Here is a 115,791-nt window from a genome sequence, read left to right on the forward strand (position 1 = left end):
ATTTTCTCTTATTATTTCATTACTTTCCACCTTCGCTTTATAGAGTTCAGGTTATAAATATGTAAGCCAAATAGCTTCTTGTTTACTTTATATTTTCTCTCCCAGTTTCTCTCTGAGCGATGAGATGCAACTTGGCGTAATTTATTTTCACACATGGGGCCACATGGAAATCAGTGCATAACCAGTGAATTACAGACTACCACCTGCAAACATAAGCCTGAATGCACCTTAAACTCAGACTGGCCCCTCTCCGCCTGTTGCCCGGGTCAACAGCAAATCTCACATTCCCACAATGACACTGCCACAATACTGGGCCAGACTTTGGTTTTACATTTGAAAGCATATTTAACTTTTCACTCATCCATTCACTGCCTGCGAGCGGTAAGACGCTGAGCCCGGCCAAGATTAGCTTCTGGCAGACAATGGCGTGAATTAAAGGCCACACATGGCCCTTCTCTTGTTCTCCTGGTGACCAAACACACTTCCAGGGCCAGGAACTCTTGACCAGGCTTTTTACCCCAAAAGGAGAAGCTAGGTCTCAGAGATAAGTGTATGGCAATAGACTCAGGATCAGAACCAGGCCAGACAAAAGTCCCTTGCATGGAACAAGGCAGATGGTGATTTCTTTCTAACCTATTAAACTCTGGTGTCAGAGGTTTGGCAAAGGTTGAGCTCAATGTTACCATAAAATAGGAACAGAAGTGTTCATTTGAGTACAAAGCCTTTGAAGCGATAGTAACTTATTTATTTGGAACTATACAGCACAGTGTTATAACACTTAGAGCAACCAGTGCTGAAGGAAAACTCCAAGTATAATTTACATTTCATACATGGAATTTAGGTTAAGGCTATTTTTGGGTTTATAGAACAAAAGATAAAAGGCAGTGAATAACTCAGCAACAGGTCATTCACAATTGTTGCTCCAAACAGGTGTGTTTTTAGTCTTTAACCTTATATAAAGCGTTTTATGGTCTTGTCCCAATGCAGTACAGCCCTTTAATGTAGCACTATCCTATTATTTTCTGTAATAGCCCATTTCTGTCAGTGTGAATATAAGCACGAAGGGAGGGGCCTAAACCAAACATGTGCCACTGGTGAGTTTGCTTCATCACTCTTTAAATGCAGTAGATTTATAGGTATTTTATTGTTTATGACATGGTTAGACTTAGGCTAAATCTTTATAATAACTTTAATCCAGCCGTGAATTGACTGGCTGAAATGTACGGCCACGCGGTGCGTAATTGGAGCATTAACGCGCTAATGAGCGTAAATGCAGACTTTTCACAAGCCTCGTAGTACAGTGCCATCATAGGCCGTCTAAACCAAAGGGGGCGACCACGCACAGGCAGCCGCGCCGTGTCTGCTCCGAGCGCGTAATAGTAAACGGTGAGGGAGTCCGCAGCTCGCGTGTCATTCCCCAGCAGCAGCAGCAGAAGATACGGAGGCTGGCGTGTGTCACCTTATCTGTCTCCCACTATCGCTGTGTCCGGGGACTATTTCACTAATTTCTCCCTTCGGATCCTTCCCGCGACGTTCAATTAGGTGTTTGCGCGTTAATGGGCATCTTGGACGACTGCCTCCTAATCCATGTGTGTGTGTGCTTCAGAGATTGTGAGCGGCAGAGGCAGCACCTAGGAGCACAAGCAGGAGGCGGAGGATTTTGCCGTACCGTGTCGTGCACAGTGGAAATACGCTCGTACTACTCTCCCACAGTGAAGAGCCAAAGACGAGGCGCAGGAACAAGGGCTTTTTTGGAGCACCCCTCTCTATATTGATGAATTGTCAACGGGACAGGCCTGCAACATCGCGCGTATCTTCAGCATGGTAAGGCTCGTGTTAAGTGTGGTTTTTGCCCGGGTTGCAGGAAAAAACAAGACAAGCGTGATGATGCAGCGGGGAGAAACGCAGAAGGAGCGTCTGTGCACGGGATTTCAAACATTAGCGACGCTTGTTTGGTGTTTTCAGCGCCACTGTTCTACTCCCAGCGCATTATTGTCACATAGGTGGAGAGATTAACGCCGCTTTGAGAGTCGTGCACGGAGGAAATCCAAACCTCCCCACCTCAGAATGACTATCAACCGCGTAAAGCTCTGATCACGGCGCTGGGTAAACTCGATTTCTGTTAAGGCTTATAACCATAAGTCCGTAGCCGCCTTTAGTGCGCGACTGGATGAGAAATGGGAAGGGCTGCGACGCGTCCCAGTATCACATCTCATAAATAACGCACATTCAGCACGACGCCGCATGTGTAGGTAGGTTAAAGTGCTCAGCTGAAGGAGGATGTGGACCTGGGCACAAGCGGTGGTGGATGCGGATGCACTGGAACAGAATCTATAAGAGCTGATGGTTTATGGTTCAGGTGAAATTTGATGTAACCTGCTCTTGAGAAAGATAGAAATGATAGACTGCCATAGAGAGGACTTCAAGAAGTTTGGAGAATGCACTACCTCATGTGAGACAGGGATAGACCCTAAAAATACACATAAAAGTTTCACCACATAGCACTTGAAGTAGAAGTGAAAAGTAGCTTAAATCTAACGTAGTAACATGACAAATGATTTCTGAAACAAATAGGCCTAGTAGAAGTCATACTAGTTATGTCACGTTTGAATTCTCCTCTGTGAATGGGGCAGATCACACCTGTCGAATGAAGCTATTTCAATTGAAACACCTCATTTGAATTTGCTGCAGTTGAAAAAAAGCGGTTAAGACCCCAGGACTATGAGTAGGACCCCTGGGAGTCATTGTTGGGGCCCAACACACAGCTCCTTCTGACTCTGTCCTCTGATTGGGTGATGTGAAGAACAGATCTGAATACTGTGCTCAAGCAAAACACTAGTTAGTTGTGGATTTTGGTTTGGTTGGATTTTGGTTTGGCTAAAATGAGTAATATTAGAAATCAATTAGAGACCATAAATCATGCTTATAAACTCATTATAAGCTGTTTCACTATAGCACTAGTATAATCTTCACTGTAGTACTTGTAGGATTTGTTTCATTTTGAGTTTAGGTATAAAAGTTATGTACGAGAAGTAGAATTAAATATAACCTGTAGTTGAATTTCTAATTGTTCAAATCAGAAGTCATGTATGTTGCTTTTTGTGGTTTATAATTATCAAAACTGAAACTATATTCTGTTAACAACAAGCTTTCAATTTACTGAGCGTAAACCAATTTGCCTTTTTGTGCATAGATCAGAGCCACAAGTGGCATTATTGTCTCCGGTGGGGCGGGTGACCTCTTTTATTAGGGGTTAAATCCTAGAGAATCCAGGGGCCCTCCAGCCTACACACCCAGGGTTTGGGTAAGGCATCAAAATGAGAAGTCTGGACTTGTTAGGTTCCTCGGAGGTTAACCTTTGTTGAGCCTGGCTGCGTTCTCACTGTTGTCTTTGTCGTGATGATGAGAGTCCGCCTCAGCGCTGGTCTAACACACGATGAGACGCAAAACAGCGCAGCCTTTGTGGTCACACAGGAAAAATCTGTCCGGCTTTTTTATGTCTTCGTTGTAGCTTAATTGTGAACTGATCTGACGGTGAGGATTGAAAGACGTGGACGTTGTCGTTGGGCCTTGTTTTGGTTTGTAAATGATTGTTGTATTTGGACTAGTGTTGGAGTGTGACGGTGCAATCACAAACTATCAAAAGAATGTGATCCCCAAAGACAATCCTCAGAGATGTGTGTTTTTAAGTAATTGTTCAGAGATCTATCTGCGCTATGTCATGCACTATACCTTATTTATAGATGGTTGAATGAATAAATATGTAGTAGGGAATGTTGTGTAGTGTTACTGCAATATTCAACATGCATGTGCCTGTCGCTGTGGGGCCATTGACAAAGATTCATTTCAACATTTCCCTCTTACAAGTTAGAACCAAGCTGAAGTTTATATGTTTAGTAAAGTGCACTATTTGTAAAACCCAATTATTTTATGTAAAGGAGTTAGATGATGCTCATGGACTACTCTACATTTGAAATTGTGCTTGAAATGGGTGCTCAAACTACAGAAATGGTAACCACATACTTCAGCAGTGATGATGGCACGGCAAAGACACTAATGATGTTCCTGCAAGTATAATGAGTTCCAGAGTGTTGTTATTATTAAACATTTAGAGCTAATTTCAAACCTGACAGTGCAGGTTTTTACTTCTTGACGTCTGCTGTGGTCTATTGCAATTTAACAGCTTTAAACAATTAGAAGAAAAAAAAAATCATGAATAAGAAAACACAAAAATTAAGGTCAGTTCTTGTGGGCTTTTTCAAAAAGAACAAAAATGTCTAAAATGACTGCTTTTGTAAGTAATATTAGTTATAAGAAAGAAGAGAAAGTATCAGCTATCACTCATTTGGGTAATGGAAATTCATAAGCTTTGTAATTTTCAGAAAATGTTCACTCCTCTTATTAAGCTAATTGAACATTCAGATCACTTAGATCAAATTTGGAGAAATATGTCCAAAAAGACTGAAAATCTTCACATATTGTATTTTGTCAGACAAGAAGTATTAGATAATGCAATTTACCCATTTAAGCCTTTTTCATCATTTTCACTAAAGCAGTTAGGTTTAATTTGACAACGAATTTGAAATTATTCACCTTATTTGGCCAACTGAACATCTAAATGTCCCAGACTGAGCCGAGTAGTGAGTTCATGGTTCGTGGTGTGCACTTGAGTGTCTGGACATGGAGTAATGTTTCTTCTGCCGAGCACACAGACAGACTGCTCTTTGTGTCCCATGTTTCAGAGTGTGCTGCATGTAGCAATTTTAAAGATGGCTCTTAATGCTGTGGAGGCTAATGACAATCCACAGGTGTGAGGCTCATTATCCCAACATACTTCACTTTGATATATGATTTTTTGCACAGCGCCAAAGAAAAACATTTTCTACCCATTTTGTTATTCAAATGTAATTGCAAATGATGTATGGTTTTATTTGGTCATAGAATTTTTCTCCTAACTGGGTCATTGTCTAACAAAACCTGAAGAAGCTGAAGAAGTTATTAGTTATTGTTCTCCTATATATTTGCAGATTTTTTTATTAATAATGCATGCACTATATAGCGCTTTTGATGTCTGTGTTTGGCATTCAAAAACATACAGTATTACACGTTTTTCAGTTGCAAAATAAATGTATTGGCAAACAGAGAAAGTCAATTATGACAATTACTCCCAGAATCCGATGTGTGGATGTTGTTTGTGTAAGCTCAAAAGTTAACGCTGGCTTGACAGTTTACATTGATCTAACTGAACAATCCCCCTCAGACATATTTGCTAAGTAAGTGTAAAGTTAAGTTTGGACTGTCTCAGCAAACGTGTGTCGGCCAAACATTACAAAATTTTAGCGCCCACCTTCTTAAAGGACATTTTGGTGTGTACGAGACACTTGGACAGTTGTAATGAGACAAAATAGCAGATCTTCCTTGGTTATATTTGCTCACAGAATATTGCACAGTACATTATCCAGACTGATGGCGTTTTAGGAATGGTTGTGTGTGAGTGGAGGGCTTGAGCCTGGCCACTTTTAAACATGATTCGGCTCAGTAATGGGATCTGAAGCCATCTCCAGAGGGTCATTAGATCTGATGGTTGCCTTGCCCGGTTGTTAACAGCCAAATAATATGAGGCCATTTTACAGAACCAGGTGCACTTAGTGGTGCAAACACTGTATCCCATATCCTTTTCAATGATGAGACTACCAGCTAAGCACATCCTGGGTCATTAGGATGTCAAAGTACTTTCAACAATGTGACTTTTTTGGCTTTGATAATGCAAATCAATTAAATTCACCAAACAAAATCATCTTCGTTTTGATTTACTTGAAATGACTGAATAGTTTGTGACTAGAATTGCGCAATGTAGACAAAAGTATTGGGAGTATTCCAATAACAATATTCCAACGATATTATGTCACTCCAACAGAAACGTGCTAAAACATGTTTGTAAGTATCAGACAAATGTGAAGTCAACCACAAAAGTGTAGAAATCACTCTACACCGTTACTTGTTTTTCCTTTTTAGTTTAATATCTAACTGGGACGTGATGCGATTAAATTTGCAATTAGATTCTGAACTGTTCGTTGTAAACATGTCCATGAGCATTAACATTTGAGAGGACTCTGAAATAAAAACCTCCTCACCAATACATGAATCACAAGGTCTGAACAACAGATTTTATAAATAAACCAGGATGTTTTTTGCAGAGGAAGTGATGTTAAATAACTTACTTACATACTGTGATCTCTACACTTTACTAATTGCGACCATTCAACTTATTACTATCAAGCATGGTGTGTATTAGCTGGGGCACGTTCCACTTTAAAAATAGTATCTTGTAGAAATGACTGTTGCAGACTCTTAAAGAGAGAGGCTTCACCCCTCTGCCAGGTCAGTGCGTTTTATACCACAGAGAGAAATGCGCTGCAGCAAATTGCCACTACTGTTATTGTTGTTGTTGTGCATGCTGCAAACTATGGCGGAAACACAGCAGAAAAGCAGCTTGTAATTTGATGACTCAATTGGAGCTCTTGTTGAAAGTGAAAAGTGAAGATAGGGAAGATGTCTCCTACAGCGCCTGCAGGTCATATAATGGAGGGCCACTGGCTGACAGACGTCACACGCCTCGCAGCGATCAGACTAACAAAGTGACTTCTTATGGCGTATTTTCTGCATGGTTTGAATTGTCCCATCAGAACAATGTCCCTGGTGACATTTCATCATGACCAGGATAATCTTATGCAAGACGGTGAAACGACAGTTAATTTGCAGGTAATTAAACCCTGGTGGTTTACAGTTGGAAAGAGCAACATTTACAGTGAGGGCTGCACCTAGACTCCATGTGACAGTAGAGCTGGAGCATTAGGTTAGATAAGCGTTTTGTAAATGACTGTGCAAGCTTTTTTTTTTTTTGAAACAAGGACTTAAGAATTGTGCCAGACACGACCATTGCCAGAGTTTATACTGCAGATATGTTTGTTTCTAAGCCTATTGTTTCAGAGTGATTCATAAAATAAAATGAATCACTATCTCAGGGAAACATTTTTGTGTGTGTGTCTTTTAGAGCCTAATTCATTCCGAGATAATATATTTAAAAAAATGTGCGTGGCTGTGGAATAACAATGAACACCACAGCCTGAACCTGCCCATTGCCATACTAATTATTGGATTACCTCATAATGTTTGAACTGTGAAATAGGTTTAAAAGCTGCCTTATGTGATTTAAGGGGTAGATAAACATGATGAGTAATAATCGATGTGATCATGAATAGAAAAAGACTGCTTAGAAAGTTCTCATTCTTTAGGAATTACTTTGGGATAGTTTGAAACAAGCCATTTGTCGGGTTTAGCTACTGAGCGCTTGACTTACGAGCTAAATTCCCTTCAGATCTAGGTTTAAATTGTATTTGTGAGTGTTTGCTGTGATGGTCTCTTTTAAGAATACAAAATAGGGCAAAATGTTAAGATGCTTATTGCACTGAACCGAAAAAAAAAAACATTTCTTTGAATTTTTGTTTTTATCCTCACTTTTGATTTTTTTTTTACATGCATCAATACACATGCAGTTTGCGACTAAACACTGTTCTACAATGCTCTCAAAAACCTGAAAGTGCATGTTTGCTGACAAAGAAGCTGAGACATAATTTACAGGAATAATTCATGATTTTAAGGGAATATAAAAAAGTGTGAAAGGACAAGGGCGAATTCTCAAACTGGATGATTCACTCACAAGGACAATAATGCTTTGGATCTTATGTGAAACATGTCAAAGCATCAATGTGTCCAGCTTACAGTTGTGCTTAAGGACTGTAGTTTATTGTATTTAAGATTTAATTTGCTATGACAGCATATGTTAGTAATAATAATAATAATAATAATAATGCATTTTATTTATAAGCGCCTTTCAAAACACCCAAGGACACTGAACAAGATAAAAATTAGATAAAAACATACAAATACAATAAAACATGACTTAAAAATGATTGATAAAAGATGTGTGATTGGATAGAAGAGGTATGAGAGTCTGAACAGGTGAGTTTTGAGTCTGGATTTGAAAAGTGGAAGAGAGTCTAAATTGCAGAGATCAGGAGGGAGAGAGTTCCAAAGCTGGAGGGCAGAGTGGCTGAAAGCCCTGTTCCCCATGGTCACAAGTCGGACAGAGGGTACAGTGAGCTGGAGAGAGGAGGAGGAGCAGAGAGCAGCACATTGATTGCATTTAATCTAATGACCACAAAAAACGGCATTCAGTATTCCGTCTTTATCAATGTATGCACCGATTTACATCAAAATGCAATTCTGAAGTTGTTTGCATCCTGATCTGCTCCATCAAACACATAAGATCATGATACTTATTTATTTTTTATTCAGTCATTTATTTAACTTTCTTTCATGTCTTTAGAAACCCACCTCAGCTTCACCCAGCCAAGGAAGCGATTGGATCAAAAGAGCTTTTTCTCTTCTTTTTCAGGCCAGTAGAAAGTGGCATATTTCTGAAAGCCTGCTCGGTACACACCTGCACATGGAGGTTCCAGGAGCACAGGAGAGCTGAAAGGAGGTTGTCAATATATTTTGCGAGTGTTAGGCAGCAAAGCCGAGTGATAGGTCTCCAGGGGCCTGGCCTTAAGACTTTTTATTTTTTTCTATAAATATTAATAAAGCCCAGTAGCTTGCCTGGAAGGAAGCTAACAGTTTGCTCTTGTCACAAACTGGGCATCAGCGTGACAAGCCGTGAATAGAGTGATGCGACGACAAAGAGGCAGCACGGTGACATTTAGTGACAGGCCTCATTTTTCAAATATGAATGTCATCACGGCAAGAGGAAGCTGAGGGCTGACCTCTCCCATTCAGCAGCCACTCCAGCAAACAATACCTTTGATCCATGTATAAATAAACATGAAATATCTCTACAGCACTCTGAGGTGGGTTCAGAATAAATCGCTGTCATTACTACATTGGGATTATAATGAGAAAACCTCATTATCATTGTACGTATATGACATTGTGGTGTCGTTTTTGGAGATAGTTTTGAGAAACATGTCTGTACCAGTTGTTGCATAAAAATCACCCTACAAGACTCGATTAACTTTGATTTGAAGCCATTTTTAAACCATCTTGATGAACTTAATGTGCCTTGGGAATGTCATGGTAACGGCAGTAGGTGTGAAATTCCTCAGCATATTGTGACGGTTACAGACTGACACCTTTTAAAGATAAGATTTGAGATAGAGGTGTTTTAGATGACCTCAGTGACACCTCTACAGAAGGCGTTTTGGGGACTGTCCCACTGCGAGAAGGTTCCAGCCCCCGACCTGACACCCGGGTGGTATCTCAGCGAGAATCAGTACAGTATTGATCCTTGGAAGAATTGTCTGGGGTGGGGGAAGTCTGGGCAAATTTACTTTGACTTTTGGGACTGAAACATGGTCCTAGATAAAGTAGTAATAAAAAATTGATAAATGTACAATGTGAGTCAGTGTAACAGACATTTTGTAGCTTTTGTGGAAATTGTAGCTCTAGCTTCTACTAGTATTTGTGTAGTCCCTTTTAGACACACACTTCTTACAGTAGTTTATATTTTTTCTTTGTATTAATTGTTTTGATAATAATACACGGACTACAAACGTGACAATTCGTCGTGGCGTTGTCTGTCTGTACGTGGTGTTAAGTTAAAAAATATATTAAAAACTATTTCTTTGTAACTGCAGCACTATGTTAACTGTGACAGCCATTAAAAAATAGCTAGTAGACTTAAGCCTTTTCCATGTGTGCTCAAAAATGAATTGGTTACTATTCCCCGTAGTATTTTGAGGCCAGAGATGAGATTTGTGACGGACTTTCACCGGCTTAAATTATAGTAGTGCAGTATTCCCCCGATTTCCCTGTTCGCTGCGTTTCTCACCACCGAGGAGATAATTTGTGTGAGGCTAGGTGTAAAATTGAGCAGCTTTGATGTTAAGCGCTTTATTTAAGATCCAAGATGAGAACGTTAATTAGTTGACAAAAATCTTTTAGCTTTAGGGTTTTTTATCCTCTAATCCCTCTGGCCTTGGATCAGGTACCTCCGACCAAAAGATATCCTAATTTAAAAGAAAATGATCAAAAGTATCCAAAATGTCACCTAACGTACCTGTGCTTTTTCAGTGGATTAGTGATATTAAACTGGCGTACATTAATACCTTAAACTGGGATGAATTACCATTTATTTGAAAATATTACTGTTCTTTATCAGTGTTTTGCAGAGGCACTTTTACAACTTCCAGAACTTGTTTTTTGCAGTATAAAAAGTTTATTTTGTGGTCAACAAAACTTTTTACTGTGTTTTGTCTGTAGCCATAAGTTTTTGTTTGTTTTTAATGGCTGTTGTTGTTCACACTTGCTTGCTTTTATCACTTTGCTAAAGCAGGAGAAAGCATGACCACAGCGCATAAACAGCACTGAAACTCCCAAAAACACCTTTTCTTTTTTTTTTTTTACAATGTGCTTGTGCAGTCTGGTCGCTCTGTGTTTTTGCTTTGACCTGCTGCAGATGTCCAACATTAACAAAGGCTTATACTAGTTTTTCTTTCTCAAAACTGCAAACAGCTTGTTACTGATACGATTATTGTTATCTGATGTTTAATATAGTTTGAAGTTTGAAAAAGCTTCATGGAAATTACAGGAAGGAAGGAATTAGGACCTAAAGAACATATCAAATAGACAGAATTGCATAATACCACTTACACTTTTGCAGTAAGGAGTTGCGTATGTCACAGTCATTTCAGGCATAGTTGGATGTACTTTTTGTTCTTTAAATTCAAAGGCGGGTTACATGCAGCTATAAGCTAACAAAGGGCCATCAGATCCCTATGGTGTTGACAGGCTTTGGTTGGCCGTACCATCCGGGCCCGAGTTCAATGGAGCCAGGCGGCTTGTGCTTCTGTGTACTGGACCCCTGCGGTGAAAATATAGTGCACATAGAAGACAGAAAGGTCACATCAATGGGAAACATTATGCAGCCAATCGCCTTTTCAAAGTGGAGTGAGGAGCTTTAGTGGCAGTCCAAAACTAACCGTTATAATTGCAGCTAGAAAGTAATTTGTTTGGCCTTTTGAGTATGTTCTGTCAGTTATGTTGAGTAAGTATAGGGACTGACATTTATAATTATGTAAACTTTATATTTTATGTCATGTTTTTTTTCCCCACCAACTATAAGCCTGCCCAAATCTAACTTCTGCATAAAAATGTATTCATGAGATGTGTTTAAAGATTAAGCAATAAGCCCCTTGGTCCTATCCTTGCACAATCTGTTATATGAAACATAATCTGGATTGCAAAATTTGAAGCAAAAAAAACTTTCTCTGTTTAAGCTGTTTCACAAAGCTCCATTTTATTTTCATTCCTGTCTTTGATTTTCTCCTCTATTTAAATGAACGATCCCAATCTCCTTCTATTCAGATTGTGAGGTGAGAGAGAGAGCGAGGTCCCAGGATTGTCATACTGTGAAATTGTCGAGTGCATAAAGACTGTCATTTGGCCTTTAACTCCAAAAACTTGCCTATATAGTTTTCTGTGAAATTGGTGGCATTCAAACATGATTATCTGGCTTTCCACTAGCAAAACAAATGATGGATTCACTGTGTTTTGCATTTTACTTGTGCCTGAATACTTGCATAGACTTGTTCACGGCTCTAATTTCAAGACTAAAACAGGAATTGGAATCCTTGCTCTGCTGAATTATTACATGAGGTGTGGCTTTCATCTCGTTCATGTTGTTTCCAAGCAACATGCACTGTCATATTTCCGTCCTTTTCTCATTTAGAGCCATCACACTTCAGTGAGCTACAGCTGCGCACACCCGTTAACACTGTCAGGCTTTGGTGATTAGGCCTAAGGCTTGGACACAGTTTGTGAATGTTATTCTTGATAAACAAGGAATAGTTTGTAAAAGTCTGTATGTTGGTTATGTTCTGGTGTGCCACATGTCCAGGTGACACATGGAGGCAGGTCAATAGATGTTTACGTTTAACATCATGCAGGATTAGGTTAAACTCAAATGAAGACCGCATACAAAAATGATAATTTACTGACAGTGTCATATTGTGTTTATTTTTTCCTAATAAACTCCTAAAAACGATTTAGTAAACTAGTCTTTTTTTGCCCAGTATTCGTAATTGCAGTGATCTGATTGCTTGTGTGAACCTTGTTAGATTTGTCCTAATTTTGTTCTAAAATGATTTGAAAAGTATAAACAGTGCTTTGAATGTTTGATAAATTAAATGACCTTTGGGGCTGAAACATGAATAAGCTATGTAGAGCTGGCATAGGAAGTTATTGAAGACAGAAACCTTTCGATAGCTTTGTGCATAGGCGTGTGACCTTTTATACAATAATGCAATATTCTCGGATCAGAGAGCATATACTTAATTTTATAACTAGCCTGCATTTCTCGGATATCCCTCTTGTCGCTTGAAGTTTTTGGCTGCTGCTTGATATGTAGTACATGTGCTATGTTGAATAAGTAATGGGACTGCCACAGCATGCATGCATTAACTGTACTTCATCAGAGATGCTCAGCGCACTTCAAACCCACGGAATGTCCCAAGTGCCCTTATAGCCTTTTCCACTTCGCAGGATCGGCTTTAAAGCGGCACAAAGTGTTTTTATGTAAATACATTCGACCACTGAGTCTAAATCATGGAGGACTGATGCTGAATGGGAGCGGACACTGCCCAGATAACGGGCCATTACCGAAGTGTAGTAGAAATGACTCAGTGACATAGGCGGGCAAAGATTATTGTTATATTCTTCTAAACTGTCTTGTTTTTTAGTTAGTTAGGATTTTGTTTGTGTTGTTTTTGTGTGTTTGTTTGATACTATAGGGGCCAGGGAACTAGTTAAACAGTGCCATCTTGAGTCCTCTTTGTACCAATTCCCAGCCTAGATAAAGAGATAAAGTGAATGGGTTGCTTCTGGAAGAGTAACTTGTGTCAAACAAACTTCTCTTTTTAAATAGACATTGAATTGCCGCTGTTGCATTTAATTTTACTTTATTTTAGTTTTTTTGTATACCATTGGGAGGGAAGATCATCTGCTATGGCCTTTTTGTGCCAATGCTATTTCGAAGATAAAGTGTGTCGGTCATTTTGTCATTTTGTGGTGACATCATATTGATATAATGAATACTCTGATTTCAATTTCCGCACCTGCCAGCTTCGAGATTTTTCACTTTAAATGTAAAACAGACACCTAATGTTATAATTTGGTGGCAGTGAGCTGTCAGTTATTTAAATGTGTGGCTTCATTTTGGCGGCTCTAAATTTCCCCCGTTGTGGTATAAATGGAGACGGGTGCACATATGTATTGTAATGTTTAATTTCACACTGAATCGATTAAATCATTGACAGGATGCCCGTGTACCTGCGCCTCTCTAATGCAGTAACCCAGAGCCAAGACATAGGCTGTCAGAAATAATAACACCATACGCTGCTTAGACATGTGCATTCATGATGGAGCCATGTTCACTGTGATGTACGCACCCTACACCCAAGACTGGAATAATCAAATGTGAAAATTGAAAAAGTGAGAATGAAAGCCTGACTGAACACAAGGTGGTGATGTGCTGCAAATGGGATGGACCACTTTTTTTTTTTATTTTGTTCTTCCCGGTAAGGTCTATTCCAGGGTACTGGAGAGGAGAATCCGACCGATAGTCGAACCTCGGATTCAGGAGGAGCAGTGTGGTTTTCGTCCCAGTCGTGGAACACTGGACCAGCTCTATACTCTCCATCGGGTCCTCGAGGGCTCATGGGAGTTTGCCCAACGAGTCCACATATGTTTTGTGGATTTGGAGAAGGCATTCGACCGTGTCCCTCGTGGTGTCCTTTGGGGGGTGCTCCGGGAGTATGGGGTCCGGGGCTCTTTGCTAAGGGCTGTCCGGTCCCTGTATGACCGGAGCAGGAGCTGTGTTCGCATTGCCGGCAGTAAGTCAGACCTGTTCCCGGTGCATGTTGGACTCTGCCAGGGCTGCCCTTTGTCACCGGTTCTGTTCATTATATTTATGGACAGAATTTCTAGGTGCAGCCAGGGGCCGGAGGGGGTCTGGTTCAGGAACCACAGGATTTCATCTCTGCTGTTTGCAGATGATGATGTCCTGATGCTTCTTCGAGCCAGGACCTGCAGCAGGCACTGGGGCGGTTTGCAGCCGAGTGTGAAGTGGCTGGGATGAGAATCAGCTCCTCCAAATCCGAGGCCATGGTTCTCGACTGGAAAAAGGTGGTTTGCCCTCTCCGGGTGGGTGGTGAGTCTCTGCCCCAAGTGGAGGAGTTCAAGTATCTCGGGGTCTTGTTCACGAGTGAGGGAAGGATGGAGCGTGAGATTGACAGGCAGATCGGTGCAGCGTCTGCAGTGATGCGGTCGCTGTATCGGTCCGTTGTGGTAAAGAAGGAGCTGAGCCCAAAGGCGAAGCTGTCGATTTACCGGTCAATCTACGTTCCTACCTTCACCTATGGTCATGAGCTCTGGGTAATGACCGAAAGGACAAGGTCGTGGATACAAGCGGCTGAAATGGGTTTCCTCCGCAGAGTGGCTGGGCGCACCCTTAGGGATAGGGTGAGGAGCTCAGTCACATGACAGGAGCTCAGAGTAGAGCCGCTGCTCCTACACGTTGAGAGGAGCCAGCTGAGGTGGCTCGGGCATCTGCTCAGGATGCCTCCTGGATGCCTCCCTAGGAAGGTGTTCTGGCCATGTCCCGGAGGAGCTGAAGTACGTGTCTGGGGTGAGGGAAGTTTGGGAGTCCCTGCTTAGACTGCTGCCCCCGCGACCCGGCCCCGGATAAGCGGAAGAAAATGGATGGATGGATTTTGTTCTATGTGCTGCTATACAAGTCCACTTCCTCTCTGCTGTAAGGATAGCTGTATGGGTTTGAGATGTTTTTGTTTGTGTGTGAATGGGCACACCACTGAAGGAGCTTATATGATTGCTATCATGACAATGGGGGCTACTGTTGTGCTGAGTGAGAAGAATATCACAGGGAGGAAAAGTGCTGGCTATAACACACAGCTTGACCCATAGCAGGGATTATTTATCGCTGTCAGCTGGAGGGCCCATAACTCTGCTTTTACTGATTTATTTTTTATTGGTAATGTCACTCCAAGGTCTGCACAGATCACACAGGTATCTATAGTGGCCACTTTTTATGTAGTGCTGTTGCTATTTAAAATGGTCTAAAATAGGGGTGGGCGATAGTGCAAAAAATTTATATCTACATTTTATTTTGTATTCTATTATTTCTTTTCTCTCCCCCTTGATCACGATATTCAGATGATATTTTAACAATGTGCTTATATGTGCCTGTAAATGTCTTGGCTGAGGATCAAGTATAAAATGTGAAAATTAAAAATTTAAATGAACCACAAAAGTGCAGGAATATTGTCATTACTCTTGTTTGGGAGATTACAATAGATGTTTCTGCTCATTTTATTTTTACTCAGCTCTTTTTGCTGTAATTTTTTATGTTTCCAACTATTTTTCGATATGTTGACTGCCCCTAGTCTAAAACATATATAAGAGTAAGAAAACATTAAAAGTCGACAAATAGCTTCCCAAAATAGCTCTTCCAACATTGCCCTGGAACAAATAAATCTGGTTCACCGGTGTCTCACTCGTCAGAGTTGAACAGAGCTGTTGAAAGGAAGCCAAAGTATATAGCTGTAACAAGTAGTAGCAAAACACACTGTTGTTTTCACTTCGGGATGTTTTATGTATATCTTCTTTATGCACATTTTACCACTAAATGCAATTTATATTCTGTTTACCTGTGTTTAATCCCATAAGGGTTATTTGGACTACATTCCAAATTTTCTTTGGGCTTAAGTGTCTGAGTTATTAACTTGGCTCACGCTTAAGCAGAATTCGTTATTTGTTTTAATATTTGCGTTGGAACGCCCATGAATGAAAATTATATTGAATTGGATTTAAGACATTTAAGACATTGATACTAAGCTCAACTCTGTACTTGGACAACAACCAAAAATAATGTTTCAATTCTCAGTGGTGGCATTAGCGCTTGGACACACATTTTATCTTAACACATCGCCCGCACTTCCCTTCTGCATGAATGCAGTAGATTTGCCAGACACAATAGCTTATCAGACACAAAAAGATGAACAATTATAGATATAGAGGTGGATTGTTTCTGTGAAACAGGCACAATCATTCTGCTTGAACTCACTGTGAGAGAACCAAGAAAAGAAAGCAGGATGTAAACTCCAGGATTCAAAGCTGCGTAAAACGTTCAATGAGGATTTGAAGGAAACCCCCACTTGTTTAATACTGGACTGGTGTTAACATGCTTTGTTCCAGTGCCGTGCCTTGCCCCCCACCCTGAATACAGACCCCTCCTGAGTCGGGCTCAACCTGCAGAGGCGGCAGCGGGAGCTGGCCCTGATTTCACTTCAGTGGAGGAGTGGAGCCCAGGGGACACTCAGGTTACAAGCATCGAATCCTGCAGTATTAGCAGGGCACAGTGAAATAACAGCCTGCCATCTGGAACCTATGCTAACGCCATCCTAGCCTTGCAGCGTTCAATCACACTGACCTCAATTAAGTGTTATTTGTTCACTATTTTTATTCTCCGTTTCCCAAGGCCTCCAGATCTGTGTATCCTGGGCAGCGTGCCTTCATGGATGGGCAGATCCACAGTTTAGGTTTTCCAGCGGGGGCCTCTACTCTTCATAAGCCTCACATTAAGTTGAAGCGAGTTCTGCTCATGAGAGGTTTCCGAGGAGAGCACCTTAAGTGCAGGGGATAAAGCTGCTCTTTGTGCTGCACAGACGCTGCCTGGAATGTCGGGTTAAGAGTGTTTTTTGGTGAGGTTTCATGCTCATGACTCTATGTGGTCTTTTCTGACCCCTCTTCAACACAACACAAGCAGAACACTCAGGCAGGTCTTGTTTCGTTGGAGATTCTCAGAATTTGGGTCTGTAAGAAACATCACTGATATAACGGCTTTTCAAGGAATAATGTAACAACATTTTGACATGTTAAATTACTAGGTGTGTTTGTCACTGAGCGTTATATTTTTGTTATTTTATTTGAAGTCATTTCTTTGCACTAATCACTAGCTACTGTCACAGGAAACATTTAGGAGAAAAAAAAAATCACAATATTCTTGATCACCTAATGTAATATTAATATTGTCATGCTATGTTTGAGTGTTGCAAGGAGAAACTTATGGCAATGGATGTAACTATTTTGTTATTTGACTATAATTGTAGTCAACTCTGTCTGGTCTGGCACATAGAGCTATGTGTCATATTTGTAATTGTGGAATGAATGTACAAGTATTAATACCAATTCTGGTTGAGCAAGAGATATGAATGTCAAGATGCATAAGATGCAGTGAACACGAGGTTCCTCTCATTAGTGTCAGACCTTTCTATGTACATGTCCATGTTTTAATGCTGCAGGTGCTTTTTTGTAGTTAATAACATTGTCCATCCCATACCATCAGGCAATATTGGCTAAGCCCGCAAGAAATGAGGTATCCACTCTTATCCATATTTACTTTAGAGGTGAATGAGCAGAGCTGGTGGAAATTGCCTGGTGCTGTGTGCCGCTCCTGACACAGAGTTACAAAGATACAGGCAGCACAACTGGCATTTTGAGTCTTCCACTAAATATCCCCTGCTATCAGTGACAGGCATCAACATGAGGGTGAGCTTTAATGGCTACACAGGAACATCTCGGAGGATTTCCCACACGAGTGACACTGGCAGCGCTGCAGGTGGCTCTGAGCACTTCACAAGGCCCTGTTTGCATAGGCTTCTGGTGTGAAGAGCGTCAGAACTATACTTTTTCTGAGCTACTGTAGAGGAGTGGTGTGGCGGCTCTAGATATACTATCAGCACAGGTAACACACACTTCACTCCCCACTCCCCAACTGAAGGAGAGAGGCTGTTCTGAGGAGAGGGTTTTGGGGTTTTTTTGGAGGGGATGTTGACTTTAACCTAGTCTGAACTTGTTATTGACCCAATAATGCGACTACATTTTTTATTTTAAAAAGTAGTTTGCTGCGAAAAAAAAAAAAAAAGAAAAGAAAAAAAGGAAAATGACTTTTAATTCTTGTAATCTGAAAGACAAGTGTGTATACTAACAAGCAGTTGCAGTTAGAAAGCAGTTTAGCCCTGTGCCCATTTGGTTAATAGATCCATTAGGCTGTGGCGTGAACGCAGTGCGGCTGCTGTGTGTAGTGTAGGATGACGTGTTAATTCAAGGTAATTTATTACCTTGGTGTCCCTGGGCCTGCAGCTCCTGACAGAGTCTGTCTCCAAGGGCCAGCCCTCAGCCTGGCTTTATGGGCATGGAGAGAGAGACTCCTGCATCACTCGACCTGATGCAAGCATGATGTAAAAGACTTGGGTGCAGCAAAACAAGAGCACGGCTGCTCACAGTGGCATGATTTCAGACTGGCAGCCTTTGAAGGCAGCGGGCTAAAAGCACACCTGTGGAGCAGGGGAGAGGGTAATCACATTCCCCTCAGTGTTATGGGCACTTGCTGCCTCTCATATGGTTTTTATTTATGGAAGTATCCTTTTCTGTCTAGAGTCGGGTCCTGATTAGATCACGGATGCTGATTGTGGCCTTGAGCTGCAGTGATCGATCCTAATTTTCTTGCTGAATTAAATTTAGATTTAGGGGGAAGCAGTGCCCATGCCCTGACAGATGAAAGGGCATTTCCCCTGCATGCATCAACAATCCAGATGACACAGCAGCTACAGCTACTTGATCTGTTTCATTGTAGTTAAGTGTTACACTGCATTTTCACTGCATAATAAAAGTTGCATTAAGGACCAATAGAGGATAAGCTGAAAAAGAATTTGCAGCCTGCTTGTGCATGGGGCTTTTTGCGAACCTCAGCACTGTCTAATGTTCAGCCACTGGGATGAGAGACTGCAGACCTCTGGTGCCTTAAAGGCAGAGGAAAAGGATTGTGCAGGTCAAGGCTGCACTGCCAAGCCTGCCGCCAGCCATTTCATGTTTTAATCAGTTCATGGCAAATCAGTACATATACCGACTCTCAGTGCCCAAGGAAGCCCTTTGAGGTTTCCAGTCTGCACGGTGCCCTGGTGAAGATGGCAAATACATGTTATTGCTTATCTTGTACAGAGGCTATATTTAAACATGCTGCTGTTCCGCTCTGCTCTTTGGTCTGGGAAACAAACAGAGAGTAGGCCACTGCAGCAGCCACGCCTTCCAGACGGAGCATCTCTAACACGGAGCTGTCGTCAAGTCAGTGATGAAGCTCCACAGTGATTAGCCCCACCCAGAGGCTGCTGAGACCCAGATGTGGGAGGTGAGTGCCTGTCACAGCATGGCCAAGCCGATGACTCAGTCAGGCTCTCAGAGTATGCGACTATTACCATGCACAAACTCTGCTGTATATGGCTGATTTTTTCATATTGAACTGTTGTACTGCCTCCAGCAACACTAGCCTGTTCCCATCTTCCACTATTACATGTTCCTATCTCTTCCACTAGCATACTTGTTTACTGACTCACTCAATATGTTGTTGTTAAACTTAAAGACACCAACTGATTGATGTATTTAACATTATATGACCCCCCCTCCCTCTCCTATCCCCATATTTGGAGTAAACTGCAAATGAAAGGTGTGATCTTTCAAAGGCCGGAGCTGTGATCTTAGTGGTGCACTTCCTTACTATCAGTAGATTTATCACAGGGAAGTCTGGACCCCCATAGAGAGAGAACAGTAATTGGTATCCTGCAGTACTTGGGCTGTATCTCAGACTGTTTGAGGAACCTCACTTGGAATTGGACTTTTAAAAGAAGAACTTGCTTTTCCAGGGCCTTGTCTTGAAATCCTCTTAGCCAGAAAGGCACAACTGTACACACACCCACACACACACACGCACACGCACACCATGAGATAGATAGCAGTATATTGTATGTCACTGATGTCTAGGATTCTGAGTAGCACCATATGTATAGTAAAGACTAGGCCACATTTCTTTTATCTGTTTAATTTGTTGATTGCAATTCTTAACAGGTGGCAAGTCTTGCGTTGAAAAGTGTAATCAAAGGTTCTCTTGCAGTGTTGCCAAATAGCCATAGACCTGCTCTGTAGCTGCCAGAAAACTAACAGCGTCACCTGAAATGTGTTGGATATTTTTCTATTAGGAGTGGGGCCAAGCCACTTAGAGACTTTTCCCAGCTGTTCCCAGAGCAGAGGTTAACCCATAATGTGGACTAAAAAGCCAAATGTTTCCTGCTTAATCAATGTGCTTGCACTAGACGATTTTTGCAAACTGTTAAACTGGTAGAGCATCACACCGTCAGTTGAGATATTTCTAATTCATTCTCATTTGTTAGTTGGTAGTGTGTGGTAAAATGTTATATATTGTTTTAGTTTAGAAAAACAAGTAAAGTTTATCAGATTTGTGATCTTACAAAACTCCAACTGAAGTTGAGTGCTGAAAAAAATCACTCTCCAACCAAGAGTTTTGAACGGTACAAAAGGTTACGATCAAATATACTATTACTCAGACATGATTGAATAAAAAGTAAATAAATGTTTTTGATGAGGATTTTTTATTTAGCATATTATAAGGACCTGCTACATTTAACAATGTGTTTTTCTATGTGTTGTGAATGTTATTTACATCATTTTAGTTGATCATTTAGAACAGGGGTGTCAAACATATTTTCACCGTGGGCCACATTAGCAAAATAGCTGCCTTCAAAGGGCCGTATGTAAAATAAATCTAACTACTTTTTTAACTTGTTAATTAACTGTTTCTGTATTTATTACTTGTTCAAGTTACAAATATTACATATGCATTCGCCTAGATGTAAAAATGTGGCTGTATAACTGTGTATCTCCTGATAAAATTACATTTTAAGACCATCATACCTTTGAGTTTACCCTGTCGAGGGCCACATGAAATGATGTGGAGGGCCACATTTGGCCCCCGGGCCTTGAGTTTGACATATGTGATTTAGAACCAAACTTCCAATTATTGTGTAAATGCTAATTTTTTACCAACTGTGTGCACTTTGGAGGATGCATCGCATTTGTGAGAATAGTCAGGGTTTCATTTTGAGAAAAACCTCTGATCAATTAACATTTGTTTGACTTTTAGAAGCCTGCCCTCACATTTACACAGTTAACAGGTCAATTAACTGAGAAATGCTATTTCTGATTCTGCCGTAGAGGGTCAGGCTGTCTGACAGAGAAGGCATTTCCTTGGAGAAATTAACAGTGTGTTTCCATACAATAGCCATTAGTAACATTAAGTTGGACAGTAGCAAGTTTACATTAAGTTGATTATTGCTTAGGTAGCAGCATTTAGGCTGGTTTCACCTGAGGCCACACATAAATCAAGCTGAAGTCCAGCCTTTGACAGATAATGAGAGTTAATGGTGGACTAATGAGGGACAGGTCACACTGCGGAGTGACCCCAGCTCCCCACTGCAGCCATAGCCAGCTCCTATAAACCTATTCCACGCTAGTTTGTTGTTTCTGTTGGCTGGAACTGTCCAATCCATATTACTGCTCCTCGATTTGTCATTTTGAACCTCACACAAGTTTAGTTTACATTTCTGTGGCAAGTTAAAGTGTTTGATGGATTTTCTGTGTGTTTTGCCTCTCTATTGATAACAGATAAGACAAGAGAGTGCCGACATTTTGCTTTGACATATATGCGTTTACATTTTGCAGTATTATCCCAAGGTCGGGAGCATACATCACCCCCAGAGATGAATAAATAGGCGTCTTCTTTGTTATTTATCATTTTGGTTTAAAAGCATTACGCCACCGCCTGCTCCGTCTGTCAGCTCCAAACCCTGAGTGACTGCGTATGATTAGTCTCGGGGAGTGTGTTGCAGAAAACCATCCCAAGTTACTAATGTTTATGCCTTGGCTTTTGCACATTCTGTTTCAAGCTTTAGCTAGGCTTGTTTTTGATCCCGCAAGGAGCCGATAACAGTGATGCCCCCCCACCAACTCCGGGCCGCCTCCCCTTAGTACCAACTTCAATTCAAGATCTGTTTGGCGAGCTATTCAACCACCCGAGTTTTTTCCTCGTCTTTTGAAAACACACCTTGCTTTTGAACGAAGGGCCTTTCTATAGAATTGAAGCCTGAGAAAGATTTTTCAGAATAGAAATAAGTGGTGCCTTTAAAGAGCTTTTCAAGCCTACAATAGTCCCCATAGATGATGTTCTTGATAATTTTCCCCTTTTATTCAGCACAAGTAGTTCAGTGTGTCTCTGCAGTAAACTAAAATCTACATGATATTATATTATATTATATTTAGATTTTTTCAGTAATTTTGCATATTTAATATTCATGCAGAACTGAGCAGTATGACAGTATATTTTCAGCTCAAATTAAACGCTGCTTTTACCCACAAACTATAACACTCATGACGTTGAGTTGTAATTCGTTAAAACGTCATCGCCAATGATTGAAATAGTATGTTTCAATCTAACAGATCAGTAGCCATTAACTAATTTCACAGTTAATTAGTAATTTGTAATCACCTTGGGGATTTGACAAAGATTATGCGTGTTAGTCTTTAGTTGTTGGCTTTGTGCAGAAACCATGTTAAAAACCATTGAGTTGTTAATTATTATGAAAAACATCTATGCGCTCACTGAGGACTAGATTTATATGCAACGACATGAATAGCCATTCTCAGCACCCCACTAATTGTTTGATGGATAGTACAGAGCATTTGCATTTATATTGTACCCCATACGCCTCCCACCTATTTAGATCCCATATTTAACTTACTCCTGACACTGTAGCAATGGTCATAGGCGTTTGCTCTTTTAAAGCCAAAGTTCTAACATGGTTAGCTGTTACTTATATTGCTAGTTAGTGTGCTTTATGGTGTTATAATGGTTTATAGCATTGGTAGTGAAAGGGTAGGTACATTATGGGGGCCAGTGGTTATGAGAGGTCTGAATTAATGAACAAAGGATCGTGTCTAAAACTGTTGATCAGATATGCCTCATCATATTTTACATGTTTCAGAATCTCTGTTGATATCAACCCAAATTTTAACTCTAATAGTTCCAAATACCACTGTTGTTAATTTATTGGTAAATGTGTAAACTACATGGATTTCTTATCAAACATTAGTTTAAAGCTGCTTCACAGGCTTGTTTCTCTTTCTGATTTTTCTTTCTTTATTCTTGTAAATTAGTACATTTGGTATATTGTAAAAGCAGAACTTTGGGACAAAATCAGACCACTGTGCTGTCTGGAATAATAAAGATTTTTATTGATTGCAGTAATGCCAAAGGGTTTGTGAGAGCTAGGAATGAGTAAAATGGCTACTTCCTCATTTTGCAAATGGGAAATGGGTTAATGCTGAATTGGCTGATGTTGAAACGGCAAATTGTAATGTGGTTGAAAACATGTTACTTAAGTTCATTCTATTAGATTCAAGGCTCATTAACTACATGGAACAATGTCAAAGTCATTTTGTGCTTTTGTTAAAATGTCAGCATCATCACAAAATGAATTTAAATGTAAATGTGTACTTCTTACTTTTTAACCTGTATTTTTTCCCCCAAAAGAAGGATAGAAACTCGGTGTGAAGTTTTACATATTTTTAACACTTAGTAAAAGAAATCACTTCTTGTAAAGCTACTGTAAAATCTTTGGTGTATTGTCAACATTGATCTGTGTCAAGGGCTTTATCAAGGCTGAGCTCCCACAGTTTTCTTCTGTCTGCTTTTTTTATAATACACAGAGCTGCTGCATCACCACATTTGATGCCTTCAATTGACAATTATTATTTATTGCTTTCTGCCAACTTTTACCGGCATGAGAGCTGTATAGAAGTAAGCAACGCAAAGCTCCAGTGCATTTGCTCAACACCCACAGACAAACTTGTCTCTCTCAAAGACGCTTGTAGACAATGCATTTGAAAAATGTAGAGTCGGCAATTGTTTTAAAGAGGAATACAGACCATCCATCATTCTTTTGTCTGCCTGGAGAGACCACGATTGATTTTGGATCATTACATAGATATGCTGTTAGCTTCTTTTTGGCATTGCTCCGACTGCAGCTTCAGCTCACAACTTTGTCTTTGAAATAGACTGATTGTAATCAGTAGTTTAAAACCGGCCTAGATTGTTACCTTCAGTGTACCCATTCATTATTGTAGTCTGAATTTCCTGTTAGGGCAGAAAAATCTTCACTAATGAGTTCCTTTCAAACATTTACCACCGTATTGTTATACACTATTCTTCAGTGTATATTGTATACAAGATAAGAGATGCTAATTAGTTGTGTTCATTCATACATACGATTTCTGACAGTAACACCCAAGATGCACATGGTTTGAGGACCTACTTTTGCATGTGATATTACCTGTCAGTGTGTCACTTTAAAAAAGGGATTCCCATGGCCTCAAAGGTACAGCTCCTTGTCGATAAATAATGAGTAGAGCGTGGGGCAAGAGGGAGAGAGAGAGAAAAATGGTTGATGCAGTGAGTCTAGTTCTTTGGGAATTAAAAACAATACACCTCATAGAAACTTCTTGAAACTCACAAAGCTCCTTGTTCCCCACTCTCTCACATTTGCATAGTATCAAGGATTTTGTGCAGAAGGTAGAAAGTTTGGGCTGTGCAGACTGCATGTGAAACGTGGGCAGCAGCTGAAGGGCCCTTGCGGTGGCAGTCCCCCCCCACACAAGTGGCAGAGGTCCTACTATTGAGGCCCAAGTCATTAATCACTGGGATCTTTTCAGCTGTCAATACACAAAAAGAGCCCCCCAAACTCAACAATAGTGTCTTCAGTAGTTTTTCTTTCCCTCATCACAGGGGCAAATATAGTTCACTGGAGATTATTGTTTACGCTTCTGTCTGCCACAAATCTCATACAGTATTCATAAAGAGCTTATCTTGTGGAAAAATCCTTGCCTGGACAACACAAGCATATTGTTAGTAGAACTACCAGATTTGCTAAAAGCACTTCACTATCTTCTTTTGTCCTACTGTGTAAATTACCCAATCTGATGTTGTTTTGCAATGGCATTTCCACCCATTTCATGTCTGACAAAAAAAAAAAAAAGAAGTACAACATTGATTTCATTTAAATGCATAGTACAAATCATCCTGTTCAGTCTTGCTTATGTAGAATTGATTTGGTCCTCTAGTCCTACTTTAGTCCTGATCTACCTCCAGTTTAGTTCCAAGTCCAGTCCGAGTTGAGTTACAGTTGTGATATTATGTATAAGTGTGAATGCCATACACCAAAAGGCAAGAGAAAATATAATCCTCCATACAGCCACCGGACTCATCACGTCTTTGATCTAATTCTCCTTCTCTACTTGACACTGGCGGTTTTATGATTCCAACTTTAATCATCTCTGCTGGTTTAGTGTTGCCCTAGATTTGCTTGGTTTTCACTGTTGAAGTGCTGCTGGTTTGTAAGCTATAAACAACATATTTCATAAAACGACAGCTATCACTTTGGCTCTACTGAGGGCCCTGCATGTACGCACAACACATAAAAAGCAATATTTGTGGCGGAGTTGCACTGTAAACTTTATAGGTGCAGGATTTGTTGTGGTACAGTGGTGGCATATTTCATCAAATCTAATCCTGCCGTTCTTCAAGCGTTCCTGATGTGTGCTGAGCCATACACTGCAGCTTGGGAACTCGATTTGCATTTTATTTATATCCATCGTTGCTTGGTTAACTTTTAGCCCGATCATATCAGTGTTTTCGCCTCGGAAATAATCAACTTTAATGTAACATGCGCAGACAGATGGTGGTGCCTTCAGTTACCTATAGACTCTAGGCATTAGACTCATCAACATGTTCAAGAACTTTGTTTTTCCGCACTAATCTAACAGATGTGAGCTTAAACTGATGCACTTTTGGTTTAACAGTACAGGAAACTACAAAACTAGATAGACTTTACCCCAGAGTTTGCGCAATAAGATTTATACTTGGATACAGTTGTGTTGTAAAGGAGAAACATATGCTGTAGCTGATTACGCGCACATTATGAGAAAGTGAGTTATGCAAATGGAACAAGGGATAACTATAACCTGCACTTATTACTGTAATATAATACAAACTTTTGTCAGTTTTTTTATTGAAGTTTGACACGTGGTGGTCTGGGGCTGCAGCGTATTTGGCAAACTCTGTCTCAGTGTTGTGAGTTTAATTCTTGGCTCTTCTTGCAGTTAACTGAATGTCTATCCCTCTCTATACCCCATTTGATGCTTTAATCTCTTCTGTCCAGTACAATAAAGCAATTCATTTTGGCTTAGGTTAATGATTTATTTGTTTTATCACCCATCCCTATATGAGTGTAAAAATCTTGAAAAAACAACAATAACAAAAATATAAAGCTATTTTAAGTCTTAAATTCATGTCTTTTTTCCAGAGTCCCACAAATTGAGGAGGCTGTTATAAGCTACAGTTGCTGATTGAGATTGGAGGCAGCCATGGAAGTGAAGGAACGCCGCCCCTACCGCTCGCTGACGGCGCGGCAAGACACAGAGCGCCGCTACACCAGCTCCTCAGCCGACAGCGAGGACGGCAAACCCAACGCCAAGTCCTACAGCTCCAGTGAGACGCTCAAGGCCTTCGACCATGACTCCAGGATGGCGTACGGAACCCGGGTCAAAGACGTGGTGCACCATGAAGTGGACGAGTTCGGTCGGCCAGGTGAGTTTACACATATCGTCAGGTCTCTAAATCACAACATCAGGTATAGAAGTCACATTTCAAGCAGATTTTATGACTTTTTATGCCAAAAGAATTATAGAAACCTTCAATAAAAGTCCACATTTTGCAAGTCATCATTTATCCTTATTTTACTGTAATCGTTCCCCAGTCATGACTCAGTTAATAACAAACGTGTATACTTGGGAATAAGGGATGATAGATTGTGCCCATAGGGAAATTTATAGTATTTTCTATTTTCTTTTATTTCCAGCGTCCACTATATCAAAATACTGTAGGAAAAAAAACCTACTTGTCAAATCATAATCAATATTTCACTTTGGAACGGCGTGTCCTTCTCGTATTGTGGAACCATATTCGTGATGCAGAGTTAATAGCGTGTAAATAAGATGATTTAATTTGTACTCTTATAAAGACAGAATGTGCAAAAACACCATCATTACTCTTTAGTTAATAGCCTTCTCCATGTTTGATCTATGCAGGGGTCACTTTGTTAACTTCTAACACTAGCTAGTTTTTAGACGTGCCGGGGCAACATGCATGTCTACACCTGCTCATTCAAATATATTATTGATCATCACAGCTTAAATCAGATGTGATTGCACTACTGAGAAAGCTTCTACAGATTCAACGAGCGTAGCTGTGTGATTTCATGCATTTGAGGCAGGAATGTAATTTACATTTTGAGCCATCAATATACAAAAAATGTGTGTGATTATAGCTCTACTTGTAGTGTGTAGCTAGTACAAATCCAAAGAACTAAACATTGCAAAAGGAAAAAGTGTGTTGGAATGTATTTTTTATTTACAATGCAGGGATTGATTGTCTTTTTCTTTGTCAATTTTAAAATAATATCAAACTGTGTTTAGTATTGATTTACTTTTATTTAAATGGAATTTGAGTAAGGCAATACATGAAAACCTGCATGTTTATATAGCACCGTCCTCCTTTTGCCTCCATCACAGCTGTTTCTCTTCATCTAAATTTGAATATTTCTTTAGGCTCAGGATATTGCTGTCACCTGCTTCCCAAACACATACAGTTCATTATGAGAAGTGAAGCAGTTAGAGGCACATCAGTCGTAATCATTCTGCCTTGGCCGATTTCAGGGGCAGAGTTCTCCCTGCGGGACCTTGGTTTTGGTGAAGCTCTGCCGTCTCACGTAGCCGCCTACAGGACAGAGCTGGGACTGTCACATCGAGATTACTCCGTCAGTATGGGCTCGGATGCGGACACGGAGACAGACGGCATCATGTCCCCGGAGCACGCCGTCAGAATGTGGGGTCGCTCCAACACCAAGTCGGGCCGCAGCTCCTGCCTGTCGAGCCGAGCTAACTCCAACCTAACGCTCACTGACACGGAACATGAGAACACGGAAAATGGTAAGAGACAAATCTATGTACGATTATGTAGTGCTTGGAAAAAAAACTATATTTCCTCATATTTAAGTGTCTCGATTTTTCTTTAAATTTCTGTTCACAAACCAAAAACAAAAAAAAAAAATCATACCATTTAACACAAAAATAGTCAAATTTTTCCTCCAAAGTCTGAACTCTGCTTCAGATCGCATGTTTTTACTGATAGTGGATTGGCTGCAAACCTAAAAGCACCCAACACCCACATCATTGATGATTAGAGATGACAGAATCTCGATCTTGATTAAAATTTGATTAATTGCCCAGCCCTACGAGTATGGGTTCAAATGGGTTAGTTTGTTGAAAGAGGGAAAAATATTGCATGTTTTGAATAAGAAACTAATGGTGGATTACATTTAATCTTACCCCTGTGCCCTCTTTATGACGCTCGCAAGCTTGGATTAATGAGAAGGTCAAAGGAAGGGCATCCGGTTCACCAAATAAAAGTAGGAAACACATTAGATTAATGTTCTCATAAGAGTTCATTTTATGTGGGCTCTAGTTGAGTCCTACAGCTCAAAGGAGACATATTATGTAAAAAACGACTTTTATGATCTTTTAACTATGTTATAGCAGTATTCCCTTAACATTAGTTTGCTCTAGATTGATTCTTTAGGCCTTTATAGATCGTAAAATAATGATCTAATGATGTTATAGTTTAATATAACATCATTAGATCATTATACCAGACAAAAACCATAATGTGTCTTTCTTAAGCTAGAAGCAGTAGCATTAGAATTTGGCTTTGGTTATTTTACTTCATAGTTATAGACATTTTCATTTAGTAAATAGGTAACTAATTTGTTTTTGCTATGAACAAGCCACCATCTAATACAGTGTTTCTTAATGTACTGAGTGCGTGTGAACCCTGACCGGAAATGTTCTTGCACTTTTGCTCGTTGGTGACAGCAGTTGCAGAAGTGGGAATACTTGCAGCACATATTGGATTTCTCTTTCTGTGGCTTTGTATTTCTAATTTAGTCCCGTGGGCCTGATGAACCTGTGTGTGAGCGCAGAAGGTCTCCATGGCTCCGGGGAAGTGTAAATATGAGCCATGTCAAGTGTTGTGAAATGTCAGAAGATAATAGCGTTCCTGCTGAGGATGATCATTTTAAATTCCAGATTAGGGGGCCATGATATTACCAAACTCTTCCTGGAAGTGCAAATGCCATTCGAGCTGTCTCATAATGCTCATTCCCCCAGTGCTAAATTGTCTGTAAATTCAGTTGCTGTTCATTAATGGCTTTGAGAGAGAGAATACAGACGTGTTGTTTGGAGAGTTTATTGCATTTTAAAATTACTTGATTTTCTGTGAAATGAGAGATTCTCTTAAAAGCATAGTTGCATCTATCTGTTTTATGCTTGTTTGTATCATTGGGCTATTTTCTCTGTATGTTTGGTGGTTTTCACACATGTTAGTGGCTCTTTGCAGCGACTTCAGTGCACACTAGATTTAGTTCTGTTTATTTTACATTTGGGTCGGCCTTGTTCACATACACCGCACACCATTCACCCCAAACACACACCATGAGCTACACGAGAGTCCATCAGCTCCTGCAAACTTATTTCCATGACAATCCGCTTCAAGAGCCCCGTGAACGCTCGCACATGCTCGCTTCCCCTATACGTTGTGGTCTTTTCTTTCAGCTGTGGCTACATACACCATGAGGACTGTACAGCGGAGGAGAAAAAGCTTTTTGAATGAATCACGAACTAACCCAGGCTCACCTGTGCAGACAGAACCAGGCTCACCTGTGCAGACAGACCCAGGCTCACCTCCGCAGACAGGCAGGAGAAGATGTTTCTGATATTAATTTGATTCAAATTGATTCGTCAGATGAATAAGGCAATTCAAACAAAGGTTAAGTGAATTCACACTGCACTCACACCGCTCCAGAGTGTGAGTGGAGTCGCTCCAAGGCATCCTGTTTTAAACGCTCTCAGAGCAGCCGTTTACTCCGGTCCAGAGTGCGCCTGCTGGGTTCACACCGACCCGAGCGTATCGCTCTTTTACGTTGCTCTTTTACGTTGCTCTTTTACGTTGCTCTTTTACGTTGCTCTTTTACGTTGCTCTTTGACGTTGCTCTTTGACGTTGCTCTTTGACGTCGAGTAGTGGCAGTGTGAAAACTACTACTACCTTAGTGTACAAAGTTCAATTGTTTTTCTGCCTTTGTTGTCAGATTTGTGTACAGCAAGAACAGTAGCTTTGCTTTACATTTCAAAGACTCCCTAAAATAGTTTGCCTTTAGATGCCTTTTTCTTTTTTTAAAAAACATTCACATACCTGGCATATACTGCACTTGTTATATAGTTGTGTTTCATTTTGAACAAAGTTACCCCAAACCTAAATCATGCATATTAACTTTGAGATTTATGATAGTGTTCCCGGGAGACTTCAGAGATAGAGGAACTCATCAAGGGCCTTGCGGCGAGATCCTAATTGCCCCTGCACAGCTTTGGAGAGAACCTTTTGAATAGTTTTGCATTTCAGAGCGTGGCTCATTATGTATTAGCTTCTTATTATAACTGACAGAAATGACTCTTGGAAGTGGATTCCATTTGCCCGAATGACTCAGGCAAGGGACGTGGCATCCCTCTGCTTGATCATCGAGGCTGCCAGGGGACTTAAATTTGGCTGCATTGTACATAATTAAAGAGAATCTCCTCAGATAGCTGTTCGTGTTTGCCATGCTCAAATGTACAGAGCTGCTGCTGCATTCTGCTACATCTGTGAGACCCAATCTAGATTCTAAGTAGCTTTTTACTCCATTCACCCAAGCAGAGTGCTACCCCAAGCAGCACTTGCATCGAGCATTTAATTCACTCTGATAACATACAATTTATATGTGGCAACTTAATTAAAATCCATGGCAGAAGGTTGCTTGTGTGTGCTTTAATCTCTCTGAATCAACAAACCATTTACTGCACTTTAATGTATTCACGCCGCGGGCAGCGCTCTCCCTCTTCACATATGACTTTCTTGACCCTTGTTTTAATGCATGCAAATAGGCAAAAGTGATTTTCAGAAACAATTTTCTTAATGCTTACTTTCCAAGGCTGCCCCTTATACACAGCATAAACCTCCTGCCACTTGTGATGCAGTGTGCTAAAATTCATTCCTTGTGTTATTTCATAATTTGTAGTTGTACCTAAAAACTAATTGGAAAGAAAGGTTTGAAAGCATGCGCATTTATCAACAATGACCTACCTTGAAGACACACAGTATACGGGCGCTCAAATATACTTATGTGTGCCCTAATATTATTCTGTTCACAGGGACACTTAACATTACTGATAAAAAATGGTGATAGTCTAATTTATAGCTCCACTTGACAAAAGAAAATGAAAAACTAATTAGTTATTAGTCTATAACTTATGAAGCTAATTAGTGCGTCTGACAGTTAAAATGACCTCCAGACATTGTGTTTACTTGTTGATGTGAAGGATAGTGCTCGAAGGTTGTACCGGTAGAACAAATTCATATATCATAAAAGATTATCCCCTCAGATATTACTAAATTTATTTTGTAGGTAAGTAATGACCTGGAGGAAAATCTATGTTTAACAAAACTGTCCTTGAAAATAATAGGGCACGATGAGACGATCTACAAAAAACGCATTGGTTAGTTTATTCTTATTTTATTTGTGCCCACATTATTTTGCATGAAAAGAAATGCTCTAATTCATTTGGGAAGAGTAATCCACATGCCCTGTTTTGTATCAGAGCATAGGTTGAGTAATTTTGTCCAGCTGCAGAGGGTCTGTTTATGGATGATGCTTGTGGATGTATTGCTGCACAGTACATGCACACTTTGCATGTTGGGATCTATTTGTTTCCCATGTGCTGCTTGTCTTTCTAGTCCCCTGGGAGCTCCTTGAGGACATTTCCAGAGCCGTCAGCTGTCGAGTCATTCCTCATGTTTTTGAGGATAAACTTCAGGATGCCAACCCGACCTGCTGTGTTTGGGAGGGCACCATCACTTCTGGGTGTTACCCTATTACTGCTTATCCAGATGTGAGCTCTAATCCCGGTTCTCTCCCGCAGCACAGGCCAGACTATTTTGCTGCTGTAACCATGAGAACTGGCTTGGAGATAGCCAAAGCCTGCTGAGGGACTGTTATTATTCATGGTCCCATAACCTGTGGAGAAAAATAATGTGGCTAAGGCCTACACACTTCCTGTAGTTCGAAAAATGCCCCTGTGACTGACAGAGGTATTTTTCTACAAACAAAATGTAATTAGTTCCAGTGGGCGGTTCTTTGTGTACTCATTCTGTTTTTGCTTACTCCATTCTTTTGGCACAGTTTTTATTGATTAGGGAGATACTGTACATAGTATATCTAATCTTTGCTTTGGTTTAAACTAATATGTACTCCTGCATTTCACCAGTTCCATCAGGTAATCTTTACAAAAAGGAACTTTACTTTCAATACTTCTCTACGAAGGATTTTTATCATCATCCTTCTGGATCTTTGATAAAAAACTTTTGCCTCTCTGGGATTTCTGCTGCATTATCCCTGCGGCAAAACCAAGTCAACCCACAGATATACACAAATAATACACTTACAGAAGTGGTTCACCTTGCTTTGAACTAGTCAAGAAAGGGTCGATAACTGTTCTCAAAAATTGTATTTAGCCTCCAGAAGTTGTGCTCTTTTGCTAGCATATTAACAAACAAATTAGTAACTGCTAATTACTAAAATACTATTTAATTAGAATCCTATAATTATCAGGGTCATGACACAGAACCTGTGTGAGTTCCAGATTCATGGTTTTTCCTATGAATGAAACACAAGTGCGTTGTTCACTGAGCGTAGCCCAAACGGCAGCATGAGACACCAGCCTCCTGTCCTGACATTAGCAGTGGTGTGTGTCTTGTTTCTTTTGTCTGCGCTTCTCCTGTATGTTCTAATGTGAACACACTGACAGTTCACACAGTGGGTGTACAGAGGTCTGTATTTACTCTGTGACAGATCTGCAGTGGAGCAGGGCTTGTCCACTGTGTCGCAGGAGTTTTTAGTCTTCTGACATTTTGCAGTGAAAATCAATTATACACACAAACAAGAAAAACTGAGTCAAGATTTTGAGGCTAATTAGTAAAGTCCTGCGTGCTGGCTGGCCGCAGACAGTGAGTGTGCAGTTAATGATCTTCTGCACATGCTTTTATCCCAGCACGCCACCACCAGAACAATACAAATTCAGACTCATCGTCAGATAATGATTTGAAGCTACAAGAACAAAAAGGGCCTAAAAGATAAATGAGGGTGCTTTTTGGGGATGATGAAACGCCTGTCATCCATCAGCATTTTCTCTTCAAAGTCCACAGCAGTAATGTGCTGATGTGAACGGGCTTTTAGCTTCACATGATACTACTGATGTGGACTTAGCAGATTTAATGTGTTATGGTCTGGTTTTAGCTTTTCACACAGTCTTCTACTTAATTATGTGTTTTTATTCAAGAGGTCTACACTTTTTGATGGCTTTCATATTTTACTATAACAAATTATTTCTGTGTATACAGTGCTTTCTTATAAATGATTTTCAATAAATGCATTTACATAGGCTGTAAAACAACATTACATTGTGATGTGCCTGGGTTACACCTGGAGTAAGTGCAAATGTTCCCATGTTGTTCCTAAATCACAAAACATGTTGACAGTTGGAAACAAGGTGTGGTAGGGTGAGGGACGGAATAAGCGCATTGGAACTGAGGGTTTAAATTAAATATAGTAGATGTTCCTTATGCAGACATTTCAAAGCCCTAAACTTCGACAAGCAAATCGTTGGTTCATTAAAAAGAGCAGCGAGCACTTTGGCACCATCACCACCAACACACTTTCTGTTACTAACCAATGTGAGGTCCAAAATGACTTCAGACTGAGTCAAACTTTCTCATTCTAAACTTAATTTTTAATCTGCATAACCAGAGTTAAACCAATGGTTTGAGCTGGACCACGTGTAAACTGCTGTGGGTTTTTGAGCTGTTGAGTGTCACCCACGCCAGAAGCCTGTGAGTCAAAGTCAATAAGAGTGTCCAATTAGGCGATGCGTTTGGTTCATTAGGGCATGTTTTACAGCACTGTGGTGGCACCAGAGAGATGGGGTTTCCCACTGTGACCTTGAGGGGCTGTGGTCAGCTCTCCTCACTCGCTCTCACTGAATAACACATACACCTATTTATGTCTGTGCCTTTGTGGAAAGACTGTTGTTGATTTTAGATTAGTATTTTTGCGTCACGATTTTTTTTCATTACGTTTTATTAGTGCGAGTGCGGTTAAAATATGCTTCCTTCTCCCTCTGGGTTTTCTATTTTGTATTTCAATAAAATGTTACACAGAAAAATATACATTGCTCAGAATGTAAAATAACAAAACAGCATATGTCATAATCGCTAAACACAGATTCATTGTACTCAAAATGGCAGACATATTGGCCAATCTGTTTTCAAGACTCTAACAACAAGGCTGAACTGGTGAAGTCTAAAGGGACAGTGTGGAGTTGTGAATGATGTGTCTCTGATTGCTTGTTTTGGGGAAACAGTTTAATATCTGGAAATGTAATTTTAGTGCATTAAACATAAACACAAAAACAAACTTGTTCAGAAGTCATCATACACATTGTAGAAGCAAAATATCAGGCAAAATGATGTTTCAAAGCAGTCACTGGTGGCTTCTTAGCTCAGGCGTGGATATTTCCGCCCCCACATTTTCTTGTGAAGTTATTTATTTGTTGACTTTTTTGGCAGAGTGTGGGCTCAGATCGTGGATTAGTTGAGATATTCTCTGGCTCATTTGCGGGCTAATTTGCAGGGTTTTAGAGCCCCTCATGGACAGTTTTAGCCTGTTATCTGTAGAACATGCTCGCTCCCTGCCAGTGCTCAGACTGTCTAAACCAACAGCATTGGACTAGAGCTCCCCCTCTCCAGGCCCCGCTGCAGCAGACTCTGGGATGAGCTCTGGTCCTCTGAGGATCTCCCATACACATGCCACACAAGTCCTGCCTCTCTCCAACAAAATCTTTAGACTGTCGATTAGAATGGCCTGTTTATGCTGGTTCTGCAGACGCGCTTACTCTGGTCTCTGAGAAACTCTGAGACATTTGCTCTATTGATACTGTGCTGTGTCGAGGCATTCATTTAGTCTGAACTGAGCTTTTGAATCTTTGAGCTTTCATCTATCTGTCTTTACTATCTATTATACTATCTGGACCCCTTATGTGACACATCAGATCATATTTTGACTAGATTTGACAGATACTTTGTTGATTCCCCAATAAAATAAACCGTATCCTAAATTAGGGCGTGGTGATACAGTAAACAAATTGTCTTTATCTCAGTTGTCGATTCAGTTTTACTCAAAATGGCTTTCAACATGTATTTGCTGAGATAAACAATATAAACTTTTACTCAGAGTCATTCAACACAAAAATAGTAAAATATATTCCTCTACTACACTCTTTAAATGACAGGGGACTGGCTCTGGACATCTATTAAAAAGACCCAAGCTGATAAATTACCATAAAAGATGAATGACTCTCTTAATTAATTGTACTTAATTGCAGAGTCGTATCATAAATGCTGCTTTTTTTATTGTGAGGCTTTTAACTTGGTATTTTTTCATTATATTTATGCTACTTTACTTGCATATTGGAAGGAACACTTTATTACACGATTTAAACTATGTCAATTAGTGACATGAAGCTTTAAGCAACTTGCTCCATCCAGTGAAATTAATTAGTTGTTTTTTTTAGGGTGGAGTACAGAGATCCCGACACGCTGTTTCCCTGGCAGGAGATAAGAGTAATTAAACATCCTGGCTGTGATTCGTCTCATTAGTGGTCACCTCTGATAGTCCTGAGTAACAAAGGTACGGTTTTAGCAAAGGAGCTTAAACCTTATTATGCCAAGTGACCACATACTCTTGCTTATTCCTCTCGTATACTGCAAAGGTGCGCATGGGTCGATTTTATAGTCTGTGCATGTTGAGTAACGGAGGACATAAGCTATGGGCTCTGTTCCCCTGTGCCTGCAGTAGTTCCCCTAAAGCATTGCTGTCACGCTGAAAAATACCAGCCTTATCTCAGCTGTATGAATTGCAAGCCATTTTGCGTGCTGCACCGGAGATGAAATCATTCTGTCATCAAAGCCTCACCCTGCACTGTGCCTAGACGTACAGTACATGTGTAAGCAGGCATTTGGCTTAGTAAGCGCTGCTAATATATCCATTTATGGGAGTTAGACTCTTAGTATTCTGTGATACACTGTGATATGGAAGAGTAGCATCTAGATACCATTGTGTTTTTCAACGTTAGCTATTATAGGGCTGCACAATACTGACCATATGTTTCACTATAGCCGCTGCTATAGGATGTTGTATGTACAAGACAAAAAAGTATCAAATGGTGCAAGGGTTAAGGATTCTGGTTATCTCCAGTACAGTTTATTTATATTTTAGTTCGATGGGACCCGGGAATACATTAAGCTGTTTCGATGAAGTAATTGTAGAAACTGTAACATTAGCAGGCTGTTGATCAGGGAATATTGATTTGAATTGGTAAAAGGAGGATGTCTGGCCTCACAAATGTATGTTTCCTTTGGAGTGAATATGTTTTCTTTTCTCTGTCACACAGTACTCTTCTTTAAGGAGTGTGTAGTTGATATATAATCCATAAGAAAAGCTCATCATATTTACTTTTATACATTTACTGTCTGTGTGTGCTTTGGCTAGACCATATAGTACTAGCAGTTCACAAATCAATTCAATGCCAAAATATGAAATTAAAAATACATGTATGCAAGGTAAGATAACTAATAAATACTGTTTTATAGAATGTGTAATATGTGAGGAGTATCGCATAACAAGATAAAGTCTGTGGCTGACTTTTGTGCAGAGTTAAGCTTTTCACAATCTTATGGCAGTGTATTTTTTCTTAGGGTATACTTCACACTTTTATTATCCTAAACATGCAATGCACCAAGGAATGACAAGATGTGGTCGGTGCCATCTTTATCGAGCTGGGCCCTGGGCTATAGCTACATGTAGCTCTAATGAGTCGCTTACAATTTTCGGCTTCACTTGCTCTCAAATACCCAAAGTAAACTTTTGTCTTTCCCCTCACTATCTAGGGACCTTAAGAGGATTGTGGGCTCATTATTTATTCATGCCATTGTGTTTATTCACCAGTCTTAGTGTGTGATGAGAGTGTGAACGGAGCAGCCAGCCCAGACATAGTAAAAGCTGATAATTATCCACTATTAGCAGTGTTTTTCAGACATGGCTAAAGTTGAATCATTTGGATGATCGAGCCATGGCAGAGCCCCTCAGACGCCCATTTAAGGCTGATTTACTATGTGTCTGTGAAGTCAGGGGTTGTCTGAAAACAACTTGAGAAATGGTGTAGATAAATTTGGAAAGTGTTTGTGTTAGTTGGACCTTCTGTACAGCAAGAGGAGATATCAATGTGCTCTCGCTGACCAAAAGATCTGTACAAAAACAGCCATTACATCTCTGCAGGATGTTGTTAACAGCAAGAGGTGAGGAGACTGAAAACTTTACTTTTCATCACACAACAAAGAAAGCCCCAGGGATCTTTGAATGGACTCGATGGAGGGATTTGGCAACGTCACAACTTGTCAGAATCTCAAGATTCCTCAAGTGAAAAGTTTCTTAGCATTTGTTGTACTAATTGAAATTTTTTTAATCAGTTTTTTGGGGAATGGATCATCTGGTTTGGCATTAACATTTGTCATTGTGATCTGTCACTTAAAGTCACACACAGTTCATACTGAATTAGACAATGTGTTGGCTTTATACTACACAGCATAAACACTATCTGTAAACCTGAGCTGTGTTTTGGCTTCACAAATGTATGTATTGGATTTGCCGCTGTATACCTCACCCCTCTGGCTGTAATAATGCTGACAGTTGATGTGAAATATCAAAGCTATTTAGGAAAGGTAACTAGAAACAGTGATTGACTGCTGACCAATCACTGTCAAGATCCTATAATTTACACACAGCTGTGCAGGCTCAGCGTGACTCAGACAGAAGGCATATGGAGGAATACATGCATATTTTAAAATTATACCTCGCTCTTTGCCTGTACCACAATGTCATGCAACAAATGTTTCCTCCTAAAACTAAAATATACTTTAAATCAGATGAATGGTAATATAGATAGAATTGCGCGTTAGTACTGTTCTCAAGTGTAGAGATGCTGCAGATAGAGGTGGGAGATAAATCCAAAAATTGTCGTTTTGGAGATATATTGTCTATAATTAAAACAATTTAAAATTACCTCAAAAGAGACGAAACCATCTAGTCTCACAAACAAGGACGTAAAGTGATATTTCTGCACTTTTGTGGTTAAGTTTATGGTCCATTCATTTTTTGTCGGGTGCTTGAACCTCAGCCAAGACATTGACAGCACATTCCTGATGCACTATTAAAATATCATCTGAATATTGTTATCAAAATGTCCATATCACCCTCCCCTCGCTACACACTTCAAATCACGTTCTGTCTTTATAATGGTTAAGTGCCAAGTACTTGACTCACACTAAAATCACATCAAGGATAAGTAATTACTATGTCACTATGGAAAAACCTACCACATTTTTAAAGAGACTGGATTCCATGCTCCTACAGGATAAATCTCCATAACGATACAAATGCATGATACGAAACTGTACACAACAACTTGACAAACCTGATGCAATGTGCAGCAGTGTCATTAGCGGGATGCGCGCTAATTGTTTTGTGATAGTGCTCTAAATGGGAAGTGACTTAACCAGAGTGCAAAGGGAGGCTCAGAGTGGCAAAAACTAAAGTGAAACTTATAAAACATGTTAATATGTTTTTTTTCTGCAAATGTAGTATTTTCAAAACAATATGTGATGGTGATCTAAATATGTTATGTGTTAGCAATTAATATCCCATAGAAGTAAAATACCCCCTTCTTTAAGACATAGTTTTCTCCATGAAAACACTTAACACAATCTTGATCTTGATCTGAATCCACACCAAAATCCTTAGACTCATTACTGCCTTCATGAAACCATAGCAGCCATACCTACCAAATGAACACTATACATGGGAAGAGCTGCTGGTCTTTGTATCTCTGGTCTCTTTGTCATAATACCAGGTCTGAATGGGATCTCTGACTCATTTGTGTGTTTGTCACAGCGAGCTCAAGCAGATGGCGTCTTTCAGCTGCAGGTCGTGCTGTCTCTGAAACGTGGAGGAGTACAGTGGACTCAAAAGAAACTGTGTGCCTATTACACCACTGAAAAGAAATGTCATGCGAAGCTTTGGCCCTGTTCATGTCCCCCGCGCTGATACTAACATCCCGTCCTGCCAGGCCATACTGCTGCTTTTGTCTCAACTAGATGTTTCACTTTTTCTCCAAGTCCAGACATAACATGGCCACTACAGCAGTGGAGTAGGCGGTGAAGAGATAAATACAATAGCGGCTCTTATGCATTTAGTGCAAGCACAAACACAGTGTATTAACTTGAGTTACATCTGAATAAATACATTGTTGTTCTTTTAACATGTACCAAAAACATTTTATCTATTTGCTCATACTAAACCTATTCATACAAACTGTAGCTCCGACTATAGTCATGCCCAGGCAGTGAAAATTGTTTATTTTGCCTAATGTTTTCTCCTGCTGTGGAGTACATTCATGACCAGATGATCTTCTGTCTGCTAGGTTTTTTTTTCTTTTTTTTTGTAATTATTCAAAGTATGTGTCTGCAATTTGGCTCTCAGTGTCTCCTTATGAGTGTAGAGCCTAATTGTCAATAATGGGTGCTGGGTTTAAAGTGTGTTCATGTTGTGGGTCAGCCTTAAATGGAGCCGTACTTTCTATGGAGCCCTCCTTTTATTACACACAAATACAATTTCCATTTTCTCCATAATGGCCAGGCGTCTATAAAAACATTTATGGTTAGTTTACAATTTGTTTTCAAGCTCATCGTACATTACGCTCACTCTTCTTTATTATGATATTGATTCTTCGCAGGTAACCGCCGCGCCAGAGAAATTTTTTATCTTTTTTCCAATGCGCCTTCATAAAAGCTCATTTCCTACTTCCTCTCTGAGTGATTTTGTTGGTTGTTTGGGCCAGACTATATTTGCTGACAAGACTTGTACCGATGAATTGATTTGATTTCTTGATATTGCTGTCAAAAAGTGCAAGGAAATCCTTTCAAATGGAATATTGTAATTTGAAAAGATTTTTCTCATTGCTGATGTAAATTTGGAAATGTCTATATTATTGTAAATGTTTTAAAACCATTTTACAAAGCCTATATTTTTACAACTATTGTCTGTTCAGAAAGTTCTTGCAAATACAAAACTCACATTAAACAAACAAATCATTTCTTATTTTAGTATAGTATTTTGTCCAAAACAATGAAATAGGGCAGTACTGCCATACAGCATGCAGTCAGTCGACAGAAAACTTGCTTTGACACAAAAAGTAGTGATTTGGATCAGATTCTAATCTAAAGACATTTCCCTCCTCATCCAAGAGGTTTTTCTAATGATAGAGAAATCATATATTCCTCTGAGGAGAGTTGATAGTAAAATTGTATAAAGTCAACTAAAACTCTAGTCCAGGTGACTCTTTTTAAAATATTTTTATGGCTATTGTATTAGATTAAACAAAACAGCTTTAAATTGACCTGAATAAAAACTGAAAAATGCAAAATATTAAGCGGTAATCATACACAGTCAGTCACAAAATTATTTAGCATAATTTCTCCTTGATTAGCTCTAAATCTGCGTAATTGCATTGCCACGTTATTAAGACCTTTAAATGATACAATTAGCATACATTTAATGCATGCTCCATGCTATATTCAGTGCAGTTTCTCATCATTTGACATGCTTGAGGATACATTATGTGGCTGTCGGTCAAAGTGACTAAGAAATGCACAAGGAATGCTTTGTATAAAAGGAGAAGACAGCGGACAAATATTTAATGCACTATATAACTCATAACGGCGGCTCCTTGCAGTGGGCTGCTGTGTTAGTCAATATTGACCCTTCCTTTCATCATGCTACATTGCAACAACACCAGCACAGAGCTTTACACTCCTCCTGTCACAAAGAAGTCGAATTTCTGTCAGGCGCACAAGGGCAGGCCTAACACTGCTGCTGCACAGTCTTTGAAGTTCAGTTCAAACCCAGAGTGGTGATAAAGGGGGCACATTAGATCAGTCATGGCACAGCTCAAATATAGACAGTCAGAAAAAAAAAAAAATTTAAAAGGCCATCCAAGACTTCTTATGGTTTTAGCAGCTCTAAAGCTATTGAATAATGGGACATTTTCAGGGCAGCATGATCCACAGTAACATTAGTGATGCGCACTGTAAACACAACCACTGAAGCTTATCATTAGGGGAACCAAGTTAGAAAGCGGAAAAGGGAATTCATGATACCCAGGCAATTAAAAAGCTATTAAATATCCAATTAAGATACCTTGTCAAGCAAATTACCTTGTAGGCAAATGTAACACAATTAATGCACCATTATTTGTATTAGACATGGCATTATAGGTTTATTGATAAAAGCAACTGATTTCATTTTTCCTGTGCAGTACACAACACCTTATCTGCTGCGAGGCGGCGCTCTCCACGGAAAACCCACTGACAACACTCCAATGCTGCATTTCCTTTTTTCTTATAGACTGCACTTAAGCTTCTAATCAAAATCAGTTTAAAGGACAGAGACGTCAATTGAAACTGGACAAAATAGTCTTCCCAATGTGTTTTAGATTTGAAATTTGTGGAAATAATAGTTTGTCTGTTCACAGTCGACATAATATCGCTCACATTACATTAATACAATGTAGATGTTTTCTTTATTTCTCGTATTATATAAATGTTGGAGACAATGGGAGTCACCAAAATAAAACAATGATAAAATACATGTTTTCTCTTATTAATAGTAATAGGTGAATTATCCAGTGTTTAGGTTTATACCTCCATTGATCAAAAAGCATTGATTACAGATTAACTTTACATATATATATAATACTACAAGCATTAAGTATTACTTGTATTATCAGTATTTGGCCACCTCTAGTCTCCTCTATTAATGAGAAACACAGAATGATCTAAGGAGAAACTAGCACAGGCTGATAGACACTGAGCACAGCATGAGTTAGAGAGAGCTGGGTGCATGGCATTAAATCTCCTCAAAATATGCTTGCGCCGTGCAAAAGACAGCGTGTGTCTCTGCAACCTCCATATTTAAGTCATCTCAACAAGGACACGTGTTAACACTGTTTGAGTCTGACTTTTGCAATTCACTGCAGCCAATAAGACGGGCACATAGCGACAGCTTTAAATATGCCATCACATTTGGAGTGAGGCCCGCGCCACCTACACAAGATGACAAAATGGAGACTGGGGAAATCATGTAACATTTATCAGATCTAACTGAATTCACACTGTTCCATAGACAGACATGGCAAAAACTGAAAATAAGTCAAACTGATTTGTGAGGTGTGTGTGTGTGTTTTGTGAGTTTTGTGGATTTTTCGTAATGTAGCTAGAAAAGTTTATTGGCAAATTGAAAAACTTTAAAATATGTGTTGGAATGGTGCAACACAAAGTTTAACATTCTCTGCAGAAAATATAATGTGTACTATTTTCCATCTGTGAAAATCTAATAGGTGATAAAAGCCTGGCTCTAAATTTAGATGTGTTTTGGTGTCTTATGCTGTGAATTAAACGTTCTGTGGTATATCGAGGTCCCTGTGAGGTGTTTGGTTTTCTGCTTTTGCCACATGGCGTCACTGGATGCTATAGGTTTGTTTTTTGCACACTGGATTAGTCTATTGTGCATCTCCAAATACTACACATATTTTTTGTATTGCGTGCAGCTGTATCCCAGGGCAAATATATTTACTAATATCATACCTGCACTTTGCTCTGATCAGGAGCCCTTCTCTGTTTCTTATGTGTTGAGTCAGTGGAACCTATTTTGTTGGAAGAAGGTATTTGTTTTATTAGTTATAGTTTGTAAAGATTGTAAACAAAATGATAATAGTTGTTTTCTCCTTCTTGTATTGATCAACCATGATTTTTATTCAATTGATTTATTTTTTTTTTCTAATTAAAAACAAATAAGTATGGCTTTTGGTTTTAATTTCATGAATAAGACAGACTTTACCAAAAATGTATTCTTTTCAAAGTCTTAACTCCAAAGAACCTGCTTTTAACAGAATATCGGCTGTAATTTAAGACTCTAGCTGATGATAAAATATTTAGAAGCAGAAGTAATTTTACTAGTGCTGCTATTCTGTGTATTCTGTGTATATTATTAGACATCTTCAAAACTGTCTTCTTAACTGAAATGCATTTCCATTAATAAAACCTCAAATTTGATGTTCTTTTTAAAGCCTGTTGAAAGAATCTGTGGGTGTCCACCAAAGTTAAGTTGTGGGAGCCCAATGTGAAATGCTTATTTATTTGAAGCAGCTGCAGAATGGTTAAATAAACTGGAGCTGTCCACCCCCGTTTGCTTGTTACTGCCTCAGCTCCTGTCTGTCAAAGCTGCACTGCACACTTTAATGTTTTTTCCCCTTGAAAATAAATGTCATTCTTTGAACCAAGGCTTTGATGACAGGCCTTTAGATTCATAGTTTTAAGTGAAGGCAGGTTATTTAGTTTTCACCATCTTACATGCCCCTGTTATTTCAATTATTATTATGACATTATAATGATGCATTGTATACAATTAACATTTTGCATGATCTAAACTTACTGATATTATTTGCTGTTAGTGTGTTCTTCAATCTCCTCTTTTAATTAAGCCACTAATGAGTCTCAGTTAAATGATATATAGGTGTCATGAATACTTTCCTATCTGAAACTCGCGCTCGCTGTCAGACACCCAGGTCACAGATTAAAAGTGTGTGATATGATAGACCATATTTTAACAATGTATTAGGAATGTGCTAAAATGTGCCTGTAAATATCTTGGTTGAGGTTTAAATCTAGCAGAAAATGAACCATAGAAGGACAGAAATATGTCTGTATTTCTATATTTTGTTTTTTATCTCTGTTTGTGGTAATAGTTCTAATTATAGTTGATATCTTTGTCATTCCGACGTTGCATATCTCCAAAAGAACAATTGAGATATTATCAATTTTTCGACACATCTCCCACTTCTACCACAGATTAGAGGTCTCATAAGTAAAGGTCACTCAGCCCAATTCTCCTCATGCACCCGGCCTGGATCGGAGACTCACAATCCAGCATTAATTAAACACTCAGACAGAAAAACCTTTGTGCGTTCACTAATGGTGGCTCAGCGTGGATACCCAGATCTCATTTAGACTTTGACCGATTTTAGAGCTCTTAAATCATGCTCCTCTTTGAAATTCTGACCAGGCTAAACTTCTGGACGTAGGTTAGTACTTTTTAATTAAAGTTAAATAAATACTATTAACAAACAGAGGTGGGTATATCACATTTACTTGTGTATCATCTAATCAAAGTAATATGGAACACCTGCAAAAAGAGCTGTTTAAAACTTAAAAGAAACTTGCTGTGTAATCTTATTAACAAGGGTATAAAGTGCTGTTTCTGCACTTTTATGATTAATTTTGCATTCCATTATGTGTGATACTTGAACCTCAACCAAGACCTATATAAGAGTCGCATATCCCCTCGGCCAAGTGCTTGCTTCACGTTTCCGTACTCGCACTGATCTATCCGACTATAGTAAGTATGTAAAATGATAAAATCTAAATTGCTGCAGAAATATCACGCACACACCCAGATGAAAAACTGTTAGGTAAAGACACGATCGATATATTTCTGTGGATCTGACATTATCTAGTGTGAATATTGTTATCAGAATAGAAACAAAAATTATATGAAATGTTATGATGTCACTACGCACCATCTTCTATAGACTTTCTTTAACACAGCCACTTGAACAACTTCACTCTCTGTGTTAGTTCAGAGCTTGGCGACTTTCTGTGGCTCAACAGGCTGCTGTTGTTTAGCTTTGCTTGTCTCCTGTGTCCACAGTGTTGTGCATGATGACTATAATGACGCTCTTTACAGCACAAACCCTCAGTCTCCGGCACACACCAAACGCTGAAACAACAGTGCGCTGGTCATTAACCCGCAGCATGGCCACTGAGCCTGAGCAACCATTACTGCAGCAGTGTTAAAGGCCTGAGAAAAATGTGTGTGCTGTGAAGTATATACAACGCACCCACCACGACTCAAGGGGGCACTGGGCATTTTCCGCCTGTGTACGGCATCGGCTGATATGTTAATATTGCTAATTGTTTCCTAATTAGATGCGAGTCAGTGAGTCGTATTTTAATGCTCTTCAGGGATCATTACAAAGCAAGAGGAAATTTATCTCTCCTGATGGATGACAGTCAAGTCAGCAGGATTTCCAACAGGAAGGCTGCAGTTCAGACGGAGAGATATAGGTTGAAAGGAGCCCCTGTTCTCTGCAGTCGCGTTACTTAAGCACTCCAATTTCAGCGTGGCACAGAGCTACATCACAAGTTAATCACACATTAATAGCAGCTCTGTGGAGATTTAACATTCACTGACAGCATGGGAATCATCAGCAAATAGGCCTTGAAAAGAGAATGGGGTGATATTCAAAAGTATCACGGATGCTATTGGTATAATACAAAGGGATTTAAATGGCCACAACTGTAAATGATTGGTAACCTGCTGTTAGATGAGTGGCCAGTCTGGTCCCTGTGGTATTTTATAATATGGACACAGTGTCAGAATGAAATGGAAGGATTGGTTCAGGTTGGATTCATTTCGTGGCTGGCAGGGGTTATATGTGCATCCACAGGAGGGGTAATACAACCCTCCTCTATCTGCAGTATATTATTCATATGCTGCTGGTGTAAGTTGTGTAGCTCAGACTCCGTGTGTGCATAGGTAGTATGTTATGTTTAGGAAGTACTTTCAAAGAAATTCAAACAGATATTGGTAGGATTCTTGTGTGTCTAGGAGAGGGTTTAGTTTTCACAGTTTTGTGTGAAGACAACACTTTTGTTGTAGAAACATATTTGTATCCCAGATTGTTTCTCCTTTTTTGCATTTGCCATCCAAAAAGTGTTGTTTTTTATTTGTTTAAAACAACAACAGGCTTTTCCTGCGTCTCTGTTCTCTCTCAAAGTCATTTCACTTGTTTGTATTGTTCTTCCCAGCTGGGCTGAGGTGGCACAGACAAAGGCAGATGTGTGACTGTTTGTTTTGGAAGTGTCACCGTTAAGCCTTGCCTCTGTGTGTATATGTATTTGTGTGTGTGTGCATGTGTGTGTGCGTATGTGTGTTTGTGCAGATCCCTGTGTTGGTGTGTTTCATTTGCCCCATGTGTTGTCTGTTTGTGGTCCACAGGTCCTCCGCTGCATTGTTCATCCGCCTCCTCCTCCCCTGTTGAGCACCTCCCATACCCTCCCCCATCCATTGCAGCCAATCAGAGCCAGGGAGGGTTGCTAGGTAACAGTGCGGCTCAGCCAGCCCAGGACTCTGACTCTGAGGATGAGTTTGGCCCCAATTCATTCTTAGTTAAAACTGGCTCAGGAACCCTCTATGCTCCAGCCACTGCAGCTGCTGATGGTGAGTTGCTTTACACTCTACTGTTGCTTTCTGAAGGTTAGCCTTGCTGTTTCTGGACATGTGGTGTAGGTCATGCAGATGGCTGTGAGCAAGAAAATGTGTTTTGCAAGCACCATGACAGAGTTAGAAAGTCAATACTTTGCCTTGGGAGAAACGCACCACTCTCTGAAGTAAGGTCTACAAAGTTCAGAGCCTCACTGCAGAAAGGGGCAGTTCTGGTTTCAGTCGAGAGATTTGTTGCACATTTTCTCTGCAGTTTGGATAAATGTTAGTGAGAGTAATGATCTGGACAGTTGTTGTAGGAGTTCAAAAACAACTACCTGACAATGTCCTTCACAAATGAAGTGTTTCTGCTGCTTTACATCAGTGGTCTGTTTTTGAACTTTCACCTTTTCCCTTTTATTAAAACTTTCAGTTTGACTCTCAATTCTGGTCTTCGTGAATATTTTTTTTAAATACTTCATCATTGTTAATAATAAATCATTGAAAAATACATGTACATAATAACACAGGGTCGGTGTAAGCCCTTATTTGTCCAGGAATGTCAATGCTAAAAATACAGGGAAATACATGACATTGACTGTGTTTATATGTTTCAAAGGTAGTCATCTATACATTGTGTTTGAAACTTGCCTATTTCAAAAACAGCGTACAGATGACTACTGTCGAAACATATAAAATGCTGTTAATAATTTATATGGCTTAGAACTAACCAAAGGGTTAAATCACATCAAAGTCTGAAGTGCACCAGCTGTCTGCACAAAAAGCCAGCACAACAAGTTATTAATTCCAGCAAAATCTCATCCTTAATTCCACTGCAGCAACACGCTGGTCACCTGCAGTGACAGGGCCGTGGTGTGGGGCCCCAGCTGAGAGGACGCCCTTTGCCCAGGCAGAATTATCCTACAACAATGACCTCATTTGCATCGTTACAGCAGGCAGGTTTGCCCCGGGCTGTCAGTGAGGGGTACAGAACTTCCTCATGCTTCTGTAATCGTCCTTAGGCTTTTCAGAGATCTCTTTTAAGTCACTGCAAATATAAGGATTTACAACATGCTGTCATCACCCATTTCACCTGTACAAGCCGCACCATGGAGCTTTGCTTTAGAGGCCTGTTTTGTTGTTTAAGCTACTGCTGTGGGGGCTATTTAAATCATAAAGAAAGAGTTGTGTCTGTCACTTAGTCAGTTGATCCTCCTCTTTGTGGATGTTTGTTTGTTTAAATCTATGTTTTTAAATGTGTCAAGGATGTGGAGGTTTTTATTGCATTGATTGTAGTTCTATATTAGGATTATTTAACAAATATGTGTTTGCATTGCTGTGCTCTGGAAAAGTGTGAACGATTGTGTGATTGAATAAAATATTTGGACATTAGGATGGACACCATTTTGCAATCAAGAATATTAGAGATCTGCTGTGCTGAACTAAAAACGGTGCACACTCTATAGAAGTAAACGCTCTGAACAGATATTGTAATCAGCAGTAGTATTTACTCTAAGTGTGAGTTTTGGAGGAGGGGGTATAAGCCGGGCTTGTTTGGGGCAGATGAAGCTGCTCACTGAAGCCTGCAGTCCTTTTATGACATGTGCTTCTCTGTGGCCCTGAGCTTTCTCTGAGGGGCTTCTTCCTGGGGAGGCTGCCAGTGGGAGTTTGCTGCCACACTGAGTAGAGAGATCTAAGACACTGCGGCCTACCAGTATTAGCATCTCTTAATGCAAAACAGCAGGGGTCCGACCAGCGCTGGCTTTCAGTGCTGCGGGCTCCCCCCTGAAAGGGCCAGCACAGCAGCACCAGCTCACAGCTGACCAAGCAGGAATGCTGAGCTGTGGTAGAGCTGAGGGAAGCAGCGTTTGGAGAATTCAAATAAGTCTTATTTTGAATTGCTTAATCACTGTGTGCACCCTCCCCCCTGTGGGAAAAGTGGTTAAAGAGGTCACCACACAAAATAATTGAGCCACATACACCACGAAGAATGAAAGTGTCCTAGGGTAAATCATAATTTAATGAGCCGCACATGGCACGAGGCATGGCCCTGTTTTTGGGAACATTTGCGACTTCTCTTTGGAGTTGACATATCAAATAAAACTGCCTGTACTCCCTGTTGATGTTTTCAGTGAACTGTAGCCAACAGACAGTTTGTTCAGTTCTATCCTCCATGCTGTTCATCAGTGCACAGAGACCATAGATAATGCATTTTGCATACCTACATGACTCTTTTTATACTGACAGAAATGGAGATGCATCACTTTCATTCCATGATAATTGTGGACCATCTGTGCCCTCTAACTGCATTGCGAGCCTCTTGATGGATATACAACGGAGTGACATCTAGAGCAGAGCATATATAACCAGTTTTCTAGTTCTTACTTAAGCAACTCAAAGAATGACAGAAAATCCATTTGATTTCTCCAAGGAACAAATGACAAGTGTGGCCACTATGTAGGTATAGACACAATATGGAATAATTACCAAAAAGACATGTTGGGACAATTCATGTGGTGAAATAAATGAAAACATAAATCTCTGACCTTTACAAAATGATTAGTGATATGGATCTGACTCAACCAGCACTTGTATTCTACTGTTTTACTAAAATGTTCTTCTTTAGTTATCTCTCCATATCTAACCTTCTCTGTTAAGGGCATTGTCCAGAGAATATTAATATATGAAATGCTTATGTACCAAACAAAACTAAGATTGCGTATGTAGTTATTGTATCGATGTTGTGGCCACATTACTCAAGCCTATTTGCTAAATATGTGTGGCAGTCCTGACGTCTGGTTAGTAATGAGGGTGAGCTTGTCTTCACATCCACAGAAGGTGTACATCCCTTATTCCCACAGTGAGCAGCAGTGAGAGGCGCGCATTAGACCCACCATGTGTTGTTTGCCGTACCTGTTACCTCTCAAATAAGTCCTGGACAGACAGGCTGTATTCCCGCCTGGCTCTTCCCTTCAGACTGCTCTAATGGTGTAGGAAACTGCAGCAGCACACAGCACCTTCTGGGAGACAGTGCAGCTCCACTGCCTTCATGACAAATTCTATTTGTATTTTTATAGACAAATGCTACTCAACTGGAAATTTTGCTCCTATGATTAGCCATCGGGGCTGCAGCAGTAAGCAAGATCTAATGATTTATCTGACGCGGGATGGCTTTTGATTAATTCTGTATGGAGTGGCTCACACCTCAGTGCTTCACACGGGTGTCCGGGGCATGTCATATCACTTTATTTCATCAGGTGTGACCGTCACTGTGGCCCATTTTATCCTCTGTCCTTGTTCAGAAAAACACCTTTTCCCCTGGCACCTCCCTGGCCCCAGCTCAAAAGAATTCTATAAATGAGCAGAGAAAAGGTCCAGGTTGAGGGGGAGACTGGTTCAAAAACGATATTTATAACTGTCAAATATCAATTTATATATATCAGTATCGATTTCTCTATTCCTCGTTCTGCATTTGAACCAGTCACCAGTCATCAGGTCATGTATGTGAATGAATTTTCTACATCAAAACATGTTTAAATGTTTTTACTGATATAAATATTTTAATATAGCTACAGTGTTTTTTATCGTTAAAATCTATTACAGTACGTTTTACCGCTTATGATGTAGTACCTATCTTTAAAGGTTGAGCAGTTGTCTCTAAGTAATTAGAAGTAACCCGGTGAGACAGACATTTGCGGTATCTGTCGGGGCGGAGGGTGAAGTCCTACCTAATGAAGTGGATTTGCCTTAATTACTTGTCTAGAAAAGCGTCAGGAGGCCTTAACCAATGAGCGCACATTGTTAGAAAGAAAAATGAAGAAGTCACATTCCCAGACTTAATGGATATCTTTCGCCTTCTGTTGTGAAAGTTTGCCATTGTAGTACAACCTCCCGGCTCTGTCCCTATGATAACAAATGAATCTCCCTTTCTTACCAGTTTTCCTTGTGCAAAGCAGGTCAATAGAGAACCATTTATTTTTTCTGTCCTTTAGACGGTGGAATGATCGGTGCTGAATCGCCACATCTGCGGGGGTCATCTCAAACTGTGCTTTCTCTCATAAGATGTTCTGTTTCTCAGCTTGTTGGGTTTTGGCTTGGATCAGGGGAGCATTCAGTGCACTTTAGAGGCTACAGTATTTATAATGGATTATGTATGCTTTATTGTACATTACTTTGGAAATAAAAAAAATAAATGTTAGTGAGGAGAGTAGATGAGGAGGTGTGTAAGAAAAAGCTATAGAGGAGTATAATGCATAGATTACTGCACGATCTCTATTGAAATGTCAATATATTGGCGACAATGTTCCACAGTATGACATAGACATAGTATTTTAAACACATCTGTCTCCTTGACGACACATGGTCAGTTCTGTGGAGAGGCAGCTCTGCTCAGAAAGATGTTTTTTTGTTGTTATTTTCAAGTGATTTTTAAACAATAATAATAAACTGAGCAAACTGAGGATCATTCAAAACAAATCAATAACATCTTAAGGGAGAAGACAAGCAGATGCATTACCCATCATCAGAAATGTTGTATAGCCCACCTTTACTTATTGTTAACTCTATTTGGTATTTTAAATAAACTACTCTCTTATTTCACAGTATTCACAGTAGTTTATCAGGATTATGCGATGTGGCGTCTACTTTCTCTAAGCACCTTGTAATGTTATTCCAGTTCTTATTGCATTACATTCTCCTTAAACGAACTACCCACAAATGAAAGTAAATGAAAAATAGCTTGTAGTGAAATAACTGTATGATATCCTTGACTCATTGTCCTATGATAAATTTGCATGTGCTGTCCGTGCGTTGCATTAGCATAACCTCATTAATGGCCGTGGGGATCAGGTATATTAGTGAACAGCAGGGAGGTCATCAACTACTCTGTGTGGCTTCTTCTTTCGCCAGTCTATTGTTCCCTGGGACTGTGGCGCTCTCTCACATTGTCTACACTAAATACCAGCCCGGATTTACTCCGAGTTTAGAGCCATCTGTCTGTGTGCCTGCCACCATGATAGATTTCCCAATAACTGGAATAACTGGGTATAAAATTACTTCAAAGCTATAAAGTTTGCTATGTGCACAAGCTGGCAAGAGAACAGGCGGGATCAGAGCCAGGTCATGGTTGGAATTAGTGACTGTATTATGTCTTTTTAATGGGCTGAAACTCTACATAGAGAAGTGAGTGCGTGCCTCTTGTCAAGCACAGATTTGGGCGCCTGGGAAGACAGCTCCTTCAGCAGGTGTTTAAGGATTAGATGCTCCGCACTTGATTTCTGTTGTCTTGTCTTCCCTGAGCCATTTGTCAGCACTCGGCTATGAACTGGAGCTGATGTAATTCCACTAAGCAAATCTATTATTCAACTAAATAGATTTCAAGCCTTTCCTAAATAGCCCTTGTGCCTAAACAACACTTTATTGCTAATGTGATTGCCGTATGTTTCTCGGGCGACTTTGTGAACATTTTAAAACCCTCAAATGACCGCGAGCTGGCTGATTTGTGCGAGTAGGTATTGCTTTAATGAAGGAGCTGATTATAAAAAATAAGCCCGTGTGTTTGTGTTCCCCTGCTTGTGGCCGTAAATTGGCAATTTAGCCTAGTGGATATGTGTGAAATAAAGGAGGCTTACTGCTGTACGGAGCTGCCTTGCCCTCACTCAGCGTAAATCCACAAGTTCATTGATTGATGAATGGCTTGCCACATGTGGAACCAAATGGATACAAGTCTGTGAAAGGAGCCGGCCGTAACTCTTGTGAAGCAGTCGGATCAAATGACACCGCACAAAACCGCTAGTCACATTGTGGACTTGCAGGATTCTTTTGATAATAAAATACAGTGCAGCTATTTCATGGGCTCTCGGTTGTGTCTCTTAAGGGCTAATTTTGATAAACATTTTTTGTAAAGTTATCCATTCTACTTTGAAATCAGCTAAAGTAATTACAAACGCCGAATTAAGTCTTAGCAGCTTGTGAAGTAACTCTCCTAATTTACATACAAGTAATTCTGGATTGGCAGGGGGGCTATTTATCCTGCTGATTTTGGGCTCAGTAATAAGTTTTAATTACTTTTATTGTATTAAGGTATTTTCTGGGTAATTTTTGTTAAATCAATCTTAGGTAAAGGTTCCTCGGATCAGTCTTAAATGTGTACTTTATCACCGTCATGATTATAATGAGATTTTTCCATTTATCTGTGGTTAGTTTCACTTTTCTATATAAGTAAATGTTTTAAAAGTTAAGTTATAATCCACCAAAATTACAAAGTGCTTTGCTTTTGTGGTACGCTGGCTGGTATTCATTGACAGATAGGTCATGATCTGGTCTATATAAAGTGTCAGTGGGCTTTGTGGGAGGCAGACGGCACATTCAAATAGAGACAAGATTACAGAAATAATGAGGCTTTTTCTTAATGAAAATGGTACACGAAGTGCTTTACTGAGCTTAGTTTAAGACTTTTGTTTTACTGCTAATTGCTAAGCTTCTGGTACAACTTTGAGTAATTATCTTCAAATGAGAACAGTTTAGCTGTAGTCAGAGCTAAATTGATTTGGCTAGAACTTAAATTTGTTTCTTTCATGTTTTTCCCCAAAGTAACAAATAATTAAAGCTTCACGGGGCAAATCATTTGTTCCTTTCCTTTTCCAGACGGCGCCTTCCAAAACCACTCCCGGCTGCGGACACCCCCTCTGCCACTGTCCCATTCCCACTCACCGAATCACCAGCACCATGCGCCCTCCATTAACTCCTTAAATAGGGGCAACTATACCCCCAGGAGCAACCCCAGCCCCGCCCCCACCGACAGCTCCGCCCCACCTGAGGGACCAGCCAGTGGGCAGGACTCGGGCAGCGCACAAGACAACTGGCTCCTCAACAGCAACATCCCGCTAGAAACAAGGTATCAGTTATTCATCCTGCTGAGACTGTATGTGGTGTAATGTTGACTGGGGTTGTGCCATCCAATGTCTTTTTTATGTACCCCGTTCTGTATTAAATTATGGCCGTGCTAACAAGAAGCAAAGCAATAAAATAGGAAATGCTAGGGGCAAAGGCCTACATTCGTGATGAACATGACTTTTGGCAAACAAGAGAAAAGTGCTGCTTATTGGATCTTGCTCAAATCCCTTCAGCTCTAACAGTGAGATCACTATGAACAGATAAGTAATAATAATCAGGTTAGGTACTTCACCAATTTACCTCAGGCTCTGGCCAGCTGTGTGCTTCATTGTCTTTGGCCAGATTTTTAAAAATGATTTCTTGCTATGATTTCTTGCTATGATTTCTTTCTTGCGGTTTTGAAATAAAATGTAGTATTTAAGGTTATTAGACGATAGCTGGTGTTTTATCAGGCTATATCCAAACTGAAATGTGCACTGTAGTTCTCTAGTTTTTGAAGCAGATCACTCAACAGGAAAATGAGCATCAGTGTGGTGGGTAGAAGGACAGTTACGACAGTACGATAATGAATGATTATGCGTCATGAAGCTCCAAAATGAATCGGGCACAGCTATTCCCTCAGGTACATAAACAGATGGTGAGGAGAGTGAATCTGCAACAGGCTTTGAGCGGAAGTAACCACACGTGTAGTCCCTGTGACCTCTGGCCTCCAAAAAGCACCGACTGCTGGATAATCTGTAATGAAACTGCAAGCATTAGTATTCAGAGGAGGACAGGAATATTAAACGTCACTTTCATTTAGTTTAGAGTGTTGCAAAGGGGCTCATCACTCACACGGACATGATACATTTTCTAGTGGTTATTCACATATTTTCTTTTTTTTTTTTTTCTGGAGATGTGCCAGAAGTTGGTTGGCTCAAACAGGCCTTGCCATTTTCTTGTGAGCGTCTGCCAGGCAGCTCTCTCTTCATTAAAAGTTGCATTCTCTCACACAAAACAAGCTTTAGGGACTGTGAGCAGACTTCAGCTCTGGCCTCGAAGGAGCAAGGATCAAAACCAGGCTTTTCTCTTGTTCCACTGTTGCTGTTCAGCTGCCCATGCCTGCATGTGGACAGTTCATTTCTCCATTACATTGCTGCCGTGTTTCCTTATGGAACAGAGCTCTCTCCTGGGGGTCTATTACGGGAGAAATGAGGCGTGTACCCTGGCCTGAAATTGGATAGAAAATGTCTTTTGAAGTTGTTTTATCCATTAAGTAAAAAGCAAAATTGTATAAGTATGTATGTACCAGTTGTTTTTTTTTTTTAGATTAGAGTAAAATATCATCAAAATTTTATAAAGTTGATGTTTCTACTTGAAGTGATGCATTTTTTTCTTTCGATCACAATCCTAAAGGAGCCAGAACACTCTAATGTTTATTAGAGAGGAGCAGGACGGTTGCAGAGAAGGGCAGGGCTCGTACAAAACAAGGTACGGCGCTTCACTGGGGAGGGACAGACGAGACCTAGAGCTTCTTTGTTCTTCAGTAGCAGTAGTTCCATAAGGCCCTTGGTTTATTTGTCACACGCTCAAACTCCATTCGTCACCTCCTGTTGTCGATGTTGCTTTGTGATCACAAACTGTAATGGCCTATCTGTGTTTTTTTTCCACGCACGTCTCACTTCTCACGCTTCATATCCATCTTTCCACTTGTGTGTAGAAACATAGCAAAGCAGTCATTCCTAGAGAGTTTACAGGACAACCAGATTGAGATGGACATTCTGGCTCGCCACGATGCCCCATACAGCGACGGGTATGTTGCATGTTTGCTCTCTGGCCCTCTCTCTGCTTTGCCATGAACACATTTATGAGGCTTGCTTTATGTTGTCATCATATTTTCGCTATTATGACATGCTTTCAATAATCATTTTGTGTTGTTAAATCTTGTGTTCTTTTTGTTTAATATAACTAACCTTTTTCTTCTTAACTTCACCATATTCAGTTACATTAATATATTAATATTGAATGTATCAGACATCTATGTGCTTACTGATGAATACATTGCAAACCCTTTATACAACATCACCTTCATGTCCCTGTTTCCTTGTAAGTCAGTGCAGCTGTAACAAGCTGATCATATGGCTCTACAGTACTACACGCTTTATAGGATAGTCCACCATGTTTTTCAAGGGCGAATAAGCTGCTAAACCACGTCACTACAGCCTGTATATCTTCCAGGGACAGCCTTGGAGCTGACACATAGTTACCACATCTAACCATGCTGGCATGAATACATAAACAACTGGGCTCACAGCTCTTCTGATACAGATTTAATATTGATTGCTGCATGGTCTAAGAAAGCCCACACTGCACTGTTAAATAATGCAGCTCAAATACCACTACAGTCGTCCTGTTCAAGATGACTTCCACAGTGGTGCTATAGGTAAACTGCACTGTATGGGGAATCAATCGCATGCATAATAAACAATGTAATGCTTTAGGCAGAAGCATATTTCTGAATTATTGTAAACAATGAAATGTCTTAGCAAAGCTTCTCTATAGTAGTAGAAGCACACCTAGCTCATCTGGTAGTTTATATTGCACTCATTGTAACTCCACTAAAACATTTTACACTCAGTTACAGAATTGTAGCGCCAGGGACTTCACACCAGGTGCATGTTTATTTCTTTTTTTATATGAAATGAACCAGTGCCTGCTTTTTTTCTAGGCACTTCTTGTTCAAGCCAGGTGGAACATCACCAATGTATTGCACAACCTCCCCAGGATACCCTTTGACCTCCAACACAGTGTACTCGCCACCCCCTCGACCCCTCCCCAGAAACACGTTCTCACGGCCTGCCTTCAGCCTGAAAAAGCCCTACAAACACTGCAACTGGAAATGTGCTGCTCTCAGTGCCATCCTCATCTCAGTCACTCTGCTGTTCCTCTTGGCTTATTTTATTGGTAAGTACAAACTCACTACACTCTTTTTATATATCTATAAGCGCAAAATACTCCAAATAGAGGACTGGACTGTCCACGCTGTTCTGTGTGCAGTATCAGTATTGGAGATTGCAGAAAGGTTCCATATGTATTGGTATTTGTCTGTTATTGAAAATTTTAATGTTGTTAGGCACCTATATTGCTTTTGAAGCTCTCCAAGTTTCCATTGCAACAGTTTGTCACTGGTGCCTCAGATTTAATTCAAAAACATTAATGAGTAAAATTGGAAGTAGTAGAGCACGTAGGCTAAAACTGTGGTTGTATGTTTACACAATGCAAATCATTTTATATCACAGTATAAAAGTGAAAACATTTGTGAACTTAACTATAATTTCACCTACATTTGTGGCCTTTGCTATGAATTTTACATTCTTAGTATCAACAACTAATTCCATAGTGGACAATACCTGTATTTAATTGTATTGAATGTGCATTTCCTATGTGCATGACTTACTGTATTCATAGACTGACTCCTTGCCTACACACCTCATCTGAAATAACATTATCATTCTTAGATTGGGTCGAGTGAATCTGCAGATGGGTATGCCACTTTCTTGCTCTTGTGAATAGGTCAGATATGGAATGAATTAAAAAGACATCAGCCATCACACAAGAGAGACTCCACATGTAGAATTCATTTTTTTCCTGATAGACGATTTCCTAACCAGCACAGCCAGGTCCCAGCTGGCCAGCGATTATGGGCTGTGATATCTGGGCAGCAATGCCATTAAATTAGTCCTGCTCTTTTTGACTGCTGTCATTTCCCCGGAGACGATATTCAAATTTGATAATGCAGCATCTTGTTTATCTGAGAAATCTGCAAATATGGTCTGGGGTTTATAGCGCTTTAGCAGTGAGAGCTCAGCAGCTGTTTAAGTTCACAGATTGTTGTTGTTTAAAATACCTAATTTACCTGAACATGTTTGTAGAGGTGTCAACTACAGAGTTAGCATGTTTTACATAATAAGACATGGTATTTGGTTGTTTTAAGGGAGGATTATGTTATTTGAGCTCTTGTGGCCTTTCTGATTAAATAATCGCTGTTTTTTTTATTCATTTTGGAGCCCCACTGTTTTTTTGCCAATTTGCAGCAACAGCATCCAGCTCTGAGTAGGTAAAAATTAGTATGAATAGTATACTTTGTACTGAAAACATGAAAGTAGTTTTGAAGGATAATATATGAAGTTTGTGTCACCCCTGTGTGACCAGGTCAACCTTAAATGAGCCCCGAGCGTTTGATGGCTCTTCATCAACCACAGCAATTACCAGACACTGAATCTCAGAACATCTTCCAGTGCACCAGGAGCAAACATGCTGGAGACCAACCCTCACCCAGAGCAAGGCTTCCAATCAAGAACAAGGACCGTATTTAATTAAACGCTGATGAGAAAATATATCTAATTCCAAGTGCTATTAATTATTGTGGTCTGTAATTGGTGACTCTGGGTGAGATGTCTAATGAACCCAATTATGGCTCCTGACAGATGTTGGTGGTGTGGCTGTATTTTGTCACAGATTTTTAAAATAGGTTCATGAAACTCAAAGCGAGGTTTTCTGTTGGACGTGTCATTCTAATAGTTGTTTTTCTAATTGGATATGATCTTTCTGTTTCTAAATCAGTAATGTGATTTATATCTTTTAACTATAGAGCTATAAAAGAAATAAAAGCTAGTCTAAAATTAATATAAAAACCCTTTTCTTTAATGCCATAGATATGAGTGGGTGTATCTGATAAATGTAATTTTCTGCTCAGTTGGAGATATTCTTAAATGTAATCACGACTCATAAGTTCCCCTGCTAGTTTCTTTTCTAAGAATGGTGAGTCATGTTTGTTTGACAGCATAAACCACATTTCATGCCAGTTTACTCACCCACCAAAATGGTTAAAACAGTTTTTCACATTTTAGTTTGAGGATATTTTGTCTGTCAAACATCTCTTTAACCAAAACATTAATTACAAATTCAATTGGTGTTGGTGAAAAATGCAGAAATGTCAAACCCACACAATCCAAATACCCCCTCTAACTAAATGCATCACATTAGTCTGCAGCATGATTTTCTCAGCCTTTTAGTTTTCAAACCAAAATCTATTTAAAACCAAGAGACAGGTGAACAAATGTTAAGATGCAGATGATATACATGCTCCATTTGATGTTCCCGTCAGCCCGTGAGTGATGCTGTTTTGTTGGAGAGCCGGGCTATTTTCCAGGAGAGTGCAAATTAAAATGGCCCTCTACATAATATTACTGTAAGAGGTGATTTATGCTATGGAGTGTTACAGAAAGAGAGTGGATGTAGTTAAGTGAGGAATGATCAACGGATAGCTGCTGCATTTAACACTTCATTGTTCAAGTGTTTTCAAAGAGATTAATTGGATGAGGTTAGCAATTTTAGGCCATGGCCTACTGTTTTTGGAAACAGCCATATGATTTATTACCTTTTTAGATGGTTTCGTGTTGTTTTTTTGTTTGTTTGTTTTTTTCTTTTTTTTCTTTTTTTTTTTTTTAAGGAGATTCATTACAGTTACCCTTGAAGTATGCATTAGTGAAAAAGTGCTCTCTACATCTCAGGATGGAAGCACAGAAATGCTGGCAAGTGACCCACAGCCATAAGCAGGGCTCAGAGATTGGCTGAGAAGACTTCTCCTACTCTACCTCTGTTCCCTAATTGGCACATAGCGTGACCCAACTTCCTGCCAAGAGTCTAACGAAAGGAGGGCACAACATACGCTCTTGGACAAAATGGGCAGTGGTTGCAAGTGTTCTAGTCTTGACAGGTCAGTGGCATCAGTGGAACTCAGACGCAGCTTGTCTCTGCCAGTGGCCATCTCATTAGGGCTACCTTGTTATTCCTACAAGCTGTCTACATTTTTAGCCAATTTCAGCAGTGTCATTGTAACTGTTTGCAAAGTTTGAGGAGCAAGAAAACAAGCAAATAGCAAGGCTCTTGACTGGCTCGGGTCCAGTGCTCTGCGTATCACATTTACCAAGAAGGGGCTTGAGTACGTCTTTGGGGAAAGGATGGAGTGGGCTCTCTAGCATTTTTCCATTAGAGGCCTGAGGGATGGTGGGGATGAAAAACAGGGCGCACAAAGACGTGATTATAGGACACTTGGAATGACACCCGCCTGGTGACTTTGCAGTGGTCCTGCCAGAAACATATACTGACTGCTTTCCATTTAGCCAGTCCATTTTACAACACAAATCATAGATAATGGCTTCTGGAACTTACGAAATGACAAACAAAACCATTTATCTCTCCACACGGTGCGTTATAGACATAATGACAACCAAAGGGACTGGGCAGACATTTTTCAGATGATGAAGTTGTTGCTTATCTATGCCTTTCAAAAGTCTAACCCTGAATACAAAGGCAATGCAAATGGAACAACCACTACCATGCTTTCTGTGTGTCCTAGTACCCAGCTCTGGTTTGATCTGCTACTTGTCTTATTCATGTGGCATATTCAGCCAATTTAGAGTCCATAACTGGGTCTTGGTAAGAACACTGCATACTTGAGAGATCCGTGTTGAATTTAAAGTAGAGAGATTTATTATGATGGCTTCGGCTCAGTGCAGCACATTATTGTCTCAAGTTTGATTTTTATATTAATTAAGCACATTTCAAATGGTTAATCGAGGTAGTTTAAAATGACAGCTTGAAAATGTACGAAGATTTATGTGCAATTTAAAGAAATATATCGGGCCTTAATCATTAAAACTGAAGGGAACATTTGACACACCAGGAAAATCTTTTTTTCACTCTGCTGGCCAACTGAATTAATGGTCCAAATGTCTTTAGAGCCTAACTTTTATGGAATCTAAAAATATCCTTCAAATGAGTGCAGGAATCTCATTTGTCAGAGTAGCAGCAAGTAGTCAAAAAGAAAACTTCACCAAAATGTCTGTGCACTTTATGTTATAATTCAGTGAAAGTTAACATCTGGGTTAGCAAAAGATCAAGGTACAACTTGTTTTGAAGTACATTCTCGACTCGCTAAAAACACTATATGCAACTACAAGGGCTGCTACATTGAAACATTCGAATCACTCACCTGGCTTCTTACCAATCCTAATTGAATTGCGTTGTTGGTATTTATTTGAGTAGCTAAGAGAAGCAGCAAACCAATAAAATAGCTCTATTGAGTTTCTGGGGCTTTTCTGCTGACTGTTGACTTCGGAGGTGGCTTTTGCCTTGCTAAGCTCGTCTTGTCCGTTCTCTTATTGGTGATCTGTCATGGTCTGCCCCTCCTCCTGCAGCCTGCACTTGGTTGCAATTGTTCCAGAGGACATTTCTTTTGTCGACCTTGTAAAATATCAGCATGTTTCAACCGCGGTGTTCACATTGAAACCGCCCTATGGTGTCTCTCTGGTAATGTGTCTCCCCTTTGTCCTCTAGTTTTGCACAGGACTGGTACGGTAATGGGGCTGGAGGAATGACGAGGCACCAGGGATAGACCTTGCCACTGTGTAGAGACAGATGTTGTCCTATGGGGTCAGCATCACATTCATCACCAGATCGCACTACTCAGCACTTTCACAAAATGCCATTAACCATTAAACTAAGCATTGTTCTTTGGCTTCTTGTTTCACCATCTTACAGCTGGCATCTTTATAAAGTTTGCTGATTAGATACATATTATGGGCTTTGTAGGGAACTTGCATGTAGACTGAGACAGTCTGCACAGTGTTCTGGAGAAACAAGACACAAATTGGATAAAGACAGTATTCGGAGTAATGTGCGAATGTTGTCATAGTTATTAACTGTAGGAAAATTATCAATGGTTATTAGTAAAATGTATAAACTTTCACTAGACTCATATTTTGTGTATAATAAATTTGACTAAATTTGAAATATTTCATTGTGTGTGTAGTGTGCTACTATTATGCAGCTATTTAAAATACAAATTACAATTTAACTTTTTGGGGGAAAGTGTGTAATAGATCATATTTAGAGTTAATTTAACATTGATAGATCTGTTTATTCAATGCATGTTTTAGCTCTACACGTGACTAATTGTGTCGGTTCTGATTTGTGTTGTTCTTATAGCCATGCACCTTTTTGGGTTGAACTGGCACCTACAGCCAACGCAGCGACAGTTGTACCAACTTTCAGAAGACAATACCAGTGGCCTACCCTTTCCCACAGACCTGAGCCTCTCACCACAGGGCAACACAGGCCTGGAAATCAAAGGAAAAGATGACAGTAAGTGTTGGATTACTAATGAAGGCATGATCTTGTTTTTCAGAGTTAGTCGAATGAATGTCACGCCACAAGTACAAAAAGTTTTTCTAATCTTTAATTTACTGATGACATTTTAAGAGCTCAAGTGCGCTTGGTATTGCGATTATGCGTGAGTTTGATGTTTGGTAGTCTACACAGTGTACGCACACAGATCTGCATTGTAATCCCATGAAAGTTGTTGTAAGTGGGAAAGTGTTATTTGTTCCTTGAGGAGAAAATGGGAAGGCTTAGGGGACTGCAGACAGATTAGCCCCTCTGTCCCCCTCAGAAACCGATGTGAGCCTTTCATCTCAGAACTCGGGCTGCCTGCTCCTGCCAGCTCCCCCCTCGGTACCATCCGGAAAGTTTGCCGTGCCCTATTCGCGTACAAATGTGGTCAGATTTAGCCCTGTGATTTGCCACTGGCACACTACAAAAGGTAGAAAATGGAAGTATTACCATATAGATGAATCCAGGAGTTGTCTTTTCCATTTACCAGACAGCCCAAAGTGTGTTTAGCTAACAACAAGCATGAATACAGCTGAGCTTAGTGCACCCATACTTCCCCTGCTACTGCTGATAGAAAATCAATAGCCACAGATTTCTAAATAAGTTTCCTTTGTGCTGTTATGTCAAAAGCAAACATTGATTTATCTAAACTAAAGGTTATAAAGGCGATGTATAATTGTTGACTCACACAACATGATCTTTTTAAACAACAGCTTTAAACTTTTCTGGCGGAGGAAGGACCAGCTGTATTTCTCTTTGGAAATGTTATTGCTGTGCCTGAAATGTTCCAAAGTATAGCATTCAACTGGTCTCTTTAATGTCAATTTTAACTGCAGTTTTTTATAGCTCCTATATACCATAAAAAAATATGCATTCTACTTTAAGTGGGGGTCGCCTCTCCACAGATCTGGACTGTATCTTGGCTAGTGCATGGAGATAGATATGTTTAATCTCTCCTGAATTCTGCATTTGTGATTTTAAAGGTAATCCAATAACATATAGCATAAATTGGCATGAAAGTATACATGGACCCAAACTGTATCATCCAAGGCCAATCTTGTCTTCACTGATAAAATGTAATATTTTTGATGGACTCTGGTGAAGGCCGCCATCTGCCTCGCCACATTTAACCTAAAGCTGTGTCTGTCACTATGTCCTGGGGAGAGTTGCTATGGCGCTTTTGCAGCCATCTTGACAGAAATGAGCTCATCTACATGGGCCAGCAGATGTTACTATTTCCACTGAGTCTAATGTAAGATATATTATATAGAGCCCATGACTGATATTTTGAAGTGTTTTAATCTAGCCACATGAGGCACAAACCAGTGTAATTTTGTGACATCTGGTCGTAAACCTATTTCTAATCTACACACACATCCCTGCTTGATATGCTCTATCCTCCCCATAAGTGAAAGGAAAGAAATGCTTATTGCTGATCATAATTATTTTGCAGTTAGGTTATTATTATTAACAATATAATTATCTTTCAGGAATTGTTAGTTTACATTTATTCATTTTAAGCTTATAAACTAATTTGACAAGAAAATGTATTGCTACTGTTTTTTGTGACAGGCTTATACCTACACTGTTTTTATTTTTATCTTTTATCACCTATAGGCCTGCAATTGGGGGCAGTGGACACAGGGGTCATTCATTATATTTTTCTTCTGCCTGTCAGCGGTGTGATTGAATATCTGTGATGTGTTCAGACTATCATGCTTCAGCAGACTTACTCTCTCTGGTCTGCTCATGCTGGATTAATGGTGTGATCTCTTTGACCGATTTACTCTGTGTGCAATGCAGGCAAATTGGACAGCTTGTTCCCAGATGACAGCTATATAGATATGGGTGAGATTGACGTGGGCCGCAAGGTCGCACAGCAGATTCCTCCTGGTATCTTCTGGAGGTCCCAGGTCTTCATTGATCATCCCATGTACCTGAAGTTCAACGTGTCCTTAAGCAAAGATGCCTTAGTCGGAATCTACGGAAGAAGAGGACTACCTCCATCACACACACAGGTAGAACCCAGTGTTATTCAGTAGTATTTACATTTGTCATAATAAAATAATAATAATAATAATAAGAAGAAGAAGAAGAAGAAGAAGAAGAAAGTATTGTCATTTCTTTGTTTTGTCACAGATATTCAAAAGTATTTTGCTTATGTTAATGAATACTCATTCATACTTTATTTAAACAAGGTTTTCACATAGGATATGTAAACCAGGAAATGATCACAGTTCATCCAAGCACCAAGTGCCAAGACTTACTCCAGCTCCTCTGGAATGATGAGTTATTCATGCAGACCAAATGATGCAGGCTATAAAGAGAGCTGAAAGCACTCGGGTCTCGTGTGTCACCTTAATAGTGTGTCTGCGGTCCAATCTGCCAGGCCCCTCACTCTGTCTGTCTGTCTGCAGTTTGACTTTGTGGAGCTGCTGGATGGGCGGAGGCTCCTGGTCCAGGACACCCATGGCCTGGAGGGCCCCGTGGCCCTGCAGAGGAGCCTGGTTCCCATTACTACTCACGACACAGGATTTATCCAGTACTTGGACACAGGCATCTGGCACCTGGCCATCTACAACGATGGAAAAGAAACAGAGACTGTCTCTTTCCTCACCACTGCTATAGGTGAGTGCCCTGGGCGTGACCTGCCCACAAAACCTGTAATAGTAATCCACCTAATCCCTGTAATAGCAGGCAGCGCCACTTTATAGTAACAGTGCAGACCAGAACATGAGTCAGACACAATTTTGGGCAGATTTCAATAGCTGAGAAAAGTGTGGGTTAATCAAGGTGAAGTTGAATATTACAAAAAATCAGGACATCAGTGCTATCCTGCCATGCCCCTGAGTAGGGCATTGAGAGATCATAATATCCTCATTAGCCTGAGTGTCTTCTGAGCAAATCAGGGGTCCAGCTTCTAGGATCCATTTGCATACAATTCAAAGGATGATTGTACCCTTCTGCTAGTGCCATTTTTGATCACGGTTTGTTCCAATTTCCATCTGTTTTCCATATATCAAAGTGGAGGTGATATTTCTTGTCCCTGAAAAATTCCAGTGAGGCACATGTCTCTGTTTATAACTTGTGTCCTTACTAATGAACGTCATTTCATTTTGTACACTCCTCTTTGTTCTCTCATAAACGTCTTTGATTAGCACCGCTGTATCACACGAGGTGTGAGAGGGCCTGAGGTGTCGGCTTTCGTGGGGATGGCAGCTGGGAGCTGTTCTCACATGCTCTTTAATTAAAAGCTCCTGGGCCAGAGTCCATCTGTGACAGGGCTGTGCCAGGCAGCAGATCGATGAGGAGCTGTCCTCAACACCAGCGCTACACCGAAAGGAGACAGACAGGAGATGCACTATGGCCCCTGCTGTGCCAACAACTGCTGTAATTTAATTCCTAATATACAATATGACACGAGGCGAGGGAGTGCGGCCAGCCTGTTTACGTGAGCATACTTCCTACTAGATGTGGATGGAGGCCTCATGTGGTTTGAAACAGTTGAAGATAAAGTGCTGGATGGGGTGAACAGTGTTAGTCAGAGCATTCTGCCTCTGTTCATTTGTATCAGGGCTGATCTGCCCACAGCAGCTCAGGGGGAGGCACTGGGGCCCTTTCCAAAATGGGTCATCGGTTAAGTGCCCTTCAGCAGAAATTGAATCTCACCTCCTGCCTGAATTGTATTGAGCCATGGTAGAGACAGCATTGACCTTCAAATGGAACAGTCTACGTGTACTCATGTGGGGGATTTCCATAATGGCCAATATAAGACAATGTAGTAAATTGATTTCTTGCTAAATACATAGTTTGATCTTAATTTCCCTTTAAACTATTCAATAAAATAGTATCCTTGATTTTTTGCTTTTTACTGTTTGTCTGATTTCACCACATACACTGTAATGCCAGCCTCATTACTCGTACCTCCATGGCAGTATATTCCATTCTGTCGATGATATTTCTTTGGACTTTAAAGCAATTTGTCCGTGCTTCCTAGAGCCAGACATGCTCAAACCCACACATGGCTTTATGTGAGGCACACTGTCTTATTCTATAACAGACCTCATTCTGTAGGCCTCTCAGTACACACAAGCAGCCATCATTCATAGGTACTGAGCATCCTCTGAGAACACACCAAGGCACTGATTAAAAATGCCCACTGCATGCTCCTCTGTCCTCACCAAGTAGAGAGACTTGCACAATAGTTGGCTCCCCTGATATGAAGGGTAATGAATTTCAATGAAGCTTGGTAGAATCCATGATTTATGCGTTGGCCTATGTCGAGTGTGTGGCTAAAAGATATTCATGGCCCCCCTACTCTCCGAGGAAACACAAGCAATAGACATCGGAGACCGCAGGCTAACGAGCGTGTCAGCTTTCAGAAATAGTTCTGCACTTCCCTTCAGTCAATTTAAATATGTGTGTTGTTCGCTTGAATCTGGACTTCATAGGAAAGATTATCTCAGTTCAATGAATTTGTAGAAATTGTATGGTGTTTGAAAATAGAAACAGTATGTCCTTTCATGTCTTTCTATACTAAGTATAAACTACTATGCTGTGTAAGAATATATACATGAGCCATGGCTTTCATATCTCTTTCCCATGCATTATTGTTTTACTGAGTGGAATTTTAATAACATGTATTCACACAGTGTAACTAAGAAGATACCCACATTGTGCAGCCCCTCTCACTCTGAGCCAAACAGCCCTGCCCTCATAGATGTTTGTGTTGAAAACCATCGCAACACGACCAAAATGCTGATTTGCCTCCACCGTGCTGGAGGACAAAATCTCCCGTCTTCCTTAAACTAGGTAGTAAAGCCAGGCCTGCAGAACCATAGAACCATCAGCAATTTTTCTGCATATTTTTCCTGTCTCTTTATTTGAATTTTATCTTCAGTCATGATGGACTGTTGTCTAGAGCACAGATAGGCTCACGTTTCCAGTCCTTTGTGGAGCATAGGAGCTTCTTTGTTCAGTAAGTTTTGCCTCAGAGCTTCGCAGCCTCGAGGCACTGGACAAGATTGGATATTTTTCAGCACCATTTCAGGTTTAATTTACTCAGTGTCATGTTCCACAAATCTGCTGCTGTGAGAGCCTCAAAAGTCTGTGAACTATAGTTTTTCATAAAAACTACTGACAGAATACGCTAGCTGAAATAATTATTTTGCCAATATATCTGACTTAGTTACAAGGATAAATAGAGGAAATAATTCAGAGTGCAATGCCGATCACCTGTTTCCTGAAACTCTTTGCGTTTGAATAGGTTTCCACTAAAAACAGCACTGTATCATATATTAAATACGTATTATACATGCATATACACTCAGCTTATCAGAGGAAATATATTATTACATGATGGACCTCAAATAGGAAGAGTCTGCACAGATGTAGAATTGTTCATTAAGTTTTTATCTTTTTATAATTGTTGCCATTTGAAATTCTGTTAAATAAAAACAACTTTATTTCAAATTGGTTTGCTGCAGGAAAGAAATATCGATGGAAATGGATCATGTTCTTACCAGTATCATTAGGAATCAGAATCAGCCGCGGGAAAATGTGTGGGAGGCAAATTGTTTATCAGACTGCGTTACTCATCAGCGTCCTTTTACCCTTTTGCAGAATCCATTGACGACTGTCCAAGTAACTGCTTTGGAAATGGTGACTGTGTAGCTGGAACCTGCCACTGCTTTTTAGGATTCAAAGGGCCTGACTGCGGAAGAGGTGAGTCAGTCTCCATATTTCTATGTCTTATTTACTGAAAAACACAAATGAACTGTTTACTCATATGGTTTATTACATGATATGATGTGGTGTTAAATCAACCTTTCATACCCAAATTGTATATAAAAGATTATAATTTTCATTTCTGTCTTTTGTAATGGTGATCTTTTTTCTCTTTGCTAGATTTGCTTTTGTTTGTTGTAGTTATTGATTTTCTTTATCCTCACTTTGGACTACAGAGTCAAAAGCCACCCATACGTTAAAACTTAAATGAGTGTCAAAACATTGCCAGTGTTAGAATGTTCTGACAGTCCTTGGTACTGTATTTTAATTGGATAATGGTCCTCTTATACATGCTCTATTATTACACTCTGGATAAGTTGTCATATTCTAAGCTTTTAAGTAGAATACCTTTCCATTTTTCTGTTCAGAACTACAAAAGATCCACATTTGACAGTATGGTAGAGACCCTACTGTCACATTGACCCTAGTGATACGTAGACAGCCTTTGAAGCTATGGTTGGAAGAGTCCATTCAAATGCATGTGTGCTGTCTGCTCTTTTCACAGCTGCCTGTCCGGTGCTGTGCAGTGGGAATGGTCAATACCTTAAAGGTCGCTGTATGTGCCACAGCGGCTGGAAGGGCTCAGAGTGTGACGTTCCCACCAACCAGTGCATTGACATCACATGCAGTGGCCATGGGACCTGCATCGTGGGGACTTGTATCTGCAACCCAGGCTACAAGGGAGAGAACTGCGAAGAAGGTGACTGCCATAATAACTCCCAATAATGTGTCCCAGACTAGTGAAAGTGTCTGTAATATGGTTGCTATAAACATTATAACTTGTTATTGCTTGACATTTCCCAAACAATAATGAGAACAGCTATTAAGTTGTTATGGCTTATGTTCCAGTCCAACTCGTAATAAAGGAAGGACATCCTCTGTAATGAGTCATATAGTAAAACATAACCTTTTCACAATATGCATGCAGGTGACTTTTGCTTTATAAATCATGCAGAAAAGAAACCGTGCCAAAACTTTAGTGTCCATTTATGGGAAAGAAAACTACATTATATGTTGATTTATTTGGTGTTGCCCATGCATGATGCTGGATAAGGCTTGACCAGACTGAAAGAGCCATTGTGTTTGTCACTTGGTGAAGGCTCTCATTTCAAGATGAAAAATGGACCCTTGGAGTTTGATAAATGACCGTTTCTGACATCCATAGGCCCCTATTCTATTTGGGGGAGAGTGTTGAGCCATAAGAAGTGGAGGGGAATGTGTACGAGCACCCTTTAACATTTTTACCTTTCTTCTATCCGACCTTCAGCCTCAATGATTAATTGCCAGGAGAGAGTTTCTTGTCAGTTAGCCTCTGATCTTTGTGCCATGCGCCTAAGCCATCTGCTAAAAGGCTAGAGATCCTGTTTGTCTTACTCTAACGGCCTTTATACTCGTGAAGGCAAGGTGCCATGGTGTGGCCGGCTGCTTATAGTGTCCAGACTGTTTTTACTTGGCACCCATTTGCCATCTGTGTGAACTATACGACCATTCAATCATACAAAGAACCATTTTATTTGTGTCTGCACCCACAAAACTCTTGTCTCCTCCTACACAAGGTTGTGGCAGACAGATTTGGAACATTATAAACATTTATAAAAAATAAAATATAAAAATAAACAAAAACTGATGCTGTAAACTACGCCACAAAATAATTCTAGAGAAAAATAAACTAATTAAAAATGTATGATTTCCACTTCCTTAAAAATACAAGAATCAGTGGAATACATCAGTCTCAACTGGGATTAATGTAATACCTTTTTCAGTCATTTTGTCTGTAAGTGATGGGGTGGTGCCAGCAGAAGCGTGGGCAGTACCTGAGGTTGGTGCCATAAGGCACAGTGTGAACAGTCTTTTAATTGGCATCTTTATAAAATCACTTTTAAAGGACCTCCTTATGTTGTTTTCAGTATGTTTTCAGTTCCTGGTCCTCAGCCATCAGCAGGTGCAGCCTTCACTGGCCACGACACTTGGGTTTAAATAGAACCAAGCTCTTTGACAAAAGAAGGCAGCAGGTGACCTTTTTGTGTTTTTGGATTCCCTTTAGTGGACTGCCTGGACCCGACATGCTCCGGCCGAGGGGTGTGTGTCCAGGGAGAGTGCCACTGCTTTGTGGGCTGGGGCGGTCCCGGATGTGAGAGCCCCAGGGCGTCCTGCATGGACCAGTGCTCTGGACACGGAGCCTTCCTGGCAGACACAGGCACCTGCAGCTGCGATCCCAACTGGACAGGCCATGACTGTGGCACTGGTAAGAGGCCTGTTCAAAAGATGTGCATTTGCTTTTACTGCTATAACAAAAACATTTCATATTATGACTTTTAGAATATAGCATCAGTCTCCAGCTATACATTCCCCTTTGGCTGACAGCCTAAAAAAGTAAAACACTGCAAAACACAGTAATCCTAAATCTAATAGTATAACTTTTATATCACTTTATGGCAGCATCATCTATAGTGAGAAGATGAAAAGATTCCTTAATCCCTTGGCACACTAAGGACTATGATAAAATTGTGTATGATACAACAGCTCTGTAAAACATGTGGAACTGTGCAATTCCATTTCAAACTGTTGCTTCAGCTCGGCTAGCTATGCAGGTGTGATTTTGTGGAGGATTGCTGCAGCAATGTCTATATAGCAGCTTGAGTTTGATACATTGTTTTGTCCTGCCTCATTTGTATTCTGGGCATTTTTCATGAGCAGGAGACACCGTCAGCTATTTAGATCCATGAATCCCATTGTATTCCGAGCAGACACAATGACCTATTAGGTAATCCCAGGGATTCGGATGGAAATGGGAAGTTTGCCGCTCAGAGAAAGAGCTCTGTAAATGATGATGAGTTAGCTCTTGATCCTCCTTTATCCCGTTCATTGTAAAGCGTTCTGGGTCTAATACAGGACTAAGCTTGGTGGTGGACTCGTGCAGCCGGACACCTCTCACCTCGTATATTAGTGAACAGAAAATGAAATACTGTTTTTACTGTATGAAGTTTTATCCCCTCTCTCTGTCAGATTTAAGATCCAGACTCATTTTACTCATGTGGCTTACAACTAAACTGCACAACCTGCGTGCTGCATAGTTGGTAGTAATAGCTTTAAAACTTTGCCTGGGGCTTTATACACTTTAATATTTGTGATTTTATATTACCATTTGCCTGCTCCGAGAAACTTTTGTTTACATGGCTCTTCAGTCTAAATGTTAACAAGCGTCATAGGGACTGGGCATTTTTCATAATGGACTTCACTGCCCATGGAAAATGAATCTTTGCCAGTGGTCTATAATTGCATCTTTATCATTGTGTTAAAACTGTCTTTGCATCATGTAAAAGTGGCTCCACGGTTGATCCAGGTTTGATTTCTCTGAGTCAGAATCAGAAATGTTGACATTGCTTTAGCTTTTTACACTAACAACACTTAAGATTTACAAACATTTAGTATTTTTAATAGTTTATTAAGTTAAGTTTATTTCATTATTTAACCAATTATACTGACCTGTTTATGAGCTGCCTTTTTGTCATTAAAATATTCAGTATATAATTATTTGTTAGTTATTAGTTTTACAAATCCTTAAAATAATATAATTAATTATATTTACATTATGTCATTTGATTTTAAGAAAGTAAGAAATACTTTTATTCAGTAATAATCTGCCATTGTGACAGGTGTCCTGGGAGGAATGAGATGGAGGATAATCTAATCATTTATAAGCCACAATTGGCATATTATGAATTGCGGCTTTAATCACCACTCAAAATTAATTTCTGCCTTGAAAAAATAGGCAGTAATTGACTTATAAGATGCAGTCCCCTGTAGTCATACTTGAATTGACTTTGCTAATAATCGAAAAATGCATAGCTGTTACTCACCATGCCCATAGTGCTAGGATTTCATAAAGGAATGGTTAACAAAGAGGTCAGCATTTCATTGAGATTCATAAGTAGTCTGTCAGTGTTTCATTTCTTTGGGCTTTGGTCGGTTGTTTGGTCCCTTGACTTCATTAGCAGGGCTATGCCACCAAACTCGATCACAGCCTCTTTAACTGCCACACAAAAGCGTCAGCTAGACTTCATTGTGATCTATATCCAGTCCCTCTGCGCTTAATAGATGTAGCATTTTCATCTACATGAAATAGTGGACACCCTTTGCATTCCATTAGCTCACCATTTGCCTGTTGTAATCATCTTAACATATGGTAACTTATGTATAAAATGTCCAACCGGGAGAAAGCATTTATAGCCGTTGACTGTGCAGGTTCTTTTTGTGTTTTAATTTCTCTGCCTCTTTTTTGCTGAACAGACAGGAGCGGACAGCGAGTGAAAATGTGTCTGCTAAGGCTATACCCGAACCCATGTCTTTTCTTTGTAATGGACTTATTAGATTTGTATTGTCAAAAAGGATTGCCTTTATAAGGTGATGGAATTTCTTTTCAGCTGTCATCAGACAAGGTAGTGGAGCGTGTCTGCCTTTCCTTGACAATAACTCCTGGATTTGTCTTTTCTCTACCCTTGTTGCCATGTCCCGTCTTCCCTCTACCCCTCGACCCCCTCCTATTCTGTCTTTTCTGTGTCCGCTGTCTCCCACAGAGATTTGTGCAGCCGACTGTGGTGGCCATGGCGTTTGTGTGTCGGGCAGCTGCCGATGCGACGAGGGCTGGATGGGTGCTGGGTGTGACCAAAGGGCGTGTCACCCTCGCTGCAACGAACATGGCACTTGCAAGGACGGCAAGTGTGAATGCAGTCCTGGCTGGAATGGAGAGCACTGCACCATTGGTAAGAGGGAACAGGGGGTTTTGTTTGGGTCTGTGACTGTCCGGGTGTAGCCGCATCTGTCTGTGCATTCGGGGGGAGACAAAGGCACGGACTGCCCGTCTGCCTGCCTATGTATGGAGCGCTGGGTGTATAAGGGGAAGTGTCCAGTTGGAGAAGTGTGAGGGAAAAGCATGCTTAATTGAATTTGTGCAACTCAGTAAAGCATGAACAGGTTTACTGAAGGATCTGAGGCTTGACTTCATGCATTTTAATGTGGGAATGTGCTAAGGTGTCCTTTCATTTTACTCATCCTTTTCCACATCTCTTTATTTACTCCCTTTCCATTTTCAATTAATTTCCAATTCTCACATTTAAATGAACTTGTGTATCATTTGTCCTTTATTATAAATGTTTTTCTTATACCTTTTGTAGAAATTTCTTTCAACAATCCAAACTGAAAGACTTTTTTATGCTGAAAGTTTTAAAATGAAAAGAAGCTGATATATAAATGAGCAATAGATTCTAGTAGGAGTGGGAAGAACCTCCAATATGCTACTTTTCTTATTATATTATTATTGATATTATTATTATCTCTACCCCCATAGATTTTAGATTAAAAATAACACTTATGACAATATCCTTTAACCTTCCTGGTGCATTTTAATTTTAGCGTAAAATTCAAGCATAAAGGAATATAACATTATTTAAACGGCATGTCACTATAAATATATATATATATATATATATATATATATATATATATATATATCTATATATATATATATATATATATATATATATTTGCTGGTTGATATGACCACTTTGATGCTATAAATTCTTCAACAGTTTTGATATTTTAAGCCCTTCACGCTAAGTAGTGTTCATCATTGCTTTATAGATTTTTACTGCAGCCTTACACTGCTTATGTAGCACACTCATTACTATGCAGTGGTCAGCTCCAGCAGCAGAAGAAAGAGCAGGACAGTGACCAGGGATCCCCTCTGTCTCAGCACTTCACACTACACCGGTCGATACAATCCAAAGTCTTACAACTTTATTGTGTTTTTCTATAAGGATGAGCTTCCTCCCCTGTATTCTCCTCGTATACTGCCATGACTCAAGACTGTGAATGTTTTATACGCCGGCCCTACATTATTGATGACCCTTTTACAAGTGCCATATTGAGATCCCCACTCCCTCGACAAGACTATTCCTCGGTGTTATCCATTAAGAAGCCAAAGATCTCAATTTAAATCAATTTTCATCATATAGCGCTGTGCATCGGCCACATACCGCGGCGCTCAGGAGGTCCGACTTTGACTGTCTAAGCCTCGGGTGACCTCATCATTGGTAGAGCTGTTTGGAGATTAAAAGTGCCCTTTGTTCAACACAATGACCCCTGGTACTATATTACTTAGGAGATTTCATGGAGGCAGTGGATCAATCTTGTTGCTTTTATATAGCAATTTTGTCTAGACGGTAACTTCATAAATCACTTGGTTATTTCTACATTTTATTACATCCTTTTGTAATTTCCAGTCTCAATGTTGTTCTGTCTCTGTCATCTTTGTCCATATGATTTTTTTTTTTTTGTGTGTATTCCTTTCTCTGTATTGCATGATACTGTTTCATGATTGAACTTTTTATTTTACCTCTGTGCAACGTCAACTAACACCTTGCCTTGCCTTGTCTTGTCATGGAAGTGGCACTGTTCAAAACCTCCCTTATATGTCTTGTCTTTTATCTCCCAAGCTCACTATCTGGATAAGGTAGTGAAAGGTATGGCATTCCTCCTTTCCTTCTATTTTTACCCTTGTCCCATTGGCACTCCAGCCAACATTAACAAATCATGCACACTCACACACATCTCTTCCCCTACATTAGCATATGCAGACACTACGACACTCCCCTTGCTACCCAAGACAAGCCATTTTAATGCCTCCCACCCCATCAACTTTTTGCCATATTGTCACACAGTAATCTCCACTTAGCACTTTCACACCTGGTGAGTAAACTTTTTGATGTGATGTGGTTGGTGTGTGGCCTTGCTCTCTCCATAGGGATGTGTTAGTAAAGGGGGCTTCATAACTGGCCTATGCATTATGGATGAGTGTGCAGCTGTGAGCAGAGTCTGATAGGTGCTGAGGCCGCATCCTGTCTAATTAAAAGAGTTCATGGTCTGGTTGGTGCTGGGCAAATACAGGGGGTGGAGGCGCCATGTCCAGCCTGCCTCCAGCGCTTGCTCTCACTCTCCTTGTGTCCTTCGTAATGGACCACCTGTCATGACGGTGGTTGCCAGAGGAGGCCTATACGAGCGCTCACGGCTTCACGTTTGGAGCGGTCTGAGACAGGCTTGGGCAAAGCACAGCAGGGGCTCCACTCTGAAAAGCCAGCCAATTAAGTCGAACTGGTGCCAAACTGTGAGCAGATCTGTATTTATCCTTGTAATAAACATTCACTTTACTAATCATCCGTCTCCACTGGTCAAACTAAAGTTGTTTTGTTCTTTTGCTAAATGAAAGAATGGCAAGAGTTTAAGTCTTAGGAGACGTAACATTAACTGTTAGGAATAGCTTTTAAGGCACTCGAACAAAGAAGGTCAGTTTATAAATGCAATTGAAGCCCTTCAATATTTTACCCTAAAATGTTTGCCTCTAGAGACAAAACAGACAAAAAATGTTTAAATTAGTCTTTTGTGATCACTGAAATTGTTCTTAAAATGTGTTTGGATACATTGGATAAAAAGTGCTGTCATGGTTGAACACCTCTTCCTAATTGTTACTTTAGAGGGAAGGTAACAATATATAATGATGTTTAGGTAAGTAGTCAGTTAGTCTATGGTTTTAGATATATTTATTTCGTTGTACTTCTACTTTTACATCTTTACTGTTAAATAAATAGTTCTGCTTCTAGTCTCTATGTCTGATGTAAGAGTAGTGGCATAGCTGCTCCACTTTTTTAGCCAGATAAAATGGATCAACGTAGCTTTCACTCTATCAAAGCAGCTTGCTTACCAACATAAAGTTTGACAGACTTGGGCTTTCAGTATCTTGAGATGGTGGTCTCTGCCTCTGCAGAGATATGAGAGGTTCTGGATCAGTTTAACACTTAAAAAACAGATCACCTCTGATCACGTGCCTTTGTACAACCCTACAGCAGTAGAGCACCACCCTAGTGTCTTCAGCCTCCTCCCCCCAGGTCACAGACCCCATAGCCCTCCATTTCACTATTATGTTCTGTGTAATTGATTCATGGATTTGATTTTATTCACAAGTATCTTGATGTCTGCAGTATAATGGCACTCAGCATTAGCACATTACTGCAATTACAATTAATTTTGAAAATTTTAATCCCATAATAAAGATCTATTTATGTGCTGGAATGTCACCATATACTCGCTTCTCCTTTGTATCACGTGTACAGGAGACTATTGAGCTGGAGTAATGAACACTTATTGATTCAGAAGATCCATCTTATCTGATTTAACTGCAAAGGGATATTAGGAGCTTCACACAGGGTGTATCAAATTAATCAACTAATGGTGTCATCAAAGCAGCCCATGTACCGCCTATGCAGATCTTTTGTTTGTGTCACATTGGTGCTTTAGAGTTGTCTTTTTCCTGATATTTCTGTCCTTGTTTTTTTGTTGAACAGAGGGTTGCCCAGGTTTGTGCAATGGAAATGGTAGGTGCACTCTCGGAAACAGTGGCTGGTACTGTGTGTGCCAGCTGGGATGGAGGGGCACTGGCTGTGACACCTCCATGGAAACGGCCTGCAGTGATGTCAAGGACAACGATGGAGGTAAAATTACAAACAAGACACAGCAGTGCTCTGTGACAACAATCAACAAGGACTCTAAATCGACATGATTGGACTACAAAATGTCCTTCTGTGCTTCAAACTCTGCCAGTCCAGCTTTGCACTACAGAGTAGTTTACACAGGTAAAGAATGTCTTCCAGCCTGTCACCTGGACAAGAGGCCTCTATTAAAAAGCAGGCCTTAAGCCCAAAAATGTGCTGGCCCCCTGAGAAAGTCGCTGCTCTGCCCTCAAACTAGCCCCGAGCAGAGCCAGGCACACACACAGAGCCAGCCAGGGGGTGTGCCACTCCAGAGGCCAGCAGGGAGACGTGACTTCCTTTCTAGCAGACCTCATTCTGGGCTGCGCTATGCACTAGCATCCCTTATTTATGCCAAAGCTGTTTGTCTCCCATCACAGTGCAGGGACCACAAAGCGCTCTATAGCAAGACGGGGCACTGTTGGGGATTTGACTGACTCCTGACAGCACGGTTTATTTTTATCACCCATCTGGCCAGATAGGTCCCTGAAAGCAAAGGGTAGGAAGTCCTATGACCTACTTAAGTAAAGTAAAATGCAATGCACAGCAGCTCTTTTACTCTTTTGTCTTACGCAGTTAGATGCAGTCTCATGAGCAGAGTGAGTGTCTTTTCTGTTGTATTGTGTAACATAATTGATAATCAATTGTACCATAACAAGCACATGAAAGAAAGAAGATGTAAGATCATTAAATGTGCTAGTCTGTATTATTTGTTGAATAAGTTTGGTTTGTTTGCCCTTGTCAGATGGCCTTGTGGACTGCATGGATCCTGACTGCTGTCTGCAGTCGAGCTGTCACACCACCTCCCTGTGTGTGGGCTCCCCGGACCCCCTGGACATTATCCAAGAGACACAGATGTCCTCTGCACAGAGCAACCTGCAGACGTTCTATGACCGCGTTCACTTTCTGGTGGGCAAAGACAGCACCCATGTCATTCCTGGAGCCAATCCCTTCGATGGCAGGTGAGTTCTCCATGTTAGCAGCAGATACCAGAAAAACAAATTTATATGCTGTGTATTGTTTTGCCCAAAAGGCAAACTTTTAATGTGAATGGGTATTTTTACTTTATAACTATATCTATTGTCTGCCTGAATATATATATATATATTATATATATATATATATATATATATATATATATATATATATATATATATATATATATATATATATATATATATAATATATATATATTCTTTTTTTTTTTAGTTATATAGATTTTGCAGTTTGCATGTCATTTAAATAATCTTAAAGGACCAGAAATCAGATAATAAACAAATTTTGGTTTTCATTTAGACAAGGCCACTGTGGTGCTTGAGTTTAAAAAGCCTGAAATGTGTGTTGGCCTCTTGATGCAGCTCCTGGTTGTCAGGTTGGAGTGAAAGTGTATGCATACCTTTACTTAACCATATCAGTATGAGGCATAGGAACAAAGTAAAGACGAGCTATAGGAAGATGCTGAGTTTGATAGAAAATGTGAGGTCCTCTGAGATGGATGATGGACAGATGATGATGGACAAATATCAAATGTGGCAAAAAGCACAGAGCTTTCTTAGGCCCAAAACCCATCTTATATTCACATATTGTGATTAGTTTTACTGTAATCCATCTGAGGCCCACTCCCAGAGGCACAGCTCGTGACACCCTGGCCCTGCAACGTGAGCTGCTTTCATGTCAAGAACACGTCTGTCATAGTCCCCTCTGATTCACCATTTTTTTCTTTGTCTCGTTCACTTTTCATCTTTAAACACTCACAACTATGTCAGCTTATTTGCATTCCACTTGCTTATGGATATATTCTAATCTTGGCAGAACACAAAAACAATTCTTTTTTTGTTCTCAGAGATAATAGCAAATAAACCAAACAACATACTACACAGCAGGACTTCAAAGTTATGTCCCGTAATGTTCTAAAATGCTTTAAGAAGTCACAATTTTAGTATGCTTCTGTGATATCTTATTTATAAATCACAGTTTGACAATAATATAATGTTTAAATCCAATAAGACTAATAGACCATGTGCACAGTGGACATTATACCAAAAATGATGACACACAAATGTGGCTAGTTATGGTACAATCAAAATGAATGAGACTGAACCGTGTCTGATGTAATGTACCTCCTCGTGAACTCTCTGCAGTAGTAAACTAGTTCCAGCTGATACTCGAAAAAAGCTTTTATAATACACGTTTTGATATTTTCCCTCATTGACATTTTTCTGGCTTTCAAGATCCACTCAACATTTTCAGATGTAACTGGCAGACAGACTAGCAGCGTGAGTAATCCCCTTGTCTTCGCAGAAGATGCTGCTCCATAAATAAGTAAAATCAAGAATTCATAGATGAGCTGTGAGTTTGAGGCCTCCCCCTAAAAATACCAGTGCTAATCTATTATTCATGTTGGGTATTCTTTCCCCTCCCACTGACAGATATGACAGTACTCCAGGCCTTACAAGCAGTGCCTCAGCATTTTCCCCCAGTTCCTGCTCTGGTCACCTGATCAGCGTCTTATTGATCTCGTAACCACTTCCTGATGCGAGTAGACATGTAGCACGCCATTTTCACATGTTTACCACTACACAAAGCTGCAGAGGTGCCACAGAATGAAACTGTGCACAAAACGTCTGCACTCTGCCCTGGTCTGCCTGAGCTGGAGCAGTGTCCTCTGAGTGGAATAGTAAACAGAGGCTGTGTCCACACAAATCCATCTGGAAGAGCATGATACAGGTGTTAAAAATTGATATAGGTTAAAAAAAACAACAAAAAAAAAACGCTTTTGGTTTCACTTTGTTGTTGTTACTCACTGTTTATGTTTGATGTTGGATTCAAACAGTTCCGCCCATCTTAAAACCCTCTCTAGGTAATCAGCTACGTAGTAATTCATGTCAATAATGGTTATATTGACCTCCAGAATTATATTTAAAACTCAAAATACAGCAACGTGTATTTCCGCTTATTAAAACCCATCATAATTTTTTTAAGTCTATTGGAAATGTTCTGAGAATTTTACTTCCTGATTTTTCCCCTCTAATCCTTTATTTTTTTGTCACATTAGGTGCGTTTAGTGTCCTCTTTTTGCGTGCTTGTGTTTCAGAGAAAGACAGGCACATACTAGACAGTTTAAAATACATTATTGGAAAGTATACTGTTTCCCTACTCCAGTTAATTTTGTATGATAATGTGTGCTAAATCTTATTGCCCTTGGTGGATCATCAGGGAAAAAAAGTTTAAGTCAGAGAAATGTCAGTGAGCGTCCTGTTTGACTTTGTAAATTCTTTTGCATATAGAGACTTTTGCAGCCAATGCTTCACGCACCCTCTGCTGCTCTTTCGGCAGTATTTGGTGTCAATATTTAAATCATTTGTCTTGACAGAGAGAAATTGTCTCTGCATGTGGTTCACAGAGGCAGGAAGGAGATAGTTCCACTTTCACAGCTCGGTCTGTGGAAAAGGGATGATTGCCTCTTCAAACAAGTCTCTAAAATAAACTGTCAGCAAGAATGATTAAAAGTCTACTGCCATACCAGAGCTGGGTTAACTGTAGTCATAATTCCAAGTCAAGCTCCTCTGATAGATCTATGTTAGCACACTGCAATTTAGAATACCAACTCTTGTTTACATTGCAGCAGTGGACAGCCAAGGTCCTCTGAAGGAGAGCTAGCCTAATTAACATAAAACTGGGTTTCTGGGGACCAGGGTAGTGTGGGGTGAATGATCTTGCCTGTGGTAAGGACATGCTGAGGGCAGCTACTAACACGCTAGTGTTAATTGTTTCCAGTTTGTGGCAGTGTTTAAGACCCAAATGTATTAAAAATAGCCATGGTCTAATGAAGATGTGGCAGTAAGGCATTTGTTAGGGGACCAACTTTTTGCACACGGTTACAGAATAGCCGACTGACCATGAGCGGGGGTCCTGTTTAATGACGAGGGCAGAACACATCAACAGGGATGTGATACAGCAAGGTCCCAGCTCATCAGAGCAGCCAGATTAGGAGGTGAATTTGGATAACTTCCCACTATTGATTGGTGGCACTGAAGATCAGATCTAATTTATGCGACTTCTGCGCGACTGATGTGAGCCTGGAAATCTGTCAGGCTCTTGATAACCCACCAAACGCATCTCGCAATCTGCAGACCTATTATTGTGCTCTCTTGTGTTCCGTAATAAAAAGATAAATACTTTTTTTTTTAATTAGAGCGCTGCTAGAATAAACCTTCCTTATCTCATTACCTTCTGTTCTGAATTGAAAACACCTCAGAGAAACCCTGCAGGTTTTCTTTTCTACTTGTTTAACTGTGTAGATTTTTTCTATGGGAACAAGGTTTATGCTGTTGTTTCAATGTACTCTTGGCATTATAAATAAGATAATGGGTGTAAACAATGATTTTAAAAAGAAACCTACCTACAGAATTTGGTTTATCTGAATTTGCCCACCCAATTTAACACTTATGTTTTTCTTTCTTCAGTCATGCTTGTGTGATTCGAGGACAAGTTGTAACCTCTGATGGAACGCCACTGGTTGGAGTCAATATCAGTTTCATCAACAACCCATCGTTCGGATACACAATTACCCGGCAGGACGGGAGGTAAGAGCCGCACTCCAAAACCAGACACACATGCACAGATAGGGACCATATATTCAAATGATTGTCAAATACTATTGTTTATATGTGCTGAATTGTAATGATAGAGGGAAAAACACTGTTGCCACTGCAAACTGTGCCATCATTGATCTGCTTTGTGCTTTCATTTGGTCCAATTTTGGAGTTCTCGGCTCAATTCCCAGTGAAATCAAACAAAGCCCTTCTGGTACACTCATAAGTTATGCTTCAGTAGCGACAGGGAGGGGAAAAGAATAAAATACGCCAATTCAGAGCGGCTCCCAGAGCATATGAAACACGCTGCAGATGGACATTATTTATTTGACAATTGAAGATCGAGAGAATAAAATGGAACATTGAAGTTTAAATCAGAAATGGGAAGCTGCGGTGTCATTCTAGGAACTTTAATTTTGAAAACTGACAACAAAGGTTCCAACTCAAACTTATTTTCTTTCCTGAACTCAATACACATTTTTGCTTTATTTCCATACTTTATTTTCTGCACCTAAAACAATAGTGAAAATGTATATGTAAAGATGTGTTTTAGTGTGTTTGCATTGCTGTATTCTTTTGTGTATTCGCTATAGATACATTTTTCTTGGTCATCTTTCTGCTACTACATATCCCTATTGTTTGAGCTGGTTCTTGCAGCAGAGCCAGTCTCTCTGTCAGAACACAGCAGGGATGGCTGTTTGCTGTGGAAGCCCCACTTCCTCCTGACACTTTTATCAGTCACTGACTTTAAAAGCCCTGCATCTGTGCTGCCGGTTTGATCCTGATGATTCCAGCTCCTCTTCATGCTTTCCATCTTCTTGTCAGCCCCCTATCCCTGTCCTGGTTTTACAAAAAATCTCTCATCTCCACCTTATCAACTGGCCTTTCCGCACTTATTTCATCTGCTCTTCATCCCGTCATGCTCTTCCTCATCTAATCTCCCCCTCCCGCACCGTAGACGCTCCTTTCTGGGCACTTCATATTTCCTGCGCTTTGCTTGAGCCTTGAGTCTTGGGGCATTTCCTCCACACTGACTTTCCCCGTCTTGATCCCTTTGCCTTTATACGTGTCTCATTTTTCTTATGCATCTGTCCGTTTTCGATTGCAAAGCTTCATACCCCTTTTCCCTTCCAGCATATGTGTAAACACTACTCCATCTCCCAGGTTCCCCTGTAAACATGCCCAGTCTTCTGCAACTCCCCTGCAATCACTGTAAACAGGTTCAGTGCAGCGTGAAATCAGAAATGCACCTGTTCAGCCACTTAGAAATGGGAAAGCTGTCTCAACTCATTTTTATGATGTGTTCTTTATTGTCCAAAGGTCTTAGTTTTTAAATTACCCCTTCTTCACTGTCCGACAAAGTTTTTTAATAAACAAAAGAGTTTGTTTCTATGGTGTAATATGGCACTTTCTTATTGTCACTATAAACAAATACATCTATGGAATATCTCTAGTCTATCATCGAACCAGTATTTTTGTTCAGTTTGTTGATTTTATTGGTCATCATTATAATGCTTATACACAATTTTTATGTATCATTGAAATTACATACAAAACAAAACTGTGTTATTAACAGTGCGTGCAAGGTAAACAATTTCAAGCTTTTATACTGTAGTAATGTAATGTTGATGCTTACTAAAACAGAAGCAGTATTATTTTGGTAGAGTATTCACACTGGTGGATAAGCAACTATCAAATGTACATGCTTAAATAATGATAGAGAGGCATGTTCTCCATTATGTTGTGCATTTCCAAGATGGCATCTGTGTCATTAGGCTCAAATTAGTTTACAAGAGCATATAGACAAACACTAATTGAAGCCACTCTAATGAACAAGGGCCTAAGTGAAGTCCTAATTGATAGGTAGCTAATTCTAGCGTGCTCTTGCTCACTCAAACATCAACAACAGCAATTACCCAATGCATATCTCTTTGTCCTTGATTCACATTACCTTTTAGTCCACCACATTTACTTCATAAATATATAATACAGCTGTGGTAACATGGGAAATTAGTGCATATAATTTGTATGAGTGAGTTCATTGGCAGGGTTAACTCTTAAAGCTTGATACATTCCCCAAAGGCTCGCAGAAACAAAGCTGTTGTGGCTAGCTTAATAAGTTTTGTCACATGGCTTAAGGCTGTTGTCATGATTGATAACGGCCAGTGAATCCCCTCATCGATTGGCCACGCAGCCCATGGCTATGTGTCCACTAGTGTTTTCACTGTGCATAGCCGCAGCCCTGTAGGTGTCATTCAGACTGACTGGGTGCAGATGCGTGGCTAATAGGACATTACACTGGCGCACCATCTCAACCTTCTCAGGTCCCAACCTCTATATCACCACTAAAACTTTCTTTACTCAAGGGCCAAGGGCAAAACTTCAAGGGTGGGTGAGCACTAGTTTGTAACCATCAGGGCTGTAGGGTTTAGTCGATTAATTGGTGCCTTAGTCAACTGAGAATACTATTTGTTGACTGATTATTTTATTGGGATTATAAGGATTTATATGGACCACAGCAGAAAAGGAAGAGTTAGTTGCAGTTTTAGTTTAAATCATGAGTTTTTGGGGGTATTTTTTATAGTATTTTTTTGCTAAAATGTACCCTTAAGTGAACTCCACAACTTCTTAATTTAGCATCTCGAACGGAGAGGGGTTACCCAGTTCACAAGACGCTCTCTGGACTAGATGTCTACCTGTAATTTTAGCAAACATTCTTTCTATATAAGGATGAGGTCTTGTCCCAGGAGTGCAGCAGTGACCAGGTGCTAATTGGCTCTTAAAGCAAAGTGGCAAGCGCAGGTGCAGGTATGCTGTAGTGGCGATGCAGGAGTCGTGAAAGTGCCAGAGACTGAGACTGATTCGGGTCAGAGGGAGAGGCACTTTAACATAAGAGCAGATGGGGTTGCATTGCAGGGCTTTTAGACTGATGTTAGAGTGGACAGCCATATCGTCTCAGCGATCGATAACGAGCTGGCGTCTGCCCCCTCCTGCAGCACAAATCTCCCTGAAATGAAAGTGTGAACAGAAGCTGAGGAGAATGGAGCAGAGCGTGAAACTGTGGAACCTGCACTTGGACTTAAACCATATTTATTTCATCTCATCAGTAACACATCAGCAGCTTTTGATAACATACGTTCACTACATTCGTGCTTTGCTGAAAACCACTACAATTTGTAATAAATATAACCATCATAGTAGGCAGTAAAACATATTTAACAAGTCGTACGTCTCTGTAGCGCTCTAAAGCATTTGGAAAATAAACAGGAATAAACAAGGGCATCCATGGGCACTTGGGTAAATTCTTCTATGTCATTTATTATCTTTCTATCTCATTTTCATTCTTGCAGTGGTCTAAAAAGCCAAAGAGACAAAAGATTTAAATACACATCAAAGCCTTTTATTGTTGAAGTGTTTATTCAGGAAGTAAGCACGCAGGATTATTTTAGCCCAAAGCAAAGCCGTATTGATTGTCCATTCATCTTAATCATGAATATATTGTTTAGACATCTGTGATATCAATATGAGTAGGTGTGGGGAGGTACGTTTAATATTTCAAACACAGAATCTGTCAACTAATACTTTTACGCCTGCCAAATCAACACAGAGCCTGTAATTCATCTTTCATCGACAAAATCAATACTCATCTCTGTGGCAATGTCTGTGTTGCAGTTTTGACTTGGTAACCAACGGGGGAATCGCCATCGGCCTGCGTTTCGAGCGTGCCCCCTTCATCACTCAGGAACACACGCTGTGGTTGCCGTGGGGGCGCTTCTTCGTCATGGACACCATCGTGATGCGGCACGAGGAGAACGACATCCCGAGTTGCGACCTGAGCAGCTTCACCCGCCCCAGCCCCATCGTCGCCCCTGCTCCTCTCACTGCCTTCGCTGGGTCCTGCTCTGAGAGGGGTAACATTGTACCCGAAATCCAGGTGACTATAAAATCTCATTCACACATATATCCCGGAATATTGCCAGGTACAAAATGCCTGAACGCTCCCAGAACATTCCCACGTCTGCTGTGTTCACACTTAACCTAGCATTTGGCCCTCAGTGCGCTCTCACATAGCAAAACGCTGCTGCATCATTGAAATTTAATGAGAATCAGACGTAAGCGCTTGTGTAAGGAAAACAAGCTAACCAAGCATGCTGGTAGCCATGGAAACCAAACATCTTACCAAGGAAACCCAACGGTAGTACTGGCAATTTTCTTCATTCGCACATACGCCTTCCCTGCATATTCCCAGTAATTTACCTAGAAAATTGCCAGATCAAAAACGCAGCGATATCAGTTCTGGCTTCTAGCTCAAGACTGCTCTCTTTCCCCCCAAACACCTACGCCTGCTACCAAACTCCAGGTGGGGATCTAAATGGGTCCGTGCAGAATGATTCATGCCACTCATCTAAAAGAGACTCTGAAGGCTGTTTATCTGTTAAAAGTGAAGTACTGCCTCTCTCTGTCATGGCAATGCTGTGATTTCTGTCTCTCCCGTGTAATTGCTCTGCCCAGTGCAGAAAATTTACTGTTGGGCTACTCCTCTCTTGTTGCAGATTGATGATTATTACATTGCCTGCTTTTTGTGGCATTTTCTTCCAAGACATTGTAGGTGCACGAATCAAAAAAATTAACTAATGAATGCATAGTTTTTGTAATTTTGTTTCAGTTTTAGATATTACTTCACTCAGATGATTTATGGCCTATATTTCAAGCTTTAGTGTGTAGTTTAGTTTATTTGTAGCGCTAATTTTGAGTCAAAATCCATAAATTCTCTTTTGTTATTAACATGTTTCTAAACTAAATACTTTACCATTAATACTTCCCTAGAGACTTGACTTTGAGGATAACTACAGACAGTGTTTGGCAGAGCTTTTGTCATGTCTTCCACTAAACTTTGCTCTTTACATAAAATAATAGCTGTTGAATTGAACACCCAGGGGTATTCGATTAATGCTATTGTTAAATGGATTGTAGAAAAGATAGTTGTACCAACAAAGCTATTGCTATTATTGAATAATCTATGAAATAGACTCGCTGTTGGATGTAATGAAGAAATCTTTCAGTAGTTCTCTAATAATGTCTGAAGTATATTTTCTGTAATGATTTTTTTTCTAGTTTCCCTGTAGAATAGTTTTAAAGCTGCTCTATGAGAAATATAGATCCACTTACTGCTGCAAAATATGAATCCTACGCATATGATATCTGTTGAGACGGTTATTTTAGATAAAGCTATTACGACCTTTGGTAATGAAAGTGGACCCAGCCATATTTACTAACACCGAGGATTGTACGTTCACTTTCTGCCAATACACATGCTTTGTTTTTGTATCTAGTCTCTGCAGGAGGAAGTGCCCATTCCAGGAACGGATATGAAGCTTAGCTATTTAAGCAGCAGGACCGCCGGTTACAAGTCAATACTCCGAGTGACCCTGACCCATCCCACAATCCCTTTCAACTTGATGAAAGTTCACCTCATGGTCGCTGTGGAGGGACGGCTATTCAGAAAGTGGTTCCCCGCTGCCCCCAACCTCTGGTATGATTTTGTATGGGACAAGGCAGATGTCTACAGTCAGAAAGTCTATGGGCTGTCAGAAGCTTTTGGTAAGTATCTACGAATCATGGCTTTTACCAAATCTAATATTCAAGCCACTTATGTTATTCTATGTTTTATCTTTTCTAGTATCTGTTGGGTTTGAGTATGAGTCATGTCCAGATCTAATTTTGTGGGAGAAAAGGACTGCTGTTCTACAAGGATATGAGAAGACTGCGTCCAAACTGGGTGGATGGACAGTTGATAAGCATCATGCTCTCAATATACAGAGTGGTGAGGCTTCTTATTTATCTATTATCCATTGTCTTTGTGGCATTGTTTTTTTAATGTATTTATGACATTTTTACAAATGATAGGGTTGCAAGACGAGGCAGTTTACTTTGATCTCTCTCGCTCTCCACATCCTGCGGTGGCATTCTTTAAATAGTTTGTCCCCATAAATACAACCTCTATTGTGAGAGCAGGTGAAAGGGACGTATTTTTCTATCGCTGCCAAATTACTGATCGGTGCGGAAAAGGAAGAGAGGATTTTGGCCATCACTGTCCCAGGTTTTGGCTGGACTCCGTGTTTATCTGTAAGGGCTCATCGGAGGAGACGAGGCATACTTATACGATAAGTGCTTAGGAAGGTGCCACTTTGATCTGTCACACTGAACCTGCTGAGCGCCCCTCTCCACTGCCCTCCCCCAGTCTCCATTTCATCACCCCTGTCTTGTTCAGGTCCTGCATTTTTAGAATCACCGATGATTTAATTGGTATCAGTCCTGCCGCTCTCTGCACCAGTCTCTATGATTAAACCATGACCCAGGGAAGCAACGCTCTGCTGATGCTTTTTGATGCACCAAATGTTGCGCCGCTCAAAGAACTCAGGTCATCCACTCTGACCACAGAGAAAAACAAGCACAGACACAGATGCTGAATTTCAAATATGATTACACTGATTGGGCAGCGAGAACATCTTTACATTTACATATTTGAACATTTTCCAGAATTATTGGCAAAACTACTGCAAACCAAATGGGAGAAAACGTGTTCGGGTTAATTTCACATAAGACATGTATTTTTACTTACTGCACAGATTTGAATAAATTTAGTCATTTTAATCAATATGAAAGTTGTATAAATTATGTATTGTGTGTTGATATATTCAATGTTTCCAGGTGTTTTATTTTTTTTGTACAACACAATCCCAAAACATGTATGATACATAAAAGATTTCTCGTAACTGCACCTGCACTCATTTAAAGTGCTGTAAAATGTAGTTGCAACAAATAGCACCATGTTTGGCCACACACCTGTTCTCTGAAAACACTCAACAGTTAGCCTAACCTGTTCTGTGCCTCTGCCTCGGTCAGGTATTCTGCACATGGGCAATGGAGAGAACGTCTTCATCTCGCAGCAGCCTCCTGTGATTGGCAGTGTGATGGGGAACGGGCGCAGGCGCAGTATCTCCTGCCCCAGCTGTAACGGGCTGGCCGACGGGAACAAGCTGCTGGCCCCTGTGGCTCTGGCCTGTGGCTCAGACGGGAGTCTTTATGTGGGAGACTTTAACTATGTGCGGAGGATCTTCACCACAGGGAACGTCACCAGTGTCCTGGAGCTCAGGTAACAAGGGAAACTCTCCTGATCATCTTCTAAGCATCAGGGGATACTACTACTGCACAGGCTATAAATATGCACTAACAGAGAATGCATTAATAGTGCACAACTGTTTGTTTTGTGCTTAAATCCACCTGTCTTTAAAGAATCTCACTAACCACTGCTTTCTTTCATTAACCACTAACATATGCCTTCTACCTCTTTTCTTCTCATTTTCTGCTTCTGTGGGCACACAGAAATAAAGACTTCAGGCATAGGTAAGCTATATTGTGTATGTGTGTAGGAGAACAATAGGCAACACTATAGCCATTTTCACGCACACAAAGCCACACAGCTTTTCTCCATTATCCTGATGACCCACTTGAATGCATGCACCCACCTTGTCCTCTCCGGACAATAGTGTGCACCAGATGCACTGATCAGCTCAACGGGCGTGTCAAAGCAACTTGCAAATTTATTTTTGGTTACACTACAAATTAAAAAATAATAATAATTTCAATAAAATTGTGTTTAATTGGCCTACCATGAAACCAACTGCAATTTTCCCAAATTATGGAACATCTTTTTAAAAAAAGTTTATCATCTGCTTTACACAGTGCTTATTAAATGCGTAGGCTATAGGTAGCCTATAGCCCATGTTTAATAAGCCCCACGCACAAGCCTACAGGCCCCAGGCAATCAGTATCATCCAGAGCCAAATCGCACTGCACCAGCGGAGGCGCACAAACGGTTTGGGAGACGTGGGGGGAAATTCAGTCTAAACTTTCAACCATGACAATACCATATTCTCTCTGGCTGTCTTTATTGATAGGTTTTGATGGTTCAGTTTGCACAGTGAATAGAGAATCAAATGCCTCAGATCAATGACGGCTTCATCCGTTGCATACCTGTATCTGTCTTGTATCTGTGGGAGCCGCTGTTACAGTGTGACGCTATTACGTCTATGCCTCCGCCCCATGTGGCTCATTTATCCAGGTGTGTGAATCTATATATGCCCAACAGCCTGCTATGACAGCATATGTGTATGAAATTGTTAGGACCTCATCTTGCTTGGATTCTCCACACCTTGTCCAGTGGTGTGGTGTGAAAATGGCTTATTTTCTTATTATCTTGTTTTCAATTCTTCCATTTAAAGAATAGAGTATATATCAAGTGAACTATGTGTTGATGCATTAGGGCTTCCTTAGGGAACATTGGGTCATAGTGGACGATACAATGGGTTTGATAAATCTGTGACATGTGCCAATTTATTATGGAGGAGGACTAGATTGTATCTGGTCTCTGGAGCAGGTGAATTCTTTCTAGCAGCAGATGGAGGTGAGAGTACGCCTGTCTTTAGACCGCTTGTGTCGGGCAAGGGGCTATTGATTGATTTTCAATCATGAGGTCATGACTTTGCTTGAGCAGCTTGTAGTCACTTTGAAGATGAAAAGCTATGAGGCTTTGTTTTACCACCACACACTTTAACAGATCGTCCTAGTTTTGTGAAGACCCCAGATTTTTACAATATATGTTTAGCTGATCTTTTTGATGTGCTGAACATGTCTTTAAACATTACATCACTAACAAAGCAGAGAGAAATGCCAGTGCCTGTGTCCTTTGGTCTTTGTACTCCAAAAGCATTTGCATGCTAAAAAGAAGATTTATCTTGGAGTACACAGCATGTGGCTGTATAAAATGGGTGGCAACCTCCTGTTCCTGTGTGCACTAGCGATAGGACTGAGATGTGGGTGATCTCAGTGCGGTGTTCATTGACCCCCTACTATGGACGCTCCATCCACACGGGCCGTTCAGCCCTGATGCAATGCCAGCATGCAGCAAAATCCAATTATCTTCAACAAACTAGATATTGTTAGTGAATATAGATGGAGTATGCAGCCACAGCTCAAGGTCAGTGAATAGTTTGAAACACGATGGGAGACCTGCACTGTTCTACATGCGACTTGAGGCTGATAAGGTATCAGCCGATTGCACATGGCAGATAGGATGCAAAGTAGAATCTGTTTATTGAGGTTTGCTAGTGACCTACTCTAGAGAGCTTTTATTGAACCATCGTGTACCTGCTCTGTGCTCAGAAGTAACAGATCAGTCTGATTTGACAACAGCTGATGGCGACATGTGCCTCAGGTTTACAGCTAAGCTCTGTGAACACTGATTCACTAAAGGTCAATTGTCATTTAAAATTGTTTGTTGAAAGCTGACAATTTGAGAGGACTACCACTGGTCTTTCTCATTGCAGTTTATTTAAAAAAATAAAATAAAAAAAAAGGCACTGTCACATCCTGTTGTGGCCTCAAGGTTAGACCTGAGTTTTGTCTTAATCCACTTTCAATGACATTCTGCTGACAGCTTTTTTTCATAATACTTATCAGCGCTGTCAGAAATGTGTTTGCCCCAGCCATGATAATGCAGCACATGCTTCTCATCAATATAAATATCAAGATTCATGTGATAATTGCCATATAATAATACAAACAACCTTTCTGGCATGTGTTGTTTTTTATTTTTATTTATTTATTTAATTTTTTTACAATTTTGTAACTGGTTTGCCAATTCGGATATTTTTATAGCTCAGGCGTCTCTGTTATGTTCTATCTGGGGCCTGTTGGTAGATTGCATTAGTTTTACCAACAGGGATTGGTTTTGCTCGGCTCTTTTGTATGTCTGTCATTTTGTGCAACCTCCTGTGGATACAAAGGATTACTTTGTTGACTTGGTCTGGGGTTTAATAGGATATTTTTTGTGGTGGAATCTCTTGTTGATAGCTGCATAATGTGTTTGAATTGCAGCTCCAGCAATGCATTTGTGTACTGTTAAAAAGGGGAAAGGGAAAGGAAAAAAATATACTGTGTAATTTTAGCAATAACAGGGGCCACCCTTAGACAATGTGTTTTAATGCTGCCTTCAGGTGACAAGATAACTGGGTCAACAACAACAAGTAGTATATTTCTCTCTTCCGCTTCTTTTGCAAAAACACAAACTATTGTTTTGTTTCGACAATATAATACATAATATAAATATATACGGAAAGGATGCCAGAGGGTAGCATAATATAGACATTTTGTATCTGCTCCTAAAATGTACTTTGTGTCCACAGCCAATGTTTTATTTTTGTTATGTCCTAACTTTAAATGTTAATGTCTCAAATTGGCTTTTAAATCAGTTTGTCCATTACATGATGATTTTGTTGAGGGCAGTTTTATTGACTAACTTGCTCTCCCTCTGCTTCTCTCAGCAACAGCCCGGCTCATAAGTACTACCTGGCCACCAGTCCAGTGAACGGGGCTGTGTACCTGTCTGACACCAGCAGCAGAAAAGTGTTTAAGGTGAAGTCTCTCAGTGTGGTAAAAGATGTGGCCAAGAATCTGGAGCTGGTGGCAGGGACAGGCGACCAGTGTCTGCCGTACGACGACACGCGCTGTGGGGATGGAGGGAAGGCTGTGGAGGCTACGCTCACTAACCCCAGAGGTACAGCAAAATGTTTTGTTAGTGTCATAATGTTCAGATGGAGGGCAGGGGCCTGTATAACTCTAACGTACGATCCACAAATGAATCATATCATTATTTGTTAGGTTCACATATTTGCAATATTATCTTATGTCTTACAGTACTTTCACCTGTCAACAATCACGTCTTTGAGGTTGAAAAATGGCACCACTTTCTGATTTGACTTTTGTTTCATGGGAACTGTGTAATTACAGATATTTTAATCCTGAACACATGAACCCAACCCACATGTGCGAAATATAGTGTGAAAATATAGCATTATATCCTTACCGTGCTTTAAGTCACGTTTTTGTCTTCACATTTTTAATCCAAAGCTCCCCAGATAAACTGTGAGCCCTTCCTATCGCACAGCTGATATACTGTGATTTTCTCATGTAATACTGCCAGGCTTTATTGGCGTCTGAAAGACCATTACAGAATGAGACTGTATTGATGAAATTCCAGTTCTAATTGAATCGATATCTACAGTAGGCATCATCTATTTTGATGTTTCTATTGTTCCCCATTATTGATCCTGAAAATCAATTCAAGCATTAGTTTCCGCGGCTATTGTTAGTCTTTAATTTTCACCACAGCAAGAACCCTTTTATTGTCAACGATGTTGTGTCCTCAAATTAAGTCACTGATAATCTAAATAAATAATGGTAATTTTCCCTGTCCACAGGCATTACTGTGGATAAGTACGGGGTAATCTTCTTTGTGGATGGCACCATGATTCGTAGGATTGATCAGAACGGTATCATCTCCACTCTTCTGGGCTTTAATGACCTGACCTCTGCTCGACCCCTGAGCTGCGATGCTGTCATGGACATTTCTCAGGTACGACCCTCTGTGGCCTGGGCAGCCGGCGCAGGCTTTTTAACCTCCATCTCTCCTTCAATGACCCCACTCTTCCCTTTGCCTGTGGTCCCAAGTGAGCTTTTGTTCTGAAAGTGGAAGCTACCTGCCCACTTCGAAAGGCAGTCTGTCTTGTTCTCATCCAGCCATACTTACAGGCTCAACTCTGCTCTGTAGCTCTAGTACTGGTGCTTTTAAGATTCTAGATGTGGTGTTGTTATACTTGCAGATGAGGGGCAAGAGCCAGTTTCCATATCCACGGGTCCAGAATGATAAAAACAGGGCTGTTGCCGTCGTATTGTATCTGAATTGAATTTGAATGGGAAAAAGTCCTCAAAATGTGGCATGAAACAGGAAGCTGAAACACATGAAATGATTACTGTATATTCTCATGAGAAATATCTAAAAGGTAAATTCAGAAATGTTTAACCTGATCATTTAGTGACTAGACTCTAGAAATCACTGTATCTGCTGTTTAACAATATTAATTTAAGCTGCTCCACATCTGTAAATTATTGTTAAATATTATTGGCACTTCAGGTAAAAGAGAATATAAACATGCCTATTGCAACTTAAATGTATCTTATGGTAGCACTTTATTTTGCAAGAATTGTATTGCCAATAGAGAAGTTTGTTGGGGTTTTTTTGGGAAATGTGTAGAGCAGAAGCAGTGGTTTGAGCTAAACCGATAGCGACACTTCAGTCCTGGGGCATGCATGTTTGTGTCAACCCCAGCACCCCAGTCCGATATAATGTTGACCTACAGCTGGAGGGAGTGACAAGAATGACCTTTAACCCCACCAGCCACTGATTCATGCACACATGTTCAGTAATGCAGGCAAACACATAGCGCTGCATAAGCAGACGTACAGCAGCATGTGTGCAGCACTTCCCCCAGGCAAGGGTACTGTGCTGGGGTCACTCCACGGACTCTGCTTTGGAGGTGAATGCACTGCCCCCTCTGCACTCTCCAGCTGCTGTTACACCTTTTCCCTTGAACTATTTATGTAATTCAGGTAAAGTCTTCCACAACAGTAATTTTTAATTTAGAGCCATACATGTTTTAATTTTTGTCTGCTTGAATACCAGTAAATGTTGTATAGTTTGGCTTGTTAGTGTTTATATTTTTCATACAAACAAGTTTAAGAGCCGAATTTACATAAAGTTATTCATTTCTATTCATTTGTATTTATTTTATTGATTTAAAAATATATATATATATATATTCAAATTGTTATGTATTTAAATGCAATATACAGTCCTCACAGTAATGAAAAGTACTTTGTAAGTGTAAGTGCTTTTGAATGCCTGTGATTTTTAAACAATGCTGTAAAAGTTGTAACATCATAATACCAAAGTAGCATTTACTACCCAGTTCTTACTTGCCTGTAAAATATATAGTTAACATATCAGTGCTTTGTTACGGCTTAGATAAAGGTGAAGTTGTGCGTCTAAGTAAAATCCCAAACTGTATTTGGTACATTATGTTAACATTTGAGTCACATCTTTTCTGGTGTGGTACTGTGTGAGTATACTGACTCGGCCAGCTGTCAGGTCCATAGGGGGATCTGGGAGTAGAGAACTTTAGTGTACATGTTGTGTGATGTATTCAGTGGATGAAGTTGCATATTTCAAGGCCCCAGGGAACTCCTAGGCCCCTGTGACCTTTACCTCAGCAGCTCCTCAGCACATACCTCTGTGTACTCTTCTCACAGCCAGCTCAAGGCACCTCTGACAATGGCAAATCACACTAGCTCTGCCAGCACAGGACAGTAAAAAGCATCTATTAAATATTCATATCGCTCCTCCTTCAAACACTCCCTGTGCTGCCTCTGGATCAGCATTTCTCTGGAGGAGCCTCATCACAGTGGTCATTACTTTTCCAGCCCTCACCTGTTTGAGACCAAAATGACTCATAATTCTGTCGCTCATCTGATAAGGTCGTTGATATCTTGCCATGCCATCTGTGCACTGCAGCAAAACTCTGTAACCTTTCGCTGCATAAACTTTTTAATACCACGCCTGAACAGGAACTTGACCTTGTTCAAATATATTTTAATTTGTTTACATCAAGGTCTTCAGCACTTACTTGTTGGGGAATAATTTTTAGTCTGAAGTTTTAAAAATCTTTTTGGCTTGACTCCTGCTGTGCTTGGAGGGAAACCATGTCTTAAAACAACATCACTTAAACACATTACAAGGGTGTTAGGAGCTTCAGAAAGCTTTATCAAGGCTCTGGCTGTGACATTCAATTCAAATCTGAGACCGACTTCAAATAATGACATGTACTCCTCTCAAAAAGGCATCCCGCTGGCATGAGAAAATAGTCCAGACATTACTAATGGAAAAATGAAAAAAAATAAGTTCAAATATATATGTATAAATAGTTCTGATTTGATCCCATTTGGTGTATTGGAGAGTTGCTGACAGCTGCCCCACTGTTGAACGGTGAGGCAGTGATCGGGTTACAGCATATGGGACAGCAGCTCGGGAAATATCCCCTCATCAGTCAGAGTGGCGTGAAAACCTCCTTACAGGCAGCTCCCCTGAGCCACTCCACACACAGCCTCATGAAATATTTAACCACCAGTGTTGACAAGAAATAGGTTTTAAGAAATAGAAAGTCTCCCTTTAATTTTCTGGTAAATGCATTTCTGTTCCCTCAAAGGCAGTTTGTGTACCCTGACAAACTCCTCTGTGATATGTGCCCAATGTCTTTATGTTAAACTCCTAAATTTTGAGATGAAAATGAGACTGATGGGATGTGTCCTGTGTGCATTACTCAAATTAGATTCTGTTTATTTGATAGAAACAATAGCTCATTGTACTAAGGGGATTATGGCTTTTTATTTGGCATATATTGACCTGCATAAACTCATCGTTCACTGAAAGATCACATGGTTTATTCATTTCATGCAATTACAAGAATTTGATCACCTTCCCATTCCCTATTTTTCTTTGTGACATAGAGTACCCAAGGCCCTGCCAAGACTGAATTTTTATAATAGACGCGATCTTGTCTTTGTGCTGTGGACCAGGGATTAATCAGTCTCTTTTGTTGGTGCTCCATGGCTTGTATTGAAATATGGCACTTAATATCATGGTCCTAAGAGATTCTTCTTGGATCATAAGTGAGAGGGAGACTGGTAAATTGGATGATTCCAATCATTCCAATTTGTTAAAAGCCTGATACATTGTTCAGGGAACAATAAGTCATCATTTAGGTGGCCAGGAGCTGGCTACTCCATCATTTTTTGAGTGTTCTCCTGTTCTTTTCAAGGACTCATACAATCTCTTGTCATTACAAAATGAATAACCCATAGAGAGGAAAACAGTGCAGTGAGGGATGCACAGACCAGGCCTTTGGTACCACCTGTGATCAATGGCTCTGTGCTTTTTCCAGTTAATCTGATCATTTGAATGATCTCTCCTTGTTCTGTCCTCTGTTTGCCGTTGTTATCATCTTTGATCTTAGAAGTCATCTTTTTGTGTTCTCCCCTTTAAGATGGTACCCACTGCTTTTTATTTCTTATCAGATTATAAAATGCCTCTTTGTAATACATTGTTTACAGATTCCTTTTATACTGCATGCTGTTGACTTTTATTCAGGTTAATAAATCATTTAATTCACATTGGTATGTGTTACAGGTGCGCCTTGAGTGGCCCACAGACCTGGCTGTGAGCCCCATGGACAACTCCCTCTATGTGCTGGATAACAATGTGGTGCTGCAGATCTCAGAAAACCACCAGGTCCGAATTGTAGCCGGACGCCCCATGCACTGCCAAGTCCCTGGGATTGACCACTTCCTCATGAGCAAAGTGGCTATTCATGCTACGTTGGAGTCTGCTAATGCTCTGGCTATCTCTCACACTGGTGTTTTGTACATCGCTGAGTCAGATGAGAAGAAAATTAACCGAGTTCGACAGGTGTCTACCAATGGAGAGATCTCTATTGTGGCTGGGGCTCCGAGCGGCTGTGACTGTAAGAACGATGCAAACTGTGACTGCTACTCCGGCGATGAAGGCTATGCTAAAGATGCTAAACTCAATGCTCCATCTTCTCTGGCTGTGTGCCCAGACGGGGAACTTTACATTGCAGATTTGGGCAACATCCGAATCCGCTATGTGCGCAAAAACAAGCCATTCCTGAACCCTCTCAGTATGTATGAAGTGTCGTCTCCTATTAATGACGAGCTCTATCTTTTTGACTCCAATGGCAGCCATATTTATACACAAAGTCTGACTACTGGAGACCATCTGTATAACCTTACCTACAGTGGAGCAGGAGATATAAGCACCATCACAGACAAAAACAAAAATACAATCATTATAAGACGGGACACCACGGGCATGCCTCTGTGGCTCATGGTTCCTGATGGGCGGACATTTTGGTTCACCATGGGTACAAACAGCGCTCTGAAGAGTGTTGGAGCTCAGGGTCAAGAATTAGCCCTGATGACCTACCACGGCAGCTCAGGACTTCTAGCCACAAAGACGAACGAGAATGGATGGACAACCTTTTATGAGTAAGTACCCAATATATTATTTTTTGCTTGTTGTTGACTGCATTTCTCCCAAGCTACTTTCATACAGACCTCACTTGTTTTATACAATTATTGCTATTATGTGTTATCACGCCAAATAGGATTAAATTGATGTCTCTTACTTTGCAAACCCACTTTGGTCAGCCATTTTATGATCAACAACAACCTATATTTACTGTCCAGCACATAAACATATTGCGATGTTGTATATTATGTAGGGCCACTGGAAAGAAGATTAAACTTGCACTTTCTTTAATTATGATGGTCACAGATTGCCTCTAAAGGGAATTATGATCATAATATGTTGTATAGTTGTCTTATGATTATAGCAGTTTAAAATGCACTTGAAACATCAACATCAAACATCTAACTGCAATCTAGACATTTGGACTTTTTAAAGTAACTTATCTGTATAATAAATATGTGAATGTTGTAGTAACACTTTTGTCATACAGTGCAATCTGTCCTGTAGCTTAATTCAATTGGGAAACTTTGCTAATTGGATGATTTCAAAAAGTGTGATTAAGCAGATAAGCTGACCAGGCATCTGTTACACCTCGCTGCAGTAATATAACACTTTGACATCAAATCAGCTCCTCCAGTTAATTTAGGCAGACGTCTTGTATCACCTGCACCGCGTTTGGTTGTCATTTGAGACAACGATGCAGTGAAAATGGCACCCAGAGCAGCCAAGCACAGCCATATCTCAAGGTAGAGTTGATTGCCTCCAGCCTCAACAAAAACAAGTTCAGTGGGTGGTTAGAATAGTCAATTATTTCTCCTGGCTTTTTATAAAATGGCTGCTGGTGGTGGCAAGTTTTTGTGTGAGTGTTACCTGTTTAATATGAGAATGATGATGCACAGACTATACACTGGAGGATTTCAGGATGTTGTTATATAAAGATTCACATCTAAAATGCTGCTTCCAAATGTAATACCAAAGCACAAAATATAAGTTTTAATTATCCAACTCCTGTGTCCATTGCTTTTCTGAGAACACAAGTTACAAAAACTCAATTCTTCATGTGGACTTGAAGAATTGTAGAGGCAGTACATACTACAGTGTGTACAGCATCTAATTGTACAAATAATTTCCCTTTTACTGTTTGCCTCATTCATTTTTGTCAAGATTATATTTACCTCCAAGCTGTTCATCTCACCAATCCTTTATTAAGAGCCAATGAAAAGCGTTTGCTGTTAAATAATTAGCTTTGAAGGTCACTTCTCCACCCGCGGGTGTAAACAATAATTTGCTAGCGTCACAATGTCCATTTATCTCTGCTCACCAAAGTGCACAGCTAACCATTTTAGCCATATTAATTAATGCTTGCTTGCATCCTGTAACCTATAGAGCGACAGAGGGATGCACAAGGACAAAGTGTAATACAAAAGAGATTGTGTGTTTAGTTGTTGTGGTGTCACCCCTGACCACATCATGCACATTGACATTTGCAGCATACACAGATGCTCAGCTGGCCTCCTGGCGTTTCTGCTGCTATGATAAGTGCTTATACTTAAAGGTTACTGTAAATCCATTAAATCGTGTACTTTTTCACTGGATGTCCTAATTGCAGCTTTGGCCTCCAATTAAGAGGGCAGGAATGCTCACATTTAACACATCTGTCAGTCATATTGTCTTTTAATATTGAACCTAAAAACATTTACGGTAATATCAGTTGTACCTAAAATTTCAAAGGGCACATTGTTACACACCCCTAGCACTACACGTTAAATAATTCAACCATTTGTAAGTTTGTGTTGTTCTTGTACAACAGCAGGCTTCTTAATGCTATTTTAATAAAAGGATAAAAAAAAAAACAAGGTAAATGCCACTACCATTTCATTTTATCACCAATACCATAAAAAATAATATAATAAAACATGCAGTATTTACAGTAAAGTATGAGGTTATCTTGGGCTTGATAAAACAATCAACAGAAAACAACTGGGAAATAAAACAATAATAACTGTTAAGCTCGAGTAATCTGGCCTGTTGCATTGTCCCAGCATGAAAGGTCACAGAGCTCGCGTGTGACACAAGGTGATGCAATCTGAATGGACTTGTGACTATCCAGGGGGAAAGCAGCCGTCTCCGTCTGCCGAGCGCCGTGCCCCTGTGTGCCCTTCGTGTCCACAGAAAGCAAGCTAATAGGCAGCTGAGTCGAAGCAGGCCATAGCTATTAGAGCTCCGCAGTGAAGCCCGAGGAATGGCTCCAGCTCACGGCCCTAATTGAGAACGAGAGACTCTGGGTCAGTGATCAAGCTGGGCCGCCCGGAATGAGGTCTGTGTCGTGTGGGCGCGGTCTTTTGTGAAGAGGTGAAGACAAACAGGAACACTCTCTTTGTCCAGAAAAAGGAACAGTCAAAAGCAGCACACCTCTCATAACCACCCACAACCAGGTCTTTTCACTCACAGGAGGGAAATATTAGTCAAATCATAAGTATTCAAATACTTTCAACATAATTTACTGTTTTATTTAGAATTTCCTGAATCTCTTCTCTCTGATACATGTAAAACGACATAAAACATTTTATCAGGGCATAATCCTCTAGTCCACTATTCTCTCCTCTATTGGTTATTTGACGTGGCTGCACTGTTGAAATATCAGTAAACCAGTCGCTGATATTTCATTTATTACTTTATTATGACATGCAGCAACATTGAAAATGGTTTTCTATTTTCTGTGTGCAGATAAATTCATCATACTAAATAATGTCCTATTCAGTAGCGCCCACTTTGGAGCTCTAGCAATTTAAAAGATCTCAAATGATTCATGTTTGTGCTGTCTCTGAAGGAAATGGAACAATCTGACCATTCATGTACTTATATGTGATGAACATAGTGAATTGTATGTAGAATATTTGTAGCAATGCTTTCAGTATTAGAATAAAAATGTTATTTCAGGGATACAGTTACATTTTACTTGTAAATTATGATTATATTATATTTTTATTGTTAAATAGGCTTTTATCCAAACTTTCTATCACCTCTTGATCATATTTGATCATGTGACATCTACCCCTCCGTGTCTCTGATGTGGGTCATCAGCCCATTAATGTGTTACATGCAGGTCTACCTTGTATTTCAGAGTGATGTGAATGATCATAATCTCATAAAAGCATACCCTGTGAATTCCCCTCAACACTGTTTGTCATTCTGCTGTGGTAGTACTCCGCTGCAGTTTGAGGTGACATGCCCTGCTTGGCTTCTCTGCCTCTGATCAGTGTATGTCTTTGTAGGTATGACAGTTACGGGCGTCTGACTAACGTCACTTACCCCACGGGCCGCGTGAGCAGCTACCGAACGGATGCCGACAGCTCGGTCCGCATCCAGACAGAGGGCTCCAACAAAGAGGATATCACCGCCACCACCAACCTGTCAGCCTCTGGCACCTTCTACACTCTCATGCAGGGTGAGTGCTTTACTGTGCATAAACAGAGCAGGTGCACAGGTCCTCCAACTAAAGCCAAATGCCTGGACAAAAAAGTTTAATATTAAACATAGGATTACCTTACACAATGGACATTAATGCATGTTTATGTTTTTTTTTTTTTTTTATTCACTTTTGAACAACTGTGATTATGGTGTAAATGTGAATTGGTAAAATTTTGTGTTTTGAGCAGAGTCAGTTATGAATATGCAGATTTCAGCATTCAACACAGAAATCTGAAGCCACTGTAGAATTCTATTAAAGTGCCTGCAGAAACTTGCTCATGAATCATCTGACCTTTCGTTTGGATAGATTTACCCTAAAGGCCTTGGCCTGACCCTTCAAGTGTCTTTATGATGAAGAGAGGAAGGTTAGAGCGAGGTCAGCCCTGGCACCTCTGTCCATTTCTCAGTGGAGCACCTCACACTGCAGCACTTTGTGCCGCTAAGCAAAAGGCAACATAATAGTTTAGAAAATTGCTGAACTTCATGACATGCTAAATTGTTATTTGTTAAATAATTCATGCATGATAGGATTGATAAGCCATTAATTCCGTGCTGGCCTTAATGGGAGCAGTATTAATCCTGGACTGTGTGTGGATGTACAGACTGGAGGCAGAAAGGAGGCATTGCCTGATGAATGTGCATGAGATGCACAGTGGAAGCATTAGTCACTGGTCTGAGGCTGTCGTCACCTGGGGACAGTAACAGACAGGCTCAGATTTATCCCTCTGTCGCTGTGCGTGTGTGTGTGTCTTTGTGTGTGCATACAGTATGTGCTGCACCTTGCCTCTCTGTGGCCACAGGCGAGCCAGCAGCTTTGATAGTTTTCATTCCCGTATATCCTCCAGGCTGCTGCAACAGCTGTAAAACTTTACTTTACTGGCGCTGTGAAACCTCTCACTATTGATCTTTGTTGTCACAGGCATTATTGCAGGGGTTCAGTTAAATACTGCCGCTAAAGGCCTCTTTTCTGCTGAGCAACCATTTTAGATAATTATGTTTTAGTCTTTCTGTTGGTAATATGATATTTACTCTTTATTTATCATTGAAAGGTGCCTCAGCTTTTGTACTGATTGTTTCCTAATTGTAATGTTCCTAGATCAAGTACGGAACAGTTACTTCATTGGTTTGGACGGCTCACTGCACCTGGTGCTAGCCAATGGAATGGAGGTGTCGCTGCACACAGAGCCCCACCTCTTGGCCGGCACTGTCAACCCCACTGTCAGCAAGAGGAACGTGACCCTGGCCATTGACAACGGGCTCAACCTGGTGGAGTGGAGACAGCGTAAGGAGCAGGCGCGGGGCCAGGTCACTGTGTACGGCCGCAGACTCCGGGTAAGCTTTCACAGTTATACAAATACAGAGATACACACTGTTTACTCAGCACAAAGTAAACCAGCATTATTCTACATACAGTACAGGACATATTAAGAGAGCTCATTAATCCATTACTGGTCATTATATGTAGGCTATTATGTATATGATACCATGAACTGACTTTTCAGCTTTCCAGACCCTCTTTCATGTGACAAATGCTATTAAGGGATTTAGGCTGTTGATCAAGCAAAGCACAACTTTGGTTAAGTTGCCTCTCTGGGAGGTGACAGCGCTAATGAGGAGGTGCCACTTTTTCTGTCAATGGTAGTACATTTAATAGCCCTATCACCCTCCAGACGTGAGAGGCTCTAATGTATGTTACAGACAATGGCCCCAGGGGTGAGATGGGAAATGGGAGCAGCCTAATGGCAAGAACAGAAGGGATGAACAGAGCGGGAATCATTGGGCGACCTTGAGTGGCATGTCAAGTGATATTATGTGGGTGGCTGGGTGAGTGTGTTGTAGCGTGGGGGCAGAGCTGCTGGATAAAGAGCAGAAGAATAGAGGAATGCACAAAAAAGAGGCAATAGTAGCAATGTGGTCCCGACTTCACAGATCTGCCTTGTACAAACAATGAGCCCAGATGACGACAGGAAGTTGAATCGCTGCCTGTTGTCAGGATCTGCAACACAGTGACTGCTCATGCAAAGCTTTGTTAGGCTCAGTGTGTGTGGTAAACAGGTCCCCAGTTCACCCTCTACACAGTAACACATGACACTTGGGTTCCGTTGCACAACAGTTCATTTGTATTATATATAGGCTGAAGTGAAAGCAGGAGTCAAGTAGGAGTCATACACCAAACTTGAATAAATAGGAAAATGAGAAAAAAAGAGGAAAATGACTAGCTGTTCTATTGTAAAGCCAGTAAGAGAAAACATGGTGCATGTCGTGGCACAAATGGAGGACTATTTCAGTCAGAACAAACAATGATCATAATATTGCTTAATCCGCTATGTTCAAAAGAATAAAACATGCTCAACAAAACAACTTTGATTTTAAAATGTTGAGGATTTGAAGACCAAAAAGCACAATGAATTAGTTAAGATTTAAGATAAAAGCTAATGTCATTTTTATAATGGCAGATTGTATTTCTGACACAAAAATCATTAATATTGACGTATAGATCATATGTTGCTGTAAGGTTTTATGTTGTTTCAGTGAAAACTGTACTTTTTTACACCCTCTTTTCTGCTTTTTATTTTTTTGTCCAAGAGGATATGTTCAATTTAAAAGTAATTCTTCCTGAGTGGGCTTCTATTCTCATGGGATCTTTGGATCTTGGCTGTAAGAGTTTTTTACACCCTGTCAATTCTTTGGCCAACCAGATCCAGAAACCTTCTCTGTCTTTTACTCCTTATTTTCTGCTAAAGGCAATCTCAATAAACTCACCCTGTGTTGAGACTCCAGGAATTCGCAGGAGCTGAAGCAGCCTCTAGTCTTTCACTCAGATAGAAATGCTGTTTTTCATAAATATCCTTTGGTGATTGCTGCTAAATCACAGTGTAATATTTCTACATTCAGGTTTTCTCAGATATTTTAGTAAGTTATTTACTTTTCACAAACTGCTGGGCTTTTGTAGCTACTGTTTTATTGTGAGCACATTCTGTTTTTTGGATTTTTCATATTTTTTCTATTTTTTCACAGCAAAATTGATATTTTTTTACTATCTATACATCGGTCAGAGCTGCAGAGATGTTATCCGAACATAATAATTTTAGAAACCAGAATATATCACATCCTCTTTTTACAGTCCGGTGTTTAAGACTACCTGCCAATTTTAAGACTACCTGCATCTTATTCCAGTACAGTTTGGTGTACAGGTGGATAGTTGTGCCAAAAACCCAGTGTTGGCTTCACATTTGTGGCCCCAGCAAAGGGCTTCATCAAAAACAAAACATGAAGGCTGCTTTGTTTCTGCTCTGACCTGGACATGGCCTGAAGGATTACCCTCAGAACTGTGATCACAGAAGAGTCAAGGATCAGCTGTGTGCATTCGAGACTAAAAGTGTCATCAGAGTACTGAGAAATGTGCAAAAAGAGAATTGTCTGCACATTAAATACGTAACACTTAACAAAGTGTTAACTGTTAAAAAATATCCAGGGCTGCATGATGTATTACAGTTATTTTGATAATATAATGTCATCGGCAAAGAATAAATAGAATATCTAATCAGTCTCTGAAATATTAATGCCCCTGGAGTGTGTGGTGCACTTTGAACAGACTCTTGCTTTTTAAACATATACTGCAAATCTAATCACAATCACATGATTATATAAATTAGAGCTTTCCCCAAATCGTGCAGCCCTAATAATATCATCTTTTTGCCTCTGTTCTAGGTTCATAACAGGAATCTTTTGTCCCTGGACTTTGACCGGATCACTCGTACAGAGAAAGTATATGATGACCACAGGAAGTTCACACTGCGTATCCACTACGACCACGCGGGACGCCCCACCCTCTGGGCTCCCAGCAGTCGTCTGAATGGGGTGAATGTCACATACTCTTCCGGGGGCCACGTGGCTGGGATCCAGAGGGGAACCATGTCTGTGCGCATGGAGTATGACCCCAATGGCAGAATCACCTCTCAGATCTTTGCCGATGGAAAATCATGGACTTACACTTATTTAGAAAAGGTATCCTCCTCTTCCCTTCTCCTTTTGTTTGAATAAAAATAGAACAGACTTTGCTCAGACTTGCCTGTGAAGGATAAAAAAGTGAGATGTTTTTGTTGTTCTTGTCAATTTAGTTTGGATCCACACAGATGTGTTGTACTGATAAAATATGGAGAGTTTGATGTGTAATTTCTAAAAGTTAGATGTTAACTCTAGCTTTCGTGGGGAGTGTTTGCACTGCCTTATCACCAGTAGCAGAGATATCAACAGAAATGTAATTAAACGCTGTCTAGTTCACCCGAGACATGATCCTGTGTTACGAATATGACAGCAAAGTTCATCCTGAAATAACTCACATGACAGGAACAGAATGAAATGTCACTTCCTTCTCACTAATTGAAGCCAGGTTTGTTGGTGGAAAGGTGAAGCATTTCTCCAGCTTAGACATGCAGTGGAAATAGAAGCTGTTCACCTCGTTAATAGTCTACTTTAAGTTTTCCATTGACTCTAAATGCTGGGTTCTGGCAGTTTGCTTTGACAGCTTTTAAACTAGTACAAAGGGTTGATTTATCAGTCCAAAACGGAAAGCGATGGAAATCTTTCAGTTGTGGAAAAACAGCTTGTTCAGAGTGGTTGGATCAAAAGACGCTTATATTAAAAAAAAAAAAAAAAAAAAGAAGAAGAAGCTTGAGCAAGAGTGGGTACGGTGCACAAAAAGGAAAAACAATCAAATATCACTTTAAAGATTAAAATAGATTTGGTCAGACTCCGGCTTAATGTGTAATTGCTTCTGACATTTTGTTTGTCCTTTGTGATAAGATGCTGAAAACTCATATAACCTAATAATCATAATGTTTTTCCTGTTCTCGTCCACAGTCGATGGTGCTGCTTCTGTACAGCCAAAGGCAATACATCTTTGAGTTTGACAAAAACAACAGATTGTCTTCGGTGACGATGCCCAACGTGGCTCGTCAGACTCTGGAGACCACCCACTCCATCGGTTACTACAGAAACACGTACCACCCGCCTGAAGGAAACGCCTCAGTGCTGCAAGACTACAGTGAGGACGGCCAGCTGCTGCAGACTACCTATCTGGGCACTGGACGCAGGATCATCTATAAATACGGCAAGCTGGCCAAACTGCTGGAAATCCTCTATGACACTACACGAATTGGCTTTTCTTATGATGAAGTGGCAGGGATGCTTAAAACTGTGAATTTGCAGAGTGAAGGCTTTACTTGCACTATTCGCTACAGGCAAATCGGCCCGCTTATCGACAGACAGATTTTCAGATTCAGCGAGGAGGGTATGGTCAACGCGCGATTTGATTACGTCTACGACAACAGCTTCAGAGTGACGAGCATGCAGGCTGTAATCAACGAAACCCCTCTGCCAATTGATTTATACCGGTACGACGACGTGTCCGGCAAAACAGAACAGTTTGGCAAATTTGGTGTCATTTATTACGACATTAATCAGATTATCACAACGGCCGTAATGACCCACACTAAACACTTTGACGCTTACGGGAGAGTGAAGGAGGTACAATACGAGATCTTCCGTTCCCTGATGTACTGGATGATGGTGCAGTACGACAATATGGGCCGTGTGGTCGCCAAGGAACTAAAAGTAGGTCCCTATGCCAACACTACGCGATACACTTACGAATACGATGCAGATGGACAATTGCAAGTTGTGTCTATCAATGATAAACCTTTATGGAGGTACAGCTATGACCTCAATGGAAATCTGCACCTGCTTAGTCCAGGAAATAGCGCCAGGCTAACCCCCCTACGTTACGATATTAGAGACCGCATCACTCGTCTGGGAGATGTCCAGTACAGAATGGATGAAGACGGTTTTCTTAAGCAAAGAGGCAATGATTACTTTGAATACAACTCCGCTGGTTTGCTGATTAAAGTGTACAACAAAGTGAGTGGGTGGAGCATCAAATATCGCTATGACGGCTTAGGGAGGAGGGTGTCCAGCAGGAGCACAACTGGGCACCACCTGCAGTTTTTCTACGCAGATCTGTCTAGTCCTACACGTGTAACACATATGTACAACCACTCCAGCTCAGAAATTACCTCCCTGTACTACGACTTACAAGGACACCTCTTTGCCATGGAGCTGAGCAGTGGCGATGAGTTTTACGTCGCCTGTGATAACATTGGCACTCCTTTAGCCGTCTTTAGCGGCTCTGGAATCATGATCAAACAGGTTCTGCACACAGCGTTCGGAGAGGTTTACTTGGACACTAACCCCAGCTTCCAGCTCATTATCGGGTACCAGGGGGGTCTGTACGAGCCCCTGAGCAGGCTGGTGCACATGGGGCGCAGAGACTATGACGTCCTCACGGGGCGCTGGACCACACCCAATCATAACATCTGGAAACGCCTCAACAGTAACCACATTGTGCCATTCAATCTGTATATGTTCAAGAACAACAACCCACTGAGCAACAACGACGAGATAAAGTGCTACATGACAGGTATGTTGGTACTCTTAAACCTGTGTATTAGTAAAAGGATACCATTTTAATGACTTTCAGATGGCATCACGACAATCTGTAGTCTGATATGATTTAATACAGATTGGGGGGAGTTAAATTTATATTGTTAAAATGCTTTTGTTGTAATACAGTGAGTTTTTGGGGCTAGTCAATAATAGAAACGATCGAGTTCAACATTTGTGAATGTATCTTTTGGGTATTTCAGGGCAGTACAGTGCTGAAAACTACCAATACAATTTATCTTAATACAATAAAAACTTCAACTTCAAACAGATAGACTGAAAAGGTTTATTAATGTCTATATTTACACCAATTCATTTCTTATGGCTGAAATGAGTGCTGCAGCTGGGAATATATTGGCATGGGTAATATCAGAGCATTAATTGAAGAATAGATGCTGCCAAAACTGAACAGGTTTCAAGAGCGTCCTCATTGGCGTTGCTCTGTTATGGTGCCTCTGAAGGTTAGGGCTTCATAGACGCTCCAAGGGAACAATTCTGTATGGCAAAACAACCTCTGTTGTTAAACACCCAGGTCTCTTCACTGGAAATATAGTATCACTCGGTGTTGCTTTGTGGTAGGCAGGAGGTAAATGGCTATGAAAGCACCCCAGTGGAGAAGCAGAGCACAATAGATCCATAGAAGGCTCAGCCAGGTCTGTCTGTAGCCGCCTCTGAGGCTGGAAGCAAAACAGCTTTTGTCAAAGACACTGTAGTTACAGCCTCTTTACAAATGTGTGACTTGTCTTTGTGCTCCAACCACTGATTTGTAGAGCTGTATCTTTCCTGATACTCAAAAATGAGCTTATCATATTTTAAAGCTTATCATATGTTTTTTACAACTACATAATTTGCATGTGTTCTGTTTTTTATATATTTCAAGCTACATTTTAGCTTGAGTCCACCTTTAGGCACTGACTGGCATTTGAATGAAACCAACCTGTTATCCTGTAGTGGCTCTACCTGAAATGTGATTGATGGCACCAACATTCTTATTCCTTCGACTAAATTACCCTATCCTATCCTTGTTCAAAAGACCCACCTTAAATCAGTGCCACAGAGAACAAGCTCTTTTGCGGTTTTCCCTTTTGCCCGACTCTACGCTTTAGCCCGTGATATTCAAGATTCAAGATTAATGGATTACTGGAGGTCATGTTGACTCCCTTTATGCAGCTGCTATTAGATCAGTATTATTGCATGTTATGAGTACAAACATGAGAATCACATGGACCTTTATTTTTCCACATATTCAAATAACTGCTCTTGTCAGGATGCTTAGCGTTGACATGAAATTACACGTTTTAATTATGAGCGCAGTGGACACTCTGAGATGTCACTGTGGGTCCCAGCTGCGTGTCATTAGTGTGGCACCTGCAGCAGTGGACATGATTCACAGCCACTATTTCAAGTGTTTATTACAGCCTGCCCTCTTTCCCAAACAAATAAAGTGCTCAAACTAAGTGAGGAGTGCTTCGAGGAGACAACCACTTGACTCCGCAATGTCAAACTGTTTAGGCCAAATAAATTGATTTTTCACAAATGTCAACAGTGGCTACGGATGACTGTGTCTCGTGAAACAAATGATTATATACATGTCTATGCCGTCTTCTCCGCAGATGTGAACAGCTGGTTGGTGACATTTGGCTTCCAGCTGTACAATGTGATCCCAGGTTACAGAAAGCCAAACACAGAAGCAATGGAGCCCTCTTATGAGCTGGTACGCACCCAGATCAAGACTCAGGAGTGGGACAGCACCAAGGTAATACACTCGGCAAACTTTCACTCAAATCAGCATTAAAATACTCATCTTTCTGCATCATTAGCGAATAGATAACGAGCGTGTCTGCAGTCCCAGTGAAAGTGCCAGCAATCAGGCTTGAGCACGACCCAGTGAGCCAGGCCCTGCTCCAGTCCTCTTCTTGGGGAATGGGGTCAGACTAAACAGCCCTTGTAATTGCTGTGCCATTAGGGAAATTCTCTCCATCCCCTCCACCACCGACCATTGATTTCATCTCAGGTTTACACTGTTAGCCAAGGTCTGAGAAGTATCAGACATGACTCTGGTTTGTGCATTTATCAAGCCCTTTTAAGTTGTCTCCAGCTCACCTAAATTATTGACAAGGCAGTTTTAGTCGTAGCTTTGGTTACAGCGACACTAGTGAATGCCACCCAGGAGGAGGCCAGACCTATGTCAAGTGACACTCAGCGGCCTCCTTGGTGCCATTAAAATGCGTTCTTATCTGTGTGAAGGCTGTGAGCTGCAGGGATTATACAATGCACTGTTATGTAAATCAGTGACCTGTGGTTCAAGTGAACAGAAGAGGAGTCATATTTGCAGTCTGTGCAGATAGATGTAACCTGCTGGAGACTGCCTCCTATATCCTTTGCCTGTGTGAGAAAAACATGCAATAAATTGTTGGATATTGCGTTAGTGTTACACTTAAAGGCCCTGTATCCGGTGTATTTTCTGATAATCAGGAAGTGTGTATTAGCATGCTATTTGTTGTTAGTTTTACTGTCACAGCAAAACTCGGCTCTGGTCTCTGATAATTGTGAAAAGTACTTATAAACTCATTGCAGTGAATTATTAGGGTTCTCAGGATACTTAAGATAGGTGAAGAATAGCTAGTTTGGACCACTACTAACTATTTTAAATTAGCTATTAAATTTTACATTTTTAAGTCAGTAAAAATCAGTTACAATGCCGTTAATTATTTTAATTTGCAGTTCCCTATAATTGAAGAATATCTCAGGACACATTGTTTTTTTTTTTTACAGAAGTAAGAGTATAATGTATGGTCAGAGAGCAAGGTAGTACTAACACAAATTGTATTTTTGGCACCCTTGTTATCACTATGTTTTTGTGGTAAATTGTACAGCCTTAACAGATTTTATGCAGTATTACAGATGACCTTAAAGCTAAATTCAAATATAGTGGAAAGTACAAATACAATTTGTCTACACCCTAAAATAGATTTTGAATGTCTCCAATGTATTGGAGCAGGAGCCTTGCATCATGATTTATTTAGTATTTTTGACCTTGTCCTCCCATTCACTGAACTTGTACTATGTACAGAGATTTGGTTTCGGTCTCTCAAGGTAGTAATCTACAAAGGAGCTGCATCACAGGAGCTATCTAATTGAATCCAACACATTCCGCCTATTTCCATTTCAAATATTTGAAAGCAGATATGATGGAATAGCGGTGTAGATAAGAAAGAATAAACGCAACACTTATTTTTGAGATACAGTTGCAATTTTGACCAAAGCGGTAGTTACCTTGGATCTCACAAATGAACCAATCTTTCAAATAGCAGAAGAAATATTATCAGCAAGCAATTGAACCCCTCTGCCAAAACGATTCCACTGTATTTTTTATGTGAATAACAGCAGCAGTACAGAAACAGGGCTGGAAAAACTGTGCATTTTTGCGTTTCTTTAAACATTTCCTGAAAGCTTAAATCAGTTATTTAAAAAAAAAAATTGGACTAATAATATCAACACAGCCAGTAATTTATTTTAAAAACTCTCATTATTGTTAGACAGTGGGTAAATGAGGCTTTAAATAGCTAAGTTAACCTAGATTTGGAGGTTTTGCTGGTGTTTGTGAATCATTTGGGAGTTGTCTTTCTTTCTTCATACCTTTAGAAGTGATCACCAGGGAAGATGAAGATAATTGCACTTTACTCTGCACACATGTTATTTTTGTCTAGAAAGCTGCACGCTCCAGGCACGTGCTCAGAGCTGTTTAAAGCCTACTTGATCCTCATGACATATTCCCTGAATGCTCTTATTAAAATACTGTAGAACTTTTTTTTGATTTGCTTTTACCAATATTACAACAAAATGGAAAAATATTTTTGTGTTTGAGTTTAAATTTAGGAAAGTTTGAAGTTTGTTTTAATAATTTTTTGTGTAGTGTTCTTGTGACATTTCACACACATTGCATGCATGAATGTGATTGGTGGTAAAAAGTACATTATTGGTTTAAAGCAAGTTCGGAGATAAAATTAATAAACTTTTAGAAATTACTGCAATTGAACCTTGTAACCTAAGTATTTGTCCTTATTTAGACCTACATAGTAAATACCTGTAACATGTAGTATATTGTGTACACCTTATGAAACCCAGAGTAGGTGTGCCTGCGTCTCTCTGCGTGTCTTTTCATTGAAAGTCTTATTTCGTCATGCTGCTACTCCCCTTTCTGATTGAAAAGCGGCGTGCGGAGGCAGACCGATGAGCTGTGTTCTGCTCCAGCCTTGATCTCTCATTCAGGACGGGGCTGGCTGCTGCTTGTAGCTGTGCAGTAAGAGATGTTCCTCCTTGGGCGTGTCCTGGAAGGCTTTGGGAAGAAATTGAGGAGGGACTATGATGGTAGATGCACAAGATTATAAAACATGCAATATCACATGTATTGCATATTGTATTTTGAGTAATGTGATAGTATTTGATTACCTTTCACACTGCAATACAATGAGTGTCAAATTATTTTTATGTTAATTTATGTTGAGGTAAATAGTTTGATTTCGAGTGTATTGACTTCATATTTATTCTGAACACACTCAAATATTTAAATATATTTTGTTACATTTTTCCATTGAATTATTTTATATTAATCCAAAGCAAATCATTTATATTTTTAAAAGATATATTTTTTAGATATATAAAATGTATACTTGAGTTAAACATAATATAAATGGCAACATAAATATTTTGCTTGTATGTCAATTTAGCAATAACAGTTAGCAGATAATAGCTTTATTTAAATTCTTATGTTATATAGTTAAATTTCCAGAACAATAACCCTCTGATGGATTATGCAGCCAGTGCTCTGGGGACAGCTGAACCGGTCACCATATTTACCCTGTAAACAAACACGCTGTGGCACGGTGTGAAGTGTTTCTGGGGGGCAATCGGTCCCAAGAGGTGCATCTGCACAGCTGCCCCCACCTTCCCCCCTCATCCCTCACAGCACCCACCCCTCTCAAATGGATGGTCGGAAGTGGTCACTGCAGCCTCAGCCACTGTGCCTGCAGCCATCTCCTGACCAGCCGCACTGACCAATTTAGAGGCTGACAGTACGAGCAGCTGATATAAATCCTAGGGAAGTCTGCAGCCTCTCGTGACGGTACAGACTGGGAGCTTGCTTTGTCCTGGCTTAGATGTGTTCTGGCACACCGCTTTTCTGGCCTCTTTCCACTTCATATCACTCCCGTCATTTGAATCATGTGAGTCCCTCTTCCTTCTAGAGAGTATCAGCTGTCAAGTAGCATTAAAACAAAGTATTCATTTTAGCTGAGGGGTCGCAGCGTCCATACAGTGCTTTGATCCTAAAGGGAGGGAAAATTTGCCCTGGTTTGGAGCAACTTATGCCACGTATCTGGTGCAGCATGGCTGTCACAAAACAGTTATTTCACCCCTTTTGAAAATATCACGGCTGTCACAAATGATCAGAGAGAAGTGCATTAGCCGACAGACACCTCCTCGGCCTACCTCAAGAACGTGAGATCCATTTTCATCTTCAAAGCTGCACATAATTTGTTTTCATTGATAGCAACTCAGGGGGAATTAACTCTTTATCTTGATACATCTGATCAAATGATATTAAGAGTATTCACTTCAGACTCCTCAGGTATCAAAGGAAAGTAAGAGGGAACCACTGTCATTTGTCAATATAATATTTTTCAAATGGGGAGAGGACTGTAATTTATTTGACAAAGAATTATTATATGAATAGGCTAAACATGCATATACATATTTACATACTTATACACACACACAAGTGTGTGTACACACACACACACATATATATATAGTGTGTATATATAATATACACAGAAATAGATATAGATAGATATATAAATAGATAGATGGATAGATAAATATAGATATACATGCATACATACACTCGGCACTGTTAGAGGGATGCTTGTTTCTTTGTTTATGACTCACCACATTGTCCTGTTTTCCAGTCGTTGCTGGGAGTCCAGTGTGAAGTGCAGCGGCAGCTCAAGGCCTTTGTGAAGCTGGAGCGGTTTGGACAGATCTACGGTGCCAAAAGTGCTGGATGTCCCCAGACGGAGGACAAGATCCTGTTTGCCTCTGGGGGCTCTATCTTTGGAAAGGGGGTAAAGTTTGCCATTCGAGAGGGCCGCATCACCACAGACATCATCAGCCTGGCCAATGAGGACGGGCGGCGTATGGCTGCAGTGCTAAATGACGCCTTCTACCTGGAGAACCTGCACTTCACCATCACTGGAGTGGACACACACTACTTTGTGAAGCTGGGCTCTGTGGAGGGAGACCTGGCTCTCATTGGAATGACAGTGGGCCGGCGCACTTTGGAGAATGGGGTCAATGTGACCGTGACGCAGGTGAACACTGTGCTGAACGGCAGGACTAGGCGCATCACGGACATCCAGCTGCAGTATGGTGCTCTGTGTCTGAACACACGCTACGGCAGTAGTGTAGACGAGGAGAAGGCACGTGTGCTGGAGCTGTCCCGGCAGAGGGCTGTGTCTCAGGCCTGGGCCAGAGAGAGACAGAGACTGCGGGACGGGGAGGAGGGCTCCCGCACGTGGACTGAAGGAGAGAAGCAGCAGCTGCTGGGCTCAGGTCGGGTGCAGGGCTACGATGGATACTACGTGGTGTCAGTGGACCAGTACCCCGAGCTGGCCGACAGTGTCAATAACATCCACTTCATGAGACAGAGCGAGATGGGCCGCAGGTGACATGAGCCAGGCGCTCTGGGACCACACTTTCATGTGGGACTTCTTGCCAAAGACAGTTGTGTACATGACCACTTTTGTTTTCATTGACTGTGATCAACTTCTTTTATAATAATCTGGAAAAAAGAAGAAACCTGGCTGCAATCAGTTGCACTGTATTAAGAGAAGAGTGCCCTTCTTTAACAGTCTTTGCCCTCCAAGTGCGGCTGCTAGAGGATGAACATTAACGCGTGTGACTTATTTTTACGATGCCATTTCCTCGTGTGGCCGGTGATTCAGAGGAACCCGAGAGGAGTACTGGTAATGCATTTTGTTCACTGGCTCACCGCTGCCAGACTTACAGATTGTTATTCACAAGCTTGCTCCATTCTGCCTTTTTCAGCACCTCAGCCAAGGAGATTCCTTCTCTTTTAATCACTTCTTTTTAATACTTGAAGCCCTCATATCCCCAGTCATCCATACATAATGAGAGAGATTCTGTTGGCGGTAGGGCCCTTCATCACAACCCCAGCTGAACTTGTCAAAGCACCTTTTTCTGTGATGTCTTTTCTGTATTTTGTGTTTTATTTTTTGTGGTGGCGTGGTACTCATCTGTGATCCTAGCTCTGAAGGCAACCTTGCATGCCTTCTTTTTGGACAGTTAAATTAACAAAAGCTCTCAAACTTGTTCAGCCAACAGAGATGTGCCATCACTTTTTTGGTTCTTTTGAGTTTCTATTTTAACTAAAACATCATGAAAAACATAACTTATTCTCTGCTCTTTTAATTTGACTGAAATATTGAGCCACTCTGTAATGTGGGTTCTGTCTGTATTAAAGAAAAGGTATTTTACAGGACCAGTTTGAATTTGTGTTGGTTTTATAAATAGCTATATCATGAATTAACAGTATAACAAATGTGAACTTAAAAATGTGAATTCTTGTCCCTTTTCTTGTTGATTGTTGTACTTGAACAAATCATGAGGGTGTTTGAACAAATGGAGTAAACTGAAAGATAGTTTAGTTCAGTCAATTACTGTTTTCATTTGACCTGTAACATTAACTGACCTCACTTTAAATGAGAGGTTTGTTTTTCCACTGAGCTTTTGTCAGTATTCCTAACCACTTATCAAATAAAGTGATATTAATATTTATAATGAAATGGATAACTATTCTTACCAGTGATGCACACTACATTAGCGGATAGAGAGGTTTTATACAGTAGCCCAGATGGAGGTTACAAATTGCCTTTGCCCTCAGGGCCACCAGCAGGGCACCTTTCAAAGTGCTTTCATTCTCCACTATTGGGTTTGCTCACTCCACAGCTGGACCTGCACAATAGAGTCTGATACAAACTGTTGTATGGCTGTCCACCAGGATACTCCTCACTCAAGAGGACAGGTCACATCCGCTCATTGAAAAAGTCAAACTCCAGTGAAGTTAGGACTGTTTTGGAGACACATCTTTGAGTTGTACTTTTATAAACTATGCCAAGCCACTGCACACTGACTCCTGTTATTCTAATAGAGCTCTTCTTGTTTGTGAGTGTCGGTGGTGAGAGCATGATTGGCCTGTCGAGATCAGTATAAATGTTAATGCAACATTTTCACTGATAATTTTTTTCTGCTGTTGTTTGAGTGCCCATTTTCCCGAAAACAAAATGTATGTTCAACATATGAATGAAGGATATTTGCATTGTGGAATATTGCACTGAAACTGTTGTGTGATAAAGACTGTATGTTTTTGTTTTTTACTTTTGGACTTGTTTTAAGTTTTGGTTTGTTCGAAACACTGTGTTTTTAGCGCTTCTCTTTGGCTGTGTAAATATGAAAACATCAAGTATGCTGTAAATAAAATGCAAATGTAGATAACTCTTAGAGCTACATCGGTGACCCTGTGTAGTCTTAAGGTAGAAAAAATAAAGGGACTATTTTGTGTTTACCTGTGGTTCTCTCTGTTGATATAAAAACAGGCTCATAAATAATTCATAATGTAAAAGCAAAATTCTATATTGGTGAAAAGAGGCAGGGGAATAGAATTGTAAAATTGTCCTTACTTTCATTACACTTGAATACAAATGTGGACAAACAACAACAGCTGTATAAGATTGTTATCAGGGATTGTTATCATTTTACTTTTTGCAATATTAAGTTCAATCAATAATAATCAATCAATAGAACTGAACTTAAATTGGAGTAGGAAAGTTGGCCTACATAGTCATTCCAACTACTGTTCATATGGGGTAACTACATTCTTTTTAATAATAAATAATGTACTGTGTACTGTATATAGAAGCATAGCATGCATGACTTTAAATGA

At 40.3% G+C, this 115,791-nt stretch overlaps 1 protein-coding gene across 3 annotated transcripts; it reads left to right on the top strand.

Annotated features, from left to right (window-relative positions):
• Window positions 1-1,418: 1,418 nt before the first annotated feature.
• Window positions 1,419-115,412, top strand: tenm4 (teneurin transmembrane protein 4). 3 transcript variants are annotated; one of them, XM_055225874.1, is made up of 31 exons: window positions 1,419-1,824; window positions 26,400-26,683; window positions 27,811-28,083; window positions 46,522-46,743; window positions 53,371-53,620; window positions 55,015-55,089; window positions 55,319-55,411; window positions 56,327-56,562; window positions 61,651-61,806; window positions 63,637-63,851; window positions 64,251-64,461; window positions 67,456-67,557; window positions 68,126-68,320; window positions 69,665-69,865; window positions 72,198-72,383; window positions 76,017-76,163; window positions 76,945-77,161; window positions 80,666-80,785; window positions 84,467-84,728; window positions 86,128-86,395; window positions 86,475-86,618; window positions 87,701-87,950; window positions 91,180-91,412; window positions 92,116-92,270; window positions 95,937-96,814; window positions 100,073-100,245; window positions 101,365-101,600; window positions 103,980-104,276; window positions 105,132-106,746; window positions 108,383-108,525; window positions 112,739-115,412. In XM_055225874.1, exons 2-31 carry the CDS (start codon window positions 26,461-26,463, stop codon window positions 113,495-113,497), a joined length of 8,535 nt encoding a protein of 2,844 aa, XP_055081849.1. In that variant the 5' UTR covers window positions 1,419-1,824; window positions 26,400-26,460; the 3' UTR covers window positions 113,498-115,412. The 3 variants fall into 3 exon arrangements, with proteins under 3 accessions (XP_055081849.1, XP_033833514.1, XP_055081850.1); XM_033977623.2 differs by lacking the exon at window positions 55,015-55,089 and having other exon boundaries at window positions 1,441-1,824; window positions 112,739-115,406; XM_055225875.1 differs by lacking the exons at window positions 46,522-46,743; window positions 55,015-55,089 and having other exon boundaries at window positions 1,441-1,824; window positions 112,739-115,406.
• Window positions 115,413-115,791: the final 379 nt, after the last annotated feature.

The sequence above is a fragment of the Periophthalmus magnuspinnatus genome, chromosome 13, assembly GCF_009829125.3.
Source record: "Periophthalmus magnuspinnatus isolate fPerMag1 chromosome 13, fPerMag1.2.pri, whole genome shotgun sequence".
Classification (NCBI taxonomy): Eukaryota; Metazoa; Chordata; class Actinopteri; order Gobiiformes; family Gobiidae; genus Periophthalmus; species Periophthalmus magnuspinnatus.

What these genes read in the sequence shown, in the direction of transcription:
- tenm4 (XM_055225874.1), top strand. Translation starts at nt 26,461, where the DNA reads ATGGAAGTGAAGGAACGCCGCCCCTACCGCTCGCTGACGGCGCGGCAA. An exon ending in ACATGAGAACACGGAAAATG is followed by an intron (nt 28,084 to 46,521) that starts GTAAGAGACAAA and finishes TGTGGTCCACAG; the next exon opens with GTCCTCCGCTGCATTGTTCA. An exon ending in ACATTGTACCCGAAATCCAG is followed by an intron (nt 84,729 to 86,127) that starts GTGACTATAAAA and finishes TTTTGTATCTAG; the next exon opens with TCTCTGCAGGAGGAAGTGCC.